General features: G+C 43.4%; 2 protein-coding genes across 2 annotated transcripts; one reads left to right on the plus strand and one right to left on the minus strand.

Annotated features, from left to right (window-relative positions):
* Window positions 1-23,391: 23,391 nt before the first annotated feature.
* Window positions 23,392-56,355, plus strand: LOC120018074 (solute carrier family 25 member 36-A-like). Its single transcript, XM_038961039.1, has 7 exons — window positions 23,392-23,791; window positions 34,449-34,613; window positions 37,911-37,988; window positions 50,225-50,325; window positions 52,225-52,291; window positions 52,409-52,698; window positions 52,906-56,355. Exons 1-7 carry the CDS (start codon window positions 23,751-23,753, stop codon window positions 53,097-53,099), a joined length of 936 nt encoding a protein of 311 aa, XP_038816967.1. The 5' UTR covers window positions 23,392-23,750; the 3' UTR covers window positions 53,100-56,355.
* A 1,870-nt stretch (window positions 56,356-58,225) lies between these two features.
* Window positions 58,226-115,622, minus strand: LOC120018075 (SPRY domain-containing SOCS box protein 4-like). Its single transcript, XM_038961040.1, has 3 exons — window positions 115,355-115,622; window positions 76,279-77,148; window positions 58,226-59,660 (listed from the first exon to the last, which is right to left on the minus strand). Exons 2-3 carry the CDS (start codon window positions 76,985-76,987, stop codon window positions 59,533-59,535), a joined length of 837 nt encoding a protein of 278 aa, XP_038816968.1. The 5' UTR covers window positions 76,988-77,148; window positions 115,355-115,622; the 3' UTR covers window positions 58,226-59,532.
* Between the last annotated feature and the right edge of the window lie 28,557 nt (window positions 115,623-144,179).

Here is a 144,179-nt window from a genome sequence, read left to right on the forward strand (position 1 = left end):
CCGTCCTCAGCTAAGCAGCCTCCACAGCTTAAATACCTTCTATATTGTACTGAGGTCACTGAGTGTCTATTGATCATACCATATCATGATAATGTAGCTTCACATGGAAGCTTCTTGAAAATGACAATAACAATGTCTGATAACACTAGGCCTGTTTCACTGAACCACTTCATGCATATCATGTTGGTGATCTCATTGCTGGTTATAGTATAAAATATGCACATTTTTGATTTATTTCTGCTGTTTTTATCGTGTGATTTGAACAGCCCATCTATTTGACCTGGTAGGACCCCTAACTAAGGAGCATCCCTGCAGTCCCGTGACTCTCAGATGGCCCCTCGTGGGCCCCTTCCTGTGTCCTGGGGCCAGGGTACAGAGTGCAGCAAGCAGGTCTCTGATCATTGATGATTGAATCAGGCGTTGGTTCAGTGGAGGCTGGCCTGTCTGTCTCAAATTCCTGGGTCTGTTCCTGCAGTAATATCTGAAGGTATGACAGTCACATGAGCCAGGCTGCCTGCTAAACGTGCCTCCACTTAGAGAGGCCTCTTCCACAGGCCCATACGGCAATAAGAGTCATGGGATGGGGAGGGTGTGTGTGATTGGAAGTAGTGTGTGTGTGTGTGTGTGTGTGTGTGTTTCTTATATAGGCCTAGTCAGTATCTAATAATTGTTTTAATTGAGAGTATATCTGCATCATGACACGGATGTTTAGTTTTATGACTGGTGTCACACTGTTTGTATTTTGCACTGCAAAAAATTTTGATCTTTTGGATTTGTATTTATTATGGATCCCAATTAGTTCCTGCCAAGGCAGCAGCTACTCTTCCTGGGGTCCAAACACACCAAAGCACCCACATTACATATAAAACAACAGATAAAACAGTGAACTATGTTTGTACTGAATGAGCTAAAGATAAAACAGTACATCATATAACATCCCTACACCACCACATATCCACAACACAACATGTTCATTACCACCATACAACAATATCACAATGTGTCTGTACCTTTGTGTGTGTCTCTTCACAGTCCCCGTTGTTCAATAAGATGTATTTTTACCTGCTTTTTAAATCTGATTCTACTGCTTGCATCAGTTACCTGATGTGGAATAGAGTTCCATGTAGTCATGGCTCTATGTAGTACTGTGTGTCTCCCATAGTCTGTTCTGGACTTGGCAACTGTGAAGAGACCTCTGGGTCGCATGTCTTGTGGGGTATGCATTGGTGTCCGAGCTGTGTGCTAGTATTTTAAACAGCTCATTACATTCACCTCTTACAAAAACAACTAACGATGAAGTCAATCTCTCTTCCACTGTGAGCCATGAGAGATTGACATGCATGTCATTAACGTTAGCTCTCTGTGTACTTTTAAGGGCCAGCCGTGCTGCCCTGTTCTGAGCCAACTGCAATTTTCCAAAGTCCCTCTTTGTGGCACCTGCCCACACTACTGAACAGTAGTCTAGGTGCGACAAAACCAGGGCCTGTAGGACCTACCTTATTGATAGTGTTGTTAAGAAGGCAGAGCAGCGCTTTATTATAGACAGCTGCCCTGGGGAATTCCTGATTCTACCTGGATTATGTTTGAGAGGTTTCCATTAAAGAACACCCTCTGTGTTCTGTTAGTCAAGTAACTCTATCCACATTATAGCAGGGGGTGTAAAGCCATATCACACACGTTTTTCCAGCAGCAGACTATGATCGATAATGTCAAAAGCCGAACTGAAGTCTAACAAGACAGCCCCCACAATCATTTGATCATCTATTTCTCTCAGCCAATCATCAGTCATTTGTTTAAGTGCTGTGCTTGTTGAGTGTCCTTCCCTATAATCATGCTGAAAGTCTGTTGTCAATTTGTTTACTATGAAATAGCATTGTTTCTGGTCAAACACAATTTTTCCAGAAGTTTACTAAGGGTTGGTAACAGGCTGATTGGTCGGCTATTTGAGCCAGTAAAGGGGGCTTTACTATTCTTGGGTAGCGGAATGACTTTAGCTTCCCTCCAGGCCTGAGGGCACACACTTTCTAGTAGGCTTTAATTGAAGATGTGTTAAATAGGAGTGGCAATATCGCCCGCTATTATCCTCAGTAATTTTCCATCCAGATTGTCAGACCCCGGTGGCTTGTCATTGTTGATAGACAACAATAATTGTTTCACCTCTTCCACACTGACTTTACAGAATTCAAAAGTACAATTCTTGTCTTTCATAATTTGGTCAGATATACTTAGATGTGTAGTGTCAGCGTTTGTTGCTGGCATGTTATCCCTATGTTTGCTTATCTTGCCAATGAAAACTCAAGGTAGTTGACATTATCAGTGAGTTTTGTGATAAATGAGCCATCTGATTCAATGAACGATGGAGCCGAGTTGGCTTTTTTTCCCAAAATGTCATTGAAGGTGCTCCAAAGCTTTTTACTATCATTATTTATAACATTTATCTTTGTTTCATAGTATAGTTTATTTGTATTTTTATTTAGCTTAGTCACAAAATTTCTTAAATTTGCAGTACGTTTGCCAATCAGTTGGGCTGCCAGACTTATTTGCCATACCTTTTGCCTCATCCCTCTCAACCATACCATTTTTCAATTCCTCATCAATCCAAGGGGATTTAACAGTTTTTCCAGTCATTTTCTTAATGGCTACGTGCTTATTAGTAACTGGAATAAGCAATTTCATAAATGTGCCAAGTGCAGTGTCTGGTTGCTCCTCATTACACACCACAGACCAGCAAATATTATTTACATCATCAACATATGAATCACTACAAAACTTCTTGTATGACCTCTTATTCAGTGGCAAGAAAAAGTATGTGAACCCTTTGGAAATACCTGGATTTCTGCATAAATTGATCATAAAATTTGATCTGATCTTCATCTAGGTCACAACAATAGACAAACACAGTCTGCTTAAACTAATAACACACAAACAATTATACATTTTTATGTCTTTATTGAACACACCGTGTAAACATTCACAGTGCAGGGTGGGAAAAGTATGTGAACCCTTGGATTTAATAACTGGTTGACCCTCCTTTGGAAGTAATGACCTCAACCAAACTTTTTCTGTAGTTGCGGATCAGACCTGCACAACAGTCAGGAGGAATTTTGGACCATTCCTCTTTACAAAACTGTTTCAGTTCAGTCTGGTGTGAACTGCTCTCTTGAGGTCATGCCACAGCATCTCAATCGGGTTGAGGTCAGGACTCTAACTGGGCCACTCCAGAAGGCGTATTTTCTTCTGTTGAAGCCATTCTGTTGTTGATTTACTTCTGTGTTTTGGGTCTTTGTCCTCTTGCATCACCCAACTTCTGTTGAGCTTCAATTGGCGGACAGATAGCCTAACATTTTCCTGCAAAATGTTTTGATAAACTTGGGAATTAATTTTTCCGTTGATGATAGCAAGCTGTCCAGGCCCTGAGGCAGCCCCAGACCATGATGCTCCCTCCACCATACTTTACAGTTGGGATGAGGTTTTGATGTTGGTGTGCTGTGCTTTTTGTTCTCCACACATAGTGTTGTGTGTTCCTTCCAAACAACTCAACTATAGTTTCATCTGTCCACAGAATATTTTACCAGTAGCGCTGTGGAATATCCAGGTGCACTTTTGCAAACTTCAGACGTACAGCAAAGTTTTTTTTGGACAGCAGTGGCTTCTTCCATGGTGTCCTCCCATGAACACCATTCTTGTTTAGGGTTTTACATATCGTAGACTCGTCAACAGAGATGTTAGCATGTTCCAGAGATTTCTGTAAGTCTTTAGCTGACACTCTAGGATTCTTCTTAACCTCATTGAGCATTCCGCGCTGTGCTCTTGCAGTCATCTTTGCAGGACGGCCACTCCTAGGGAGAGTAGCAAAAGTGCTGAACTTTCACCATTTATAGACTATTTGTCTTACCGTGGACTCATGAACATCACATATTTTAGAGATACTTTTGTAACTCTTTCCAGCTTTATACAAGTCAACAATTCTTAATCTTAGGTATTCTGAGATCTCTTTTGTTTGAGGCATGGTTCACATCAGGCAATGCTTCTTGTGAATAGAGTGTTTTTTACAGGGCAGGGCAGCTCTAACCAACATCTACAATCTTGTTTCTTTGATTGGACTCCAGGTTAGCTGACTCCTGACTCCAATTAGCTTTTGGAGAAGTTATTAGCCTAGGGGTTCACATACTTTTTCCATCCTATACTGTGAATGTTTAAATTATGTATTCAATATAGACAAGAAAAATACAATAATTTGTCTGTTATTAGTTTATTAAGCACACTATGTTTGTCTATTATTGTGACTTAGATGAAGATCAGATTACATTTGATACCTGGATTTCTGCATAAATTGGTTAATTCCAAAGGGTTCACCTACTTTTTCTTGCCACTGTACACTATATTAGGGCCAGCCTTTGGAATTTTGGTTTTCCTCGATATGGCTATTATATTGTGATCACTACATCCTATGGATTTAGATACTGCTTTAAAGCAAATTTCTGCAGCATTAGTAAATATGTGATCAATACATGTTGATGATTTCATTCCTGTGATGTTTGTAACTACCCTGGTAGGTTGACTGACAACCTGAACCAGGTTGCAGGCACTGCTTACAGTTTGAAGTTATTTCTTGAGTGGGCAGGTTGATGAGAGCCAGTCAATATTTAAATCACCCAGAAAATATACTATTCTGTAGACATCACATACACTATCAAGCATTTCACACATTCACGCCTCAGTGCTAACAGTGTAACTCTGGATCATGATGATTACTGCATACAATAGCTGTAGGATCAACAGAGGTATTCAGGGCAATTAGGGGGACATAAATTAAGTTATTTACATTGTGTCTGCCAACGCCCCTAGGGTAATGTACATTTGATGCCGCATTATGACAACTCATTGTCACAATGGTAGGGATTAACTGAGCTGATCTTGGGTCATTGATAAGTCCTGTTTCAACACAGCCTTGAAATGCGTCCAGGAGCCAAGATGATTTGGATGGACTCCGTCATTCCTGTAGTGTGTCTTCTGTTTCCAGAAGGTGTCAAAGTTATCTATAAAAGTGACTCCAGCAGAGCTACGGTAGTCTTTTAGCCAGATGTGTAATGCCAGCAGTCTGCTGAATCTTTCACACCCGCGGCCCAACGATGGTACTGAACCTGAAATGATTGGCAGTTTTTTGGAGTCTTTTAATGCTAAAATCAGTTCTTTAAAATCAATTTTAAAATGTTCAGAGTTAGCCCTCCTGATGTCGTTTGACCCCACATGGACTACAGCAGTGTCAGCTCCCAGCATGTGTGGTAGAACAGTAGGAAGCAGCCTTGTGATGTTCTGTACTCGTGCTCCTGGGTAGCACAGTGTTTTTGCCTTGGGGACCAAGAGGTTTCTCACCATAGAGCTGCCTATGATGACAGCTGGTGATGTTGAATGGGCCGGTTTCTCAGGCAGCCTCACGGTCTGATAAGGTTGGGAGCTCCGAGGATCTGAACCCGAGGTAGAAGCCACCGGAGAGGGAGACAGAACAGAGGACGAAGACGTAGGTACCTCCGGATCCGATCTTGAATGGGAAGCGCTGGAACCTCTGGATCCAGGGCGGCAAAGCAGTTTCTGGTCTGTGTCAGGTCTGGGCTCATCTTACCTAGATATCTCTTACCATTAGAATGCATTTACTTGACATCTTACCAAGGTCATTTTCCATGGTAATGGAGTTACGCTGAGACTCCGTTTCTTCACTTTACAATTAAGAATCAATGTTTTCTGAGTCTCAGCGTAATTCCGTTACCATGGAATTGCCGTGACCCATTTTATTTTTTCATCATTTGGAGGCCTCCACAAATTCTTCAAACTACAGTGTGTACTTTTAACTCTCATGTCACTGTGGTTCAGTCTGTGTCTGGGTGCCCAGACACACGTGAGCAGCAGAGAATGCTGGGAAAGGACCCCTTTCTTCCAGGTCAACCAGTACCATATGTGGCATGAGGAAAAACCCAGCACCTGCGAAGGGTTAAAGTTTAACATTGCCACTGGTGCACACACAAACACACACACACTGTAAAATACACACAGATATATTAATAGCAGCTGCTCGGTATGAAGGTCAGTTCAAAGAGAGGTTCAGGAGCCAACTGGCTAGAGATATTAGTTGATCATTGATCTTTGTCTCTGCAGACATATCTCTGGTTCAAGAAAAACACATTTTCAAAAGAGTAAGTGATCAGGAAAGTTTTCCAAATCAACCTGTACTTGAAGGTACAGCTTAGTTAATACGTAAGGTGAGGTGGTAATATAGAGAATTGGGTGAAAGGTTAAGTTCCAAATTTGGTGAAATGGTAAGGAGTTCAAGATATAATTTACAGTATAAGAATGATTCAGCTCAGTATTAGGTCTAGACAACATTTTTAACAGAAATGCACGTTATTAGTGTCCTAAGCATTTCCACATATTTACATGAACAAAGACATACCTGTAAAATATGGGGATCCCACCACTGGCTGTAAGGATATCCCTCCATGCCGTGACAGTCTCCTTATATGGTGGATGTGACACAAACACACCTCAGCTACTTTACACACATGGGCCTTCCCAGGTATTCCCCAAATCAATTATCTATGTAAGGGACCACCCTAACATGGCAGAGCACCCTAATATGGTCGACACACTGACACAACTCACCTCTCCCAAATATAGCGGGAAAAGGAACCTAGACGTTCCCTTCTCTTCAGTCAGCTGGAGGAACGTCAACCATAGTGAACTGAAACTAATGATACATCTGGTTTGATAATTTTGACTTCTGAAACAAACTGGTCGTCCCTGCCAAGTTGTGTCTGACACTAGATCAATACAAGCACATGACTTTATGTCACAAAGGCTATTAGACTGACTGTTGGTGACAATACTGTAGATTGCTATTTTACATCCAGATACATCTGTTTTATCATTGAGTGAGGAGTTAAGCGTATATTTACTCTATCCAGTACTGTAATGGCATTTAACAGTGAATTGCTTTATTTTAACAACTTCTCCCTCAACGTCAGTAAGACCAAGGAGCTGATCGTGGACTACAGGAAATAGGGAGGCGAGCACGCCCCCATCCACATCGACAGGGCTGTAGTGGAGCGGGTCAAGAGCTTCAAGTGATCCACACACACCCACACAGTTGCGAAGAGGGCACGACAGCTCCTCTTCCCCCTCAGAAGGCTGAGAAGAATTGGCATGGGCACTCAGATCCTCAAAAAGTTATACAGCTGCACCATTGAGAGCATCTTGACTGGCTGCATCGGCTGCATCACTGCTTGGTATGGCAACTGCACCGCGCTCAACCGCTAAGCGCTACAGAGGGTGGTGCGAACAGTCCAGCACATCACTAGGGCCGAGCTCTCTGTCAGGACATCTATATCATTTAGGTGCGGCAGGTAGCCTAGTGGTTAGAGTGTTGGGCCAGTAACCAAAAGGTTGCTGGATTGAATCCCTGAGCTGATAAGGTAAAAATCTGTTGTTTGTCCCCTGAACAAGGCAGTTAACCCACTGTTCCCCGGTAGGCCATCATTGTAAATAAGAATTTGTTCTTAACTGACTTACCTAGTTAAATAAAGGTTAAATAAAAAATAATATCAGGTGGTGTCAGAGGAAGGCCCAAAAATGGCAGAAGCCATAGATTCAGCCATAGATTCCTTTTTAGACCAAGAGCCCTAAGAGAACTACTACACTGTACCCACATCCACACACTGGTTACGGTGTATTCCCAAAACACTGGGGAAGATCATGGGATATCGTAGTGAGTCTTGACAGAAAGACTAGGAAGCTGTAATCTTATTCTGATGATGGGAACAAATTCTCAAGCTCTCCCTTTGGCTCTATGCCAGTTTTGGAACTGTATTACAAGTCCAGAGGATGTGTGATGTTCACACACAGCATAAGAAAGTCAGGATACACCTCCCTATCTCGCTAAGCCTACAGGGAAAGGATTATTACATAAAAAATGGTAATGGACATCCACACGGTCAAAATCACTGCAGAGTAATTCCATAAGGACTCAGTGTTATTAGAGCATCTACAGATGTAGGATCTAAATTTTAGCAGTTTGCTACAGCAGGAAAATAATCCTGCAGCAACAGAAAATGTTAATTATTATCTGGATTATAATTAAGGGAGATTCTTTTGTAGGGGTTGATACATTTTTTGATATGGCAAATGACATATATATGTATTTTTAATGTTATTTAACCAGGCAAGTCAGTTAAGAACAAATTCTTATTTACAATGACGGCCTACACCGGCCAAACCCGGACAACGATGGGCCAAATGTGCGCCACCCTATGGGACTCCCAATCACGTCCAGTTGTGATACAGCCTGGAATCAAACCAGGTTGTCTGTAGTGACACCTCAGGCACTGAGATGCAGTGCCTTAGGCTGGTGTAATCTGAGGGAAATATGTCTCTTAATATGGTTTTACATTTGGCAGGAGGTTAGGAAGTGCATCTCAGTTTCCACTTCATTTTGTGGGCAGTGTGCACATAGCCTGTCTTCTATTGAGAGCCAGGTCTGCCTTCTGCAGTCTTTCTCAATAGCAAGGCTATGCTCACTGAGTCTGTACATCATCAAATATTTCCTTCATTTTGGGTCAGTCACAGTGGTTAGGTATTCTGCCACTGTGTACCCTCTGTTTAGGGCCAAATAGCATTCTAGTTTGCTTTGTTTTTTGGTAAATTCTTTCCAATGTGTCAAGTTATTATCTTTTTGTTTTCTCATGATTTGGCTGTGTCTAATTGTGTTGCTGTCCTGGGGCTCCGTGGGGTCTGTTTGTGTTTGTGAACAGAGACCCAGGAAAAGGCTAGTAATGTCATCTGGGAGATCAGGCAATAGGTTGATAACAGGAAATCCGATAGGCTAAAGTACAGGCAGGGAATAGGCGTCGTTAGTGAGGCAGGCAAAAACTATCATACACGTAAGGCATAAATCACAAAAAAAACAACGCTCATAATAGAAGTGTGTCACAAAACAAACAATACCTCACAATGATGGGGTGCAAAGAACTGAACTAAATACTGTGTGGTACTGACATACAGGTGTGTGAACAGGTGATCAGAATTCAGGTGATTGGGGTCTGGAGAGTGAGCTGCGTTCAGGGGATCTATGTGTTTGAGAGTATGAGCTGGAAAGTGGGCTGGAAAGTGAGCTGCGTTCAGTGGATCTACGTGTTTTTAGAGTGTGAGTTGGAAGCAGACGTTACAGGGGTTTTACGTTGTACACGGAGGATATTTTAGCAGAATTCTGCATGCAGAGTCACAATTTGGTGTTTGTCCCATTTTGTGAATTATTGATTGGTGAGCAGACCCCAGACCTCACAACCATAAATGGCAATGGGTTCTATAACTCAGTTATAGAATCTAAGTATTTTTAGCCAGATCCTAATTGGTATGTCAAATTTTATGTTCCTCTCGATAGCATAGAAGGTCTCTCTCTCTCTCTCTGAAAGCAGTCAGTCAGTAAGGTGATTAGCATAGAGCACCATAAGGCACATGATCTGGCCTTGTGTTATAAAACCAAGTGGCGTATTCATTTCATTCTCTAGCTCAAATGAGAACATTGCATTTTCTCCTTAATGCCAGGATGGCTCAAGTCACCTCCCAGATACAGGTAACTTCCGCACGCACACACAAACAAACAAATAGAGGCTAAATCAATTTTAGCATGCTATACCAACGTTGTGGTCACCAATGTCCCAATTCATCCTACACATGCATAAGTTGCATGCTACCAGCATATACTTATTCCCAAAGCCCACGTTGTGTTTGTTTTATGTGCAAAATATCCTAGTTGGTTACATAACAGAGTTCCATGAGGGAGATCAATATTATTGTGTGTTTGTGTGAATGACACTCCCTCTGAGCTGAACTCTTGGTAAATGATGCCAAGGTTGTCCTTTTTTCTCACTGGCCACTACAACAAGGACCTTTTCAAGGTAGCCATGTTGTTTTGGTTGGTAGTAGTGCATCTGAAATGTTTACATAGGACCACACAGTCAGACTTACTTTCCAACCACTAACTTCAAGAATGCGGTAAGAAGGATATTACATTGCAAAACACTGACATGCATAACATATCACTTTAGTGATCTTTCTCCTTTCTCAAGAAGTTCTCTTTGCTTTCACCTACCTCTAAATCATAGGCATCACAAGCCTGATACATACTCATTCTAAATAAGAACTACCCTGCATTTCAACTTCAATGTTCATGTCAGTTACGCACTTACAAAGAATAGGAGTTGCAGCAGTTCAGGGACATGGATGTGTACAAACAGACCAGCTATGCCCTCCATTAGGCAATCAACGAGGCAAAACAACAATACATGGACAAAGTGGAGTCGTAATTCAACGTATGTGGCAGGGACTCCAGACAATCACGGATTATAAAGGGAAAGCCAGCCATGTCGCGGACACCAACGCCTCACTCCGGACAAGTTAAACACCTTCTTCGCCCGCTTCAAGGAAAACACTGAGGCGCTGACACGGGCCACCGACGCTCGTGGGGACTGCGAGCTCTTGTTCTCTGTGGCTGACGTGCGTAAGACATTTAACGTTCGCAAGGCTGCCGCCCAGACGGCATCCCAAGACGCATCCTCAGAGCATGTGCAGACCGGCTGGCTGGAGTGTTTATGTACATATTCAATCTCTACCTATTAAAGTCTGTTGTCCCCACATGTTTCAAGAAGGTAACTTAACTAAATGACTATCGCCCTGTAGCACTCACTTCTGTCATCATGAAGTGCTTTGAGAGGCTAGTTAAAGATCAGTTAAGGACCTCTACCATGTACAACCCCAAATCCGTAAACACGGGCACCCTAATAGATATCATCATCCTGACTAACCTGCCCTCCAAATATACCTCTGCTGTATTCAACCAGGATCTTGGGCGATCACTGCTTCATTGCCTGCGTCCGTAATGAGTCTGCCGTCAAACGACTACCCCTCATCACTGTCAAACGCTCCCTAAAACACTTCAGCGAGCAGGCCTTTCTAATCGACCTGGCCCGGGTATCCTGGAAGGATCTTGACCTCATTACGTCAGTAGAGGATGCCTGGTTATTCTTTAAAAGTGCTTTCCTCGCCATCTTAAATAAGCATGCCCCATTCAATAAAAAAAAAACTGGAACAAATATAGCCCTTGGTTCACTCCAGACCTGACCGCCCTTGACCAGCACAAAAACATCCTGTGGCGTACTGCATTAGCATCGAATAGCCCCCGCGATATGCAACTTTTCAGGAAAGTTAGGAACCAATATACACAGGCAGTTAGGAAAACAAAGGCTAGCTTTTTCAAACAGAAATTTGCATCCTGTGGCACAAACTCCAAAAAGTTCTTGGACACTGTAAAGTCCATGGAGTATAAGATCACCTCCTCCCAGCTGCCCACTGCAGTGAGGCTAGGAAACACTGTCACCACCGATAAATCCACGAAAATTTAGAATTTCAATAAGCATTTTTCTACGGCTGGCCATGCTTTCCACCTGGCTACCCCTACCCCGGTCAACAGCCCTGCACCCCCCACAGCAACTTGCCCAAGCCCCCCCCCCCCCCCCCCCTCATTTCCCTTTCACCCAAATCCAGATAGCTGATGTTCTAAAAGAGCTGCAAAATCTGGACCCCTACAAATCAGCCTGGCTAGACAATCTGGACCCTCTTTCTAAAATGATCTGCCGCAATTGTTGCAACCCCTATTACGAGCCTGTTCAACCTCTCTTTCGTATCGTCTGAGATCCCCAAAGATTTGAAAGCTTCCGCGGTCATCCCCCTCTTCAAAGGGGGAAGACACCCTAGACCCAAACTGTTACAGACCTATATCTATCCTACCCTTCCTTTCTAAGGTCTTCGAAAGTTAACAAACAGATCACCGACCATTTTGAATCCCACTAAACCTTCTCCGCTATGCAATCTGGTTTCCGAGCTGGTCATGGGTGCACCTCAGCCAACATCAAGGTCCTAAACGATATCATAACCACCATCGATAAAAGACAATACTGTGCAGCCTTATTCATCGACCTGGTCAAGGCTTTCGACTCTGTCAATCACCACATTCTTATTGGCAGACTCGATAGCCTTGGTTTCTCAAATGATTGCCTCGCCTGGTTTACCAACTACTTCTCTGACAGAGTTCAGTGTGTCAAATTGGAGGGCCTGTTGTCCGGACCTCTGGCAGTCTCTATGGGGGTGCCACAGGGTTCAATTCTCGGACCGACTCTCTTCTCTGTATACATCAATGATGTCGCTCTTGCTGCTGGTGATTCTCTGATCCACCTCTACGCAGACGACACCATTCTGTATAACTCTGGCCCTTCTTTGGACACTGTGTTAACTAACCTCCAGATGAGCTTCAATGCCATACAACTCTCCTTCCGTGGCCTTCAACTGCTCTTAAATGCAAGTAAAACTAAATGCATGATATTCAATCAATCACTGCCCGCACCTGCCCACCTGTCCAGCATCACTACTCTGGACGGCTCTGACTTAGAATATGTGGACAACTACAAATACCTAGGTGTCTGGTTAGACTGTAAACTCTCCTTCCAGACTCACATTAAGCATCTCCAATCCAAAATTAAATCTAGAATCGGCTTCCTATTTCGCAACAAAGTATCCTTCACTCATGCTGCCAAACATACCCTCGTAAAACTGACTATCCTAACGATCCTTGACTTCGGTGATGTCATTTACAAAATAGCCTCCAACACTCTACTCAGCAAACTGGATGCAGTCTATCACAGTGCCATCCGTTTTGTCACCAAAGCCCCATATACTACCCACTACTGCGACCTGTATGCTCTTGTTGGCTGGCCCTCACTTCATATTTGTCGCCAAACCCACTGGCTCCAGGTCATCTATAAGTCTTTGCTAGGTAAAGCCCTGCCTTATCTCAGCTCACTGGTCACCCCCAAAACCAATTCCTCTTTTGGCCGCCTTTCCTTCCAGTTCTCTGCTGCCAATGACTGGAACGAATTGCAAAAATCACTGAAGCTGGAGACTCATATCTCCCTTACTAACTTTAAGCACCAGCTGTCAGAGCAGCTCACAGATCATTGCACCTGTACTGAGCCCATCTGTAAATAGCCCATCCAGCTACCTCATCCCCATATTGTTCTTTTGTTTTTTTTGCTCCTTTGCACCCCAGTATCTCTACTTGCCAATTCAGCTTCTGCACATCTATCACTCCAGTGTTTAATTGCTATATTGTAATTACTTTGCCACTACGGCTTATTTATTGCCTTACCTCCCTAATCTTACCTCATTTGCACACACTGTATATAGACTTTTCTATTGTGTTATTGACTGTACATTTGTTTATTCCATGTGTAACTCTGTGTTGTTGTTTGTGTCGCACTGCTTTGCTGTATCTTGGCCAGTTTGAAGTTGTAAATGAGAACTTGTTCTCAACTGGCCTACCTGGTTAAATAATGGTGAAATATATATATATTTTTAAACGGACACCCTAGACCCACTTCAATTTGTATACCGCCCCAACAGATCCACGGATGACGCATTCGCCATCACACTGCACACTGCCCTATCCCATCTGGACATGATGAATACCGTCGACTACAGCTCAGGGTTCTGAACCCTGCCTTGTGCAACTGGGTCCTTGACTTCCTGATGGGCCAACCCCCGGTGATGAAGGTAGGCAACAACACCTCCGCCGTGCTGATCATCAACATGGGGGCTCCACAAGGGTGCTTGCTCAGGCCCTTCCTGTAGTACCTGTTCACCCATGACTGCGTGGCCTCGCACGTCTCCAACTCAATCATCAAGTTTGCTGACGACACCACAGTAGTAGGCCTGATTACCAACAATGACGAGAGAGCCTACAGGGAGGCGGTAAGGGCCCTGGCAGAGTGTTGCCAGGAAAATAACCTCTACCTCAACATCATCAAAAAAAGGAGTTGATCATGGACTTCAGGAGATAGCAGAGAGAGCACGCCCCCATCCACATTGACGGGGCCGCAGTGGAGAGGGTGAAAAGCTCCAAGTTCTTCGGCGTGCACATCACTGGTAACCTGAAATGGTCCATTCACATAGACAGTGTGGTCAAAAAGACACAACAGCGCCTCTTCAACCTCAGAAGGCTGAAGAAATTTGGCTTGGCCCCTAAGACCCTCACAAACTTCTACAGATGCACCATTGAGAGCATCCTGTTGGGCTGTATCGCCGCCTGGTACAGCAATTGCACCGTCCATAACCACAGGGCTCTCCAGAGGGTGGTGCAGACAGCCCAACGCATCACTGGGGGAACACTGCCTGTCCTCCAGGACATCAATAGCACACGGTGTCACAGTACCCTGCCCTGAACTTAGTCACTGTTATTAGCTGGCTACCATCCGGTACTCTACCCTGCACCTTAGAGACTGCTGCCCTATGTACATGGTCATTGAACACTAGTCACCTTAATAATGTTAACATATTGTTTTACCTACTTCATATGTATATACTTTAGATGCCATTATAAGACACATCATTATATATAATCACTAAATTGACTGTCACTCCCAAACAGAAGACAACTGCATTGGTACCAAGTTATTTTATAAATGTATCAACTGAAATATCCCTGGAACACCTAACTTTACAAGACACACACTACCCATTTGGACAACAGCAGAAATGACTAATTCCAATGGTACATCATGAGTAAGATCTTGGAGTAAGATCTTTCAGATACAAAGGCCAACTAACTGGAATAATTTACCTATAGGAATCAGGGCATTAAAATCACACAGTGTTTGTAAATATGTATGTACAGTATGTATACACTGAATATCCAAAACATTAGGAACGGCTTCCTAATATTTGGTTGCACTCCCTTTTGCCCTCAGAAAAACCTCAATTGTCAGGGCATGGACTCTACAAGGTGTTGAAAGGATTCCACAGGGATACTGGCCCATGGTGACTCCAATGCGTCCCATAGTTGTGTCAAGTTGGCAAAATGTCCTTTGGGAAAGGACCTTTCTTGATACATAAGGGAAACTGTTGAGCATGAAAAACCCAGCAGTGTTGCAGTTCTTGGCACAAACCAGTGCTCCTGGCACCTACTACCACATCCCGTTCAAAGGCACTTACATCTTTGTTTTGCCCATTCACCCTCTGAATGGCACACATACACAATCCATGCCTCAATTGTCTCAAGGCTTAAAAATCCTTCTTTACCCGATCTCCTCCCCTTCATCTAAACTGATAAGTGGATATAACAAGTGACATCAATAAGGGATCATAGCTTTCACCTCGATTTACCTGGTCAGTCTATGTCATGGAAAGAGCAGGTGTTCTTAATGTTTTGTATACTCAGTGTATATTGTCACGCCTGCTCCCGCTCCCCCTCTCTGGCACTCGAGGGCGCCAGGCGGCACTTCATTACGCACACCTGTCACCATCATTAGCCGCATCTGCACAATATTGGACTCACCTGGACTAAATGTCAGTTGGCTTTTCATAGCCAATCATTCAGAGTATCTATACTGCTCCTGCTGTCTCTAGAAAGTTGAAAACAGCAGGTCTGGGACAGGTAGCACGTCCGGTGAACAGGTCAGGGTTCCATAGCCGCAGGCAGAACAGTTAAAACTGGAGCAGCAGCACAGCCAGGTGGACAGCAAGGAGTCATCAGGCCAGGTAGTCCTGAGGCATGGTCCTAGGGCTCAGCTCCTGAGAGAGAGAGAGAGAGAGAACTTAAATTCACACAGGACACCGGATAAGACAGGAGAAATACTCCAGATATAACAGACTGACCCTAGCCCCCCGACACATAAACTACTGCAGCATAAATACTGGAGGCTGAGACAGGAGGGGTCGGGAGACACTGTGGCCCCGTCCAACAATTCCCCGAAGAGGGCCAAACAGGCAGGATATAACCCCACCCACTTTGCCAAGGCACAGCCCCCACACCACTAGAGGGATATCTTCAACCACCAACTTACCATCCTGAGACTTGGATAGGTAGACCATTCCATAAAAATGTAGCTCTATAGGAGAAAGCCCTGCCTCCAGCTGTTTACTTAGAAATTCTAGGGACAGTAAGGAGGCCTGTATCTTGTGACCGTAGCGTACGTGTAGGTATGTACGGCAGGACCAAATCGGAAAGATAGGTAACCCATGTAATGCTTTGTAGGTTAGCAGTAAAACCTTGAAATCAGCCCTTGCCTTAACAGTAAGCCAGTGTAGAAAGGCTAGCAAGATCAATTTTTTTGGTTCTAGTCAAGATTCTAGCAGCCGTGTTTAGCACTATCTGAAGTTTATTTAGTGCTTTATCCGGGTAGCCGGAAAGTAGAGCATTACAGTAGTCTAACCTAGAAGTGACAAACGCATGGATTAATTTTTGGATCAGAAAGTTTCTGATTTTTGCAATGTTACGTAGATGGAAAAAAGCTGTCCTTGAAACAGTCTTGATATGTTCGTCAAAAGAGAGATCAGGGTCCAGAGTAACGCCGAGGTCCTTCACAGTTTTATTTGAGACGACTGTACAACCATCAAGATTAATTGTCAGATTCAACAGAAGATCTTTGTTTCTTGGGACCTAGAACAAGCATCTCTGTTTTGTCCAAGTTTAAAAGTAGAAAATTTGCCACCATCCACTCCCTTATGTCTGAAACACAGGCTTCCAGGGAGGGCAATTTTGGGGCTTCACCATGTTTCATCGAAATGTACAGCGGTGTGTCGTCCGCATAGCAGTGAAAGTTAACATTATGTTTCCGAATGACATAACCAAGAGGTAAAATATGTAGTGAAAACAATAGTGGTCCTAAAACGGAGCATTGAGGAACACCGAAATTCACAGTTGATTTGTCAGAGGACAAACCATTCACAGAGACAAACTGATATCTTTCAGACTGATAAGATCTAAACCAGGCCAGAACTTGTCCGTGTAGACAAATTTGGGATTCCAATCTCTCCAAAAGAATGTGGTGATCGATGGTATCAAAAGCAGCACTAAGGTCTAGGAGCACAAGGACAGATGCAGAGCCTCGGTCTGACGCCATTAAAAGGTAATTTACCACCTTCACAAGCCCGATAGTTTTTTATATTTTCTGGGTCAAGGCTTGGCTTTTTCAAGAGAGGCTTTATTACTGCCACTTTTAGTGAGTTTGGTACACATCCGGTGGATAGAGAGCCATTTATTATGTTCAACATATGGGGGCCAAGCACAGGAAGCAGCTCTTTCAGTAGTTTAGTTGGAATAGGGTCCAGTATGCAGCTTGAAGGTTTAAAGGCCATGATTATTTTCATCAATTTGTCAAGAGATATACTACTAAAAAACTTGAGTGTCTACCTTGATCCTAGGTCCTGGCAGAGTTGTGCAGACTCAGGACAACTGCGCTTTGGAGGAATACGCAGATTTGAAGAGGAGTCCGTAATTTGCTTTCTAATGATCGTGATCTTTTCCTCCAAGAAGTTAATGAATTTATCACTGCTGAAGTGAAAGCCATCCTCTCTTGGGGAATGCTGCTTTTTAGTTAGCTTTGCGACAGTATGAAAAATAAATGTTGGATTGTTCTTATTTTCCTCAATTAAGTTGGAAAAATAGGATGATCAAGCAGCAGTGAGGGCTCTTCGATACTGCACAGTACTGTCTATCCAAGCTAGTCGGAAGACTTCCAGTTTGGTGTAGCGCCATTTCCGTTCCAATTTTCTGGAAGCTTGCTTCAGAGCTGGGGTATTTTCTGTATACCAGGGAGCTAGTTTCTTATGACAAATATTTTTTGTTTTTAGGGGTGCGACTGCATCTAGGGTATTGCGCAAGGTTAAATTGAGTTCCTCAGTTAGGTGGTTAACTGATTTTTGTACTCTGACGTCCTTGAGTAGGCGGAGGGAGTCTGGAAGAGCATCTAGAAATCTTTGGGTTGTCTGAGAATTTATAGCACAACTTTTGATGATCCTCGGTTGGGGTCTGAGCAGATTATTTGTTGCAATTGCAAACGTAATAAAATGGTGGTCCGATAGTCCAGGATTATGAGGAAAAACATTAAGATCTACAACATTTATTCCACAGGACAAAACTAGGTCCAGAGTATGACTGTGGCAGTGAGTAGGTCCGGAAACATGTTGGACAAAACCCACTGAGTCAATGATGGCGCCTTTTGGAGTGGGTCTGTGGACTTTTCCATGTGAATATTAAAGTCACCAAAAATTTGAATATTATCTGCCATGACTTCAAGGTCCGATAGGAATTCAGGGAACTCAGTGAGGAACACTGTATATGGCCCATGAGGCCTGTAAACAGTAGCTATAAAAAGTGATTGAGTAGGCTGCATAGATTTCATGACTAGAAGCTCAAAAGACAAAAACTTGAAATTTGCTATCGTAAATGTTAGCAACACCTCCGCCTTTGCGGGATGTGCGGGGGATATGTTCACTAGTGTAACCAGAAGGTGAGGCCTCATTTAACACAGTAAATTCATCAGGCTTAAGCCATGTTTCAGTCAGGCCAATCACATCAAGATTATGATCAGTAATTAGTTCATTGACTATAACTGCCTTGAAGTGAGGGATCTAACATTAAGTAGCCCTATTTTGAGATGTGAGGTATCACAATCTCTTTCAATAATGGCAGGAATGGAGGTCTTTATTCCAGTGAGATTGCTAAGGAGAACACCGCCATGTTTAGTTTTGCCTAACCTAGGTCGAGGCACAGACACGGTCTCAATGGGGATAGCTGAGCTGACTACACTGACTGTGCTAGTGGCAGACTCCACTAAGCTGGCAGGCTGGCTAACAGCCTGCTGCCTGGCCTGCACCCTATATCATTGTGGAGCTAGGGAAGTTAGATCCCTGTCTATGTTTGTAGATAAGATGAGAGCACCCCTCCAGCTAGGATGGAGTCCGTCACTCCTCAACAGGCCAGGCTTGGTCCTGTTTGTGGGTGAGTCCCAGAAAGAGGGCCAATTATCTACAAATTCTATCTTTTGGGAGGGGCAGAAAACAGTTTTCAACCAGCGATTGAGTTGTGAGACTATGCTGTAGAGCTCATCACTAACCCTAACTGGGAGGGGGCCAACATCAATTACTCGATGCCGACACATCTTTCTAGCTGATTTACACGCTGAAGCTATGTTGCGCTTGGTGACCTCTGACTGTTTCATCCTAACATCGTTGGTGCCGACGTGGATATCTAACTCCCCGACGTGGATAACAATATCCCTATTCTCGCCAGTTTTAGCTTTAGCCAGCACCATCTTCAAATTAGCCTTAACGTCTGTAGCCCTGCCCCCTGGAAAACAGTGTATGATCGCTGGATGGTTCGTTTTAAGTCTAATACTGCGGGTAATTGAGTCGCCAATGACCAGGGTTTTCAATTTGTCAGAGCAAATGGTGGGAGGCTTCGGCGTCTCAGACCCCGTAACGGGAGGAGTAGAGAACAGAGAAGGCTCGGCCTCTGACTTGCTGCTTAATGGGGAGAACCGGTTGAAAGTTTTTGTCCGCTGAATGAGCGACACTGGTTGAGCATTCCTACAGCCTTTCCTTCCAGAAGCCATGAGAAAATTGTCCGGCTGCGGGGACTGTGCGGGGGGGATTTATACTACTATCTGTACTTACTGGTGGCACAGACGCTGTTTCATCCTTTCCTACACTGAAATTACCCTTGCCTAACGATTGCGTCTGAAGCTGGGCTTGCAGCACAGCTATCGCCATAAGGCGAACGTTCTCCTGTATATTGTGAGTATAGCGACTGCAATTAGAAGGCATCATGTTAATGTTACTATTTAGCTTCGGCTGGTGGAGGTCCTGACGAACCACGTCCAGATAAAAACAGTAAAGTTGCCAGGTAGCAAAGTAACGTAAACTCACTCACTTTTGTACATCGCCTTGGTCCGTACAATTGACCTTATTTTTGCGCCCCAAAAACGTAATACTTCCAGATCGACTGTAATATCAATACCAATGTAAAGCACAATTTCTCCCCTTTCCAACTAAATTAATGACGAGACATTCATGATGTCCATCTCTGCATAATTCAACAAGACAATGAGCTCCGTCGGGTCTTTTTAAAAATGGCGGGTGGGGAGCGAAGGCTACGAAGTGATCTTGAAAGAGGGAAATATGTTGTGTGAAGAAAACAGTTTTTTCACCCGATTTGTCCAACTAATCAACTTTAAAATGTAAATAAAACGCAAAGATAATGTAATGTCTCATCACATACCTGTTTGAAGGTTTGTGTCGAATTTGAAGAGGGGTTTAGGGCTGCGCTAACGTTAGCCTCACAAGTGAACTGCAGCTGTTCCGGCTTTTGAGTGTCATGATGGCTCGCAGCAATGACTCGCAAAAAAATGCAATTGGCACCCTAGTTATGAAATATTAGCTTAAAACCTGTTTGGCCGAGGCGTTCCGCTAGCGGAACTCCTCCCACATTCCACTGAAAAGGCAGAGCGCGAAATTCAAAAAATATTTTTGGGAAATATTTAACTTTCACACATTAACAAGTCCAATACAGCAAATGAAAGATACACATCTTGTGAATCCAGTCAACATGTCCGATTTTTTAAATGTTTTACAGCGAAAACAGCACGTATATTTATGTTAGCTCACCACCAAATACAAAGAAGGACAGACATTTTTCACAGCACAGGTAGCATGCACAAAGCCAACCTAACTAACCAAGAACCAACCAAACTAACCAAGAAACAACTTCATCAGATGACAGTCTTATAACATGTTACACAATAAATCTATGTTTTGTTCGAAAAATGTGCATATTTGAGGTATAAATCAGTTTTACATTGCAGCTACCATCACAGCTACCGTCAAAAATAGCACCGAAGCAGCCAGAGTAATTATAGAGACCAACGTGGAATAACTAAATACTCATCATAAAACATTTCTGAAAAATGCATCGTGTACAGCAAATGAGACAAGCATCTTGTGAATCCAGCCAATATTTCAGATTTTTTAAGTGTTTTACAGCGAAAACACAATATAGCATTATATTAGCTTACTACAATAGCCTACCACACTTCCACATTCATTCATCAAGGCACGTTAGCGATAGCAATAGGCACGTTAGCGTTAGCGAATAAACCAGCAAAAGATATTAATTTTCACTAACCTTCATAAACCTTCCTCAGATGACAGTCCTATAACATCAGGTTATACATACACTTATGTTTTGTTCGAAAATGTGCATATTTAGAGCTGAAATCAGTGGTTATCCATTATGCTAACGTAGCTCCTATTTCCCAGAATGTGCGGATATTTCTATTAGACTCTCACCTATTCTGACCAAATAGCAATTCATAAACATTACAAAAAAATACATGTTGTATAGGAAATGATAGTAACACTAGTTCTTAATGCAATCGCAGTGTTAGAATTCTAAAAATATCTTCATTACGACATAAGGCTTATGTTATAGCGAGGAGAGTGGCCAAAACCTGGGCGCAAAACTACTAGTACACAGTTCGACACATATATGAAATAGCATCACAAAATGGGTCCTACTTTTGGTGATCTTCCATCAGAATGTTGGACAAGGGGTCCTTTGTCCAGAACAGTCGTTGTTTGGATTTAGAACATCGTTTTTCCCTCTTGATTTAGCAAGCACACTGGCCAAGGGGCGCGAAGCTCCCCATCGTCAACAAACACAGACAACGCAACACGCCTAACGTCCCGAAAAAATTTCAATAATATATTAAAACTATATTGAAAAAACATACTTTACGATGATATTGTGACATGTATCAAATAAAATCAAAGCCGGAGATAGTATTCGCCTATAACGACGGCTTTTCAGAAGGCAATTCCAGGTCCATGTTCGCGCTCTCCAGAAAAAAAAAATGGATGACTCGTCGTGCCAAGATGATTTATTCCACCTCAGACCAAGATAAACACTTCCTTTCTTCTCTCACGTCCTCTTGACATCTAGGGGAAGGTGTATGACGTGCATGTATACTCATACGTGTCATGCCCATTTATAGGCAGGCCCTTGAACAGAGCATAATTTTCAGACTTTCCACTTCCTGGTCAGAAAGTGTGCTGCCAAATGAGTTCTGTTTTACTCACAGACAAAATTCAAACGGTTTTAGAAACTAGAGAGTGTTTTCTATCCAATAGTAATAATAATATGCATATTGTACGAGCAAGAATAGAGTACGAGGCCGTTTAAATTGGGCACGTTTTTCCCCCAAAGTGTAAATAGCGCCCTCTATCCTCATCAGGTTTAATATTAGCAATAATTATATTAATTTAGACAAAAATAATGAAGTTTTCTTACAAGTTTATATGGTTAAGCATGATTTTAATCTGCGAGAGAAGGGCTACCCCTGGTGGAAAGAGGCTGTACGGCACAAAATGAGTTGCAAATGCGCGCCGTACGTTACGTAGTGACACGTCACGATGTAACGTACAGCATCAGAGGGGTTCGTTTTTTTATCTTTTCTCCAATACTGTTATTCCATTACCATGTCAATCAACGCTGAATCGAAACGTAGTTTCACACCCTGGATTTTGATGCCAACACAGTCCCATTCGTTTTCATTGCAGCCTCGTTTGAATGCCGCGGTTACGCACATTTGTACGGAATGGGGTGAGTTTATGTTAAGGTTAGCAACAAAACGCACAGCAGCACGTAAACAAGTCTACAAGTTGTGACCGGAAAGGGCGCAGTGGTCTAGGGCACTGCATCGCAGCGCTAGCGGTGCCACCAGAGACTCTGGTTTCGCGCCCAGTCTCTGTCGCGTCGTCCTAGCGTCGTCCGCGTTAGGGAGGGTTTGGCCGGTAGGGATATCCTTGTCTCATCGCCCACCAGCGACTCCTGTGGCGGGCCGGGCGCAGTGCAGGCTAACCAAGGTCGCCAGGTGCACGGTGTTTCTTCCGACACATTGGTGCGGCTGGCTTCCGGGTTGGATGCGCGCTGTGTTAAGCAGTGCGGCTTGGTTGGGTTGTGTTTCGGAGGACGCATGGCTTTCGACATTCGATCCTCCGGAGCCCGTACGGGAGTTGTAGTGATGAGACAGGATAGTAACTACTAACAATTGGATACCACGAAATTGTGGAGAAAAAGGGGGTAAAAAAAAAGTTGTGACCGGAAACTAACACCATCAAAAACATATTTATTCCAGACTCTGACATTGCTCGTTCGGATATTTCTTAATATCTTTATTTCAATGTTTTGGATTTCTGTGTATTGTTTTGTATGTTAGGTATGCTGCACTTTTGGAACTAGAAACATAAGCATTTCGCTGCACCTGCGATAACATCTGCAAAATACTTCACGACCAATAAAAATTTTATTCGATTTGATTTAAGCTTGCTGTATCACTAGCTTGCAAAGCTTCCATTCAAAGTCTGATCACGTGAAAAAGTAGTTACGGGGCGGGATTTAATGACGTCCTTCTACACCCGCCAATCACAGCCTTTGTTTTGCGACTTCCCTTTCGATGAAAACCATTCTGTCATGTCGCTGTAACGTTCAGTGTGGCACGGCTTAACGGCGAGGAATGTGTCGGGGTATAAGTATATCACAACGATTTTAATTTATTCACTAGAAAAATAGTATCCCTGTTAACACAGAAGAGACGCAAAGTTACTGTCGAGACCGCGAGGTTTTTAATCGGGGGAAGGCAATTTAGCTTGGGAAGCTAACGTTACATATACTCGTTTTTGCTAGCAACTGACCTCCACCACCTCCACACGGCGCATTGGACTAGTGATCAATAAGTTACAAATTCCTTTGTCGTCAGCCCTCCTACCAACCCAAAGTGGTGCCCTGCGTACGGGTCCTGTGAATATGAGACAGAATGAGTCAGAGAGATACCCTGGTTCATCTGTTTGCTGGAGGGTGAGTATCATGTATAATCGCTTGCTAGTAATACAGTCCACTGTAACAGTATCTAACATAATGGAATAGAATATGAAGCTAGCTAGCAAACGATACAATTCAAATATGTCTAGTTAGCTAGTTATCTATTAGTTGCTGTTAGTCTGGACTCCTTCCTGATGATGTGCCTTTAACAGATGTTTTGCTAGCTTGCTAACTAGCTAATATTAGCTAGCTAAATTCAATGTCATAACTGACCCTGTCTGGTTTTGGTAGGACCATTTATTTTGCGGCGTTATTATGTATACGTTTTATTGTATACGAGTTTTTCTATTGCTATTCTCTAAATACTAACTTGATATATTGTCCGACTATTAGCCATAACCCACGCTGATACACTCGTTTTAGCACGTGCGCTCGGATGCCATTGTTTTGACCTTATTTCACATTCTAACGTCAGCTAATCTTAACGTTGCCTGTCATCCCTTATTATCAAATTATTTAGCTACTCGTGCAACTAATGCACCATTAACGCTCAAAAGAGGACGTCTAATATTGTGGTAAGCTGTAAACTATCCGGTTTCTCTCACTGAGGTGTAAGTATTGTATCTCATAGTGGCATCTGATCAAGATGCGGCGTCAGAACCAAAACAAATGCTCTCCAAGGTCGTACCATGGCCAGCTAGCTATACATTACCTGAACTGCCGCAGCCGATGGGGAACTCTTCTCCAATTAAACATATACAGCCCAAGGTTGTAATCGTAAATAGTCATGATGCCCACACTGTCAGTGTCACATTGAAGCGAGCAATGACTGATAGTATGAGGACTAGACCAAGATGTGCTCATAAGGAGCCTAACGTTACCATTACACCTTAAGGTCCAAGGTATATGTTATTTTCAGAGGTAGACTTGCTTTGGCAGCCAAAACAACCAAATACTCCACCTAAACGTAAATTGATTCTAAATTGCCATACGGTTCTAAAAACTTAAATCCCTCTACTTTCATATCACATCAAAATAATTCTTCAAATGCAAAATACACACTTACTTGTTCACTGTTTTAACTGGCTTTATCACAGTTGCAGCCAAAAGTATTTTTCAGTGACAACACATTTCTGGCAGCCTTCTTCTGTTACACCCAGGTGTTTGGAGCATGCGAATTAGCACAGGTGGTCCTTCTGTCTTCCGTAAAGCCACGCTGTAACATGGAGATATGGTAGTGTGGGAACACAAACCCTATAAAGGTATCAATTCAACCTTTTGTTTTTAGAAAAGTATTTCTCTTTGATATGAAAGATAAGATCCTTATGCTTCTCAAACTGTACCACAAGCGATGCGTGTTATTGTTCAGACCAAGCCCCAGGGCTCTTAACAAAATTTCCACATACAGAAGACTCCTCTTCCAATGACTCTTATGTGTAATGGAACTTGAACTTAGAGTCATAATCAAGGGCTAGATGAGGATTTTATTTATAAATAACCGCAACATGCAAGGGCTGTAGAAAAAGAATATCCTGACTCTTACTATGCACATTCATATGGTCAATAGAGTGAAACAACAGATGAGATGCTTTCAAGATTATGTTGAAGATTTCAGGACTCACATTTCAGCTGGGTCGCTGTTGTGTGTGAAGGCGCATGTCAAGCTTGAGGCTGCAGGGCAAGAAGCATTCCTGCATGTGTTACTCACAGACTCATGGAAAAAGGACAAGCTGGATCAATACAGAGCAAGAGTGCTCCTTAATTCTTGTAAACAAAGGCACATGGCCAATTATTTTTATTTTTTTTAATCGTTTTTTGTTTTCACGATATAACAATGCAATTGAATTACATTTATCACTGAACAATAAATTGGCAGACATTAATATACAGTACCAGTCAAAAGCCTGGACTCACCCACCCACTCATTTGAATGGTGTGTCCAAATCCCCGACCGGCACCACACATACAATAAAAAAGAGGAAACTATCTTACAATTTTTCACCCCCTCATACATAACTATTATAACAAAAGGAAAAACGAAACAAACAAAACAAAAATCCCTGCCCCTACCAGTCATCTCTGTATGTCTGTAGTCTATCAGGCCTTTACACATTGTTTTCTCTTTCTATCGCTGAGAGAAAATGTCCCCAGATATCAATAAAATTGAGTTGACAATACATTTTATAAATCAATCTTTCATATGAAGCTGTTTCTGCCAAGTCTATGTACCATTCCTTATATGAGGGAGGGTCCTTCTCCCTCCAGTGTCTCAATGTGACTCTTTTGGTTGTGGTTAGAGTCTAGTAAATCCTATTGAACACTTTAAATTGAATCAGTTTGAACCAGGCATCTCTCATTCCTCCTCTCTAAAATTATCTCCAGGTCTTTTTCCCATACGGCCTTCAAGCCCTTACAAGTTCCATTAAAACCACCTATAAGGTGGCTATATATAAGCCCTGCGGTATTTGAGAATCCTTTGCAAATTTACATTTGAGGTCAGAAGTTTACATGCACCTTAGCCGAATACATTTAAACTCAGTTTTTCACAATTCCTGACATTTAATCCTAGTAAAAATGCCCTGTCTTAGGTCAGTTAGGAGGATTACCACTTTATTTTAAGAATGTGAAATGTCAGAATAATAGCAGAGAGAATGATTTATTTCAGCTTTTATTTCTTGCATCACATTCCCAGTGGGTCAGAAGTTTACATACACTCAATTAGTATTTGATAGCATTGCCTTTAAATTGTTTAACTTGGGTCAAATGTTTCGGGTAGCCTTCCACAAGCTTCCCACAATAAGTTGGGTGAATTTTGTCCCATTCCTCCTGACAGTGCTGGTGTAACTGAGTCAGGTTTGTTGGCCTCCTTGCTCGCACATACTTTTTCAGTTTTTCCACAAATGTTCTATAGGATTGAGGTCAGGGCTTTGTGATGGCCACTCCAATACCTTGACTTTGTTGTCCTTAAGCCATTTTGACACAACTTTGGAAGTATGCTTGGGGTCATTGTCCATATGGAAGACCCATTTGCGACCAAGCTTTAACTTCCTGCCTGATGTCTTGAGATGTTGCTTCAATATATCCACATCATTTTCCTGCCTCATGATGCCATCTATTTTGTGAAGTGCACCAGTCCCTCCGGGCAGCAAACCACCCCCACAACATGATGCTGCCACTCCCGTGCTTCACGGTTGGGATGGTGTTCTTTGTCTTGCAAGCATCCCCATTTTTCCTCCAAACATAACAACGGTCATTATGGCCAAACAGTTCTATTTTTGTTTCATCAGACCAGAGGACATTTCTCCAAAAGGTACAATCTTTGTCCCCATGTGCGGTTGCAAACCGTAGTCTGGCTTTTTTATGGCGGTTTTGGAGCAGTGGCTGCTTCCTTGCTGAGCGGCCTTTCAGGTTATGTCGATATAGGACTCGTTTTACTGTGGATATAGATACTTTTGCAGCTGTTTCCTCCAGCATCTTCACAAGGTCCTTTGCTGCTGTTCTGGGATTGATTTGCACCTTTCACACCAAAGTACGTTCATCTCTAGGAGACAGAACACGTCTCCTTCCTGAGCGCTATGACGGCTGTGTGGTCCCATGGTGTTTATACCTGCGTACTATTGTTTGTACAGGTGAACGTGGTACCTTCAGGCATTTGTAAATTGCTCCCAAGGATGAACCAGACATGTGGAGGTCTGCAATTATTTTTTTGCGGTCTTGGCTGATTTCTTTTGATTTCCCCATGATGTCAAGCAAAGAGGCACTGAGTTTGAAGGTAGGCCTTGAAATGCATCCACACGTACACCTCCAATTGACTCAATGATGTCAATTAGCCTATTAGAAGCTTCTAAAGCCATGACATCCATTTTCTGGAATTTTCCAAGCAGTTTAAAAGGCACAGTCAACTTAGTGTATGTGAACTTCTGACTTCAACTGTACATCTTAACACTTATATCAGAATGTACAGAGAATTTGTTACCTACCTTGAACATACAATCTCAAAGTCTTGTTTCTGTTAATTATACTTGGACCTTAGTTCTTCAAAAAAGTTAACGAGTTTTCTTGATATGGACAACCGATGTTCTTTATCCCCTTTCTATACAAATCTTTCCAGAAAACCATGTGTCCCCCATTTTTCAGTTTAGGGTTGTTCCATAACGAAGCAGAGGTGAATATTTCTCTCTTATGAATCTGACTCCATATATTTTTTGTATGGGACATTATTTGATTCTGCAGTCCCACCTTTTGTTTAATCTGATGCTTCGGCTAATGGTTCTAATGCTATAATAAATAGGAGAGGCGAGAGACAGTCACCTTGTTTCGTGCCTCGTCCTACTGAAAATGGAGATGATCGTAGTCTGTTAGTGACTACTATGGATTTGGGGTTGTACGTACATTTAGTAATATTCTGAAAGCCCTGTCCAAATTAGAGGTCGACCGATTAATCGGAATGGCCGATTTAATTAGGGCCGATTTCAAGTGTTCATAACAATCGGTAATCGGCATTTTTGGACACCCAATTATGGCCGATTACATTGCACTCAACGAGGAGACTGCGTGGCAGGCTGACTACCTGTTATGCGAGTGCAGCAAGGAGCCACGGTAAGGTGCTAGCTAGCATTAAACTTATCTTATAAAAAACAATAAATCTTAACATAATCACTAGTTAACTACACATGGTTGATGATATTACTAGTTTATCTAGCTTGTCCTACGTTGCATATAATCGATGTGGTGCCTGTTAATTTATCATTGAAACATAGACTACTTCGCCAAACAGGTGATTTAACAAGCGCATTTGTGAAAAAAGCACCGTCGCTGCACCAATGTGTACCTAACCATAAACATCAATGCCTTTCTTAAAATCAATACACAAGTATATATTTTTAAACCTGCATATTTAGTTAATATTGCCTGCTAACATGAATTTCTTTTAACTAGGGAAATTGTGTCACTTCTCTTGCGTTCTGTGCAAGCAGAGTCAGGGTATATGCAGCAGTTTGGGCCGCCTGGCTCGTTGCGAACTGTGTGAAGACCATTTCTTCCTAACAAAGAACGTAATTAATTTGCCAGAATTGTACATAATTATGACATAACATTGAAGGTTGTGCAATGTAACAGCAATATTTAGACTTAGGGATGCCACCAGTTAGATGAAATACGGAACGGTTCCGCATTTCACTGAAGGAATAAACGTTTTGTTTTCGAAATGATAGTTTCCGGATTTGACCATATTAATGACCTAAGGCTCGTAATATAATTAAGTCTATGATTTGATAGAGCAGTCTGACTGAGCGGTGGTAGGCAGCAGCAGGCTCGTAAGCATTCATTCAAACAGCACTTTCCTGCATTTGCCAGCAGCTCTTCGCTGTGCTTCAAACATTGCACTGTCATAGTTGAAGTGTACCTATGATGAAAATTACAGGCCTCATCTTTTTAAGTGGGAGAACTTGCACAATTGGTGGCTGACTAAATACTTTTTTGCCCCACTGTATGTGTGTATATATGTGTGTGTATATATATATATATATATATATATATATATATATATATATATATATATATATATATATATATATATATATAAAATCTGCATATATATAAAATCTGCCGATTTAATCGCTATCGGCTTTTTTGGTCCTCCAATTATCGGTATCAGCGATGGAAAATCAGAATCGGTCAACCTCTAGTCCAAATCCAAATGTATTTATAGTATAATGCAGGTAGTCCCAGCCCACTCTATCAAAGGCTTTCTCTGCGTCTAAGTTTAAGGCTGCCACTGAAGCATCCAAATCTTTTGCCTTCCAGATGACATGCAATAGGCGTTTAAGATTGTCAGATGAAGTTCTGCCTTTCACAAATCCCACCTGGTCTGGATTTATGGTTTTCTTAATGATATGATTCACCCTCATAGCCAGATGTTTTGTAATCAATGTGTTAAATGTTTTCAATATTTCTTTGCTAAGGTGCTTTGCAAACCTTTTATAGAAATCACTGGGTATCCCAGGATGGGATGGGATACTGGCCAACAGTTTTCCTGCCTTCACCTGATTCTTACCATCTCTGCTTCAGCCTGAACAGGAAATATTCCGCTTTTTTACTGAATAAAGTATTCAGCTCCTATTTAGTTTTTGTCAGGTTTACCAGAGAAATGTTGTTAGGATTGGACCAATATTCCCTCTCCAGAGTTTTGAGCTCTGTTTCAAGTTGATACATTTTCTGTTAATCTAATTTCTTAATAGTAGCTGATTGTTGTATCATTACTCCACATATGTATGCTTTAAAATCTTCCCAGGCATGTACCTGTTTCGCACATGTGCCTGTTTTGTAGTGTGTTCTGGCACAAAGGAATTCACAAAACACCTTGTCATGTAAGAGGCTGGTGTTCATTCACCAACATTAACATTTTTCTCTTCTCCTATTCCAACAGTCAGATCAATGGCAGCATGAGCTGTCATAGTTATCGTGTCCACACTGCATGCACCCACTTTATCTATGAGAGAGTGTGAGATCAGAAAATAGTCGATGCGTGAATAAACAGTGTGCCTATTCGAAAATAATGAGTAATCACAAGTGGTTGGATTGATCAGTCTCCATATCATAAAGACCAGCATCCTCACAGTGTTTAAATTGCTTCTTGAGTTTTGGAGGTCCTGGTTACAACAGTTTTGGATTTATCAAAAAATGCACCAGGGGCCTGATTTATAATGTAAATATACTACTACCAAAACGTGACGACTGTTAGAATATTTTAAATCGATGCTTAGAGAATCAAAGAAAGTGAACGACTGGTAGTGCACCCCATATAGAACACTAAACTTCCCATTGAACAAATGTCATAAACATATCCCAAACCCACAAGATACAGAAATCACCCTCCCCCTAAACCAGGCTTTCATCCGTGTGAAGTGTCCCGAGGTCTTCCCAGCACTGACGCTCCATCCAGAATAAGAACGTTTTACCAATGCCAAATATAGGCATGACCATATACATTTTGAAACGACAGCGATGACATGTCATAGAAAAAACATTGAACCTAACGACAGGCTGATCATTATACTCAGAGAAGTTATTACCTTTCTCATGAACTGTCTAATTCCATAAGGCAGCAATGGAAGCAGTGAATAAACACCAAAGGGAGACTTGTATAGGTCATAATAATGATAAAATAAAGGTACACTTTGGGTTGTGCCCATCATGCATGGCCCAAACACGCCTGTTGAAGCCTGTATTGACCAGCTATTGCTGTTATGATACGAGTGAAAACTTAAAAGAATAGATATGTTTATTCCTTCTATGACCGTAAAACAGAATGATGTGCTTGGACTATAATCCTGCGCAATCTAGTACTATAATGATATCAACTGTAAACCAGAAAGATACATTGTAGGCAACATTCACAGCATAAACACTCCGTGAGACTGCTTACAACATAGGAAGTTCTATCAGCTTAGGGAAAAATGGTAGTCCATCCCTGATGAACCACCCCCATCATGTGGATTTTCCATAGCCTACCACGCTACTCAGATTATTCAGCCTCATTGACGTCCGCAACACCCTTCTTTGGGTCTGTAAGAACGACGTAGTGATCCTCTCACAGTAACCCAGAACACGGCAGGGTATTGCAAGGAGTATTTTAGTCTCCTTTTCATGCACATACGTCTTACCTCCGTGAACGCATTTCTCTTGTCCTTGGAAAAGTCAGGGAAAAACTCCACCTTTGTCCCTTTGCAGCGAAAAGTCCTGAGTTATTTTGCTTTGAGCCGGAACTTCTCCCTGTTGGTGTATGGTAAAAATTTCACCAGGATAGGCCGGGGGTTACGTGGGGCTGGTCCGGGGCGTGGTGTCCGATGTGTTCTCTCAATGGTCATGTTGTTAAAATCCTCCTGTGTGTCCTCAAATAGATTACGTAAAATGTCTTTCACACAATCCACCGAATTTATTTATGTGGATTTCGGGAACACCTCTGTTCCGAAGTGTATTTTTCCGACTTTCTCAGATTTTCCTGGTATTGAAGTCATTCTTCCAGTTTTTCGTGCACAGTCTCCATTTTTTCAACAGTGTGGTTTAGGTGTGTGTTCTTGTCCTCCAATGTTGATATCCTTTCTTCGGCGTTTAACTTGGTTGTCGAGAGTGTCCGCTGTATATTTCATTTCAGCCAAATCTTCACCCACTTTCGCAATTTTCTCTGAGATTTTTGTTGCCGGAAGTCCGCACATGGCCAATTCCAGCTGAGACAACCAATTGTGAAATATGTCAGGGAGGGTTGGAAGACCCCTACTGTATGAGGGTGACTTGACACCAATACATCAAATTTATTTATATAGCCCTTCTTACATCAGCTGACATCTCAAAGTGCTGTACAGAAACCCTGCCTAAAACCCGAAACAGCAAGCAATGCAGGTGTAGAACCACAGTAGCTAGGAAAAACTCCCTTGAAAGGCCAAAACCTAGGAAGAAACCTAGAGAGGAACCAGGCTGAGGGGTGGCCTGTCCTCTTCTGGCTGTGCCGGGTGGAGATTATAACAGAACATGGCCAAGATGTTCATAAATGACCAGCATGGTCAAATAATAGTAATCACAGTGGTTGTCGAGGGTGCAACAGGTCAGCACGGCCAGGTGGACTGGGGACAGCAAGGAGTCATCATGCCAGGTAGTCTTGAGGCATGGTCCTAGGGCTCAGCTCCTCAGAGAGAGGGAAAGAGTTAGAGAGAGCATACTTAAATTCACACAGGACACCGGATAAGACAGGAGAAGTACTCCAGATATAACAGACTGACCCTAGCCCCCCCGACACATAAACTACTGCAGCATAAATACTGGAGGCTGAGACAGGAGGGGTCAGGAGACACTGTGGCCCCATCCGATGATACCCCCAGACAGGGCCAAACAGGCAGGATATAACCCCACCCACTTTGCCAAAGCACAGCCCCCACACCACTATATGAGTGAACCATTCTGGAAGGAATAGAGGTAATTGTTAGTTTATGATGGGCAGTAGCCTAATCAACAGGGCTGGGTTTTTCTGCTTCCTAGCCGACTAAACTAAACTCCACAATTTCCAATGGAGTTGATCTGTGACTAGTGTGGGCAGACTGGAGTTCCGACTTTGCATTAACAGATTTCAACACCCAAAGAATAGCCCGCATTTACACAGGACATTGTCCTGTGTAAATGCAGGCTATTCTTTGGGTGCTGAAATCTGTAGTTTTTAATAAAAATGTAATGTTATGTGATGTCGGGAACTCCAGTCAGCCCACACTAGCCACTGCTCAACTCCATCGTAAATGGTTGAGTTTAGTCGGCTAGCCCCTTCCCTGTATCTGTGTCATGCGGGTCGCCATAAGATTCGGTTGCGTCTCAAGCCTTTTATTGTTTCCTATCTTTTTATTGACATCATAATATAAACACAAGTTTGTTTCATTACACATGGCAAACATATTGTGAAAAAGGCCTAGACATGTTCTCCTTTCAAAATAACATCAGTAGCTTGACATAGGACTATTGGAAGAGAGAGTTTAGCACCGCACCCTCCCATTGTTTACCTTTGCTAATGTCCTCCACGGTTCTCATGCTCTGTCGCATGTGTAGAGGCGTGCATGTTTAGCAGGTGGGCTTCCCTCTGTCTTTTTACTGTGGCCATCTCCCTCAATAGAAGTATGGATTAATGATCAACCACCATATCTGTAATTTACTGGGGCTTGGCTGAAAAGATTCCCTCATATCTTTTTTTAAAATTATTTTTTAAATATTTTATGATACAACACAGGGCAATTGCTCAGGGCTAGGTTATAAACACGTACTTTCTACTTGCCATATTGCCCCCAAAGGACTCGTAGAATGTAGGCTTCTTCTTTCAAATCATCCCACTTCCATTGCGGTCAAAACCATGATGTATTCATGAGTTCATATAAAGAAGCTTAGACTCGCAGTCATAGACATTTGTGGATGTCTGATAGTATTTCTGGTATTTGTGTGCTTTTGGAAAGCATTAGGTGTGTGAAAGGTACTTGCACAAAGTGTTTGTTATTGCAATGATTCATTCCAGACGAGAACAGTTTTTTCCACAGACGGGGCACTACTGTGCTGACTCTCCAAAGCCAAGCCTCTCCTAGTCCCCACACTGCTCCACAAGCCTCTCCTAGTCCCCACACTGCTCCACAAGCCTCTCCTAGTCCCCACACTGCCCCACAAGCCTCTCCTAGTCCCCACACTGCTCCACAAGCCTCTCCTAGTCCCCACACTGCCCCACAAGCCTCTCCTAGTCCCCACACTGCTCCACAAGCCTCTCCTAGTCCCCACACTGCTCCACAAGCCTCTCCTAGTCCCCACACTGCTCCACAAGCCTCTCCTAGTCCCCACACTGCCCCACAAGCCTCTCCGAGTCCCCACACTGCCCCACAAGCCTCTCCCAGTCCCCACACTGGCCCACAAGCCTCTCCCAGTCTCCACACTGCCCCACAAGCCTCTCCTAGTCTCCACACTGCCCCACAAGCCTCTCCTAGTCTCCACACTGCCCCACAAGCCTCTCCGAGTCCCCACACTGCTCCACAAGCCTCTCCGAGTCCCCACACTGCTCCACAGCCAGTTTGTCTACTGCTTTTCTCGAGCAGCTGAGTGATATGTGCTGCCACCTCAGAAAATCCCTCTGTTTTCTTCCCCACTGTGTTCTCTCTCTCCCCCTCTCCTCCTCTAGGTGTGGGGGAACGGTAGGAGCCATCCTGACCTGTCCCCTGGAGGTGGTGAAGACCAGACTACAGTCATCCCACATCACACTCTACGTGTCTGAGGTGCAGCTCAGTACCGTCAATGGGCCCAGCGTAGCACGCATGTCCCCTCCAGGACCTTTACACTGCCTCAAGTGGGTATTATATTCAGCCTGCACAACTTGATTTACTAGCATTGTCATTAGAGCTGGGCGATATGATGATTTATATCGTGGGACGATATAGAAAAACGTCTTATCGTTTCATATTATGCTCTGTTGATTTCGTTGTGTCCCAAATCAAACACTTTACGGCAATATTTTTCGTCAATTGGACGATGCTTTGCGTTCTTCCACACTGAAATTTGCAACACGAACTAACATGGAGAGTGAACGTGACACTGAGATCGTACCTAAAAGAGGGGCTACTTCGTTTGCATGGACGTGGTTTGGGTATGAGTCTGACACGGACCAGAAAACTGTCCTCTGCTAAATCTGCCGCAGGCCGGTCCCGACAACAGGCTCAAACACCACTAACCTCTTTTACCACCTATGCAAGAATTACGTGAAACAGTACGGAGCGTGTCTATTGATGAGATCCCAAAAAGTACAGTTGAGTGCTCAAAACAAACCCCCGACTCAGACGTTCCAAGAGGCTTTTGCCCGCGGCACACCATATGGCAAAGAATCATGAAGATGGAAGGAGATAACAGCTGCTGTTACAACTTACATCTGCAAGACATGGCCCCAATTTACACAGTTTCGTGAGTTGGCGCATACACTCGACCCAAGGTACCAAATGCAAATTGATATGTGACACGTATTAATGCCAAAATGACATGCAAAACAGACAAGCCCCCAAAAATATATATTTTAGGCATATATTTATTTTCTTTGCAAGTTTAGTTGAGGTGTTTTCTATTTACCTTTTTAGATTTTATACATTAATATTTTATATTTTGTTAGTGCTTAATTGAAAATTTGTACAAGGGTTCTAAATAAAAGGAGAAATAATCAAATATGAGTAAGTACCTTTTTATTTGTTGAGTATAATTCAAAATGTAATAAGAAATAGGCCTTACCTATTTTAATTAAACTATTTATTCATTAAATTTACAGAAAGTGTGCTATATTGTGATATGTACAGTCGAAGTCGGAAGTTTACATACACCTTAGCTAAATACGTTTAAACTCAGTTTTTTCACAATTCCTGACATTTAATCCAAGTAAAAATGCCCTGTCTTAGGTCAGTTAGGATCACCACTTTATTTTAAGAATGTGAAATGTCATAATAATAGTAGAGAATGATTTATTTCAGCTTTTATTTCTTTCATCACACTCCCAGTGGGTCAAAAAGTTTACATACACTCAATTAGTATTTGGTAGCATTGCCTTTTAAATTGTTTAACTTGGGTCAAATGTTTCGGGTAGCCTTCCACAAGCTTCCCACAATATGTTGGGTGAATTTTGTCCTATTCCTCCTGACAGAGCTGGTGTAACTGAGTCAGGTTTGTTGGCCTCCTTGCTCGCACATGCTTTTTCAGTTCTGCCCACAAATGTTCTATAGGATTGAGGTCAGGGCTTTGTGATGGCCATTCCAATACCTTGACTTTGTTGTCCTTAAGCCATTTTGCCACAACTTTGGAAGTATGCTTGGCCATTTGGAAGACCCATTTGCGACCAAGCTTTAACTTCCTGCCTGATGTCTTGAAATGTTGCTTCAATATAGCCACATAATTTTCCCGACTCATGATGCCATCTATTTTGTGAAGTGCACCAGTCCCTCCTGCAGCAAAGCACCCCCACAACATGATGCTGCCACCCTGTGCTTCATGGTTGGGATGGTGTTCTTTGGCCTGCAAGCCTCCCACTTTTTCCTCCAAACATAACGATGATCATTATGGCCAAACAGTTATATTTTTGTTTCATCAGACCAGAGGACATTTCTCCAAAAAGTATGAACTTTGTCCCCATGTGCAGTTGCAAACCGTAGTCTGGCTTTTTTTATGGCGGTTTTGGAGCAGTGGCTTCTTCCTTGCTGAGCGGTCTTTCAGGTTATGTCGATATAGGACTCGTTTTACAGTGGATATAGATACTTTTGTACATGTTTCCTCCAGCATCTTCACAATATCCTTTTCTGTTGTTCTGGGATTGATTTGCACTTTTCACACCAAAGTACGTCCATCTCTAGGAGACAGAACGCGTCTCCTTCCTGAGCGGTGTGATGGCTGCGTGGTCCCATGGTGTTTATACTTGCGTACTATTGTTTGTACAGATGAACGTGGTACCTTCAGGTGTTTGGAAATTGCTCCCAAGGATGAACCAGACGTGGTTGTGGCTGATTTTATTTTGATTCCCCCATGATGTCAAGCAAAGAGGCACTGATTTTGAAGGTAGTTCTTGAAATGCATCCACAGGTACTCCTCCAATTGACTCAAATGATGTCAATTAGCCTATTAGAAGCTTCTAAAGTCATGACATCCATTTTCTGGAATTTTCCAAGTAGTTTAAAAGGCACAGTCAACTTAGTGTATGTAAACTTCTGCCCCACTGGAATTGTGATACATTGAGTTATAAGTGAAATAATCTGTCTGTAAACAATTGTTGGAAAAATTACTGCACATGCTACATGCACACAGTAGATGTCCTAACCGACTTGCCAAAACTATAGTTTGTTAACAACAAATTAGTGGAGTGGTTGAAAAACTAGTTTTAAAGACTCCAACCTAAGTGTATGTAAACTTCCGACTTCAACTGTATATATCTTTATCGGGTTAAGAAATTACCTATTTCGTGATATCTATCTTTATCAGGATATGAGATCAGCTCACAAGATCAAACAGGCATAGGCCTATATTCCAATGTCTAGTTATGTTTGTTAACCATCAAACTATACAAATACAATACTTTATGCTTGTGTTATTGGTTTTGATAGTTTGGGATATATTACTGTCATTGCCCTCCAGCTTTGCACATTAAACTTCACAGTAAACAGTCCTAAGTAGTCTAATGTGTAGAAGTCTCAAGAAACCAGAGTAAAAATGAGCTGGTGTATTTTGGGTGTTTACACACCCTCCACTCTACCTCCTATCCTCTTGTGGGGTTTGGCAGCAGGATCCCTCCCTCACGAAACCCTATGTTGTTTGCTCTGACTCATGTCTCCTCGGCAGGCAGTGCCATGTGGACTGAAATCCAACTCCTAGCTCGTCTCTCTCTCCCCTACCTTCAGGGAAAGGCCTGTCTGGGGATCTGTAGCATACCCCAGCAGCAGGATGTATCATATCGTTTCAAACTACTATCATACTTCATGTTTTTCTTTCTACAAGTTGTTGTTACAACCCAGCAAGGCTTTCAGCAGACCCTACTTCATTGTTATGAACTCCGCTGAAGTTTAAGTGAAAAGAATGTGAATATTTGTGAGTGGTGGGTAAGATGTTGTGTTTTTGTCTTCAGGTTGATTCTTGAGAAAGAAGGAGCCCGCTCTCTGTTCAGGGGCCTGGGGCCTAACCTAGTGGGCGTGGCCCCCTCCAGGTAAGCACCCAACATTACTTAAAACATTTTAGATTAAATTCTTACGGCTGAGACCCGTTAACGGGATCGATATGACAACAGCCAGTGAAAGTGCAGGGCGCCAAATTCAAACAGAAATCTCATAATTAAAATTCCTCAAACATACAAGTATTTCACACCATTGTAAAGATAAACTTGTTGTTAATCCCACCACAGTGTCCGATTTGAAAAAGGCTTTACGACGAAAGCATACCATGCGATTATGTTAGGTCAGCACCTAGTCACAGAAAAACACAGCCATTTTTCCAGCCAAAGAGAGGAGTCACAAAAAGCAGAAATAGAGATAAAATTAATCACTAACCTTTGATCTTCATCAGATGACACTCATAGGACTTCATGTTACACAATACATGTATGTTTTATATTTATATCCAAAAATCTCAGTTTACATTGGCGTGTTATGTTCAGTAATGTTTTGCTTCCAAAACATCTGGTGATTTGGCAGAGAGCCACATCAATTTACAGAAATACTCATAATAAACATTGATAAAAGATACAAGTGTTATGCAAGGAACTTTAGATAAACTTCTCCTTAATGCAACCGCTGTGTCAGATTTCAAAAAAGCTTTACGGAAAAAGCACACCATGCTATAATCTGAGTACAGTTCGACAATAAATGTTTGTTTTGTTCGATTATGTCCAAATACCTCCTTTTTGTTAACGCGTTTAGTTCACAAATTCACGAGGCGCAGGCCAGACAAAGTCAAATTCCATTATAGTTCGTAGAAACATGTCAAACGAAGTATAGAATCAATCTTTAGGATGTTTTTAACATAAATCTTCAATATTGTTTAAACCGGCGAATTCCTTTGTCTTTAGAAAGGAAAAGGAATATAGCTGCCTCTCACGGGTGCGCGCCTGACTGAGCTCATGGCATTCTGCCAGACCTCTTACTCAATCAGCTCTTATTCTCTCCTTCACAGTAGAAGCCTGACACAAGGTTCTAAAGACTGTTGACATCTAGTGGAAGCCTTAGGAAGTGCAATATGACTCCATAGATACTATCTTCGGTAGGCAATGAGTTGAAAACCTACAAACCTCAGATTTCCCACTTCCTGGTTGGATTTTTTTCTCAGGTTTTTGCCTGCCATATGAGTTCTGTTATACACAGACTTCATTCAAACAGTTTTAGAAACTTCAGAGTGTTTTCTATCCAAATCTACTAATAATATGCATATATTAGCAACTGGGCATGAGTAGCAGGCAGTTTACTCTGGGCACCTTATTCATCCAAGCTACTCAATACTGCCCCAAACGCAGTGCTAAAAGGAGTAGGGTTGCACAATTGTGGTATATTTCCAAAAATCACCAGAAGTTGTGGTTGGAGGATTCCAGATTTCCTGCTTATTCCCTCCTGGCACTGGGAATCTTCCAAACAGGATTTATGGAAAACCTAGGAATTTGGGGAAATTACTGGAATTGTGCAACCTTAAGTAAATACATTCAGTACACACACTAGCCCTAATCTCTTAGTCTTTTTTCAACAATTAGCTACCTGTAGGTCTAGAAGCACATTTTCAAGGTGACAAAGTTTATGCCTAGCCTATGCCAGGCTGTTTCTGCTTCTTCAGCCAATTTGTCATTGTCTCACTGTGTTTGGCTAGGCAGAGATGTATAACGGTTGACTACACAGTCAGGCACACTAGAGGTAGTTTATACCTCCATCCATCAAACATGTCAAAAAAAATAAAAACACTTCAGAACTGACCACTAAAAGCTTATCAGCCACAGTGTGTGTGCGTGCGGACCAGAATTAGGTTTAGAATTAGGTTTAGGAGCTAGGGTTAGTTTTAGGGTTAAAAGCTAGGGTTAGTTTTAGGGTTAAAAGCTAGGGTTAGGTTTAGAGTTAAGGTTACGTTTTTGGGTTAACTTCTTATGGCTGCAGGGGCAGTATTGAGTAGCTTGGATGAAAGGTGCACAGAGGTGCCCAGAGTAAACGGCCTGCTCCTCAATCCCAGTTAACTAATATATGCATATTATTATTAGTATTGGATAGAGAACACTCTGAAGTTTCTAAAACTGTTTGAATTATGTCTGTGAGTATAACAGAACTCATATGGCAGGCAAAAACCTGAGAAAAAATCCAAACAGGAAGTGGAAAATCTGAGATCCCATTGAAATCAGTGAGATATGAATGAGTATTCACTTCCTATGGCTTCCACTAGATGTCAACAGTCTGTAGAACTTTGTCTGATGACTCTAATGTGAAGGGGGCCGAAGGAGACAGGAATGAGTCACCACTGCCATGAGGTGAACATTCTTTGACCAAGCGCGTTCACGTGAGAGGCAGCTCCGTTCCATCGCTCATCTGAAGTCAATGTAATTCTCCGGTTGGAACGTTATTCAAGATATATGTTAACACCATTCTAAAGATTGATTGAATACATCGTTTGACATGTTTCTACTGACTGTTACGGAACTTTTGGACATTTTGTCACGTTTTTGTGAACACGCTTCGTGACTTTGGAATTGTTTACCAAACACGCTAACCAAAGTAGCTAATTGGACATAAATAACGGACATTATCGAACAAATCAATCATTTATTGTGGACCTGGGATTCCTGGGAGTGCATTCTGATGAAGTTCATCAAAGGTAAGGGAATATTTATCATGTAATTTCTGGTTTCTGTTGACTCCAACATGGCGGCTAATTTGGCTATTGTTCTGAGCTCCGTCTCAGATTATTGCATGGTTTGCTTTTTCCGTAAAGTTTTTTTGAAATCTGACACAGCGGTTGCATTAAGGAGAGGTATGTCTATAATTCCATGTGTATAACTTGTATTATCATCTACATTTATGATGAGTATTTCTGTTGAAACGATGTGGCTATGCAAAGTCACTTGATGTTTTTGCAACTAGTGAATCTAACGCGCCAATGTAAACTCAGATTTTTTGATATAAATATGAACTTAATCAAACAAAACATGCATGTATTGTGTAACATGAAGTCCTATGAGTGTCATCTGATGAAGATCATCAAAGGTTAGTGATTCATTTTATCTCTTTGTGCTTTTTGTGACTGCTATCTTTCGCTGGAAAAATGGCTGTGCTTATTGTGGTTTGGTGTGACCTAACATAATCGTTTGTAGTGCTTTCGCTGAAAAGCATATTTGAAATCGGACACTTTGGTGGGATTAACAACAAGATTACCTTTAAAATGGTATAAGACACATGTATGTCTGAGGAATTTTAATTATGAGATTTCTGTTTTTTGAATTTGGCGCCCTGCACTTTCACTGGCTGTTGTCATATCATCCCGTTAACGGAATTGCAGCCATAAGAAGTTAAGGTAAGAGTACGGGTTAGGGAAAGAGGACTTTGAATGGGACTGAAATGTGTGTCCCTACAAGGTTAGCTGTACAAGACTCTGTGTGTGTGTGTGTGTGTGTGTGTGTGTAGCCTAGGCTATATACACACACTACATGAACAACATTTTATGGACACCTGCTCGTCAAACATCTCATTCCAAAATCATGGGCATTAATATGGAGTCCATGCCCGTGAGCTTTACACCACTCCAGCCGACGCTTGGCATTGCGCATGGTGATCTTAGGCTTGTGTTTGGCTGCTCAGCCATGGAATCCCATTTCATGAAGCTCCCGATGAACTGTTCTTTTGCTGACGTTGCTTCCAGAGGCAGTTTGGATACAAAATAAAATAAAATCGGTAGCGAGTGTTGCAACCAAGGACAGTCGATGAGTTTGTGTGGCCTATCACTTTGCTGCTGAGCCGCTGTTGCTCCTAGACATTTCCACTTAACAATAATAGCATTTACAGTTGACGGGGCAGCTCTAGCAGGGCAGAAATATTACAAACTGACTTGATGGAAAGGTGACATCGTTTGACGGTGCTACGTTGAAAGTCACTGAGCTCTTCAGTACAGGCCATTCTACTGCCAATGTTTGTCTATGGAAATTGGATGACTCTGTGCTCGATGTTATTCAACTGTCAGCAACGGGTGTGACTGAAATAGCTGAATCCACATATTTGAAGTGTTGTCTACATACTTTTCGTGTTGCATCAGAGGCCCAGGTGATTTGACTCTGCATCAGCGTGTACCCTGACAGTGTCAACAAAGCTCTCCACATACACTTAGCACACGCTCTTGTTAGACATAGCATTAGCTAGCTTCTACCATTAGCTACCACTTAGACGCATCGTCATCAGCAGGCCAGGGGATAATTAGCATTAGTAGCAATTTAGCAACGAATCTTTTCTCTCACTCCTACAGATGGTTAGCTCACTGGCTGGCTACAGTACAGTGCCTCTCTGAGCACTGATCATTGTAGCTGTGATCGGCTTCTCTCTCACTCAGAAACCCTAGTTTGGTTGTTCTCTCCTTTATCCTGCACAGTGACCGACAGTGTTATGTAACAGCATTAAGACTGTGGGATGGACAGCCTGATGCAGTGCATTAGTGCTGTTTGTCCAGTCTAACACGGAACTCAAACCGGCTGCGCACGTGCGCCATCGTGCATAAATGTATTTTGTCCCCCCACACCAAACACGATCACGACACACAGGTTAAAATATCAAAACAAACTGAACCAATTACATTAATTTGGGGACAGGTCAAAAAGCATTAAACCTTTATGGCAATTTAGCTAGCTTGCTGTTGCTAGCTAATTTGTCCTGAGATATAAACATTGAGTTGTTATTTTACCTGAAATGCGCAAGGTCCTCTACTCTGACAATTAATCCACACAAAACCGTCAACCGAATTGTTTCTAGTCGTCTCTCCTCCTTCTAGGCTTTTTCTTCTCGACTTTATATTGCGATTGGCAACTATCATAAATTATGTGCATTACCGCCACCAACCTCATTCGTCTTTCAGTCACCCACGTGGGTATAAATAATGAGATGGCACGTGAGTACCTGCTTCTATAAACCAATGAAGAAATGGGAGAGGCAGGACTTGCAGCGCGATCTGCGTCAGAAATAGAACTGACTTCTATTTTAGCCCTTGGCAACACAGACGCTCGTTGGTGCAATAATTGAATAATATAGGATTTGGACATTTATTTTGCAACGCTCTCGCACGTGACGCGAGCGGTGTATTCAGCCTGTAACAGATGGACAATGAATGAGAATCACTATGACAGTGATTGACTGATTCACAACTCCTCTCTGTAAAAGTACAATTGTAAGATGTAAAATGGACCCCCGTCAACTTGTGACACAGTAACCTCCCAGAACCCTTTGACTATTAACCACAGCAACAAAGTGACCACTCAGACATTCCTACACAACAACTGAGAACTCAGACTCCAGTGCTAACATCCACTGTGTGTGTGTGCCCGCAGTTGACCTCCAGTGGGTCAATGTCAGATAATGTTAATAGTAGCTCCTTCCACATAGGATAGGCTAGATTAGGGTTGTCAAGGGAGGGTATATTACTGGAAACTTTTGAAGTTTACCAGTAAACTACCAGATATTTGGTATCTTCCAAGGATTTTATGTGATCTATCACAGGTCATCTAACTTTTTCAGCTGTTTTGGTACCCTGGCTACCATGCTGTGAACAGCGTGAAACAAACCCATGCACATGCGGAGATACCATGTGTGACTGAGAGCGAAGTGTTGCATCTCGCTCATCTCAATATCTCCGGTGCTGCTTGTGGAAATGGAATTTCACAGTCTACCTTTTAATATGAGGGTTTCAGCATGAAATATCTTAGATATTAAATTTTTTACAAACAATTTTTATTATGCCTATGTATTTGTTGTCAATGTATTGTCGTCAAACTGGTGGCAGTTGTGGAAAAAATCATGAGCTGGAAGAGTTGCAGAGTCAATTGTAAATCATGTCATTGTTGATTAGATGCTTTTTTCAATAATTAGGCAATTTTTTTCTTGAAACAAATGGTCTATCTACTAGAAACTCATGGACACAAATATAATAGATAGATAAATTAATTCTATGAATTAGTTTTTTTGTGATAGGGCTGTCTATCTTGGTCAACCAAGAGTAGTCTTTTCTTTCGACCAATCAATTGGTCGACATTTTTAAAATGTGTATTTTTCCATGTGTTTTAATAAAATCATCTAAACTTAGTAAAAAAAAAGACGTCCTCTCACTGTCCACTGCATTTATTTTCAGCAAACTTAACGTGTGTAAATATTTGTATGAACATAAGATTCAACAACAGACATAAACTGAACAAGTTCCACAGACATGTGACTAACAGAAATGGAATAATGTGTCCCTGAACAAAATCAAAAGTAAAAGTCAGTATCTGGTGTGGCAACGAGCTGCATTAAGTACTGCAGTGAATCTCCTCATGGACAGCACCAGATTTGCCAGTTCTTGCTGTGAGATGTTACCCCACTCTTCCACCAAGGCACCTGCAAGTTCCCGGACATTTCTGGGGGGAATGGCCCTAACCCTCACCCTCCAATCCAACAGGTCCCAGACGTGCTCAATGGGATTGAGATCCGGGCTCTTGGCTGGCCATGGCAGAACACTGGCATTCCTGTCTTGCAGGAAATCACGCACAGAACGAGCAGTATGGCTAGTGGCATTGTCATGCGGGAGGGTCATGGGGAAGGGTACCTCATGAGGGAGGAGGATGCCTTGCCTGTAGCGTACAGCATTGAGATTGCCTGCAATGACAACAAGCTCAGTTTGATGATGCTGTGACACACCGCCCCAGACCATGACAGACCCTCCACCTCCAAATCAATCGCGCTCCAGAGTACAGGCCTCGGTGTAACGCTCATTCCTTCGACGATAAACGCGAATCCGACCATCACCCCTGGTGAGACAAAAATCGCGACTCGTCAGTGAAGAGCACTTTTTGCCAGTCATGTCTGGTCCAGCGACGGTGGGTTTGTGCCCATAGGCAACGTTGTTGCCAGTGATGTCTGGTGAGGACCTGCCTTACAACAGGCCTACAAGCCCCCAGTCCAGCCTCTTTCAGTCTATTGCGGACAGTCTGAGCACAGATAAAGGGATTGTGCGTTCCTGGTGTAACTCGGGCAGTTGTTGTTGCCATCCTGTACCTTTCCCGCAGGTGTGTTGTTTGGATGTACCGATGCTGTGCAGGTGTTGTTACACGTGTCTGTCTTGTCTCCCTGTAGCACTGTCTTTAGGCGTCTCACAGTACAGACATTGCAATTTATTGCCCTGGCCACATCTGCAGTCCTCATTCCTCCTTGCAGCATGCTAGCATGAGCAGGGACCCTGGGCATCTTTCTTTTGGTGTTTTTCCAGTCAGTAGAAAGGCCTTTATTGTGTCCTAAATTTTTATAACTGTGACCTTAAGCTGTTAGTGTCTTAACGACCATTCCTCAGGTGCATGTTCATTAATTGTTTTATGGTTCATTAAACAAGCATGGAAACAGTGTAACCCCTTTACAATAAAGATCTGTGAAGTTATTTGTATTTTAATGAATTATCTTTGAAAGACAATGTCCTGAAAAAGGGACGTTTCTTTTTTTTCCTGAGTTTATATATACCTAACTTCTCTGATGCTTTGAGCATGCTGTTTGAATAAATAATAAGACAAATGACTCAAGAGGGAGCTAGCGATCAACCAGAGGAAAAATAACCTGTTCTTGACCCTCCTCCTCCTGGCCTTGGCAGATTCTGCCATTACGCTCCTGAAGATGCCTGTAGTAGGCTACTCCAGGGGTTGGCATCCTTTTCCATTTGGAGTGCCAATTTATATGACCATTTCTACCGATCTGCGTGCCAGTTATGATTTTCATATGCACATGTTTGTGGAAGTTTCATTTAATTTATAATACAAAATATATCTCAATCATTGTCATGTAGTTAATTTTAATTCTTTCTAAATGAAAATTATACATCTAAAAGTGACTTCTATGCCATTGCCAACTCGTGCTAGCGAACTTGCAACATTGTGTGAAATATTCTGGGCCTCAGTTTCCCATGCCAGTCAGGTCAGGACAGCTGTGGGGTATTTGTTCAAGGGATGAGAAGTAAATCAGATATTTTATGATGTTTCCACTGGATCAGGTTTATAGGCCTACATTTGCTCACAGGCCAGGTAGCCTATGCCCACTTTTATATGCGTACTCAGGTGCGCGTCCTTCCTCAACATTGACAGGAGCGCTCCAAACAAAAGACAATGAATAAATTGACAACTCATAAATGGAATGAAATAAACCAAAACGTATTCCTCACAAGTGTAGCATAGGTTGTGAGTTCTGCAAACAAGGTGTCCACTCCGACAATAAGAACAGTAAACTGTAATAATATATTGAATGCATGAACAGAAATCACCGTAACCAATTATGTGAATTAACGGTAAAAGTAGGCTACTACTGGTGATCTATGTAATGGAGAATTGATAGACTAACAATCAAGGGCAAACAATTCACACAAAGTCATGAACCAATGAATGGGCACGAAATAGCGGAAGAGAGCACATTCAGGAGAGACGTGCATTGTGCATCTTAGCCACACTCTCCTTCTTGGACCGTGGCATCCCCGCTGCCTCCTCAATGGATTAGTCCTCTGAGACAGGTGCAAATCAGACAGGTGTCTCGTGTGTCATTCATTTTTATATCTGCGATTGAGCAACTAAAATAATCTTAGTCAACCAACAGCCTATCGACCAAATGACTAAATGGGGTCACCCCTAATATGATATTTATTTAGTTTTTTACAGTTATTCAAGAATAAATTACCAAAGTTACGTTAGGTTGTCATAGATTTTGTTAAGATTACGTTAACTTTACCGGTAGCTTTGCAACCATAGGGCAGATACTGCGTAGAGCACACATACAATGAGCTCTAAAAGTATTGGGTTAGTGTCAAAATTTTGGTTGTTTTGGCTTTGCACTCCAGCACTTTCGATTTGAAATGATACAATTGCTACAAGGTTAAAGTGTAGACTGTCAGCTTTAATTTGAGGATATTTTCATCCATATCGGGTGAACCGTTTAGAAATTAATAATTTTTATGTGTCAGGCATGAAATGTTTGGATGGAAACGTGGTTGGTGATATTGTTTAGCCTGAAATATGAAATGATCATACAATAATATAATTTCATTAAACTGAAACTCAGCCCAGCCGTTGTTGCTGTTGGCTTTACTCATATTTAGTAGGGGTGTAACGGTTCACTAAACCTATGGTTTGTTATGTATTGCGCTTTTGGGGTCACAGTTCAGTTTTAGTACAGTGGGCAAATTAAAAGCCAACAGTAATTATAGTTAAAGATGCACTATTTGAATAGTTTGCCTAATTTCAGTTTGTGTCAAAACATGAAAGTATATTGTAGAGTATCATTGTGCCATCTAAACCACTTTGTAGTATATTTTCCATAACCAAAATATTGTATTGTTCAGCTGTTTGAAGCTGGTGTACAAAAACGGGAAGTGTAGAAATGGCGCATATAAAACAGATCTACCGCTTCTTAGGTTGCTTTTGATGAGAGTTAACATTTCTGTGAATTGTCAGGTCGACCAAAAAGTTACATAATGCAGCTTTTATTTTTCTTTAAGAAAATCCAAAGTGTTGGTATTCCTGATTCTATATATGATCATGAGTCGTAATGCCTGATGAGAGCACCATCAAAAATAACACTTTGGATTTTCTTAAATGAAAACACACAATTACTCAATGTGCGTGTGAAATCAATATGTAAACATGGCTCAGACATTGTATAGGCCTACGCTATAATGTTTTCTTACAAACAGAAAAATATGGGCACTTGTGTGACTCTGTAGCACGTACTTCTCATCTCTCAGTCCGGGGCTGTCACTGTGAAGTAGCTCTCTGTAGCCCTGGAGGTCCAGCCATCAAGTAGTAAGCACAACACCGGGTGCATTGGCCAATTCATTGACAACTTCAGCTTTGGCTTCTTATCGTGAATTTGGAAAGTATTCAGACCCCTTGACTTTTATAGCATTTTGTAACATTACAGCCTTATTCTAAAATTGATGATCTTTTTTTATTTTTATCGATCTACACACAATACCCCATAATGACAAAGCAAAAAAAGGTATTTAGGGATGTTTGCTAATTTATTAAAAATAAAACATATCTTATTTACATAAGTATTCAGACTCTTTGCAATGAGATTTGAAATTGAGCTCGGGTGCATCCTGTTTCCATTGATCATCGTCGAGTTGTTTCTACAACTTGATTGGAGTCCACCTTTTGGTAAATTCAATTGATTGGACATGATTTGGAAAGTCACACACCTGTCTATATAAGGTCCCAAGGTTGACAGTGCATGTCACAGCAAAAACAAAGCCATTATGTCGAAGGCATTATCTGTAAAGATCTGAGACAGGATTGTGTTGAAGCACAGATCTGGGGAAGGGTACCAAAACACCAAAATACCTCCATTCTTGAATGGAATCACCAAGACTCTAGAAAGAGCTGTCCGCCAGGCCAAACTGAGCAATCGGGGGAGAGGGGCCTTGGTCAGGAAGGTGACCAAGAATCCGATGGTCACTCTGACAGAGCTCCAGAGTTCCTCTGTGGAGATGGGAGAACCTTCCAGAAAGACAACCGTCTCTGCAGCACTCCACCAATCAGGCCTTTATGGTAGAGTGGCCAGACAGAAGGTACTGCTTAGTAAAAGGCACAGCCCACTTGGAGTTTGCCAAAAGGCACCTAAAGACTCTCAGAGCATGAGAAGCAAAAATCTCTGGTCTGATGAAACCAAGATTGAACTCTTTGTCCTGATTGCCAAGTGTCACATCTGGAGAAAACCTGGCACCATCCCTACTGTGAAGCATGGTGGTGGCAGCATAAATGCTGTAGGGATCTTTTTCAGAGGCTAGGACTGGGAGACTAGTCAGGATCGAAGGAAAGATGAACGGAATAAAGTACAGAGATCCTTGATGAAAACCTGCTCCAGAGCACTGAGGACCTCAGACTGGGTCGAAGGTTCACCTTCCAACAGGACAACGACCCTAAGCATACAGCCAAGACAACGCAGGAGTGGCTTCGGGACAAGTCTCTGAATGTCCTTGAGTGGCCCAGCCACAGCCCGGACTTGAACCCGATCGAACATCTCTGGACAGACCTGAAAGTAACTGTGCAGCGACGCTCCCCAGCCAACCTGACAGAGCTTGAGGATCTGCAGCGATGAATGGGAGAAACTCCCCAAATACAGGTGTGTCAAGCTTGTAGCATCATACCCAAGAAGAATCAAGGCTGAAATCGCTGACTACGGTGCCTCAAAATTACTGAGTAAAGGGTCTGAATACTTATGTGAATGTGATATTTCCATTTTTTATTTGCAATAAATTTGCGCAAATTTCTAAACCTTTTGCTTTGTAATTTTGGGGTATTGTGTGTAGATTGATGAGGGGGAAGAAAACAATTGACTCAATTTTCGAATAAGGCTGTAACATAACAAAATGTGGGAAAAGTGAAGGGGTATGAATACTTGACGAATACACTGTTACCTGTTATCTGAAATGGGTGCGAAAAGATGAAGTTTGTAATGTGGCTCGAGAACTTTCACGAGGTGCTGAAACCTACTATTCTTCTCAACCACCGAGAATGGGCTCATATCCGCGGCCATTAACATACCTATCACTCTTGTAATTTATTTTGCCCAGTCAGAATCGGCTGCGAATGGCTACTTGAATGCAGAGGGGAGACAAAGTTGTTCTTTTGCGTTTCCGTCTTGCTCCGGTTGTCGGAATACTGAGGTTATGTTGACGTAAAAGTTTGAGATGTTGGCAGCTGCATAAGCTATTGTTGATCAGTGGCGACATACTTTTAGTGTTTTATCCACAACTCTCTGTCCATTGCTGTTGTAATCTATTGGGAAACCAACATTTTCCCAAACTGTAGATTTTAAACGTTGATGGAGAATCCTCCTGGTTTATCGACCCTACCACTCGCCATCGTACAGAACTAGTTCCCGGCTCCGCCTCAAAAAAAGACTTTGAAATGCGGCATATTAAGATTCAAATTTGATTACAATGTGCGGATAGGCTCTATGTTCCAACAGAATAGCCTGAAACAGATTTACTCCAGGCATACAACACAGCGTAGACATAGCATATTGACCTAGTGGTTTTTATGTTTATATTTTTTTATGTATTCATTCGGGTTCACAGTGCGGACCGTATGAATACAGGTACCTTCTACTGTATGCTGTAAGTTCCTTGGCAGGTCAAGGGTTTCCCCACCAGGGACGGTGAAGATGTTGATTCCTGTGCTGTAAAGTATGTATCATGTTCTCACCCTGTCTCCTCCAGAGCCATCTATTTTGCTGCATACTCCAGTGCCAAAGAGAGAATGAATGGAGTGTTTCAGCCGGACTCTACACAGGTCCACATGGTGTCTGCTGGCTTGGCAGGTAACCACACCAACCTCAACCTCACTCACTTTCTAACACTATACCATGTGGTCTTTTTTTACAGTTTTATTTATAGATTTTTCACGGGTAGGTATCCTTTTCAATCATCCATTTTTCTGTGAGTATTCAGTCAACTGTAGCTAGTAATTTTGGATGATAAGCTAACCTGGAGAGTCATGTGATGTGACCACTTCTAATGTGCTGGACCTGACCGGGTTAGTGGTGGTAAGTCCAGTCAAACCCAGACTGACTAGTTCTGTAGAGGTCCCCTACCTTCCTATTATAGGGTTAGGTTTCTATATTCTAGTCTCGTGCTACAGTATATCTGCCCAGCAGCTCTCAGCCTGTTGGTTCCTGTGACAGCTCCTTATATTACCTAATCCTCTAGCCTAGTGGCTAAACTAGTTTCTCACACGAGGCGTCCCTCTGTCTTTCCATGTGCATTTTGTTAGGACATTGTTGATTTTTCAAAGGCAAGGGAGTAGAATAAAGTCTATTTATTGTTGACGTTCCGTCTACAAAGCCTTTTTCAAGACAAGTCTCAGTTAGGCCTAATATAATGCAAGAGCTCAAACCTAGACACTTCCCTACGCCTCCTGTACACACACTGAATCATCTGTTTCCCCTGGCCATTATGCACCTCTGCGTCAAAGTGACAACCCCATGTTAAACCTGACATATCAGGCTGATGCAGGCAGAGCAACTGCCTGGCAGGCTGATGTAAGCAGTACTAGAGATGGTCTCTGTAAAACATTTCTTTGGAAGATCTACTGAACCGCCTTAGACGCAAGCTGGTTTCATACATGTTGGTGACATGAGATGTCCTGATGAAGGTCCACTGACTGGAAGCTCAGCCACAATTTAAAGACATTTGCATCTGACTGAAAGTATGCAGAGACTTTTTTCCTTTTTCTCCAGTTTTGCCTTTTGCCTCCAGCAAAAATGTGTGGTCGATTCTGCCTATTATCATAAAATTATATTGTAAAATTCCAACTTGTACAGTATTACACACACACACTGGCCTTTTCTAGATGAGGAAATACATTATATCTCTAGATGATTATTTCTGTCCAGTGTCAGTGATCCTAGGAGCAATATGTCATGTAGCCTAGACTCCTGGCTTCTACCCTTTTAGAATGTAGGTCAGTCAAGCAAGCTGGGCTGTTAAAGAGCGCTGCGTGTTTCTGTAATGGAGGACCGGAGAGGAACGTGAGACTGTGTTTTTCACAGGTTTACGTTAACACCCTGTCCCTCTGAGCAAGGTCGGCTCTGCTTTATTTAGTCTGCCCAAATACTCCCTCTAGTGGCCATTCCATGAGGTGCAGCTACCTGTAGAACCAGTATTAGCCACATAACAGGCTTCTTTCTCTCTGTGATACAGGAGCTCAGGGAGGGGAATAGACTGGCTCTGGTATGAGACTGGTGTGTTGATAGGCAGGTGAGAAAAGAAGCCAGTTTGCCATTGGTAGAGAGAGATGTGATACAGAGAGCTCATTGGTACATCGTAGATATGTGATACAGAGAATTGTGTAGCCAAGTGGCATCTGCAGAGCTAGGAATAACCCTGAGATCAGTGTCAACATGACTGCCAGGCTAAAGCAGTCTAACACTGAAATTATGGGAGTGTAACCTTTACACACACTAACATGCTGTCACAACACAGATATCCTAGGCCTTGTCATACTGTGGTATGTTCATGAGCTCGTCTCTCTTAAAAACGTGTTGACAAGGTTAACAGTTCTTAATTTCTGATGGTTTTAAATTCCCTTTAGGGCTGATGCTTCAGAGAAGATTTGGACAGTGTTTTGTTCTACAGCTTGGTAGACAGACACTCCTGGTGGTGTTAGTCTGTAAAGTTAAGTGTGTCTGAATCATCAGAGCTCTTGTCCTTCCTCTCAGGGTTCACAGCCATCACAGCTACCAACCCTATCTGGCTCATCAAGACTCGCATGCAGCTGGACTCCAGGTAAACACACAGGTCTGAGTCAGTAGTGGCTAGAGGTGGATTTAGGATGTGGTGTCGGTGTGCAACGTCTCTGTCGTTTGTACCATTAGTAAATCCTTTTCCGCCTGCCTTTCATAGGAACCGCGGGGAGAAGCCCATGAATGCGTTTGAGTGTTTGCGGCGGGTGTACCAGACAGAAGGCCTGCGAGGGTTCTACCGGGGAATGTCAGCGTCCTACGCTGGAATCTCAGAGACTGTGATCCACTTTGTCATCTATGAGAGCATCAAGCGGCGCATCCTGGAGGCCAAGGCCACGCAGCACATGGACGAGGAGGAGTCGTCGTCCAAGGATGCCTCAGACTTTGTGGGGATGATGCTCGCCGCCGCCACCTCCAAGACCTGTGCCACGTTCATCGCTTACCCCCACGGTGAGGGCACTGCATCCTGGGAGCAGGAGGGTGGGAGTGGTCTGAGTAGAGGATAGTGGGTTTATAGTCAGTCATGTGTTTGTAGTCCTTAGACTAGTTAGAACCTGTAGTTAGTATTGATCCAGTATGGAATCTAGTACTGGGAAAGTATTTATTTTAAATGTACCAGGAAATGAGCGTGCTCCTCTCCTTTTCCCATCGTTACAGAAGTGATCCGGACCCGGCTACGGGAGGAAGGCACCAAGTACCGTTCCTTCTTCCAGACTCTGACCACGGTGCCCAAGGAAGAGGGCTACCAGGCGCTGTACCGCGGCCTTACCACCCACCTGGTGCGCCAGATCCCTAACACTGCCATCATGATGTGTACCTACGAACTAGTGGTCTACATGCTAAACGGGTAACCTTTGTCCCTTGACCTACGACCCCAGATTAAACCCTAGAGATGGGTCTACTCCCCACGTTGGACCAATGGCACAAAGAGACCCCCAAGAAACAGGACAGGGACCAGGTACTGTCATCTCTCACACCTCCAGTCCCTCCATCCTGTCTAAAACGAGAGCAAATTGTCCCAAAAGCACCCTGTTTTGGGATGGGGAGTTGGGTTGTTTTCAGGGGTGCACGACACAGGAAGAGGGGTTGGTAGACAGGAAATCACCATGTTTGTCTTGGGAATATGGTTTAAAGGTGTTTAAAAAGAAGCGGTGTCATTGAAAATTAGTTCTTAGGAGCCCTTTCTCCTTTTCTTGCCCTCTCTTATCGTCTCTCCTAAATAAGCTTCTTTACACGAGCATAGGTTACTGGAGCAGGTACAGTGGGGAGAACACTCAAGCTATTTTAGTCTAACAATACTAATCATTTCTCTGGTTTGTGTGTCAAGGGGGCAATTGGTAGTAGAGGCTTGTTGAGTGCAGGGAGGTCTTAAGAATAGGGTTGAAGGTTTGAGCGAGGTGGATAGGGGATGTGCCTTGCCTTGCCTGACGACTTCAACTGTCCTGTATAGATGCACAATAGTGATTTGAGGAAGAGGAGCAAAGGTCAGACCAGCCCTGGTTTCTGGATCTCATTAGACCACAGTTGGACCGCAGGCATTCAGAACCACACACAGTTCTCGTCGGGTCCACTTTGCACTCAGGACCAAGCCCTCCACCCCAGTTGGTCAACAAGCTCACAGGTCGTCCCTACAGGGGCTAGTCCACTGCCAGGCCTAACCTAACCTCTGTGACTGGCTGGCCCTGACTAACACTATAAGGATTGATACTCTGACTCATACTGGAAGCTTAAACACATGCAGCAGTCTTTACAGTGTTCTCTTTGTGTGGGTGTTCTGTAAAGTGGGTGATAGTAAGAAACTTTTGACCCACTCCCTCATACCACCCAGACTGACCAGAATCATCTGCCATTTTAAACTACTTGAATGTTAATCAACACAAGGAATAACAAATGAAAGACTATGGGTCTCAAAAATGATAAGAGAATGCATAAAAAGTTTACAAACTTAACAAGACAATTATATGAAATCGTATAAATGTCTTCATAAGATGTAACATTGTTGCATTTTTCTGCCCAGTCATGGGAGTGTAAACTATATGTTTTTTGGGGGATTGGAGGGTGAACCTCTGAACCCCAATGTTTCCCCTTTGACACACAGTATGTGATTCTTTCTGCAGACCTGCTCTGACCTCCAGTTGCATCTCTTCTTTCTCTGCCTCAGAATCCAAGCAAGTGTTACAGATGAGACAATCCTCTGTCCGGTGTTCACTTTGGGAATAGATGGGATTCTCTTGAGTGTACGTGTGTGAAATGCTACACGATAAGGAGACCCTGTGTTGTCTGTCCCCATACTTTATGCAGTATATGTTTTTTTTAAAGAAAACAAGTTGACTGCATTTGAGAATTTTTTTAATGTTTTATTCTGACTTTTTTGATGCCTTGCCGTCTACTTCTTTCGACTCCCTTTATTTAGCTGTTTTTCCTGTTATTTTCTGATTGTCATTTTGAAACTGTGAGAACTCAATGTTCATCATCTCCTTGTCTACCTGTTTACATTGTCTTGTGTAACCATAGAGACGACCTTACCTACTGACCTTTCCCCACGAACATGATATGAGCACGAAGAGCCTTCCCAGCACATGTAAGCATCACTGCAGCCATTCAGTCAAATATCCACAGGTCACACTAATGCTAGAAATAAGAATTAGGTTGATAACATGCTTACTGTTCCTTAAAAGAGAGTGCACAACAACATTTTTAAGTTGCACCTGTATTCGTCTGTCACTGTCTCACTCGTCATAATTCACGATGCAGGAGTTTTTAGAAACATTCTATTCCTATTTATAATAAAATTGACTTTAAAATGACAATACATTTACCATAAATTTCTATTGGGAACAAAATAATATGAAACACAACCAAATCAAACACATTTGTAGTCACATTCTTGACGTAATCATTGCGTGCTATGAATATGGGACCAAATACTGAACTTTTTACTATTTTAATACACCTAAGTGCATTTGTCCCAATACTTTTGGTCACCTAAAATGGGGAGACTGTGCCAAAACAACAAATGTGTCACTGCCCCAGTACTTGGAGCTCCCTGTATAATTAATATATATATTTGTTTTTATTGATCCATGGGGGCCGCCAGTTGCCCATCCCTGACCAACATGTGCATGTTTCTACTCTGGGTCTGTGTGTGCTTATAACCAGAGACATTTGGTTCTTTCACATGGGTCTGTTCTCATCTTGCCCCTGAATGTATGAATTGTGTGTGTTCGAGAGCGTGTTTCCGTTCCATATGATTCTTGTCGTGCAGGTGTGTGTGTGTGTGTCAGAATGCTCTCAGTCCATTAATGACTAAATGGTGTGTTCCATTTGTTTCCTCTAATTTGTGTTTTGTATTTGCTCATGAGGTCTTTGACGAGCCTCCTAGATGCGTGGCTAACTTTATGCATTCTTCTCACACCCCTGGTTTGTAAAACAAAAATCTATAAATGGGAAAGGGTGCTCGGGGCATTTTGGCATGTGTGGTTTGATTGTATCCAGAAAATGTCTAACACTTTACCGGCAAGGAAAGAAACAGTTCACTAAACTGTGCATTTCTATAACCAGCAGATGGCAGTATTGACTTCAGGTGCCTGCAGCAAACTCTACCAAGTCGCTTATAACAAACACACCCAAGTTTCCATTTGTATTAGTCGTATGTACGGGATACATGGTATACACCATCCAACTAAATGCTTACGTGCAGGTTCCTTCTCTACAATGCAACAACAATACGAACATAAAGTAAGTGGCTCAGAATACATTTTTTAGCATCAGTATAATACAGGAAGGCAATTTATAGTCCGATATGTGTTTTGGAGGGCAGGTGTTTAAATAGTGCAGTATTTAGCGATCATAAGTGTGTGAGTCAGTGCAGGTGGTCAGTCCAGTTGAAGTGGTGCTAAAAGAATGACTGTCATGGGTCTAGATGGAGGATGTTGACGTCAGCCAGACAACTGAACAGAAAAACAACCCTCCCACACATGACATGTCCTTTCAGAGGAATTACCTTCACACAATACCCTCTACCACATGGTGGATGTGAAACGGTAGTGAGGTGCTCTTTTGTCAAATTTTCTCTCTTTCAATAAAGTACTTTCTTTCCATTCTTCATACAGTTGTCATTGACGTTGCAGCAACAATATACTGTAATGGTCCTTCCCTCCCCAGTCCATACCCACACAGTACTTCAGTAAGCCAGTAGACTTTACTTTGTGTGATTTTTCTTTTCCCCCTGAGTTGACAATAGCCCCCAGGTCCATTCACAGGCCAGTGTGTCTTATGTGACCACAGCTCTGGGAAGACGAGATGCCATCCAGCCATGTGCTGCTAACCTTTATTTGGACGCCTCTATTAGTGTTAGTGGTTCTGCCAGTTGTATTCCATGCCTGCACTGACCACATTCACAGCCCCCTTCACTGGCTGCAATGGCTATTTAAAATGTTATGAGTAAAGGGCTATTTTCTGTATAACTGTGTCAGTGGAGGCTGGCATCAAACACATGGAAACCATGTGTTTGATACTTATTCCAGTCATTACCATGAGCCAGTCCTCCCAAATTAAGGTGCCACCAACCTCCTGTGGTGTGTCCTGTCTACGGGGAGTCTACCTGTTGTTTAAAGATCATTAAAATAGGTCAGAGAAAAGTTTAGTTTTGAGAAGTCAAGCACTCATTCATTTGATCTGCCTTGGAGAGACCGAGCCAAACGAAGACCGGAGACAGAACTTTTACACCACGCTCTGCAGAAGAAAATAACTCTGAACGAGTATACATTTCTATCTTCCCTCCATGCAAGACAACCGCTACAGTTCTCCCCCCACCTCCGCCCTACATGTCACTCACTACAGGATGAGAGGGAGGTAAAGGAGGGAGAAGAGTGAGAGGAGGAATGTTGATGGGACATCATGGAGTGTGAATGCAGTAGAATAGACAGGTGAGGGGAGAGATTACACCTTTCATTATGAAAGTGATGGAAAGAACAGGCATAAGAGGAAAAGGAGAGGAGAGTGCAGACAGTAATAATATGGATGATGATGGAAAGCTGCTTGGAGAGGGTGAGTAGTGGGGTGAAATAAATGGGTTGAGTAGGGAGAGAGCCAATAGCCACCGTTGTAAGATTATACCCCAGTCAACTGGATAGATCAGAGCTCAATTGTAATCATAGTAGTGCAGCTGCCACAACACACTCAAGAAACGGGGTGTATCAAGGATAAGCCCCTTTTAAACAGGTCAAACAACTTCCCGAGCTTCAGCTTTTATCCTGATATGATCCTACCTTTCCGCGAGAGAGTAAATTCATTACGGAGTCCATTTCCAATACCTGGTCTTAGCCTCACGAATTGTGGTGTTCGTCATCATGCCCCAAAACGCTTTCTCATCCTTTCCATCAAATCCTCGCTTCCCAACCTGCATTTCAGCACGAAAGCCTTCGCCTGAGATCCATGTGGTATAACACCAGGTAACTATGGCCCTGCAAGACCATCCTTACCAAGCCTTCCTAGAGGGAGTAGGATGATTGTAGCCATTTAGGGACATTTTATCTTCCCTACAACCACACTCACCACTTGCGTTAAATCATCTCATCATGGCCACTTTGCTGTTGCTTGGCGCTCTCTCACTAAAAGAAGTGGGAGAGCACACACTCGTCCTGGTGTGATTTTTCTACAGTATGATCAGAGACTGATTTATGCTGTAAACCATGAAGGGGTTTTTTGAACAGTAAAGCTGCTTTGTCTGAACTGTGATCGCAACAGGCTCTGTTCAGCCTGCCTGCCCCATGGGACATCAAGTTCACAAAACATTACTGAGACTAAATATCAAATACAGGCAGCCAACTACAGCATCAGATTTTAAATCAGAGAAATTCAATACTATATTTTTGGTTCAAAGGCTTAGTGTGTGAAGGTGCTGGGCAGCATTGCGACTTCGCTTCATTTGGATGACAGTAGGTCCAATTGGGGAAAAAACACCAGTATGTTGGGTTCAGTTTTTTTTAATTCACATTTAAAAAGATGCTCATTGCAGCACATTCATCGATCAGTCTCTCTCAGCGAGACTTCCTGTCTCAACCGGGTCACTTCCTGTTCAGCAAGTAGATCTTAATAAAATAGAAAACAAAAACAAATCAGAAATAAACAAAAGCCTCATTCATAAAAAGAGAACTGTTTAAAAGAGGAATATCACCATCGGGATAAGAACAGGAGTGGAAAAAAACAAAGCAGCAAATACATTGTTTTAAAACAGTCTCCTGTAACAGAGGTGTCGTGTGCTTTCTCTGTGCAGGCACATAAACAGTAATAGCGGATTGGCCCTCTGATCAACTTCAATCAGCTTTAACACACCCTGACTGACAACATCCCAGGGAATGTCCACAACGGCACCCTATCCCGACAGTGCACTACGTTTGATCAGCCTGATCAGGAGTGCACTATGTAGGGAATAGGGTGCCATTTTGGACACAGACCAGTCACTCACCCAGACAGAGACCTAATGGAAGCCTGGATCCAATGAAACCCACTGATAAATAAAGATAGACTGCCAGTTGAGAGGGAGGTGTAGTGCAGCAGGGCACTAACAAATATCAGGGCTGCAGTGTCCCCAAACTCAGTGGGGTCAGAGTGGGTCTGACTGATGCCTCGGGGTGCCTGTTGCGGAGCAAGGCCAACACGCACCAATCCACACATGCATAAAACCTCACCACTCACACTGAAAACAGCCCCTCTGAGTATGAGTGAGTGTTTGCATATGCATGCATTCAAGGATGTTTGCCTGCCTGTGTGTTTTCCATCTTCTAACTCCCTGTGGCTAGGGGCTGGTGAGTCTCAGTGGAGCCTGCTATAGGGTCTAAATATAAATATCTAGATGTTCTGAGAGCCTTCCAGAGAATCTGTATAGATGTACAGTAACTATGTATGATGTCTATATGCATCATCACCAAACACCCTCTTCCTCCAGGCACATATTCTAGAAGCACTATAGACCCATATACCCAATGAGAAGCCAGCATCATAGCTCAACACTTCTGCTACAGTCCAGTCTCAAGCCCATCCCCCTCCTTTCGTTAATCCTCCCTCTGTCCATCATAGCAGTGAGCAAATTTAAAAAACAAATTAAAAACAGACAAATCCTAAAAAGAAACTCAGAACTCCTTCATAGGCTTCCTCCAGACCATCATCATTATCCTCAGTAGATGTCCAATGGTTCAGGGTTACATGTTTGTGGGTTGACTGTAATGAAATGTAGCTGCCGTCAAGCAGTCAGTCAATCATTGTCCTGGTGAGTCTGTGAGGTCACTGGTACTGGAGGTAGTTCTTGAGGGTCTCTGGCAGAGGGAGGGTGTCTATCTGGTTGAGTCGGTCCCGCCCCAGAGCCAGCCTGGCCACTCGCCTGCACAGGTCCATCAGGGGGAGGGGCTCCGCTGTGACAGGAGAGAAGAGGACATTAAAAAAACAGGTTCAAAAAAAGGAATGTTTACATACATTTACAGATTTAATAGATGCTATTTCAGAAGGAATGGCAATGAGTGCATATAATATTGGTGTAGACTAAGCAATATGATATCATTCTCAGAAGGGCTTTTAAGTGCATTTGTTTGTGTCAGAGATCTTCCCATACAGAGAAACTTTGATAATGAGAGTGCCCTTCACGGACGTCAGCTTGACCGGTCCACCTGCCGTGACCATCTGTTTGTGCTGGACTTACAGAGCAGACACTCTCCTGAGCACTGTGTGAAGGTGATGCTCAGGAGCTCACCACACACAGTCTCCCTCACTAAAGTACACACACACACAATCTGCTGAGTCACTGACCACATGGCTTGGAATAGACAGAGTGGGTGGTGTCAAGGAGGACCCTAGGGAATCCTCTAAATGGACTGGTGCCCTTGTAGCTACGTGACCACTAGACAACACGCAGCAAAATATACACTGCTCAAAAAAATTAAGAGAACACTTAAACACAATGTAACTCCAAGTCAATCACACTTCTGTGAAATCAAACTGTCCACTTAGGAAGCAACACTGATTGACAATAAATTTCACATGCTGTTGTGCAAATGGAGTAGACAAAAGGTGGAAATTATAGGCAATTAGCAAGACACCCCCAATAAAGGAGTGGTTCTGCAGGTGGTGACCACAAACCACTTCTCAGTTCCTATGCTTCCTGGCTGATGTTTTGGTCACTTTTGAATGCTGGCGGTGCTTTCACTCTAGTGGTAGCATGAGACGGAGTCTACAACCCACACAAGTGGCTCAGGTAGTGCAGCTCATCCAGGATGGCACATCAATGCGAGCTGTGGCAAGAAGGTTTGCTGTGTCTGTCAGCGTAGTGTCCAGAGCATGGAGGCGCTACCAGGAGACAGGCCAGTACATCAGGAGACGTGGAGGAGGCCGTAGGAGGGCAACAACCCAGCAGCAGGACCGCTACCTCCGCCTTTGTGCGAGGAGGATTAGGAGGAGCACTGCCAGAGCCCTGCAAAATGACCTCCAGCAGGCCACAAATGTGCATGTGTCTGCTCAAACGGTCAGAAACAGACTCCATGAGGGTGGTATGAGGGCCCGACGTCCACAGGTGGGGGTTGTGCTTACAGCCCAACACCGTGCAGGACGTTTGGCATTTGCCAGAGAACACCAAGATTGGCAAATTCGCCACTGGCGCCCTGTGCTCTTCACAGATGAAAGCAGGTTCACACGCACATGTGACAGACGTGACAGAGTCTGGAGACGCCGTGGAGAACGTTCTGCTGCCTGCAACATCCTCCAGCATGACCGGTTTGGCGGTGGGTCAGTCATGGTGTGGGGTGGCATTTCTTTGGGGGGCCGCACAGCCCTCCATGTGCTCGCCAGAGGTAGCCTGACTGCCATTAGGTACCGAGATGAGATCCTCAGACCCCTTGTGAGACCATGTGCTGGTGCGGTTGGCCATGGGTTCTTTCTAATGCAAGACAATGCTAGACCTCATGTGGCTGGAGTGTGTCAGCAGTTCCTGCAAGAGGAAGGCATTGATGCTATGGACTGGCCCGCCCGTTCCCCAGACCTGAATCCAATTGAGCACATCTGGGACAACATGTCTCGCTCCATCCACCAACGCCACGTTGCACCACAGACTGTCCAGGAGTTGGCGGATGCTTTAGTCCAGGTCTGGGAGGAGATCCCTCAGGAGACCATCCGCCACCTCATCAGGAGCATGCCCAGGCGTTGTAGGGAGGTCATACAGGCACGTGGAGGCCACACACACTACTGAGCCTCATTTTGACTTGTTTTAAGGACATTACATCAAAGTTGGATCAGCCTGTAGTGTGGTTTTCCACTTTAATTTTGAGTGTGACTCCAAATCCAGACCTCCATGGGTTGATAAATTTGATTTCCATTGATAATTTTTGTGTGATTTTGTAGTCAGCACATTCAACTATGTAAAGAAAAAAGTATTTAATAAGAATGTTTCATTCATTCAGATCTAGGATGTGTTATTTTAGTGTTCCCTTTATTTTTTTGAGCAGTGTATTAGACACACACTGACATTGGACTCTCCTGTATTATACAGATGTTTCCATAGGAAGGATGTGATACAAAAGCAGGCTTGCTGGCAGGCTGGCTTTTGACATTATCTCACCATATAAAGAATATTCTTAAAACTAACAAAGATCCAAAAGAAACGTGCAAAGTGATGATTGAGTCAACTTCCAAGAAACGACCGTAAAACATAGGCCTTAGACACACGCAGACAAATACACTTCCAGATGTCGACTTACAGGATCCGGCCTGCCTATCTGACTCACTAACGGGCTAAACTGGTCACAGCCTACACCTCACTTGCTGCGCAGACAGAGGGATTGTGGGAGATGGATGGATGTAATCTCCTGTCTACATGTTTCTTCTGCTTGTCTGACTCCATGGTTATATGGGCGTAAGACAATTGGGCACCACCTGGAGGATGTAAAATCTACAATTCCTGTTAGAGAGCCTGGATATATTAGGTGGCCTCTGAACTCAGTAGTGAGGTAGTTCTCACCACCTGGGCTTACTAAAGCAAGACGGTCATCTCACTGTAGCCGTGTGTCAGGAACTCACAAACAAGGCAAGCCTATTAAAATAGAGAGCCATAGTTGAGTCAATTGAGAGGAACAGTAACATAGCATGTTATTCAGTGGAGCTATGGGAATTGCATAGGAGGGATGATTATAATTATGATGCTGCTGCTGCTTCCTGGAAACTGTCCAATCGCCCAGCTGGTGTGCCCTCTCCCTGCGTTGCCACCAGCGACAAGTGGTCCCATCAAACAGCGGGAATCTGAGCAGGAGCATGCTAATGTCTGCTGTCAATCAACAGTCTGGCTGAGCTATCAGACTCCACACTGCTCCAGTGAATGTAGGTGTGTGGGTGTGTTTGCAGGTTGAGGACTCGTGTGTGAGCATGGAGAAACCTGTATGGTGCGCATCTCTTGGGTGTCATGCTTAGCTTGAAATAGTCTTCACAAAGAAAGAGACAGAAAAGGGAGAGGTAGGGGAGAATAACAGCTACATGTTGGTCAGTAGTCTATGCAGCAGCATGTCTGCCTTGGCTTGCTGAACTGCATGCCATGTGGGTTCATAAAAACCCAAATTACACTTCAAAACATAGGATGAAAGCAAACAGGACAGGGTGATATTAAGTATTAATGGAAGCAAATTAGCTGGAAGTGGTTCAGTTAAATGGACTAGAAAGTAATAGCAAGCGAGCCACTTTCTTCTCTCATCTCTCCATCCCCCTCCTCCTATCCCGTTTATGTCCATCCATCTATCTTTCTGTCCCCTGACTCAGTCCCCCTCTCCCCCACTGCTCTGTTAATAATGGTGAGATACAGGTTTGTGTCAGTAAAGCAGATATGATGCTGTCTGGGTCTGTCTGATTCAGGCGTAGTCCAGGGCTATCGTTATGCGACAATCAGGAGCATGCTCTAGGCCTGTATGTAGACATGCACTCAGGTGGAAACACAGAGGTCGGGCACTGATGTTGGATGATTAGGCCTGGCTTTCAGTCGGCGTTCCAATTCATAGCAAATGTGTTCGATGGGGTTGAGGTCAGGGCTCTGTGCAGGCCAGTCAAGATCTTCCACACAGATCTCAACAAACCATTTCTATATGAACCTCGCTTTGTGCACGGGGGCATTGTCATGCTAAAACAGGAAAGGGCCTTCCCCTAACTGTTGCCAAAGTTGGAAGCACAGAATCATCTAGAATGTCATTGTATGCTGTAGCGTTAAGATTTCCCTTCACTGGAACTAAGGGGCCTAGCCCGAACCATGAAAAACAGCCCCAGAGGATTATTCCAAACTTTAAAGTTGGCACTACGCATTGGGGTACGTAGCGATCTCCTGGCATTCGCCAAACCCAGATTCGCCCATCAAACTGCCAGACGGTGAAGCATGATTCATCACTCCAGAGAAAGCGTTTCCACTGCTCCAGAGTCCAATGGCGGCAAGCTTAACACCACTCCAGCCGACACTTGGTGATCTTAGGCTTGTGTGCAGCTGCTCGGCCATGGAAACCCATTTCCTGAAGCTCCCGACGAACAGTTACTGTTGTTGCTCAGACATTTCCGCTTCAAAATAACAGCACTTACAGTTGACTGGGGCAGCTCTAACAGGCCAGAAATTTAACGAACTGACTTGTTGGAAAGATGGCATCCTATGACGGTGCCACGTTGAAAGTCACTGAGCTCTTCAGTAAGGCCATTCTACTGCCAATGTTAGACCTTGGAGATTGCATGACTGTGTGCTCGATTTTATACACCCGTCAGCAACGGGTTTGGCTGAACTACCCGAATCCGCTAATTTGAAGGGGTGTCCACACACACGTATCTTGATCCTGCTGTCCCAATTTCTTCTCGCGCTCTCCCCATCTTTGTTTCAGATCAATCTCTCCCGCCATCTCTCGTTTCCTCTCAGACTCACAGTCTTTGCGTGCAACCAGGAGAGATGCCAATTGACCTGCTGTCAGGATATTCAGTGTGGACTTGTTGATTCCAGACTCAGATCTTATCTAATCAATATGGAGAACTGTGCCAGTGGAGAGGAATAACATCTCAAACTGTGCACCAGTTCCAATGACCACCTCATGATTGGGAGTGGGAGCGTGTGTGTGTCAGATGTAAAATATATAAAAAGACTGACTTATTGTGGAAAGTAGTGTGTGTGTGTCACACAAATGTATAAAATGACCATCTTGTGACAAGACATGTGACGTCAATGTATAAAATGAGCAGCTCATCCTGACAAGGAATGTCTGCGTGATTGATTTTTCCAGTAAGTAAGCATGGGAAAGTACGTACAACAGTGACTATGCAGAAGTGGAGCATCTCCGAGTAATTCACTGACCAATCCCCAAGAGCACATCACAGGGAGAGTGAGTGAGAGCGCGCATCAGACAGACAGGACATCACAGGGGGAGAGAGAGAGAAAGAGCACATCACAGGGAGAGAAAAATAACATCACAAGGAGAGTGAGAGAAATAACGAATGGAAACAGCAGAGGAAGAGAGTGAGAGCAAGAGAAAGGGCAAGCCTCAGCCTCTCTCAAATTGGAAATGTCAGTGTCCAAATTGAATCGCTGACTTCAGCTGAATCCAATTGCTCACTGAACTAACGGACACCAGTTGTCCGTTGGCGCTTTATTACCAGACAGAACCAAATGATCCAGTCCGTTTAACCACTGATCCCCAGACAAAAGCAAATGATCCAGTCCGTTTAGCCACTGATCCCCAGACAGAAGCAAATGATCCAGTCCATTTAGCTACTGATCCCCAGACAGAAGCAAATGATCCAGTCCATTTAGCCACTGATCCCCAGACAGAAGCAAATGATCCAGTCCATTTAGCCACTGATCCCCAGACAGAAGCAAATGATCCAGTCCATTTAGCCACTGATCCCCAGACAGAAGCAAATGATCCAGTCCATTTAGCCACTGACCCCTGCAGTGTTCCTATACACTCGGGTCCTCAGCATAATAAAGCCTGCTATACCTCTGCAAGACATTGAGTACGGTTACATGCACACAACACCATTATTGTGGATAGTCAGATTAATATAATAGTTTGTTTAAAATGTTTACATACTTTGCAAGAATAACTATTTCCCTAATAATCCTGTTCATATGGACGCACCTGAAATCAGGCTACGTGATGGGACAGCAGTAAATCACCAATCAAAATAAACGTTCTACCACAGTGACGATGTTATTTTTGCGAAGCCTATTAGATTGAGTTCGTACATATAAAGTTTGTATCTGAAAACTATTTCTAAGATGCATGCTTTCAGTTTTTCCAAACTCACTTCACTCATGCATAAGAGGGAGGCTTGCACTACCCGGTGCTGGCACATGTGCAGATCAAATACACCACTGGAACGCTGATTAAGCGGTTTACGTGTCCTAATCATTCTAAAGATCGCAACAACAAAACAATTGTGTTTAAAATCACTGTATGCTTACTTCGATTTTGACATTAAATCAATTCAGATAAGCAGAGTATGGTGTTTGTGACTATTACCATTAGAGGTCGACCGATTAATCGGATTAATTAGGGCCGATTTCAAGTTCATAACAAATCGGAAATCGGTAATTTTTGACGCTGATTTTGCTTTTATTTTTTTATATTTTTTTACACTTTTATTTAACTAGGCAAGTCAGTTAAGAACACATTCTTATTTTCAATGATGGCCTAGGAACAGTGGGTTAACTACCTTGTTCAGGGGCAGAACGACAGAGTTTTACCTTGTCAGCTCAGGGATTCAATCTTACAACCTTACGGTTAACTAGTCCAACGCTCTAACCACCTGCTTTACATTGCTCTCCACCAGGAGCCTGCCTGTTACGCGAATGCAGTAAGAAGCCAAGGTAAGTTGCTAGCTAGCATTAAACTTATCTTATAAAAAACAATCAATCAATCATAATCACTAGTTATAACTACACATGGTTGATGATATTACTAGTTTATCTAGCGTGTCCTGCGTTGCATATAATCGATGCAGTGCGCATTCGCGAAAAAGGACTGTCGTTGCTCCAACGTGTACCTAACCATAAACATCAATGCCTTTCTTAAAATCAATACACAGAAGTATATAGTTTTAAACCTGCATATTTAGCTAAAAGAAATCCAGGTTAGCAGGCAATATTAACCAGGTTTTTTGTGTCACTTCTCTTGCGTTCATTGCACGCAGAGTCAGGGTATATGCAACAGTTTGGGACGCCTGGCTCATTGCGAACTAATTTGCCAGAATTTTACGTAATTATGACATAACATTGAAGGTTGTGCAATGTAACAGGAATATTTAGACTGGTGGATGCCACCCGTTAGATAAAATACGGAACGGTTCCGTATTTCACTGAAAGAATTGATGTTTTGTTTTCGAGATGATAGTTTCCAGATTCGACCATATTAATGACCTAAGGCTCATATTTCTGTGTGTCATTATGTTATAATTAAGTCTATGATTTGATAGAGCAGTCCGACTGAGCGAAGGTGGGCACCAGCAGGCTCGTAAGCATTCATTCAAACAGCACTTTTGCGCGTTTTGCCAACAGCTCCGCTGTTTATGAATTCAAGCCTATCAACTCCCGAGATTAGGCTGGTGTAACCGATGTGAAATAGCTAGCTAGTTTGCGGGGTGCGCGCTAATAGCGTTTCAAACGTCACTCGCTCTGAGACTTGGAGTAGTTGTTCCCCTTGCTCTGCATGTGTAACGGATGTGAAATGGCTAGCTAGTTAGCGGTGGTGCGCGCTAATAGCCTTTCAATCGGTGACGTCACTTGCTCTGAGACCTTGAAGTAGTGGTTCCCCTTGCTCTGCAAGGGCCGCAGCTTTTGTGGAGCGATGGGTAACGATGCTTCGTGGGTGACTGTTGTTGATGTGTGCAGAGGGTCCCTGGTTCGCGCCCGGGTCGGGGAGAGGGGACGGACTAAAGTTAAACTGTAACGCTGCTTCGAGGGTGGCTGTCGTCGATGTGTTCCTGGTTCGAGCCCAGGTAGCGGCGAGGAGAGGGATGGAAGCCATACTGTTACACTGGCAATAATAAAGTGCCTATAAGAACATCCAATAGTCAAAGGTATATGAAATACAAATCGTATAGAGAGAAATAGTTCTATAATTCCTATAATAACTACAACCTAAAACTTCTTACCTGGGAATATTGAAGACTCATGTTAAAAGGAACCACCAGCTTTCATATGTTCTGATGTTCTGAGCAAGGAATTTAAACGTTAGCTTTCTTACATGGCACATATTGCACTTTTACTTTCTTCTCCAACACTTTGTTTTTGCATTATTTAAACCAAATTGAACATGTTTCATTATTTATTTGAGGCTAAATTGATTTTATTGATGTATTATATTAAGTTAAAATAAGTGTTCATTCAGTATTGTTGTAATTGTAATTTTTTAATTACCGTTTATATTTTTAGTTTTTCCATCACAACTTTTTTCCCCTCATTCAACTTTTTCACTCCGGACGCTTTATCTGGACATGGTTCGTCAGCACTTTCAACAGCCGAAGCTAAGTAGTAACATTAACATGATGTCTTCTAATTGCAGTCGCTGTACTCATAATATACAGGAGAACGATCGCCTTATGGCGAGGATAGCTGTGCTGCAAGCCCAGCTTCAGACGCAATCGTTAGGCAAGGGTAATTTCAGTGTAGGAAAGGATGAAACAGCGTCTGTGCCACCAGTAAGTACAGATAGTAACGTTAGTATAAATCCCCCCGCACAGTCCCCGCAGCCGGACAACTTTCTCATGGCTTCTGGAGGGAAATGCTGTAGGAATGCTCAACTGGTGTCGCTCATTCAGCCGACAGAAACTTTCAACCGGTTTTCCCCATTAAGTAGCGAGTCGGAGTCTGAGGCCGAGTCTTCTCTTGTCTCTACTCCTCCCGTTACGGGGTCTGAGATGCCGAAGGCGCCGAAGGCTCCCACCATTAGCTCTGACAAATTGAAAACCCTAGTCATTGGCGACTCCATTACCCGCAGTATTAGACTTAAAACGAATCACCCAGCGATCATACACTGTTTACCAGGGGGCAGGGCTACCGACGTTAAGGCTAATCTGAAGATGGTGCTGGCTAAAGCTAAAACTGGCGAGTGTAGAGAGTATAGAGATATTGTTATCCACATCGGCACCAACGATGTTAGGATGAAACAGTCAGAGGTCACCAAGCACAACATAGCTTCAGCGTGTAAATCAGCTAGAAAGATGTGTCGGCATCGAGTAATTGTCTCTGGCCCCCTCCCAGTTAGGGGGAGTGACGAGCTCTACAGCAGAGTCTCACAACTCAATCGCTGGTTGAAAACTGTTTTCTGCCCCTCCCAAAAGATAGAATTTGTAGATAATTGGCCCTCTTTCTGGGACTCACCCACAAACAGGACCAAGCCTGACCTGCTGAGGAGTGACGGACTCCATCCTAGCTGGAGGGGTGCTCTCATCTTATCTACCAACATAGACAGGGCTCTAGCTCCACAATGAAATAGGGTGCAGGCCAGGCAGCAGGCTGTTAGCCAACCTGCCAGCTTAGTGGAGTCTGCCACTAGCATAGTCAGTGTAGTCAGCTCAGCCATCCCCATTGAGACTGTGTCTGTGCCTCGACCTAGGTTGGGCAAAACTAAACATGGCGGTGTTCGCCTTAGCAATCTCATTAGGATAAAGACCTCCTCCATTCCTGCCATTATTGAAAGAGATCGTGATACCTCACATCTCAAAATAGGGCTACTTAATGTTAGATCCCTCACTTCAAGGCAGTTATAGTCAATGAACTAATCACTGCTCATAATCTTGATGTGATTGGCCTGACTGAAACATGGCTTAAGCCTGATGAATTTACTGTGTTAAATGAGGCCTCACCTCCTAGTTACACTAGTGACCATATCCCCCGTGCATCCCGCAAAGGCGGAGGTGTTGCTAACATTTACGATAGCAAATTTCAATTTACAAAAAAAAAAAAGACGTTTTCGTCTTTTGAGCTTCTAGTCATGAAATCTATGCAGCCTACTCAATCACTTTTTATAGCTACTGTTTACAGGCCTCCTGGGCCATATACAGCGTTCCTCTCTGAATTCCTATCGGACCTTGTAGTCATAGCAGATCATATTCTAATTTTTGGTGATTTTAATATTCATATGGAGAAGTCCACAGACCCACTCCAAAAGGCTTTCGGAGCCATCATCGACTCAGTGGGTTTTGTCCAACATGTCTCTGGACCTACTCACTGCCACAGTCATACTCTGGACCTAGTTTTGTCCCATGGAATAAATGGTGTAGATCTTAATGTTTTTCCTCATAATCCTGGACTATCGGACCACCATTTTATTACGTTTGCAATCGCAACAAATAATCTGCTCAGACCCCAACCAAGGAGCATCAAAAGTCGTGCTATAAATTCTCAGACAACACAAAAATTCCTTGATGCCCTTCCAGACTCCTTCTGCCTACCCAAGGACGTCAGAGGACAAAAATCAGTTAACCACCTAACGGAGGAACTCAATTTAACCTTGCGCAATACCCTAGATGCAGTTGCACCCCTAAAAACGAAAAACATTTGTCATAAGAAACTAGCTCCCTGGTATACAGAAAATACCCGAGCTCTGAAGCAAGCTTCCAGAAAATTGGAACGGAAATGGCGCCACACCAAACTGGAAGTCTTCCGACTAGCTTAGAAAGACAGTACCGTGCAGTATCGAAGAGCCCTCACTGCTGCTCGATCATCCTACTTTTCCAACTTAATTGAGGAAAATAAGAACAATCCAAAATGTATTTTTGATACTGTTGCAAAGCTAACTAAAAAGCAGCATTCCCCAAGAGAGGATGGCTTTCACTTCAGCAGTAATAAATTCATGAACTTCTTTGAGGAAAAGATCATGATCATTAGAAAGCAAATTACGGACTCCTCTTTAAATCTGCGTATTCCTGCAGGGCTTAGCTGTCCTGGATCTGCACAGCTCTGCCAGGGCCTGGGATCGGGAGACACACTTAAGTGTTTTAGTACTATATCTCTTGACACAATGATGAAAATAATCATGGCCTCTAAACCTTCAAGCTGCATACTGGATCCTATTCCAACTAAACTACTGAAAGAGCTGCTTCATGTGCTTGGCCCTCCTATGTTGAACATAATAAACGGCTCTCTATCCACCGGATGTGTACCAAACTCACTAAAAGTGGCAGTAATAAAGCCTCTCTTGAAAAAGCCAAACCTTGACCCGGAAAATATAAAAAACTATCGGCCTATATCGAATCTTCCATTCCTCTCAAAAATTTTAGAAAAAGCTCACTGCCTTCCTGAAGACAAACAATGTATACGAAATGCTTCAGTCTGGTTTTAGACCCCATCATAGCACTGAGACTGCACTTGTGAAGGTGGTAAATGACCTTTTAATGGCGTCAGACCGAGGCTCTGCATCTGTCCTCGTGCTACTAGACCTTAGTGCTGCCTTTGACACCATCGATCACCACATTCTTTTGGAGAGACTGGAAACCCAAATTGGTCTACACGGACAAGTTCTGGCCTGGTTTAGATCTTATCTGTCGGAAAGATATCAGTTTGTCTCTGTGAATGGTTTGTCCTCTGACAAATCAACTGTACATTTCGGTGTTCCTCAAGGTTCCGTTTTAGGACCACTATTGTTTTCACTATATATTTTACCTCTTGGGGATGTTATTCGAAAACATAATGTTAACTTTCACTGCTATGCGGATGACACACAGCTGTACATTTCAATGAAACATGGTGAAGCCCCAAAATTGCCCTCGCTAGAAGCCTGTGTTTCAGACATAAGGAAGTGGATGGCTGAAAACTTTCTACTTTTAAACTCGGACAAAACAGAGATGCTTGTTCTAGGTCCCAAGAAACAAAGAGATCTTCTGTTAAATCTGACAATTAATCTTGATGGTTGTAAAGTCGTCTCAAATAAAACTGTGAAGGACCTCGGCGTTACTCTTGACCCTGATCTCTCTTTTGACGAACATATCAAGACTGTTTCAAGGACAGCTTTTTTCCATCTACGTAACATTGCAAAAATCAGAAATTTTCTGTCCAAAAATGATGCAGAAAAATTAATCCATGCATTTGTTACTTCTAGGTTAGACTACTGCAATGCTCTACTTTCCGGCTACCCGGATAAAGCACTAAATAAACTTCAGTTAGTGCTAAATACGGCTGATAGAATCCTGACTAGAACCAAGAAATTTGATCATATTACTCCAGTGCTAGCTTCCCTACACTGGCTTCCTGTTAAGGCAAGGGCTGATTTCAAGGTTTTACTGTTAACCTATAAAGCGTTACATGGGCTTGCTCCTACCTATCTTTCCGAGTTGGTCCTGCCGTACATACCTACACGTACGCTACGGTCACAAGACGCAGGCCTCCTAATTGTCCCTAGAATTTCTAAGCAAACAGCTGGAGGCAGGGCTTTCTCCTATAGATCTCCATTTTTATGGAACGGTCTGCCTACCCATGTGAGAGACGCAGACTCGGTCTCAACCTTTAAGTCTTTACTGAAGACTTATCTCTTCAGTAGGTCATATGATTGAGTGTAGTCTGGCCCAGGAGTGTGAAGGTGAACGGAAAGGCTCTGGAGCAAGGAACCGCCCTTGCTGTCTCTGCCTGGCCGGCTCCCCTCTCTCCACTGGGATTCTCTGCCTCTAACCCTATTACAGGGGCTGAGTCACTGGCTTACTGGTGCTCTTTCATGCCGTCCCTAGGAGGGGTGCGTCACTTGAGTGGGTTGAGTTACTGACGTGATCTTCCTGTCTGGGTTGGCGCCCCCCCCCCCCCCTTGGTTTGTGCTGTGGTAGAGATCTTTGTGGGCTATACTCGGCCTTGTCTCAGGATTGTAAGTTGGTGGTTGAAGATATCCCCCTAGTGGTGCGGGGGCTGTGCTTTGGCAAAGTGGGTGGGGTTATATCCTTCCTGTTTGGCCCTGTCCGGGGGTATCATCCGATGGGGCCACAGTGTCTCCTGACCCCTCCTGTCTCAGCCTCCAGTATTTATGCTGCAGTAGTTTATGTGTCGGGGGGCTAGGGTCAGTTGGTTATATCTGGAGTACTTCTCCTGTCTTATCCAGTGTCCTGTGTGAATTTAAGTATGCTCTCTCTAATTCTCTCCTTCTCTCTTTCCTTCTCTCTGAGAACCTGAGCCCTAGGACCATACGTCAGGACTACCGGGCATGATGACTCCTTGCTGTCCCCAGTCCACCTGGCCTTGCTGCTGTTCCAGTTTCAACTGTTCTGCCTGCGGTTATGGAACCCCTACCTGTCCCAGACCTGCTGCTTTCAACTCTTAATGATCGGCTATGAAAAGCCAACTGACATTTATTCCTGATTATTATTTGACCATGCTTGTCACTTATGAACATTTTGAACATCTTGGCCATGTTCTGTTATAATCTCCACCCGGCACAGCCAGAAGAGGACTGGCCACCCCTCATAGCCTGGTTCCTCTCTAGGTTTCTTCCTAGGTTTTGGCCTTTCTAGGGAGTTTTTCCTAGCCACCGTGCTTCTACACCTGCATTGCTTGCTGTTTGGGGTTTTAGGCTGGGTTTCTGTACAGCACTTCGAGATATTAGCTGATGTACGAAGGGCTATATAAAATAAACTTGATTTGATTTTATTTGATTGTCATTATTACAAATAAATAAATAGGCCAATTAATCGGTATCGGCTTTTTTGGGTCCTCCAATAATCGGTACCGGCGTTGAAAAATCATAATCGGTCTACCTCTAATTACCATACTCGGCCTGCTGACATAATCAGTTTAATATCGAATTATTAGTGTTCATGTAAACGTACTCACTGTCTGTGAATCTATTCTCCACACTATCAGGAGACTTACAGCAGAGTTTCATGGTTTAAAAACAAGAGGAGCCTCCATTCACAGCCAAGATGATCCAGTCCCAGCCAACACACCATCCCCAGCCTAAATCTCCCTCCCCAAGCCAGCACTTGCTGTACCGTCTCTCCCCATTCAGCTAAACGGTTTCTACGGCAACTCCCTTCCATGATCAGAAGTGTAAATATTGAAGCAGGGATTTGAGGGTAAACGAAAGAGTGGGAGTGAGTGAGAAAGAGATATCGGGGGAGAGAGCGAGTAAAAGAGCCAGCATGAAATGGTGTGCATTTGTAACAGAGAAGAACAGTGCTATTAGAAAAAAGCTAGCAGGACAGCCTGATCTCCACTCTCCTATTGTTTTCTATTTACAGGCTTTAGGGAGCAACAGAAACACTAAATAAATCGATAAAGCTTCTATCAGTGTGAAAGTCGTGTGGAGAAGAAACTATGTGCTCGCTGAGAAAGACAGGATCAGAGAATTGCATTAACTGTGTTAAGGGACAATTTGAGAAAGTGATGGAAAAGTGGAGGAACAGCTCTCTCTTCATGCGGTTTTATTGCAAGAGAAAGAGAAGACTCCTTTACCACAGTGCGTCTAAAACAGAAACATAGAGAAGCTACCTTGGGGAATACGAGCCAATGCCTGGCATCTCAGAGTATGCATACTCATTTACTGTCTGCATTTTCCTGTGCGTGTGCCCCATTTCCAAAGCATAATTAAGCAATAAGGCCAGAGGGGGTGTGGTAAGGGCTGTTCTCAGACACAAACCCCTGAGGTGCCTTATTACTATTAGAAACTGATTACTAAGATAAATAGAATTCATGCATCAGACCAGTGGTTTATTGTCTGATATACCTCCGGCTGAAGTGCTGTTTCAGCCATAACAGCATCCAGTACCCAAACTACCCAATTTATAATATACCATGCTTTCCTCTGGAGCATTCCTACAGAACAAATACATACTATTAACATCAGTGCAGAGAGCAGATGACACACACAGGATCCCTACATAATGAGGCTACAGAGTTGTGACAGAGCAGGGACATGGGGTGGACAGAGTTATTTTTCAGAAGCTGCTTCCATTAGCTTCTCTTACATTATAAAACTACATTCCCTTAACTTTCCTCCATCTTCATTTAGTTTGGGAAAACACAGCAGAGGGGAGAGAGAGAAGGAGAAATAGAGGGATATTGTGAGGGAAATTGAGAAAAAGGGTAGAGAGAAATAGAAGGGGGGAGAGTGAGACAACCCCATGCCCTATAATAAACCAACACTAAAACCCCTCCTTTGTCCTCTTGAAAGTAAACAAGTTGATGAAGAATAGGGCTTGTGTTCCAATGGGCTATAGAATAATGCATTAATGTCACATGTTCCACACAAACAGCCCAGTGTGTTGGTCTTTGAGATAGAGACAAGAAAACCATGCAACAGAGGGTGACTGTATGGGGCACAACACACACACCTTCCTTCGCAAGGCGAGACATTGAGCTCCGCGAAACACTGGGACTGCCTCTAGAATTACTCCACTCCTGGCTCCCTTCCGTGAACTCACACACAAATACCTGGCTTGCAGCCATGAAAATGTAGTTAATGTCTGACCGTCTAAGGGGGGGGGGGGGGGGGGGGTTGACAGAGAGCTTATGGGTAAGCTTACTATGGGTAAAGACATATTTTTATAGATCAGAGCCGAGAAACACACCAGCAGGCCCTCCCCCACTTTCTCTCCACAGTAGCAGAGGCAGTCACTCCACACAGAACTGTATACAGTCAACCCAGGCAGTCTGAAGTATAAAACACTATCAGCTAGTCTCGCTGTACTGACATGCCACTGATTAGTGTACTGGAGGCTGTAGATTGACAGAGACCAGTGGCCAACACTAGCTCCTGCTCCAACACAGCTGATGCAGCTAATCTAGGTCCTGATGAGCAGCTGATTGGTAGAATCTCAGTATCCAGGAGGTCTGCAGGAGGAGGGTAAGCCACCACTGGTATACAGCATCTCCATGCTCAGACTGTCACTACTACAGTATTATTCAGACAGTCTCTGGGACTAACCTCGTCTCCAGTCCATTATGTCCAAAACCCATGACTGACTGACAGACACACAGATGATTAAATCCACATCTCTTTCTCCTTCTACCTTTTTCAGCAGTTGTCAGCTTCAGGGAGGACTATTCTGGACCGATGTGCAGTGTGCTTCTCTGACACCTTCCTGGGTGTCGTAGTTTCACCCAGGTGGGTGCTACACATCGGTAGTGGAGTTGTTCTACCCATGGAGTCTGACTTCAGAGAGTACTACTGAGAAGCGCTGCATCAGCGACAGCAAGGGCGCCCTGATGAACGGCTCTGGACCAATCTGAAACCCCCTGGATGTGACACCCCTCCATTTCATCTCTGAACTGCCTCTACTCTAGCCATTAACTAACTACCCTGCCTGCCATGACAGTCCATCTACTGTTTTACAAAATTGCATTTTTTTGTTTTGTTGTTGCTTAAAGTGCTTTGAAATTGTAATGAAAAGCGCTATAAGTTTAATTTATTATTATTAACCTTCATCACTTCATCTCACTCCCTCCCTTTCCCCCATTCTCTTTTCTTCCTCCAGCTCTGTCCCTCCATTTTTCCATCCCTCCCACTGGTCATATTCATGTGCTCGGCGCATGTCGATTCATCAGAGATCTCCCCTGGGCGAGAGGCTGCCTCAGCACTTCTAAAATAAGCCCCAGCTCCAAACACAACATAATTGTGCTGTTCAACATTTCCTACAGACGCCTCCCTCCCCTCATCTACACAGTAAACAATGAAAAGCGAGCGCTCCAACTTGGTTTTATATTCAGAGAGATGGGGAGAGTATGGGTGTATGAGTCACTGGGTTTTGACATTGTGCTTTATTGTTTTCTAAACAAGAGCCAGAGAGAAAGGAAAGTGAGCGCCATCAAGGCATAATGCAGCATTGACTTGCTGATATTATAGTTGCTTTGAGCTACAGTATTAGAGAATACATAGCCTTGTCGGAGTATGCTATGCTGACTGAGGTATGCAAAACCACAGCACAGACTACAGCAAACCCCACAATATAATGTAGACAGAACAAACAGAAGGCAAAACAGCCAGAGAGAGAGAGAGAGAGAGAGAGAGAGAGAGAGAGAGAGAGGATTCCCACTGTCAAGGCATAAGGACATTGACTTACGATCCAGTCCATTAACGTAGCGGATGGAGACCTCACAGTGTCCCCACACGGCGCTGACGATGGGGTACAGCCTCTTGCCCTTTAACCCTCTGAAGGCCACGCCCAGGTACTGGCCGTCCACCATGAAGCTGAGCGTGCCCTCGTCTATGTCCAGCACCACCAGCAGGGCATCTGGCAGAACAAATGACTCGTCTGCCTCCAGGAAACACGGGTATGTTGGTGCCGAGGTGGAGGCCGGCCGGTTCTTACTGTCGTGGTAGAGTCTGTTCCGGCCCAAGTCCCAACCCCACGACTCACAGTCAGAACCCACCAAGGCCGTGTAACCCACAGAGTGTAGAAGAGCGTCAGCCGTGCCCACCCCTACAACAGCGTGTGTTCCTCGTTGTCTCGCAGGCCAATGGATCCGCCAGACATGGAGCCCCCGTGTGTAGCCCACCTGGCCACGGATGCAGTCGGTGCTCTGGGCCACCGGGTGGCGGTGGAAGGTCAGCTTGTCGTCCTCCTTGACAAAGACGTTGAGCGAGCGGTCTTCGGGGTTCCAGGCGTGGTGGAGCTGCAGGTCAGAGGTCGCAGGGGGCATGTCCAGAAGCAGGTCCAGACGAGGAGGCCGGCAGAAGTCTGGACCCCGCAGCTCACGGCGGACCGGCCGGTATGAAGGCTCACCCCGTGCGTCCACTGACTTGATGCTGCCTGAGATCTTCTGACCCATCGCTGCAGAGGGGATGGAGGGAGAGGGGGATGGAGGGCGGAGCGAGGGTGGTATGGGGCTTCCCGCCGTTACCTCATGGACGCTGTGGCCAGAAGAGCAGTCGTCCCAGGTTGAGAGACGCTCACAGAGACACTCAGTCCACTGTCAGAGGAAACTCGCAACTAGAGGAGAGACAAAGAGGAAAACATTACTTGACTTCATCATGACATATTCTCACTTTCCCAAACTCATGTTACACACAGCAGCTGTGCGAAGACAACAACAAAAAATTGAAAGGCCCCTTTCCTCACATATCGAAATGTTATTCTCAAACAGACAGGCTAAAGCAGCTGCAAAAGGCTTTCTTCACCCAAAATAAAAACACAGCGTGTCAAAAGAGTAGAGGGGGAGGGGAGGAAGACACGAAAGAAAGATGTACCAGTCTGAAACAGCCTCCGGTTGCCCTGTGGTTCCTACCAGCCCTCTGGAAGAAGAGGGGGAACATCTGAGCAACAAAAAAGGAGGATGAACTCTTCTCTTCCACTAACATTCCTCTTCTACCTCCTCAGTTAGCAGCCTCACACTCCAAGGGCACCACTGCTATAGATTGTGTCTATGTGTCAGTCAGTGTCAAACCAGACATGAACTTTCACAAACTACACACCAAACAAGAGGAGACTGCCCAACCACCCCATAAACGTAGTCACTCAATCAATCACACACTTACCAGATACTGAACAGAGAAGACCAAACATTGTATATCGAAACACACCATGACAAACGTGGGGTCATTCACATGCACACAATGAAAAGGCCTTTGTGTGTTCTTAAAAAGGAAGGATATTCTAGACTGAACACTAACATTCCTCTGGGTGGAGACTAAACAAGACCAAAAAGATTTAAGAAATCATTCCACAAAGATGTCAAAACAGTCAGTTACCGTGCCACAGATTTTACATGACTATCTCTGGCACAGTCACCCTGCCACTACATTTCCCATAAACCCACTGACTTTCACCCGTTTCCCAGCTGTTCCAAAATGTCCTGTTTCAAATACTCCCTCCCTGTTTGAGGAAAGAGACCTACTCCACTTATAGAGAACAGAGAGAGAGAACACTTAACTGGCAACCTGCACCTCCCTGAGAGAGCTGAGCTGCTGCTGGGACACAATGGAGGGAAGCGGTCACACTCAACCCAAACACCAGGGGGAGACAGAGGTGGTGAGGCAGAGGAGGCAAGCCAGGTCCAGATTTAATAACCACATAACACAAACAAACTACTGTCTGTGCGAAGCAATACACACGTGCCAGTGTGTTACGGATACAAGTGTTCTGTGTGTATCCTGTGTGTATTTCTTTTCTCTCCTTCTCCCCTACTCACAGGTGACAATAATCATTCCCCAATCAGTCATCAATCAGTCGCTAATCGGAAGACACCTGCTCCTTTTCCCTTACCCAATCACAGTCCCTTTCCCTTGGTTTAAAACCCCTGTCAGTTGTTGTCTCCCCAGCTCAATCTCTTTGTAACATGCCTTCTGTCTGTAGATCGCTTGTGTGTTTTGCAGCTACATGTCACTTTGTCCCCACCTGTGAGTATTGTTTTGGTTATGGTGTTTGAGTGTTTGTTTGATGGTGGGAAAAGGGGGTAACCAGACAAGTCGCCCTTGGGCTACACTACCCGTAGTTAAACATTGTTAAAAACACTAGTTAGAACTGGGCGGACCACCCCCCTGTATTTTTGGTTAGTTAGTTAGCTGTTTGTGAAGTAGGCTAGTCTAGCTTAGGGGTGTTTTTGAATTATTATTCTTTCATTCCTTGGGTCCCGCTCAGCCCCTTTTCCTGCTTCCCCCCCCCCATTTACCGTGTGTTTATAAATAAACATTTAGTGTTTGACGGTAATTAAGTTGTCTGTGTTATTTGTTCTCACTGTTACGTTTTCACTACTATAATTTGCATGAGTTGTGTTACGGGTCCCATTACCATCCCCCCTAGACTGTCGGGCCAAAGGGATTCGTAACACAGTGTGTTTCAAACCTCATTTGCATTGCACTGTCTCTATACAAATAAAAATGTCTTCCATTTACATTAGATTTGTATTTATTGTGAAATTGTTAGACAATACTTGTTAGATATTACTGCACTGTTGGCACCAGAAACACAAGCATTTCGCCACATCCGCAATAACATCTGCTAAACACGGGTATGTGACCAATAAAATGTGATTTGATTTTGATTACATATTCATTCATTTATAAGTCCATAAATGACTCATGGTGCCATGAGCTGGAATCAAGAGTCCTATTTACCACAACGCATAACGCAATGAGGTCCACAGACTCACTGATCACACTGTCTGTGTTGTATGACATGCAGACACTTGCTGACGGAGATAGTGCTAAAGACGGGTTAAGTGGTTTGTCTCTTCTGAGGGAAGCTACTCGTCATCTTATGACCCCTGGGGGGAGAAACATCAAGGCAGACAATTAGATGACAAACATTGAATGGAAAAGGAGTGACATTCTCTCCTGCTGATCTCAACTTCATTACCAAGATGTCTGCAGTCACATGTCAATAGCATTAGCAATGCGCGTGCACACACTTCTGAGCCTATGTGCTGTTGGTGTGTGTCGGTCTCTCCATCCAGTGAGTGAAGTAATGTCTCTCTGTATGTGTGTTGTGAGTGTTCTCTTGACCCCTGTGGCCAGTGTGTTAAGGCACACACACCAAACCATCTGGTGTTTATACTAATCTGGGCCTCTGTCCTCTTCAATATAGTTTGAGCTGTGGAGGATATGAGATGGCTGCAAGGCAGGAGATGGGTGTAACCCACTGCAACAAAATGTCAATCTGCCGCTCATTTGCCGTTCGTTCAACATTAGTTCTAGGGACCACCCACCGGTGGGCGTCTGACTGCCAGCATTTTCGTGCGATTCTACATGTAGAAATCGGTTTATAAATTACGGCTGGCACTCTGAACAGAGGTGCTAAGTCTGCAAGATGGCGCCGCAGAACAAGGCTGGCGTTTTACGTATTCCTAATCAATTGTGTTTTTTGCGTTGTTTGTAACTTATTTTGTACATAATGTTGCTGCTACCGTCTCTTATGACCGAAAATAACTTCTGGACATCCAAACTGCGATTATTCACCACGGACTGGCATAGTCCGACGAGCACCATGACATACAGCTTTCCTGGGAACAGGCCCAGATCCCGTCATTTGCGTGAAGAGGCGGAGATAAAGGGGCCAGAGAATTCGTAGGCGATCGAATAAACCCCCACTTTCTTCCATTCTGCTAGCAAACGTGATATCTTTGCAAAATAAAATCGATGACCTACGCGGAAGATTATCCTACCAACGGGACATTCTAAACTAATAACTTATGCTTCACGGAGTCCTGGCTGAACGACGACAATATCAACATACAGCTGGCTGGTTATACGCTGTATCGGCAGGACAGAACAGAGGTGTCTGGTAACACAAGGGGCAGCAGACTATGTATTTTTGTAAATAACAGCTGGTGCACGATATCTAAGAAAGTCTCAAGGTTTTGCTCGCCTGAGGTAGAGTATCTCATGATAAGCTGTAGACCACACTATCTACATAGAGAGTTTATCTGCATTTTTTGTAGCTGTCTACATACCACCACAGAATGATGCTGGCACTAAGACCGCACTGAATGAGCTGTATTCCACTATAAGCCAACAAGAAAACGCTCACCCAGAGGCGGCGCTCTTAGTAGCCGAGGACTTTAATACAGGGAAACATAAATCTATCTTACCAAATTTCTATCAGCATGTTACCTTCTCTAGGATAGGGGGCAGCATTTTCACGTTTGGATGAAAAGCATACCCAAATTCAACTGCCAGCTACTCATCCCCAGAAGATAAGATATGCATATTGTTAGTAGATCTGGATAGAAAACACTGACGTTTCTAAAACTGTTTGAATCATGTCTGTGAGTATAACAGAACTTATTTAGCAGGCGAAACCCCGAGGACAAACCATTCAGATTTCTTTTTTTTGAGGTCACTCTTTTCAATGAGTTTATTGGGAAACCAGATTTCTAAGGGACCTGCTTGCAGTTCCTACCACTTCCACTGGATGTCAACAGTCTTGAGAAATTGGTTGAGGTTATTCCTTTGTGTAATGAAGTACGGCCATCTTGAACAAGAGTCACATTAAGTGTCCTGTTAGATAGAAGCGCGTGACCAGAAAGCTGGCTATAGTTGGTTTTAATCCTGTATTGAACACAGATCATCCCGTCTTCAATTTGATTGATTATTAACGTTAAAAAATACCTAAAGTTGTATAACAAAAGTAGTTTGACATTTTTGGCAAAGTTTACAGGTAACCTTTGAGATATTTTTTAGTCACGTTTGTGCAAGTTGGAACCGGTGTTTTTCTGGATCAAACGCGCCAAATAAATGGACATTTTGGATATATATCGACGGAATTAATCGAACAAAAAGGACCATTTGTGATGTTTATGGGACATATTGGAGTGCCAACAACAGAAGCTCGTCAAAGGTAAGGCATGAATTATATTTTTATTTCTGCGTTGTGTCACGCCTGCAGGGTTGAAATATGCTTATCTGTCTTTGTTTACTATTGTGCTATCCTCAGATAATAGCATCGTTTGCTTTCGCCGAAAAGCCTATTTGAATTCTGACATGTTGGCTGGATTCGCAACCAGTGTAGCTTTAGTTTGGTAACTTTCATGTGTGATTTAATGAAAGTTTGATTTTTATAGTAATTAATTTGAATTTGGCGCTCTGCATTTTCTCTGGCTTTTTCCCAAGTATTGTGTAACATGAAGTCCTATGAGTGTCATCTGATGAAGATCATCAAAGGTTAGTGATTAATTTGATCTCTCTTTGGCTGGGAAAATGGCTGTGTTTTTCTGTGGCTATGTACTGACCTAACATAATCGTTTGGTGTGTTTTCGCCATAAATCCTTTTTGAAATCAGACATGTTGGCTGGATTCACAACAAGTGTAGCTTTAATTTGGTGTCTTTCATGTGTGATTTCATGAAAGTTCGATTTTTATAGTAATATATTTGAATTTGGCGCTCTGCATTTTTACTGGCTTTTGGCCAAGTGGGACGTTAGTGTCCCACATATCCTAGAAAAGTTAAGATGTGCAACTAAAGAGAAACATTTTTTAAATTTTCCCCCCACTGGACCACCTTTACTCCACACACATAGACGCATACAGCTCCCTCATCCCCCATTTGGCAAATCTGACCATAAATCTATCCTGATTCTGACATACAAGCAAAAAATTAAAAAGCAGGAAGCACCAGTGACTCGATCAATAAAAAAAGTGGTCAGATGAAAAGCTACAGGTCTGTTTTGCTAGCACAGACTGGAATATGTCCCAGGATTCCTTTGATGGCATTGAAGAGTACACCACATCAGTCATTTGCTTCATCAATAAGTGCATCGATGATGTCGTTCCCACAGAGACCGTGCGTACATACTAGAGGTCGACCGATTAATCGGAATGGCAGATTAATTAGGGCCGATTTCAAGTTTTCATAACAATCGGAAATTGGTATTTTTGGGCGCCGATTTGCCGATTATTATTATCTATTTTTTTGTACCTTTATTTAACTAGGCAAGTCAGTTAAGAACACATTCTTATTTTCAATGACGGCCTAGGAACGGTTGGTTAACTGCCTTGTTCAGGGGCAGAATGACAGATTTTCACCTTGTCAGCTCGGGGGATCCAATCTTGCAACCTTACAGTTAACTAATCCAACGCAATAACAACCTGACTCTCTCTTGTTGCACTCCACAAGGAGACTGCCTGTTACGCGAATGCAGTAAGCCAAGGTAAGTTGCTAGCTAGCATTAAACTTATCTTATAAAAAACAATCAATCATAACCACTAGTTAACTACACATGGTTGATGATATTACTAGATATTATCTAGCGTGTCCTGCGTTGCATATAATATGACTGAGCCTACAAGCATACAAGTATCTAAGTATCTGACTGAGCGGTGGTAGGCAGAAGCAGGCTCGTAAACATTCATTCAAACAGCACTTTCGTGCGTTTTGCCAGCAGCTCTTCGTTGTGCGTCAAGCATTGCGCTGTTTATAACCGAAGTGAAATGGCTAGCTAGTTAGCGCGCGCTAATAGCGTTTCAAACATCACTCGCTCTGAGCCTTCTAGTAGTTGTTCCCCTTGCTCTGCATGGGTAACGCTGCTTCGATGGTGGCTGTTGTCCTTGTGTTGCTGGTTCGAGCCCAGGGAGGCGCGAGGAGAGGGACGGAAGCTATACTGTTACACTTGCGATACTAAAGTGCCTATAAGAACATCCAATAGTCAAAGGTTAATGAAATACAAATGGTATAGAGGGAAATAGTCCTATAATTCCTATAATAACTACAACCTAAAACTTCTTACCTGGGAATATTGAAGACTCATGTTAAAAGGAACCACCAGTTTTCATATGTTCTCATGTTCTGAGCAAGGAACTGAAACGTTAGCTTTCTTACATAGCACATATTGCACTTTTACTTTCTTCTCCAACACTTTGTTTTTGCATTATTTAAACCAAATTGAACATGTTTCATTATTTACTTGAGGCTAAATTGATTTTATTGATGTATTATATTAAGTTAAAATAAGTGTTCATTCAGTATTGTTGTAATTGTCATTATTACAAATAAATAAATAGGCCGATTAAATCGGTATCGGCTTTTTTGGTCCTCCAATAATCGGTATCGGCGTTGAAAAATCATAATCGGTCGACCTCTAGTACATACCCCAACCAGTAGCCATGGATTACAGGCAACATCTGCACTGAGCTAAAGGCTAGTAGAGCTGCCGCTTTCAAGGAGTGGGACTCTAACCCGGAAGCTAATGAGAAATCTTGCTATGCCCTCTGACGAACCATCAAGCGGGCAAAGCATCAATACAGGACTAAGATCGAATCGTACTACACTGGCTCTGACGCTCGTCGGACGTGGCAGGGCTTGCAAACCATTACAGACTACAAAGGGAAGCACAGCCGAGACTATCAGACGAGCTAAACTACTTCTATGCTCGAGGCAAATAACACGGAAAGTGCATGAGAGCACCAGCTGTTCCAGAAGACTATGTGATCACACTCTCTGCAGCCGATGTGAGTAAGACCTGTAAACAGGTCAACATTCACAAGGCCGCAGGGCCAGACGGATTACCAGGATGTGTACTGCGAGCATGCGCTGACCAACTGGCAAGCATCTTCACTGACATTTTCAACCTCTCCCTGTCCAAGTCTATAATACCAACATGTTTTAAGCATACCACCATGCCCAAGAACACTAAGGTAACTTGCCTAAATGACTACCGACCCGTAGCACTCACGTCTGTAGCCATGAAGTGCTTTGAAAGGCTGGTCATGGCTCACGTCACCATTATCCCAGAAACCCTAGACCCACTCCAATTTACATACCGCCCTAACAGATCATGCAATCTCTATTGCACTCCACACTGCCCTTTCCCACCTAGACAAATGGAACCCCTATATGAGAATGCTATTAATTGACTACTGCTCAGCGGTCAACACCATAGTGCCGTCAAAGCTCATCAATAAGCTAAGGACTCTGGGACTAAACGCCTCCCTCTGCAACTGGATCCTGGACATCCCAACGGGCCACCCCCAGGTGATAAGGGTAGGTAACAACACATCCACCACGCTGATCCTCCCAGGGATCCTCACAGGGGCCCCTCAGGGGTGCGTGCTCAGTCCCCTCCTGTACTCCCTGTTCACTCACCGACAACGACGAGACTGACCTCCTCCCTATAGGCTGAGACCTGGCTGCGTGGTGCCAGGACAACAACCTCTCCCTCAACATGATCAAGACAAAGGAGATGATTGTGGACTACAGGAAAAAGAGGACCGAGCACGCCACCATTCTCATCGACGTGGCTGTAGTGGAGCTGGTTGAGAGCTTCAAGATCCTTGGTGTCCACATCACCAACTAACTAAATAACTAACTAACTAACATGGTCCAAGCACACCAAAACAGTTGTGAAGCGGGCACAACAAAACCTATTGCCCCCTCAGGAGAATGAAAAGATTTGGCATAGGTCCTCAGATCCTCAAAAAGGTTATACAGCTGCACCATCGAGAGCACCCTGACTGGTTGCATCAATGCCTGGTATGGCAACTGCTCGGCCTCCGACCGTAAGGCACTACAGAGGGTAGTGCGTACGGCCCAGTACATCACCAGGGACAAGCTTCCTGCCATCCAGGACCTCTATACCAGGCAGTGTCAGAGGAAGGTCCTAAAAATTGTCAAAGACTCCAGCCACCCTAGTCATAGACTGTTACTGTATGGCAAGCGGTACCGGAGTGCCAAGTCTAGGTCCAAGAGGCTTCTAAACAGCTTCTACCCACAAGCCATAAGACTCCTGAACATCTAATCAAATGGCTACCCAGACTATTTGCATTGTACCCCCCCCCCCCTCCTTTTAACACAGCTGCTACTCTTATCATCTATGCATAGTCACTTTAATAACTCTACCTACATGTACATATTACTTCAACAGGTGCCCCCACACATTGATTCTGTACCGGTACCCCCCTGTCTATAGTCTCACTATTGTTATTTTACTGCTGCTCTTTAACCTCTTGACGCTAGGTGTCAGATTTTTTATTTATTTTTATTTTAAATAACGTTCCCAAGGTAAACGGACTATTTCTCAGGTCCAGATCGTAGAAAATGCATATAATTTACAGATTAGGATAGAAAACACTCCAAAGTTTCCAAAACTGTCAAAATATTGTCTGTGAGTATAACAAAACTGATTCTGCAGGCGAAAACCTGAGGAAATCTAACCCAGAAGTGATTTTTTTATTTTTAATCTGTGTTTCCTGGCCCATCTTTCTTCCATTTAAAGGGGTATCAACCAGATTCCTTTTCCAATGGCTTCCTCAGGCTGTGACCAGGATTTAGACATAGTTTCAGGCTTTTATTTTGAAAAATGAGCAAGATTTTTCAAAACTAGTCAGGTGTCCTCTGATTAGTTCCTGCGCGCGAGAGGGTAGCTCTCCATTTTCTTTTTCTCTCTTATTGAATAGGTTACGGTCGAAATATTATCGATTATGTTTGTTAAAAACAACCTGAGGATTGATTATAAAAAACATTTGACATGTTTCTACGACCATTACGGATACTTTTTGGAATTTTCGTCTAACGGAACGAGGCTTTGGTTTTCTGAACATAACGCGCAACCCAAATGGCGTTTTTTTGTTATAAAAGTAATATGTATCGAACAAAAAGAACATTTATTGTGTAACTGGGAGTCTCGTGAGTGCAAACATCCGAAGATTATCAAAGGTAAGCGATTAATTTTATTGCTTTTCGGACTTTCGTGACCATGCTAATTTGGGGCTAGCTGTTCTAGCATTGATTGATACATTCACAAAAGCTTGGATTTCTTTCTCTGTAAAGCATATTTTCAAAATCTGACACGATAGGTGGATTAACAACAAGCTAAGCTGTGTTTTGGTATATTTCACTTGTGATTGCATGATTATAAATATTTTTTGTAATATTTTGCGCCCTGCAATTCAGCGGTTGTTTAGGAAAATGATCCCGTAAAAGGGATCCGTAGCGCAGAGAAGTTAATTACTTGTTACTTTTATTTCTTACTTTTTTTTTTACGCCATTGTTGGTTAGGGGCTCGTAAGTAAGCATTTCACTGTAAAGTCTACACCTGTTGTATTTGTCGCATGTGACTAATAACATTCGATTTAATTTGAAGTGTCCATGCCTTAAGGGAGGAAATCTGGAGTGATGAACAGAGGCGAGAGGAAAGGAGGGAGATGACAGGAAGGGGGAAGAGATGGGTACAGGAGGCAGGGATGACGAGCAAAGTCGAGAAATCCGAGGAATAGGAACATCGCTAGTTATTCTGGTACACCTCTCCTCTGTTAGTATAGGTGAAAAGAGCTGGCATGTAGGCCACCACTAACTGGCTGGCGTTGGCAGTGTCGTTGTTAGCATAGTAAATACAGAGACTGGCCGGACAATACAAGGCCACACAGAGACTCATACATGCCTTGCAGGCGCATTATAGCAGACAAGATCAAACAAGTTACAGCAGCTTTGAACCTACACATGCACAGACATGCAGTTTTCCACATGCACACAATCTGAGTTATAGAGCTAATAAATAGCAGATTATCTGATTCTAAGTGGATTTTAAAACCGTGCATGGCTTTGCTAGCAACCCTTTGTTCCCATACATCTTATCATCTGTCCCCTTAGTGCGCCTTTCTCTCAGCCACGTGCTATCCCTTGGCGCCAAGATTGTTGTGCCTCCCTCCCTCCCGTTCCTCCCCTCCATCTCATGTGCTTTGTGGAGCAGCAGATGTCCGTCACACAGTCCTAACTCAGAGTAAATCGTTTCCCATTGCATTGTTGTCAGTGTCGTGGGCCATTGGCTGGCCGGGGATCAATACAACTTCACTGGAGCAAATCCTCTCTAGAAATGACTATTGAGCAGAGGGGGAAACACCACAGTGATATGTGGGCGTATTGGAAGATGAGGGGTTACACTTATTAATGTGAGATTCTGAGGATAACTCCAATGTCACACAAAAGGTGGGCAGAGTTTGAGCTATTTCAGTGATCCAGTCCATCTGAGCCAGGACTAGCGGACACACACACACACCGAGGTGTGAACGAACTGCGTTAGTGATAGGGTGAGCACATCACTAGTCGTACACACTCGACCTAACACAAATATCACTTGCTTTAACAGTAACTTAAAAATACAACACTGAAGGATTTACTGTGAGACTGACTAATACTCCACTACCATAGTGCAAGTATGACAACAAACCACAAGATACTGTTACAGTGAGAGAGCCACAGTGAAATCCAATACTTCAAGACAGAGCATAACATCCTGATAATGAGTGTGCTTAACTGCTTACTGTTAAAAAAGCAGAGCACATGATCTCACAGGACAGAAAAGACAGTGACTCTCCTACTCTCCAGACTTGTGTAACCCCAAACCTACAGGAAATGGCTTCTCTTGCTCTCTGTGTGCCAAACAGCTGTGGAATGCTAGAGTACCACACAGCTCCCTTCATTTTATATTTCCCATACTGAGTCCCTATAACATGCTAGCACAACCTTGCTTGAACATAACTGTGCCACACACAGAGAGCTAGAGACAAAGCGAGACAGAGAAAGACAAAGAGAGCGAGCGAGCGAGAGCAAGCGCCAACATGGAGAAAGAAACAGAATGAGAGGAACTTCTTACCATGCGATGGCCAGAATTGCCAGAATAGTGGATCGAGAGAGAAATACAGAAAGCGAGAAATAGAATAGAAAGAGCGTGTGTATGTCAGTCAGTTCCCAGCTACGACAGGAAAACACAGTCTTGCCTCAGTCAGTTCTCAGCTACGACAGGAAAACACAGTCTTGCTTCAGTCAGTTCCCAGCTACGACAGGAAAACACAGTCTTGCTTCAGTCAGTTCCCAGCTACGACAGGAAAACACAGTCTTGCTTCAGTCAGTTCCCAGCTACGACAGGAAAACACAGTCTTGCCTCAGTCAGTTCCCAGCTACGGCAGGAAAACACAGTCTTGCCTCAGTCAGTTCCCAGCTACGGCAGGAAAACAACCACTGGAAGGCGAAAGGGGGGGAATGAGCGAGGGAGGTGGCTAAGCATAAGGCCACAGAAAATCTTTCCCAACTATTAGAAAACAACCCAGTCTCTCTTTCGCTCTGTGCTTCAAGTGGAGCGATGGAACAAAGCAAAAGAGCAGGAAAGAGAACAAAGAGACTGGTAAACAGTCCCTCACTGACTAAGTGACTGAAGCAATAGGCTAGTCCTGAGGACGATGACAAATGAGAAGTGAATAGGGAGTAGAGAATCAGAGCGGTTGTTTTTGGATAAAGGTTCTGTGGACATGCCACACCTTCCAGAACTCGGAGCTGAAAACCACCCTGGCTGGACTGTACTTTGCTGGTTGCTGCAGAGGCAGCCTCATCATGAGTGAGGGAAAGAGAGAATGCTCTGTAGTGTTCCTCCAGTAGGAGAGACTGAATAGGAGGGGAATGAAGGGAGACAGAGGGAGGGCTCAATGATGGTGGGAGAGCTGTATCACGTTACTCCTCTCACACAGACACATAACCTTACAAGTATGGAGAGAACATGACATACTTGTTCATGTCAACAACATTTCAGCCCTCTCCCGCCTAACCTTCTCACTGTTCAGCTTTGCAACCATGCCCGCCTCTTCTCTACCCTTCTCAGTGCCTATCCATCCCCCTTTCCCTCTCATGTTTCTCCCCTGAGAGACAAGAAAGCCTTCCCACCATATCTGCTGCTACCCACACTTGAGTGGCATTCCTCTCACCATGCCCTTTCCTCAATCTGGAGTGGCTTAAATCACACAAACTGTAGAGTCCAGTCAAGTCTCTATACCACACACACAGAGACAGAGATTCTATGACCATCTGCTAATACATTGGAATGCATTCTGTATAAAAAGCGTTTGCGTATGAGAGCGCACATAGGACACTATAACCTGATGTTTCTGCTTTGTTTTGACGTAGGCGCCTGTTGAGTGACAGCAGCGCTGTGTGTGTGTGTGTATGACCTCTGTGTGAGACAAAAGACCTCCCCTCGTCTGAGCAGAGCAGGACAGCACCGAGCACAGGCTGGAAACCCTTTCAACCCCACTGCCACTGTTTTTACATTCCAGTCAATTTCAACCCTCACCACACAACATTGCCAAAATACACAGTTAACTAGCTAGCTATAACCTTTGCTTCACAACTGTCAAAAGCACAGTCCCTTACAGAGAAGGCAGCATGATTCACTGAAATTATGAGAGAGCGGGAGAGAAATTTGGAGGTGGAGTGAGACAAGAGAAGTTTTACTACTGGAGGTTCCATTCACTCCATCACCAGGAAGCGAGTAGAAAAGGCAATCATGCGAGAGATCAGAGTAAGGAGAGGAAAAAAGGATGGCTAAAGACGAGGAAGGCAGAGTGGGGGAGAGGGGAAAAGGTTGGGAGATGAAAGAGAAAGCAGTCAAAGAGCAACAGGTGAAGAGAAGGAGGACTGGTAGAAAGATTACAGATCAGACTGTGTGCGTGCACATACTACATAAAAAAGTTTGGGGAAAAACTTGCAGGATGCTAGCTATAAAAGAGTATCTCCTTCACAACACCGCATCACAAACAGCCATTTTGAAATAGTGCTACTTTTATCTCCTCTTAAAAACAGACCGACAGACAGTAAAGATGAATCACTTTACAACAAAGATCAAAGAGGGTTGGCCAGCCAGGGTTGGTAAATGAGCAGCCATTTGTCCAAATCACTTCCAGTCTCATATACAAAGGAGACTGAAGAGCACATTATCACCCCCTAACCCACTGCTTCAGTAATCCAGCTCCTCCAGATATGCACCCAGCAGAATGGCCAGTATAGAGCTGGATAACAGAATAGCTGGCATCATACCTTAGCACTGCTCTGGGGGCCAGTACGTGCATTGCCACTAGTTGTATCCAGATAGTGAAGTATTTGAGATCTGGCCCCCATACAGACAAAGCTGCTCGTTCAAAGTCCAGTCAGACTTGGCAGGAGTCATTTTACTGTAAGCACAAGGTGTATTCTGGAGGCATAATCCACTGGGTTGAGTACACACACACACTCACAACCAAACACAAGACACATTCTGACAGGAGCTATTCATGAAGGTTAGTCAAGGTGAGCAGGGCAGGACATACAGTACCAGTCAAAAGTTCAGACTCATTCAAGTTTTTTTTTTTTTTTTTTTTTTACTATTTTCTACATTGTAGAATAATTGTGAAGACATCAAATCTATGAAACATATGGAATCATGTAGTAACCCAAAAAATTGTTAAACAAATCAAAATATATTTTTGATTTTAGATTCTTCAAAGTAGCCACCCTTTGCCTTGATGACAGCTGTGCACACTTGGCATTCTCTCAACCAGCTTCACCTGGAATGCTCTTGAATGAGTTCCCACATATGCTGAGCACTTGTTGGCTGCTTTACCTTCACTCTGCGGTCCAACTCATCCCAAACCATCTCAATTGGGTTGAGGTCGGGTGATTGTGGAGGCCAGGTCATCTGATGCAGCACTTCCTCACTCTCCTTCTTGGTCAAATAGCCCTTACACAGCCTGAAAAACAAATGATATCCCATCTGGTTTTCACCTATTTGGACTGGCCTATCGCTGCAGAATGCTGTGGCAGCCATGCCGATTAAATAAATCACCGACAGTGTCACCAGCAAAGCACCCCCACACCATCACACACCTCCACGGTGGGAACCACACATGTGGAGATCATCTGTTCACCTACTCTGTGTCTCAAAGACACAGCGGTTTGAACCAAAAATATCAGACCAAAGGACAGATTTCCACCGGTCTAATGTCCATTGCTCGTGTTTCTTGGCCCAAGCAAGTCTCTTCTTATTGGTGTCCTTTAGTAGTAGTTTCTTTGCAGCAATTCGACCATGAAGGCCTGATTCACGCAGTCTCCTCTGAGCAGTTGATGTTGAGATGTGTCTGTTACTTCAACTATGTGAAGCATTTAATTGGGCTGCAATTTCTGGGGCTGGTAACTCTAATGAACATATCCACTGCAGCAGAGGTAACTCGGGGTCATCAAGGCAAAGGGTGGCTACTTTGAAGAAACTCAAATATATTTTGATTAACACTTTTTTGGTTACTACATGACACGTGTTATTTCATAGTTTTGATGCCTTCCCTACTATTCTACAACTTAGATCATAGTAAAAACAAAGAAAACCCTGGAATGAGTAGGTGTGTCAACTTTTGACTGGTACTTTATATGGCCTCGTTATTGTTATTTTACTTTTAAAATGTTGTTTATTTAGTAAATATTTTCTTAACTCCATTTCTAGAACTGCAATGTTGGTTAAGAGCTTGTAAGTACGCATTTCACAGTAAGGTTGTACCGGTTGTACTCGGCGCATGTGACAAATAACACATTTGTTGATGACTCTTTCACAACTCCTCTCATAAAGTCCCTCCTATCAGCCAACAGTTAGGCAAATCAATGGATAAATTACAGACAAATGATACTTGTCATCACATCACCATACAGGTAACAAGAACAATGCCCAGAAAAACAGGTTTGGGTAGCGCTTGGGAACCGACTGTGGCATGTTGATGCTACACGTGGGTCGAACTAGTGTATGAAGCCAGAAGCTCCTATACACTTTATAAAGGGCTTGGGGTACATTGATAAATCATGCTCTAGAATGTAATCCATAATGGGGTGACAACAGATAGCGACTTAGCCTAGCGCTCACTGTATTGTCACTGTGGTACTAGTAGGTTAAAACCCAAACCAGTCTCTCCATGTTTACAGAGCATTTCAGCTGATTGGGCTGGGCCCTGTTCAAATATTAATAAGTACCCAGGCTGAAGGCTCTGGTTACCTGGGCCAGCAGGTAAGTAAGCCCAAACAGTTCTGATCAGGTTCCTCACCCTAGCCCCTGGGTCATAGAAACAATCTATTAAATAACACATGGGTGAATCCATCAATAGGAATGAACCATCAAAAGCACTCAGAGACATTTGGCATCATGACATGTACAGGATCTTTTATTAGTATCTCTGAATAAAACGACAGCACCTCATCTCTGCTGCTTTTGTTGGAAGGTGTAGTGTTTTTATAGCATGCATAATCAAAGTCCACTCTTGTTTTGTGCCCGTTTTACACTTAGAATGGTTCTGGAATGCAGTCAATGTCCAATGAAGAAGTTGAATTGGGTCCATCAACTGTAAGGAGCAAATTATTAGTAGACGAGTGTTCTGCTGGTTGTGGGTGAGCTCATCTGTTAATTCATCTGAGATCTGGAGTCTGCAGCAAACAACCAAATCCAAAGGTCACAGGTCAATCACCTTACTGTGGCCTGCCTACTTCCTGAGGAGAAACAGAAGGGGGCCAATGAGACAGCAGGTAGAATCAGGACAGTACATATTAGACAGTGTCTGGAAACATTACTAGCGGTCAAATCCTTGCTTCTTTAGTCCGTGTTTCCTCACCTCTCTCTTTAAAGTGGATTGGAGGAGAGGATCAGATTTTTTTATTTTATTTAACTAGGCAAGTTACTTGAGAACAAATTCTTATTTACAATGACGGCCTACACCGGCCAAACTCAGACGACGCTGGTCCAATTGTGCGCCACCTTATGGGACTCCCAATCACGGCCAGATGTGATACAGCCTGGATTCGAACCAGGGATTGTAGTGACAACTCTACACTGAGATGCTGCGCCACTCGTGAGCACCATGAGACAACCAGTAGAATAAGACAGGACACCGGAATAAGGCAGGCGCCTTGGGAGGTGAAAGGACACTCAAATGTAAGTGTACTAAAGTTGAGTGTAGGGGAATTCAGAGTCAAACAGTGACCTAGTAAAGTTGAGGGTAAGGAACTTTAGTAACCTGGATGTGCAGTACAGCTACTTTAATAGGCTTCAGCACAGGACATTCCCTCAAACCTTAGCCAAGATCACAGGACTGAAGGCTCTAATCATTACATAACCAATGTGGACCTGCCTACAGCACACATGAGGCAAGCAGGTGACATTACACAGGGAGACATTCTGTACCAAGTGGGAATAGCTCAATACCAATCAACCAGAGGGAAGGTAAGTCAGAGAGAAAGGACAGCGAGGGAGGAGGGAGGTATAGAGAGAGAGAAACCATATTCATGAGGCATTGCAATCTTAATGTTCATCAAATGTTCAGGCGACTCCTCTTCAAACATTAACCAGGCGTGTAGTGCCGCACCGCCTGTCGTTTGATGGCTAAATTGGCCATTAGTCCGGGGCGGAATTGATGAAACAACTCCGTGGGCTGCGTCGCTGTAGTACATTTCTCAGCCTAAGGAAAATAGCCTCTAATCACAATGTGACTACAAGGTCTCTTGTGTACGGAAATAATTCCCAGCCTCCACACACACCATCCAGACAACAAACCGATTTATCACGGTGCCCCTGCTGCTTCCACCAAACTAGACCCAAACACACACTTAACTCCAAAATAACACCAAACCAACAGTAACTTCAAGCCTCAACCACCTGGTGAACCACTGGAGACTAGACTACCCAGCCAAGACCACATCCATCTGCTGTGTAAAGTGCTGCAGCCTCCGGTTTCACTAGGTGGAAACATGGTTTTAACAGGTGGATAAACTCCCCATTTTGAGTCCACAGATGTTGCCGAGCGGAACTGGGAGCTCTCTACCACTTGATGAGATTAGAGGTGATTAGAGACGTCAGGCCTGATTAATACATCACGCCTTTCTCATTACAGCTACCTTCACCTCTCCCTCACAATCTCCCTGTCTATCTCGCTAGGCCGGGGCTCAGCAGCAATTAAGCTAAATGAGGATTGGAGAGAAGACCGTTTGGTAGCTAAGGCGCTAAATAAAAACTTCAGAGAAAGCAGTGGGAGAAGGGGCAGGTGTGATGTCTATTAGCTGCTGCTGTAAAGCTGCACTTCCATAGACTGTAAAAGGAAGATTGTATAAGCAGAGGCTTGTTAACAGTCAGACAGCACAGCTGAAAAGCAGCAGCATCCTTTTCACTACACAAAAAGGTATCTTGAAAAGAGTTCCAGGAGTGCCCGTGTGCTCCAAGAGATAGTGGTGTTGTTCTCAGATTCCTGTGGAGAACAATCCCATGGATGCTCAACATCAATGAGCAGACAATGGATTTAAGAAAGAAAAAAAGCAACAACCTTTTAGGAATCTTAATCTTCATCCGAGATCAATGTAGTATACATGCAAATGTTTCCATAGCAGGGCAGACTATAGTTCATACGATAAGGGATTTTAACCTATAGAGGGCACTTTGCGTCATATGGGAAAACGGCAAGGTGGAAGTGCTGGGCAGATTACAGTGCCCTTCCCTCAGGCCTCCAGTCCAGCATCATCATGACTAATCTACTGATTAGAGGAGCCATCTCTCCCAGCTCATCAGGCCCACAGGCAAAAACACACCAACACACACATAGTGATGTGATAGATAGGCAGCAGGTTGGAACAGCTAGAGTTGAGACTGATGTCTCTTATTGCTCTTCCTTTACAATTCACCACCTGTTCCCTCCACTTCTCCCTCATTCACTAACTGAATCTTCTTCAGAATGGGTCTTTATTGTTCCATTCTTCCCCCCACCACCACACACGCCGAGGTTACCCTGACTCCAGCATTCAAATCAATAAAACACTCGTTTTGTGTGGACAGACCGGTATGACGGTTGAATGGGCATCGAAAGGAGAATGCCACTAAGGTCATAGCGAAACACAAAGTGGAAAAAAGGTCAGATTCCTCCTTGTTTGTTTGGGTACTGGTTTCTCTCAACACTAAAACAAGGAAGTCATTATCTTTAGGTAAGTCCCTGAGTGACTGGTACACAAAACAGCAGGTTTGCACTACAACAAGCCAATGATACTTTGGCTTGGGGTGCATCAAGCTCATATGTGCCAACTGGGCAAAACAGAGAGAACTATAGGAAGCCGCTGTTTTTATTCCACAAGGGGGCTGCCTTTGCCCACAATATGGGCAAAATCGTGAACTAAACAAATATCATAACAGTCTTCATACATTTATTTTATGAGGGGGGAGGGGGGGGCCTTGAAATGCATTTTCAAGTAGCTATAGTTTACCCAATAGCAGTTTCTTATTTTTACATGAAGTGGATAAAGTTTTACGAGCACAAGGGGTTAGTGTTGGGCCAGTAACCAAAAGATTGTAGACCTCCACAAGTCTGGAAATTGCTCCCACGGATGAACCAAATGCCTGAAGGTACCATGTTCATCTGTGCAAGCAATAGTACGCAAGACTAAACACCATGGGACCACACAGCCTTCATACCGCTCAGGAAGGAGATGAGTTCTGTCTCCTAGAGATGAATGTACATTGGTGCGAAAAGTGCAAATCAATCCCAGAACAACAGCAAAGGACCTTGTGAAGATGCTGGAGGAAACAGGTACAAAAGTATCTATATCCACAGTAAAAACGAGTCCGATATCGACATAACCTGAAAGACCGCTCAGCAAGGAAGAAGCCACTGCTCAAAAATCACCATAAAAAAAAGCCAGACTACGGTTTGCAACTGCACATGGGGGACAAAGATCGTACTTTTTGGAGAGATGTCCTCTGGTCTGATGAAACAAAAATAGAACTGTTTGGCCATAATGACCGTCGTTATGTTTGGAGGAAAAAGGGTTATGAACACCATCCCAACCATGAAGCACGGGGGTGGCAGCATCATGTTGTGGGGATGCTTTGCTGCAGGAGGGACTGGTGCACTTCACAAAATAGATGGCATCATGAGGAAGGACAATTATGTGGATATATTGAAGAAACATCTCAAGACATCAGTTAGGAAGTTAAAGCTTGGTCGCAAATGGGTCTTCCAAATGGACAATGACACCAAGCATACTTCCAAAGTTGTGGAAAAATGGCTTAAGGACAACAAAGTCAAGGTATTGGATTGGCCATCACAAAGCCGACATCCGTCCTATAGAAAATGTGTGGGCAGAACTGAAAAAGTGTGTGCGAGGCCTACAAACCTGACTCAGTTACACCAGCTGTGTCAGGAGGAATGGGCCAAAATTCACCTAACTTATTGTGGGAAGCTTGTGGAAGGCTACCCAAAACATTTGACCCAAGTTAAACAATTTAAAGGCAATGCTACCAAATACTAATTGAGTGTATGTAAACTTCTGACCCACTGGGAATGTGATGAAAGAAATAAAAGCTGAAATAAATAATTCTCTACTATTATTCTGACATTTCACATTCTTGTGATCCTAATTGACCTAAGTCAGGGAATTTTTACCAGGATTAAATGTCAGGAATTGTGAAAAACTGAGTTTAAATGTATTTGGCTAAGGTGTATGTAAACTTCCGACTTCAACTGTATGTCTTAGCTATACCATTACGTATGACGTAGCATTATAATGCAGTACAATAAAAACAATTATACCAAAATGACAATCGTGGCCATTTTGCATGACAATTAGTTATCCAAAACACCATAATCGCCACATCCCTAACCAACAGCATGTAATGGTAAGGTAATGACAGACCTCACCAACAGCATGTAATGGTAAGGTAATGACAGACCTCACCTTGCAGTTTTATCGCGTCTCGAATTAAAGAAAATAAATCATAACAGCTCTGTGATTGAGGCCGCTTCAATTTAGCTCAAATGCACTTAGGACGAGGTGGTGGTGGAGGAAAACCCCATGGTATAATTGAGTGCTTTGCAAGGCAGGGGGTGAGAGAGAGATGCTGGAAGAGTGCGTACTGTTTTTTATGATGTGACATTTGTGCGTCAGTGGGAAGACTGGGGCCAGCCATTTATCAGTGTGAGCCACTGGGGATATAAAACAGACCTCTCTTCATCTCCCTCCCTTCAACCCGGTGCTCTTTTCTCTCTCTCCACAAAACACTCAGGGTGAGTTTCTCCCCCATAGACGTTACTTGTATACGAGTGCCGGCTGAACAGTGTCATCTTCACACACATTAAATAGTGAAATAAAAAGTGGCACGTCATGCCGATGTAGCATGGAGATGAATCACCAGCGGGAAGGAGCCCTGGGTGCATATCTTACACCCCCCACTCCCTCCTTCCCCCCACCACCCCCTTGAGAGAGACGCAATAAATTAGCTCCCAAAATACCCCGCCAGCCAGCCATTACAGCGTGAGCCTGCAGCAGGGGCTCTAAAATAAGAACGCAAATCATCCCTATGAGGTTCTGCTCCAACCACTATTTGTCCACCTTGGCAGACAGCACGTTAATAGGCCGATGACTGATTACAGGAATAATTAAGTAATGAAATATTAAGAGAGTGTTGTTAACATGAGAAACCAGACATTTGAACCCCTGAACCTCTGGGATAGCAGTGTGCTTGGTTTAAAAACATATCCTCAGAGACAGAACTACAGCAAGGATGCAAGTACAGTATACCTTTACCTTTTGTCAAGAATTTCTCAACTAATTTGGAGCAGTCAGTTGATTCTCAACTGACTCCACAACGCTTTGTCGACTGGTGATGATGCATGTGGGTTCAAAGCTTAGCCGAATGGGCAAGTCTACCCAATGTAGGCCAATCACTGATTGAAGAAACTATGGACTTAAGACCTATGCAGTCCAAAGTTCAATCCCAAGCCTGGTAGACCCTAATCCTTTTGGTGTAAATAGATTTCAATAGACTTTTTTTCAAATGTCTAGGCCTTAGCTCAGTGGGCTAAAATAGCCTTGTGACTCAAACCCCGCTCTGTCACATTAACAACCAATTAGTAGCTTGTTAGTGTGGATCATAACATCCTGCCCCCTATCCCTGGCTCATCCTGCGTCACTGTGCTCGTCAAAAACCCACCAGTGAGAGATGAACCTCCCGAGAGTGATGACCCCGTTAGGGATGGACAGACCGCTGTCACTCATCTAATCTCAAGCCAGTGTGGAGAGCTGGGTGATGTGGACAGGGATGTGAGCTCTATTCATAACAGCGCCCTGCCATGATTGACATACATCTATGACACACACACGCTTACATCACAGATAAAACAGGCAAATGCACACGAATCAACATGTACAAACACCGACCACCGAGGATAAAACATATGGTCTGTCACTGCAAGTAGCACAACTCTAGGCCAGAGCAAGCATAGTTACTTTAAAATATCTATGTAAATACATGTCAGTTCAACTAAACAATAGGGATAGTTATACAGAAAAAATTATTCCACAGATAGGACCAACTGCTGAGAACAAAAGATATATCAGATTGTGCAGCGTGGCAGGAACCAGGAACACAGCAGGCGTCCGGAGCTGGTGTTAGAAGAACGCTTGGCCCTGTGTAGCACAAATCACTGAACACTAGGGCTGACTGACTAAAAATAAATCTGGGTCGACCGAGAGTCGGTTGTTCTTTCGACCAATTAATTGGTCGAAATTTTAAAGCATATATTTTTCCCATATATAGCCACACCCTATGTTTGAATAAAATCAACTATATGTAGGCTACTGAACTTGTCTGATGCTTTAACTTCTCTAGGATAGGGGGCAGCATTTTCACGTTTGGATGAAAGGCATACCCAAATTCAACTTCCAGCTACTCATCCCCAGAAGATAAGATATGCATATTGTTAGTAGATTTGGATAGAAAACACTCTGAAGTTTCTAAAACTGTTTGAATCATGTGTGTGAGTATAACATAACTTATTTAGCAGGCGAAAACCCAAGGACAAACCATTCAGAATTTTTATTTTTTTTATTTTTTAGGTCACTCTCTTTTCAATGAGTTTATTGGGAAACCAGATTTCTAAGGGACCTGCTTGCAGTTCCTACCACTTCCACTGGATGTCAACAGTCTTGAGAAATTGGTTGAGGTTATTCCTTTGTGTAATGAAGAAGTACGGCCATCTTGAACGAGAGTCACATTAAGTGTCCTGTTAGATAGAAGCGAGTGACCAGAAAGCTGGCTATAGTTGGTTTTAATCCTGTATTGAACACAGATCATCCCGTCTTCAATTTTATTGATTATTAACGTTAAAAAATACCTAAAGTTGTATTACAAAAGTAGTTTGACATTTTTTGGCAAAGTTTACAGGTAACCTTTGAGATATTTTTTAGTCACGTTTGAGCAATTTGGAAGCGGTGTTTTTCTGGATCAAACGCGCCAAATAAATTGACATTTTGGATATATATCGACGGAATTAAATCGAACAAAAAGGACCATTTGTGATGTTTATGGGACATATTGGAGTGCCAACAACAGAAGCTCGTCAAAGGCATGAATTATATTTTTATTTCTGCGTTGTGTCACGCCTGCAGGGTTGAAATATGCTTATCTGTCTTTGTTTACTATTGTGCCATCCTCAGATAATAGCATCGTTTGTTTTCGCCGAAAAGCCTATTTGAATTCTGACATGTTGGCTGGATTCGCAACCAGTGTAGCTTTAATTTGGTAACTTTCATGTGTGATTTAATGAAAGTTAGATTTTTAGAGTAATTTTCATAGTAATTAATTTGAATTTGGCGCTCGGCAAAAAGCCAGAGAAAATGCAAAGTGAGACAGTAGCGTCCCGCCTAAACTCAGATTTTTGGATATAAATATGAACTTTACCGAACAAAACATACATGTATTGTGTAACATGAAGTCCTATGAGTGTCATCTGATGAAGATCAAAGGTTAGTGATTAATTTTATCTATTTCTGCTTTTTGTTACCCCTCTCTTTGGCTGGGAAAATGGCTGTGTTTTTCTGTGGCTATGTACTGACCTAACATAATCGTTTGGTGTGTTTTCGCCGTAAATCCTTTTTGAAATCAGACATGTTGGCTGGATTCACAACAAGTGTAGCTTTAATTTGATGTCTTTCATGTGTGATTTCATGAAAGTTCGATTTTTAGGGGCCTCCCGGGTGGCGCAGTGGTCTAGGGCACTGCATCGCAGTGCTAACTGCGCCACCAGAGTCTCTGGGTTCACGCCCAGGCTCTGTCGCAGCCGGCCGCGACCGGGAGGTCCGTGGGGCGACACACAATTGGCATAGCGTCGTCCGGGTTAGGGAGGGTTTGGCCGGTAGGGATATCCTTGTCTCATCGCGCTCCAGCGACTCCTGTGGCGGGCCGGGCGCAGTGCGCGCTAACCAAGGGGGCCAGGTACACGGTGTTTCCTCCGACACATTGGTGCGGCTGGCTTCCGGGTTGGAGGCGCGCTGTGTTAAGAAGCAGTGCGGCTTGGTTGGGTTGTGCTTCGGAGGACGCATGGCTTTCGACCTTCGTCTCTCCCGAGCCCGTACGGGAGTTGTAGCGATGAGACAAGATAGTAATTACTAGCGATTGGATACCACGAAAATTGGGGAGAAAATGGGATTTAAAAATAAAAAATAAAAATAAAAAGTTCGATTTTTATAGTAATATATTTGAATTTGGCGCTCTGCATTTTTACTGGCTTTTGGCCAAGTGGGATGTTAGCATCCCACATATCCTAGAGAACTTAAGAACTGCAATTAAAACTGAAGACATATTACTAAAGATGGAGCCAGAGATCAATATAGCCTAACCAGAATAAAACAAACCTGTTCCTGACCCTCCTGCTGGCCTTGGCAGATTCTGACATTATGCTCCTGAAGTTAGGCTACACCGGAGGTCGGCAACCTTTTCCATTTGGAGTGCCAAGTTATCCTACCATTTCTACCACTTCTGATCTGCATGCCAGTTATGATTTTCATATGTACATTTTCATGGAACAGTTTAATTTATAATAAAGTCTTCATATCTCAAAATCAATGTCATGTGGGTAATCAAAATTTCGACTTTTAGAATTTTAACTTTTATTGCCAATATGTAAAAATAGCCTACATAAACAAAAACATTGCAGTCAACAACAAAAAAACATTGCAGCCCACTGGTAGAAAATATCCTGATGAAAACAAATATCCTGTAAATCACTGGCCGCAAGGAATTTTAAACATTGTATCAACATTGTATCAATTTTGCAAAAGGGATAAGTAGTAAATCAGGTAGGCCAATTTTATGACATTTCCATCAGATCAAAGCATTACATTTTTTCCCCCTTTCATGCCGAGCGGTAATCCAATAGGCTACGTTGAGGAACTATTGTCCTTCTCAAATAGATGCAAAAACAGACTTTGTTAACTTGCTGTTTGAGGTGAAGAAAACATTTGTGCCATAAACATTTTTCATATTTGACACTGCTCAATTTAAAAAAAATTGACCGGCCAGTCGACTAATTGAGGTCAGCCCTAAAGAACACACAAGACAATTCTGTTATTCATACTGGAACTGCGAAACTAACAGCAGCTTACAATGCGAGAGAACTGGTGAAACCAGAGCTAGTGTGTCCACCTGTGTGTTGACTCTTAAGACTCAGTCAGGTCCAACAGAAAACTTTTTCCAGCACAGCACTACTAGTCTTGGTTGGCCGGTGATTGACTGAACACTGAAGGACTTGTGTATTGTTCAGCGCACTCCGGTGCTCAGGGGGGATTTGGGAAGCAGTGTTCAGTCACAGTCGTGTTCCGGTCGACCAGACTTGCTGTGCGGGGACCACAGTCGAGTCACACTTGCTGGGAAGGCCTAGACTGAGGCTACTGCTGCCTAGCAACCATAGCCTAACAGGAGGATCAACGAAACCAAGGCAGCCATGATGGTGGGGGTAGTCTTTAAGGAGGCATAGACCCTTACAGCACTGCTATTTACCATTAACAACTACCTCTAGATGTTGCAATTCTTGTGCCGACCTGTGTTGTCCTGTCCTCCTGGGAGGATGGTTGGCCCCCCCTGCAACATTACAACCAAATACTGTTGTCTTTTTCAAATAATTCCTTCATTAAATAAACCAGGTATCAAATGGCTAAGGTGGACGAGGTAGCTAAGTAAGATGTTTATCTATTTGTAAGGTTAAAATATTCCATGTTCATGGGAGAGCTTGACAGCATGAGTTTGTCAATTAGGCTACTCTAAGAATATATTTTTAACTTGGCCAGGATTGAATAGAGGAGAATCCTAACCAATTTTGAGCATTTGAGAGACAGTTTTACAACCGGGAATATGCAGCATTGGTTTTATCAACTACACCAGTATCAACTGCGTGTCAGCCATTTCCAGTTCTACACAAGTGTCGGTGGAAAGTTATTTTAGGACATGGGACACGACAATGCCATTAAGACATAGATAAATAATTAACTAGCTAGATAGCAAATTCATAACATAGTGTAGTTTGGCTGGTTATTATTTTACCTGCTGTGCAAATCTCCCCCCGTGATGCAAACCATGATTTTCTCATTGCTGACCAAAAATGAGCTATAACTGGCTAAATAACTCACTAACTAGCAATGAATATCAAGAACTGTGCACACACGGCTAGGGTCGCTTTGATCTCAAAACCACATTTTACGACGGCGTTATTGAAAGACCGCTCATGCCCGTCTACGTAGGCCTACAATAATTATACTCTGACTCGCTCTGCAGAGACTGGGAGGACAGTGTGCAACACATTGGATCCGGAGGACACTGATCCAATTCTGATCGGAGTAGCCTAATTGTTTGATCTTGTGATTTTTGTGAGGCAGGTCAGCCAGGGTGAGAATTCTCTGTCCGTCTGAATAGGAGCCTCGAGACACTGTCCTGTGTCTGACCCAGGCAACGGGTACAACGCTTTGCATGCCATATAGAACAGACCGTAAAACAACAGATGATTAAAAGGGAGTGGGAGGAGTGGCTGCTGGGGTGAGGGGCGAGGTCTGATTGACATACTGGAGGGAAGACTTCCTGGGGCGTGATTTAGTGACATGACACAGCAACCTCTTGACCTACAAGACTACGGTGAGCCTGACCATCCGCTGAACATCTAATCAAATGGCCACCCAGACTATTTGCATTGCCCCTTTTACACTGCTGCTACTCTTATCATCTATGCAGTCACTTTAATAACTCTACCTACATGTACATATTACCTCAACTGGTGCCCCCGCACATTGACTCTGTACCCCCCCATATATAGTCTCAGTATTACTTGTTGCTTTTATTTCTTATTCATTTTATTTTGTTATCTTTATAAGCAGCTACTCGTGATAAAAGATCAAGTTTAGAAGTGCCCGTCTCAAACCATAATTAAAAAACTGCCAGATCCATTTTCCCCCCAATCTTACTCCCATGTCTCCACATTCCAGCTGTCCCCCCCTCTTTTATTGATCCCTTTCTCCCTCCATTCCCTTCTCCTCGTCTCCCTCCACCCCTCTCGCTTTGTCTCAGTCCATTTCCCTGTATCCATCTCTCCATTCCAGTCTAACTGTGCTTTCCTGCCCTCTCCTCCTTTAGATCAGACTCATGCAAAACCCTATCAGTGGTCTGATTTGGGGGGGGGTGAACATGCTGTAAATCAAGATTAACATCAGAGCCTGCCGACTGACTTATATACACATTTACCGGAATACAAATGTGAATAGATATGTAATTTGTCTCATTATAGAATATCCAGGACCAGAAAGATGAACAATGCATTTGGATTGTCATCCTACTCTTCACAAATATTGATGGTTACCAGAACCAACGTACCAATATAGACATGAACACGTGCTCACAGCAGTCAATATGCTGTTGTGTGCAGGTGCAAGTCTCTGAGGAGCCTCTCTCACCCTCAGATCTGGTAAAGAGATGAACGACTGTTCTGCTACATCTCTCCTCCACTATGGAAAGAGGTATCCATCGCCTGTAAGTGTGGTGTGTGTGTGGGGATGTGGTCTGCATGTGTACGGGGGGGCACAAGTTCAGGCATAAGGACTCAGATCACCACATCAAGTACATTGAAATGCCGTTCTTGCAATATCAATGTAGTACTAAAAATAACAAGGTAGAATAAAAACAAAAATAACACTAGAAAGAAGCCCCACTCAGGTGCCAGTTAATTAGGTACAGCACCTGTCCAGGAAAATGGTTAGCTCCTCCAGACAGTGAGTCACGTTGCCGTGGCTTACTATGTAAAACAGGGAAATAACGCCGCAGTACAACAGTGGTGTGCAGAACGGCATCTGGAAAAACATTGCCTTGGCCGACGAATCCCGGTTCCTGATGTGTCATGCTGACGGCAGTCAGGATTTGGTGTAAGCAGTCCATGGCCACATCCTGCCTGGTGTCAACAGTATAGGCTGGTGGCGGTGGTGTAGTGTGGGGAAGTAGCAGCAGCGTAAATTATGATTGTATGCGAGTGTGTGTAGCCAGTATAAATGTGCGTGCATGTTGGAGTGTCAGTGTGTGAGTGTAGAGTCCTGTTAGTGTGCAGAGAGAAATACCACATTACTCAAAAACAACCAGAGGCCCCAAGTTAGTTGACAACATACGCAGCAAACCATCTACCTGTAATCACACACAACCTTCCAGTTTGATAGCTTACCCTGGCAACCAAGTTCAACCACTGGTTGTTTAGACCGTTGCTTCTTTACATACTGGTCATGCCGTCTGATTATAACCTTCATTTACATGAAATTGGACAAAGCAGATTACAGAAAACAAAATGCATGCAAACCTGTTGTCATTGTTATTATCACAGGACACAAGTGACATCAGTAAGAGTAGCCTATAACTATAGCACAAAAGTGGCTTTGAAAAATCTATTATCTTTGTGACCGAGTCTCACTCGCACACACACCTACTAATGGTGCAGACCAAGCGAGTTAGTCCAAAACTGATTAAAATGCCTGTGGACAGTAAATGAACATGGGAGTCATGCCACAACTGCTCATCATAATTGCTCATGCCACAACTGCTCATCATAATTGCTCATGCCACAACTGCTCATCATAATTGCTCATGCCACAACTGCTCATCATAATTGCTCATGCCACAACCTGAGCAATTAAATTAAGGCTACTACAGTGATTTATTGATATTACACTGTGGGAACAAGGCCTTTAAATTGTCCCGCTGTCCCCCTTACAGCCCAGTGTGTCATTCAGTGACCTATCCCTTTGAATGGGATTTCTAAACATTACCATTTGACTGACTCAGCAGTGTGTGTGAGGGGAGGGAGGGACAGGGGGCTACAGGACACAGGCACAGCCGATGGGACTAGTGCCAGTGTGTCACGACTCTGGACAGCTGCTGGCTGACGCAGCACTGTTGGTTTGTGTGGAGATTAAAATGCATTCATCACCTCCATCATGATCATACAGGCTCTGAGCAAGGTGGAGCGGAGGAACTGCTGCCTGCCGTTCCTCCTGGAACGTGCGTATCCCTCCTGAGCTCCGATTGAACAGACCGACGGAAGAGGATGTGAAATGATTTGTGCTGTTCTGATAACGTTAATGTTCCTGGAAGCTATGTTCCCAAGATGGTGATCAACATGAGTAGCATGCACCTGTCAGAGGGAGGGAGATGCAGTGGCACTGACTGGCAGTTGAAAGACGACAAAATGTAACGTTGGTTGCTATTCTTCAGAGTCCTTCAAATGAGTTTATCAATCACTGTCACTTAACTTTTATGGCATGTCAGTTGTGACATTGTGTTTGTGAGAAATAGAAGGCAGGTGGGTCAAAAGCAAGAGACATTAAGACTAGAAAGAGAGGGAGGGAGCAAGATTTTTTTTTTTAAGAAAGTGAGTAAGAGAAAGAGTGAGGGGTCATTATGCACTCTACAAAAATGTAAAATTAACATGTAAAGTGCTGGTCCCATGTTTCATGAGCTTAAATTATATCTGAAATTTTCCAAATGCACATAAAGCTTATTTCTCTCAAATTTGGTGCACACGTTTGCATCTCTGCTAGTGAGCACGTCTTTGCCAAAATAATCCATCCACCTGACAGGTGTGGCATATCAATATGCTGAATAAACAGCATGACCATTACACAGGTGCACCTTGTCCTGGGGGCAATAAAAGCCACTATAAAATGTGCAGTTCTCTCACACAACGCCATAGATGTCTCAAGTTGAGGGAGCATGCAATTGGCATGTTGACTGCAGGAATGTCCACCAGAGCTGTTGCCAGAGAATTGGATGTTCATTTCTCTACCATAAGCTGCTTCCAAAATAATTTGAGGATTTGGCAGTACGTCCAACTGGCTTCACAACCGCAGACCACGTGTATGGAGTCGTGTGGGCAAGCTGTTTGCTGATGTCAACGTTGTGAACAGTGTGTCCCATGGTGGCGGTGGGGTTATGTTATAAGGAGGCATAAACTATGGACAACGAATACAATTGCATTTTATCGATGGCAATTTGAATGCACAAAAAGGTATCTGTATTCCCAGTCGTGAATTCCATAGATTAAGGACTAATGAATCCATTTAAATTGTTCTGCCTGTGGATAAGGAACCCTGACCTGTTCACTAGACGTGATACCTTGTCCTGGACCTGCTGTTTTCGTCTCTCTCACACACACAACCTTGGCCATGCACTGTAATAGTTGCCTCCCGGCACAGCCAGAAGAGGGCAAGCCACCCCTCAGAGCCTGGTTCCTCTCTTAGTTCCTGCCTTTCTAAGGAGTTTTTCCTAGCCACCGTGCTTCTACATCTGCATTGCTTGCTGTTTGGGGTTTTAGGCTGGGTTTCTGTACAGCACTTTGAGATATCAGCTGATGTATTTATAAAGCCCTTTTTAAATGTGATTGATTGATCAATTTCAATTGACATTTCCTCATATGAACTGTAACTCTGTAAAATCAATGAAGTTGTTGCGTTCATATTTTTGTTCAGTATACATTCTGTATGTCACCACAGTGGTTTGTTGGGACGACTGATTTCTGCTCCACACGAGGTCTGTGACACGCCAGTCATTTGCAACCTTATGTCACAATAAATTACCTAAATATCACAGCAGCAATAGAGTTGTCATGGCGATAACCGCATGCATCAAAGTAGCTCAGAAACGTTGCTTCTTCTGCGTCATAAGCTCCTAGAGTCAGTCAGTCCCTGAATGCAGTTTTAGCGTTTTTCCCCCTCCGTGACAGAAACAGGGAAGAAGCTGAAACAAGCTGCCAACGTCTCTCTCGGGATGGCCCTGAGCCACACCAGCCACCCTACTGAGACTCAGAGGGGGGCAGCGTAACCGGATTCATGGTCACATAACCTGCTCACAACAACGTTAGGGTGTCCTGTCAGTGTCAGCGCAGCTAGCTAACTTTGTGGTAGGGTACAGTGAAAACAATATAGCTATCAACACTAGCACCAACTGACAGTGGGCTGAAGCAGGATTGTGACCGGGTAGGCAATTCTGTTTCCCTCAACACACCAACACTCCATTGAACACACACTTCGGAAGCACAAACCCCGTGTGTGATGTTTATTGCAATACAGTAGTCACATGCACACCCTGTTTGTACTGCATGTGACAGTAGGCTATGCAACAAACAGCACAATATAAACGGGTCACATTATAGTGTATTCAGGGGTGGTGTGCTGAGAGGTGTTCCATCACAATCTTGCTTCCAGGATCTAGCACACGCTCTCAAATTAAGTCTACCACTCACTGGCTGTCCTTAGAAGCAGTCTAAAAGATAAGACAGATGTGTTCTGTAAACTGTGCTTTTACCTAACACTCCATACACATAAGACATCCTTTAAGGGGGTCACAAAGGGTTTATAGACAGCTCATTATTAGTTCATATGTAGTTTAAAGTAAATCCACACAGATGGACAAAGAAACTCAATGCCCAATGTGTAGGTCTAGAAATCATCCTTCTTTGCTCTGATCCAAGCTATCCTGATTTCTGAGGTCAATCCTCAGACCAGGAGAGGACATTCTGCCCATTTGATTTTATTAGGATCCCCATTAGCCAATGGCAACAGCTAGTCTTAAAGGGGTCCGACACAACGAAAAAGACATTACAGATCAAATAATTTACATATATTTTAAAACATTAACATGTATTGTGCATCTATCAGTTACACATAAGTGTCAGTACATACACACAACAAGTAGGTCATATGGGGGAGAAGCGTGCCATGAGGTGAAGCTTTGTTCGCTTTTTGAAACCAGGTTTGCTGTTCACTTGCACTAGATAAGATGGAAGGGAATTAAATGCAATAATGGCTCTGTATAATATTGTGTGTTCCCTTGAATTTGTTCTGGACCTGGGAACTGTCAAAAGTGCTGTGTGCGAGCTTACTACGCCAACAATTTGGAATTTCCTACACATGAATGTTTCTTATAAAATCAAGAAGTGATGCAGTCAGTCTTTTCTCAACTCTTAGCCAAGAGAGAGACTGGCATGCATAGTTTGGATATTAGCCCTCTGATTACAATGAAGAGCAAAATGTGAAGCTCTGTTTTGGGCCAGCAGCAGCTTAACTTTTTAGGGATGGGGGCAGCATTTTCACTTTGGATGAAAAGCGTGCCCAAATTGAACTGCCTCCTACTCTGTCCCAGATGCTAATATATGCATATTATTATTGGATAGAAAACACTCTGAAGTTTCTAAAACTGTTTGAAATATGTCTGTGAGTATAACAGAACTCATATGGCAGGCAAACTTCCAAACAGGAAGTGGAAATTCTGAGGCTGGTCGATATTCAATTCATTGCCTGTTCAAATCCCAGTAAGATATGGATCTGTTTGCACTTCCTACGCCTTCCACTAGATGACAACAGTCTGTAGAACGTTGAATGAAGCTTACACTGTGATGTGGGGCCGGATGAGAGGGGAATGAGTCAGTGGTCTGGCAGATTGCCAGTTCCTGGTCACGCGCATTCCACATGATATCGCCTTGCGTTCCATTACTTCTACAGACACGAAGGAATTCTCCGGTTGGAACGTTATTGGATATATATGATAACATCCTGAAGATTGATTCTCTACTTAGTTTGACCAGTTTATTCGACCTGTAATATAACTTTTTGAAGTTTTCGTCCGAGTTTGCCTGGACCTGTGCGAGCGTTTGGATATGTTAACTAAACGTGCTAGCAAAAGTAGCTACTTGGACAAATACCGGACATTATCGAACAAAACAACAATTTATTGTGGAACTAGGATTCCTGGGAGTGCATTCGGATGAAGATCATCAAAGGTAAGGGAATATTTATGATGTAATTTCATTTTTCTGTTGACTCCAACATGGCGGAGAAATGTTGTTATATCTGAGCACCGTCTCAGATTGCATGGTGTGCTTTTTCCGTAAAGTTCTTTTGAAATCTGACACAGCGGTTGCATTAACTAGGTACTTCTTTGCAGCACTAAACCATGTGACTGGACAATAATCAAGATAAAACTAGTTAAGTTTTAGGACTTGCTTTGTGGAGTGCGATGTCAAATAAGCAGGGAATCTATATCACGGACAGACCTCTCCCCAGATTTACAACCATTGAAGGACTGACCCCAATTAGTCGACTGGTCGATTTTTTGGTTTATCTCGAGAGAGAGAGAGAGAGAGAGAGAGAGAGAGAGAGAGAGAGAGAGAGAGAGAGAGAGAGAGAGAGACACAGCACCAGTCAAAAGTTTGGACACCTATTCATTCAAGGGTTTTTCGTTATTTTTACTGTTTTCTACATTGTAGAATAATATTGAAGACATCAAAACCATAAAATAGCACATATGGAATCATGTAGTAGCCAAAAAAAGTTAAATCAAAATATATTTTAGATTCTTCAAAATAGTCACCTTTGCCTTGATGACAGCTTTGCACACTCTTGGCAATCTCTCAACCAGCATCATGAGGAAGTCACTTGGAATGCATTTGAATTAACAGGTGTACCTTGTCAAAAGTTCATTTGTGTAATTTCTTTCCTTGTTAATGCTTTTGAGCCAATCAGTTGTGATGTGCCAATGTAGAGATGGTATACAGAAGATAGCCCTATTTGGTAAAAGACCAAGTCCATATTATGTCAAGAACAGCTTAAATAAGCAAAGTGAAACAGTCCATCATTACTTTAAGACATGGTCAGTCAATCTAGAAAATTTCAAGAACTTTCTTCAAGTGCAGTCCCTAAAACCATCAAGCACTATGATGAAACTGGCTCTCATGAGGACTGCCATAGGAAAGTAAGACCCAGAGTTACCTCTGCTGTAGACAATAAGTTCATTAGCGTTACCAGCCTCAGAAATTGCAGCCCAAATAAATGCTTCACGGAGTTCAAGTAACAGACATCTCAACATCAACTGCTCAGAGGAGACTGCGTGAATCAGGCCTTCATGGTCAAATTGCTGCAAAGAAACCACTACTAAAAGGACACCAATAAGAAGAAGAGACTTGCTTAGGCCAAGAAACACGAGCAATGGACGTTAGACCGGTGGAAATCTGTTCTTTGGTCTGAGGAGACCAAATTTGAGATATTTGGTTCCAACCGCTGTGTCTTTGTGAGACGCAGTTGGTGAACGGATGATCTATGCATGTGTGGTTCCCACTGTGAAGCGTGGAGGAGAAGGTGTGATGGGTCTTTGCTGGTGACACGGTCTGTGATTTATTTAGAATTCAAGGCACACTTAACCAGCATGGCTACCACAGTATTCTGCAAGCGATACACCATCCCATCTGGTTTGCGCTTAGTAGGACCATCATTTGATTTTCAACAGGACAATGACCCAACACACCTCCAGGCTGTGTAAGGGCTATTTGACCAAGAAAGAGAGTGATGAGTGCTGCATCAGATGACCTGGCCTCCACAATCACCCGACCTCAACCCAATTGAGATGGTTTGGGATGAGTTGGACCGCAGAGTGAAGGTAAAGCAGCCAACAAGTGCTCAGCATATGTGGGAACTCCTTCAAGACTATTGGAAAAACATTCCACGTGAAGCTGGTTGAGGTAATGCCAAGAGTGTGCATCAAGGAAAAGGGTGGCTACTTTGAAGAGTTTTTAATATATTTTCATTTGTTTAACACTTTTTTGGTTACTACATGATTCCATTTGTTATTTCATAGTTTTGATGTCTTCACTATTATTCTACAATGTAAAAAAAAATGTAAAAATAAAGAAAAATCCTTGAATGAGTGGGTGTGTCCAAACTTTTAACTGGTACCAATATATATATATTTTTTAATTAAATGGCACACGAGACACCTGTCTGATTCACACCCATCTCAGTGAACTAATTAATTGCAGAGGCCTAGACTAATCCATTGCGGAGGCCGTGGGGATGGCACAGTCCAAGAAGAAGGAGTGTGGCTAAAATGCACAATTGCACGTCTCTCTCCAGAATGCACTCTCTTCCGTTAATTTGTGAAAATTCATTGCTTCACAACTTCATTGTGTGAATTGTTTGCGTTTGATTGTTAAGGTCTATCAATTCCCCATTACATATCTCACCAGTAGTACATTTACCGTTAATTCCTAACCTACAATGTTTGTTTGGTTACGGTACTTTCTGTTAATGCATTCAATATATTATTATTCCAGTCTTTTACCCTTCTCATTGCCGGAGTGGGCATGTTGTTTGCAGAGAACACTATGCTTGTGAGAAACAAGTTTTGGTTAATTTAATCCCATTCACGAGTTCTCAATTTAGTCATTGTCTTTTGCGTGGAGACACACCCGATTACACAGAGGTAGGCCTATAGGTTTCCTGGCCTGCGCGCAAATGTAGGCATATAAATGTATAACGCACTACCACTAATGAGCTGTGGAGATCTCAAAGTAATCTTTTCTTCACCTCAAACAAAGTCTGTTTTTACATCCATTGTGATTGACAATAATTCCTAAATGTTTTGTTTTTCTTGGGGGGGGGGGGGGGGGGGGGGGTGTCAAGCTCTTTCCCTTTCGATAACCACTCAGCATGAAAAGGGAAAAATGTAATGCTCTGTCCCAGTGGAAATGTCATAAAATAGGCCTACCGGATGACCCCTTACCCTGTGTGTGTCCCGAGCACACTGGCACAGGAAACTGAGGGTCCAGAATGTTATAACCAATGTTGCACGTTTACTAGCGCAAGCTTAATCAAACAGTGTGCTTAAAGCATCAGACAAGCTCAATACATATAGTTGATTTTATTAAAACACATAGGGTGTGTCTATGTGGAAAAATACCCAATTAAATATTTCAACCAAACGATTGTTCAAAAGAACAGATTACTTTCAGTTGACCGAGATTGTCAACATATTGATTCAATGGTTTAGGACTGTCCCCGACTAAAAACAATCTAAAGTAAAAGCAAGTAACTTAGTCTAAAAAGCCTCACCATTCCTTACCAGATTCAAAGGAGGTCTAGAAGTTAGGGAATGATTTCTACCAAATACATTGCTCTTAATTTTAGAGATGTTCAGGACCAGTTTATTACTGGCCACCCATCCTAAAACTGACAGCAACTCTTACAGTGATTTCACTAGCTGTGGTTGCTGGTTTGAAATCAAATATATGTTTGTTTTTTATTTTGAGTATTGGACTACACACTGTACTAAAATTATTCATTATTTTAACATTTAATATATGTGCAAATCAGATCTAGTTGTTTAAAACATCTAATATGATATGACTCTATTTACAGCGTTGAATCATTACCGTACATGGATAAAGGCTTTCTTTAATGCCAGTGGCAGGTCATAGGTAAAAATAGAAAAGAGTAGATGGCCTAGAGAGATGCCCTGCGGTACACCACACTTCCCATGTTTAACATTAGAGAAGCTTCCATTAAAGAAAACCCAATGTTCTATTAGATAGATTGCTATATCCTGGATTCAGAGCTGAGGTTGAAAAACCATAACAGGTTATGGTCAATAATATCAAAGGCGGCACTGAAATCTAACAGTACAGATCACACAATCCAAGCACGCCAAAAAAGTTGTGAAGAGGGCACGACAACGCATTTTCCCCTTCAGGAGACTGAAAAGATTTGGCATGGGTCCCCAGATCGTCAAAAGGTTCTACAGCTGCACCATCGAGAGTATCCTGACCAGTTGCATCACCGCCTGGTATGACAACCACACGGCATCTGACTGTAAGGCATTAGAGGGTAGTGTACACAGCCCAGTACATCACTGAGCCAAGCGTCCTGCCATCAAGGACCTATATACTAGGCAATGTCAGAGGAAGGCCCAAAAAATTGTGACACCAGTCACCCAAGTCATAGACTGTTCTCTGCTACCGCACACCAAGCGGTACCAGAGCACCAAGTCTAGGTCCAAAAGGCTCCTTAACAGCTTCTAGCCCCAAGCAATCATTGATCCCACTCCTTTGTTTTTACACAGCTCCTACTCTCTGTTTATTATCTATGTATATAGTCACTTTACCCATACCTACATGTACAAATTACCTCGACTAACCTGTACACCCGCACGTTGACTCGGTACCGGCACATAGCCTCGTTGTTGTTATTTTGTGTTACTTTTTATTTTGTAAATATTTTCTCAACTCTATTTCTTGAACTGCATTGTTGGTTAAGGGCTTGCAAGTGTGCATTTCACGGTAAGGTGAACAACACCTGTTGTTTTCGGCGCATGTGATAAATAAAATGTGATATTATAAATGTATTTCAACCAATCATTAGTCATTTGTGTCAGTGCAGTACATGTTGAGTGCTCTTCTCTATAAGCATGCTGAAAGTCTTAATTTGTTCACAGAGAAATAGCTTGTGTGTTTGGTCAAAAAAAAAATGTTTTACTTCCAACAGTGTGCCTATTCCAGTGTGGTCATGATGCACTATGGATGTTGCCCACCCAGGTGGCTATAGGGTTCATAGGTCACCTGACATGACTGAGGTCGTGGGTTCAAACCCCAGATGTTAATAATTGAGTGTGGGGGCTGTGATTGGTTCTATACTAGGAACGATCTGAATACTTCCACCCCATGGGATCATTCATTGATTAGGCCTATGCGACAACCAAAAACTGGTAATGGTTTTCCATATAAATGGGTTAGTTGTAGGCCTAGTCAGAAGAGTAAGCAAGGCCTACTCTGGTGACAAAGAGGTTTAATGTACCATCCACTAAGACGCATTAAGGAAAGAAAAGCACATCAATATGATAACTGGCTCTTTAACTGGTCCATCCCACGGTAATCCCATCAGACACTTCATCTGGACAGTGTTCGTGCCCCGGAAGGGCCAGGTCAGGCAGATGGTGTGGTTACAGTCACTCCAAGAGATAAAGCATTTACCGTTTAAAAATGACTAATAAACTGCAACAGATCCACTTGAATAGGCGTCCGTTTTGGTAAACCCACCCCCGCTGTAAAATATCTCTCCTGTTTGCCCACCTGTCTGTAGAATCACAGACTACACTGACGTAAATTCAGCTGTGACAATAGGAAACTGTCCAAAGCAGGGTATCAAATAGCAAGCCAACACGCAAGTTCTGCAAAGGAGTAGACTACAATACAGTGGCCTAATACTTAAAGCAAAAAATGGCTTTCCTGATGTAAGTAATAACCATTACAGTGGCCTAGTCCGTGTCCCAGTTTGACAGAATGAGGTCCTGAATATTCTACATGTTGTCAATAATATAATTTGGGGGAAATTATGTTTATTTGCTTGTAGCCACTCAGAACCTTTTCAGAATATCGTTTCGAAAACATTCTAATCATAATCAGTTTATTAATATTTTGTCATTATTTCCCAAGCTCTTGTAAACGGTGGGATGAATTAATAAAAATGTAATTACAAGTAAATGCCAATGGCAAGTTATGCTTCTCAAGTTACCAAGCCTCGCTTCCCAGTCGACGTCATTTTATTTCAATAAAGTCCTAAATTAGCCTTCTCGTACGAATGGCTTATTGAGTTGCTGCAGCTTCATAAAAACAACATGTACAACAACAAAACATACCCAACCCAGTGCGACAAAGTTGTGAACATTGCCAAGTTTTCTAAACATCAACAACAGAGAGCATATTGAACAACACTATCGAATGTGTTCAAACATTATATTCGACGCAATAAAATTAAAACAGGCAAGACATATTTTACTTACGTTCCAATGTAACAATGTTGCCAAAAGCCTCGCCTCGCGATCGACAAAGCCCTCACGACGCCAAGTTCTCTCCTTGAGCATAAAAAAACGGACTTTTTTCTATTTTGCGTCGAAGATAATCATTTTATTTCACCAAGCCTTACTAACGTAACTCTTCTGTGCTGTTTTATCGGCGAATTCTCTCTATCTACCGATACGGGAATTCGCAACTGGCGGCTTCTTTGTTCCGCGAGCCATTCCGTGGAAATCACCGTTCATGTGTCGCTGATACGCACTGATTGGCCAAGTCGCTCGAGGGATAGGATCTGCAATAGGTGATGGCTAGGGCAACAGCAGAGCCATTTCTTTCCGCAGTCCTAAAGTCAGCCCTTTTTCGTGGCGAGGATATAATAATTCGACTAGCTAGTTTTGCTCACAACAATGACCTCGGGGAGTGAAGAAGTATCCTAGTCTAAATTTGACAGCACGTCAAAGTGTTGAGAGAGAGTTAAAAAATGGTCAGGGATTGAAATGACTTTTTCTATGCAACTAGCCTAAATGTTACTAAATAGCATAGGCCTACATTGCCCAATATTGGACTAAAGGAGCCTGACGTTACTCCTTAGTCCAAGTACCTTACATGTTCTGTTTAAGGGAACTAACTATACAGTCACCTCTCATGGCAGACCTCGTGGATCTGTTGCTGTGGGTTTGGGTTTTATGTTTGACAAAAGTACAAAGTGGGGGGGGGGGGCAGGCCATTTAGGATCTTAAATACAAGACCTGTTGCTATATTGCGCAATATTTCCCCAACTCAGGAGCTTATGTTTTCTGAGGATGTAACAATGATTATGGCTATTGGGCTTTCTATCAAGCACCTTGAGAGCCTGATTGTAGACAGACAATGTGTTTTAATGTTGTACAGCAAGCTTGGGCCCAACTAGTCAACCAGTATGTTGAGTGGGGAAGTATCAATGCATTGCAATACAGTTTGGCTACCTCTGTAGTCAGACAATTTTGTATGAATTGGAAATGAGCTAGGTTAGATTTGGTCATTTGAGTTACCTTTCTCACCTGCTTTTTAAAAGAGAGGTTGGAATCAAGTATGATGCCAAGGTACTTAAAATGGGATTCCACCTGGAGCCTCTCCCCAGACACATAGACATCTGGCTTAGTAGCATCAGTTGCCCTCTTTGTGAAGAACATGCAGACAGCTTTTTTCACATTGAGTCCACTCTGTCTTCCGTCTGTTTTCTGTAAACAAGCACTGTACCATTGAAATATGGCCCCATAACCCTATAAAGGTGTGTATCAATTTAACCTTTTGTTTTTTGATAATTATTTCTTGACAATATGAAAGATAAGGCCCGCAAGCGATGCGTGTTAATGTTGGCACCAAGCGTTGCGGCTCTTAACATAGCTCCCCTACAGAAGATCCCGTCGACCAATGACTCTTATGTGTAAAGTAAGGAAACTTAGACTCATGATCAAGGGCTAAGGCCTACACAGCTATAGCCTTGAATACAGGCATGTAGGCTCTTATCCTAATAGGCCTACAGAGAGTAAGATAGGCCTACATGAGGTAGACCAGATAGTAGACATAGATGTTGTGATTTAGGGACTATAGATTCTAACCTAAGGGGCAGGATATCGAAATAGCGTGAAATCAATTTCAATGAGGCATAGAGTTGAAATCAATACTAAACATCACCATTGATCACAAGTCATTGTACAACAATATTGATTATATTTTTTTCATTGATCGCCCAATGGTATACGTCTAAGCTCTTGACTGCATACACCTCAGAATTGTTAAAATGGTGCCAGGGGTAGGCTTATGCTGTGCTCAGCCTGCATATCCGTGTGTGTGTGTGTGTGTGTGTGTGTGTTTTTGTGTGTGTGTGTGTGTGTGTGTGTGTGTGTGTGTGTGTGTGTGTGTGTGTGTGTGTGTGTGTGTGTGTGTGTGTGTGTGTGTGTGGTCAGACTGCCAGATGAATCTGTTCTCATTGCTGTTGACACCTGACATTAACAGAGCTGTCTGCTCAGCACTTTTATTTTCCCTTGTGATTTGATCCATAGAACTATGTCAATTCTCTCTTTCTCTCTCCCTCTCGCTGTTTCTTTCTTTCTCTCTCTCTCTCTCTCTCTCTCTCTCTCTCTCTCTCTCTCTCTCTCTCTCTCTCACACACACACACACACACACACACACACACACACACACACACACACACACACACACACACACACACACACACACACACACACACACAGAGAGAGTGTGGGGCTATGAATCATCATCATCAGTTGGATGTTTATGTCTTAGAGCAACCATCTCGCTGGGGCTGTAAGCTACAGACTGTGTGTGTGTTCTGTAAGCTACAGACTGTGTGTGTGTTCTGTAAGCTACAGACTGTGTGTGTGTTCTGTAAGCTACAGACTGTGTGTGTGTTCTGTAAGCTACAGACTGTGTGTGTGTTCTGTGAGCTACAGACTGTGTTTGTGTTCTGTAAGCTACAGACTGTGTGTGTGTTCTGTAAGCTACAGACTGTGTGTGTGTTCTGTGAGCTACAGACTGTGTGTGTGTTCTGTAAGCTACAGACTGTGTGTGTGTTCTGTGAGCTACAGACTGTGTGTGTGTTTTGTGAGCTACAGACTGTGTGTGTGTTCTGTAAGCTACAGACTGTGTGTGTGTTCTGTAAGCTACAGACTGTGTGTGTGTTCTGTAAGCTACAGACGGTGTGTGTGTTCTGTGAGCTCCAGACAGACGGTGTGTGTGTGTTCTGTAAGCTACAGACTGTGTGTGTGTTCTGTAAGCTACAGACGGTGTGTGTGTTCTGTGAGCTCCAGACAGACGGTGTGTGTGTGTTCTGTGAGCTCCAGATATACTGTGTGTGTGTGTTCTGTAAGCTACAGATATACTGTGTGTGTGTGTTCTGTAAGCTACAGACTGTGTGTGTGTTCTGTGAGCTCCAGACAGACGGTGTGTGTGTGTGTTCTGTGAGCTACAGACTGTGTGTGTGTTCTGTAAGCTACAGACTGTGTGTGTGTTCTGTGAGCTACAGACTGTGTGTGTGTTCTGTAAGCTACAGACTGTGTGTGTGTTCTGTGAGCTCCAGACAGACGGTGTGTGTGTGTTCTGTGAGCTACAGACTGTGTGTGTGTGTTCTGTAAGCTACAGACTGTGTGTGTGTTCTGTGAGCTCCAGACAGACGGTGTGTGTGTTCTGTGAGCTACAGATATACTGTGTCTGTGTGTTCTGTAAGCTACAGATATACTGTGTGTGTGTGTTCTGTAAGCTATAGACTGTGTGTGTGTTCTGTAAGCTACAGACTGTGTGTGTGTTCTGTGAGCTACAGACTGTGTGTGTGTTCTGTGAGCTACAGACTGTGTGTGTGTTCTGTGAGCTCCAGACAGACGGTGTGTGTGTGTTCTGTAAGCTACAGACTGTGTGTGTGTTCTGTGAGCCCCAGACAGACGGTGTGTGTGTTCTGTGAGCTCCAGACAGACGGTGTGTGTGTGTTCTGTGAGCTACAGATATACTGTGTGTGTGTGTTTCTCATAATCGTTTCATACTTTACCCCAGCCTCCCATAAATGTTTCCACCACCACTTGCTGAAACTTCTTCAAGTCTATAGACACCCACGTCTCTCACTGTCTCTGCTCTCTCTCTGCCTGCATCTGCCTGTCATTAGCTCTTCCTTTTCTTTTCTCCTCCTAATTCTCTCTTATCACTCTGACATTTCCTCCCTGGGGTGTCACTAAACCAGATTGATTTGATCATCATGTATTGACAGTCAAACGCCACCATGAAGTTTTCTGCTCATTAAAAATCATGAAAATGAGTAACAGCCTGTATTGCTTCCGCTGTGCTGAACTTTCTTTCACTTTCCCTTATATGTGGGCCAGTGTTTTGTTTTCAGTTAAGTGTGTGTGTGTGTGTGTGTGTGTGTGTGTGTGTGTGTGTGTGTGTGTGTGTGTGTGTGTGTGTGTGTGTGTGTGTGTGTGTGTGTGTGTGTGTGAGAGAGAGTGAGAGAGTGAGAAAGAAAGAAAGAAAGAAAGAAAGAAAGAAAGAAAGAAAGAAAGAAAGAAAGAAAGAAAGAAAGGAAGAGAGAGAACTAGAGAGAAAGAATAGGAATGGATTTTTATTCGGGGTCTCTGATTTCACCCTCCCACTGTGATGTGGTTTTGCAGATGAAAACTTGTTTGGTTGCAGAGTTAGCCAGAGTTCAGACAAAGCTCAAGGGAAGTTTTGTGAGTGTCTCTTTGTAGACCTACACAGTGCTGAGGCGGGGGTCTTCACCTAGATAGTGGGCAACAGAAGCAGTGGATGTCTGAAGGAACACCCACAGAACAATACTTTTCTGTGTGAATCTTAACTTTGCCTTTGTTTCTCTATTTTGCTGGGATTTTGCCAGTGCCAATGTAGACTACCAGACAATTCTTACTGTTCTGCCGCAGTAGCTGACTCACCTGACCAGTGGAGGCTGCTGAGTCGAGGACGGTTCATAATAATGGCCGGAATGGAGTGAATGGAATGGTTCATGTTTGATACCATTCCATACACTCCATTCCAGCCATTACACTCCATTCCAGCCATTATTATGAGCCACTGCACCTGACATAGGATAAAGTTGTCTCCAGATACTTATCTGAGGTCAGGTTTGGTAGTTTTCCACCTAATGATTAGGATTAGGGTAAAGGGAAGCTGGTCGTTAAGGATTAGGATTAGGGGACGGGGAAGCTGGTCGTTAATGGTTAGGATTAGGGGACGGGGAAGCTGGTCGTTAATGGTTAGGATTAGGGGAAGGGGAAGCTGGTGGTTAATGGTTAGGATTAGGGGAAGGGGAAGCTGGTCGTTAAGGATTAGGGGGAGAGGAAGCTGGTCGTTAAGGATTAGGATTAGGGGGAGAGGAAGCTGGTTGTTGACCTGTGCTTTCGAGTAACGTCTACTTCAAGTGGCTCACCTTCCCAGAGCAGTCATCTGCGTGTTGCTGAAGTAGAGGACGATGGGAGATTCCCCTGGGTTTATCTAAGACTGCTGTTTCCCCTTGTCCTCTTACACTCAGCCTCCCTCTCCCACAAGTTATTTCTCTGCAAGATGGGAGGTGCCTCTGCAATGCTGGAAAAGTGATAGAGGGGGAGTAGAGCAGGGATTCAGAGAGACAGGCAGGCAATGAGAAGTGACAGTAAAGGATAGAGGGAGATGGGGAGAGATTGACATAAATGATACATTTGAGAGTAGGAAGGGTGAGTTAGTCCTCTGAGTATGCACAGCACCAGAGATGTGCCGAATAATCGTTTCTTTATTTAGCCAAGAGAACAAAAACACAAGCCCCTAAGAGTCATCTACTAAGCCTGTTTGATATAATCCCCAAGACTACGATGGGAAAACAACAAACAACAGTCTCTCTCTCATTCTTCCTCCTCACTCTCTCTCTCTCTCTCTGCCCCCTCCCTTCTTTTCTGAAATGAGGATACAGGCTTAGCAGCTTGCTGCATCTGTTTTTGCAGGGGTGTTGTGGTGTTACTGTGTATGTCTGATGCCAAATTCGAAACAAAGTCCTAGCCACTACCTCAAAGTACTATAGTAATTTTGAGAGGATTGGATAGTCCGCGGAACATCCTACCTGGCCTGAAGACGGGATAAGTGGATCTACTACTATGCTAATAACACATATCCATTTCTTTTAGGACTAAATGACAAGGGGTAGGGGCTCGGACATTGAGTATACAATATGTGTTAAAGTTGTGGCATTGAGACTGGCCCATCATACTATTGGTACTGTTTGTGTGTATTGGAGGTGTTGTTCATTCTAGTCATATTGAGGTAGCAGCGGAATGATAAAAACAGATGTTTTTGTAGATGTCTACTCCAGTTAGCCAGACAGTAGATACTATACCCCACATGCAGATAAATATAAAACACACTTCTCAGTATGGTGCTCTCCCTTATCTAGCTTTAACTCTCTCTCTCTCTCTCTCTCTCTCTCTCTCTCTCTCTCTGTCTCTCTCTCTCTCTCTCTCTCTCTGTCTCTCTCTCTCTGTCTCTCTCTCTCTCTCTCTCTCTCTCTCTCTCTCTCTCTCTCTCTCTCTCTCTCTCTCTCTCTCTCTCTCTCTCTCTCTCTCTCTCTCTCTCTCAATTCAAATACTTTTATTGGCATGAGAAACACATGTTTACATTGCCAAAGCAAGTGTAATAGATAATAAACAAAAGTGACAAACAATAAAAATGAACAGTAAATATTACATTCACAAAAGTTCCAGAGGAATAGAGACATTTCAAATGTCATATTATGGCTATATACAGTGTTGTAACGATGTGCAAATAGTTAAAGTGAAAAATGGAAAATAAATAAACTTAAATATGGGTTGTATTTACAATTGTGTTTGTGCTTCAGTTGTTGCCCTTTTATTGTGGCAACAGGTCACAAATCTTGCTGCTGTGATGGCACACTGTGGTATTTCACACAGTAGATATGGGAGTTTATCAAATCACTTGGATTTGTTTTCGAAATCTTTGTGGGTCTGTGTAATCTGAGGGAAATATGTGTCTCTAATATGGTCATACATTTGGCAGGAGGTTAGGAAGTGCAGCTCAGTTTCCACCTCATTTTGTGGGCAGTGAGCCTGTCTTCTCTTGAGGGCCAAGTCTGCCTACGGCGGCCTCTCTCAATAGCAAGGCTATGCTCACTGAATATGTATATAGTCAAAGTTTTCCTTAATTTTGGGTCAGTCATAGTGGTCAGGTATTCTGCCATTGTGTACTCTCTGTTTAGGGCCAAATAGCATTCTAGTTCGCTCTGTTTTTTTGTTAATTCTTCCCAATGTGTCAAGTAATTATCTTTTTGTTTTCTCAGGATTTGGTTGGGTCTAATTGTGTTGCTGTCTGGGGGCTCTGTGGGCTCTCTTTGCATTTGTGAACAGAGCCCCATGACCAGCTTGCTTAGGTTACTCTTCTCCAGGTTCATCTCTCTGTAGGTGATGGCTTTGTTATGGAAGGTTTGTGAATCACTTCCTTTTAGGTGGTTGTAGAATTCAACGTCTCTTTTCTGTATTTTGATAATTAGCGGATATCGACCTAATTCTGCTCTGCATGCATTATTTGGTGTGTTACGTTGTACACAGAGGATATTTTTGCAGAGTCTCAATTTGGTGTTTGTCCCATTTTGTGAATTCTTGTTTGGTGAGCGGACCCCATGCTTCACAACCATAAAGGTCAATGGGTTCTATAACTGATTAAACTATTTTTAGCCAGATCCTGCCTGGTATGTCAAATGTTATGTTCCTTTGATGGCATAGAAGGCCCTTCTTGCCTTGTCTCTCAGATTGTTCACGGCTTTGTGGAAGTTACCTGTGGTGCTGATCTTTAGGCCGAGGTATGTATAGTTTTTTCTGTGCTCTATAGCAACGGTGTCTAGATGGAGTTTGTTTTTGTGGTCCTGGCAACAGGACCTTTTTTGGAACACCATTATTTTTGTCTTACTAAGATTTACTGTCAGGGCCCAGGTCTGTCAGGGCCCAGGTCTGTCAGGGCCCAGGTCTGTCAGGGCCCAGGTCTGGCAGAATCTGTGCAGAAGATCTAGGTGCTGCTGTATCTCTCTGTCTTCCACTGATTCCTTTCCTACTGCCTACTTATCTCTTCTCCTACATCCCTTATTATTCTTGAATAAACATTTGTTTTGCATAACTGCATACTATGAGAACAGATGTTGAGAGAGAGATGGAGAAGATTGAGTGACATAACATTTAATTGTGCCTACCACCTACCTGTATATTGCCTACCACCTACCTGTATATATGTAGCATAGGAATTAATTCGATTTTTACAACAATTGGTCTATGGACTAGCTAGGACAAAAGCTTGAGTCTCAATGTTTTATCCTCTGGCCATTCCGCACAAGGGGACCGACTCTTTAGTCAGAATGCGAGTGAGACCCCCCCCCACCCTCCATCTCAACCTTTTCAAATGTCAGCCACTGCCTATTAGTGCAGCCAAACACTGTTACTGTGAGGGTTCATCTCAAATTAGCAACTGTAATGCGCACACACACACGCGTGCGTGCGCGCGCGCACACATACACACACAATTAGCGGCCACAGCCTTATGGCGATACCAGTGACATTGCCTAAATCTCTTACAGCTGTGTGTGTTGTGTGTGTGTATGTGTATGTTCTACAGATGACGTCAAGGCCTTTGAATGACTGTATGACCTCCTGACCTTACAAACACAATCGTATAACTCCTGCACGCATGGATTCACAATTAGTCACTATGCCACAGGATCACAGGCTGGTTTCTACTGTATGGGAGAATCTTAATTGCATACTCACCGCAACCTTTCTCCGCTCTTCCTTCTCAAAACCGATTGGAGGAGGTCAGAGGGTAGGGACCTCTGGCTTTCTTATCCAATGGGTTTTGAGAAGGAGGCGAGGAGAGAAGAAGCGAGGAGTGTGCAATTAAGATTCTCCCTCTGTGTACACAAACAGGACTCCTGCTGTGTTTGTACTGATGTCAGCCATACACATGTAGGCATGTCACTTGAGCTCAGCATGAGTCCCATTTCCTCTAACTTTGCATGCTACGCTCTGTTATTATACAATCATGATCATCAGCACAACTCTGATGAAGCTGGAAACCTTGTCATAATAAACTCACCTGGGAGTTTAGATTAGTTAATTTTTTTTGCTGATGCTGAATATTTGTTGCTCCACCTGATCCTGTGCTGGTGGGATCTATGCTCCCATCTTTTGGTCAATTCTGGAAATTACAACCATTGTATTTGTCCATGAGTATCAGGCCTACTGCACTGTAACATTGTACACAAGCAGGTAAGATTACAGCATTATCTCTGATGAATCCTCAAATAACACTGTGCCAATCAGTCCTCTCTTTCCTCACAGACTATGGGGATGGCAACGATGATGATAAGGTAATTGTTGTGGACTTGTTAGATTACTTGTTAGATATTGCTGCACTGTCGGAACCAGAAGCACAAGCATTTTGCTACACTCACAATAACATCTGCTAACCATGTGTATGTGACCAACAACATCTGCTAACCATGTGTATGTGACCAATAACATCTGCTAACCATGTGTATGTGACCAATAACATCTGCTAACCATGTGTATGTGACCAATAACATCTGCTAACCATGTGTATGTGACCAATAACATCTGCTAACCATGTGTATCTGACCAATAACATCTGCTAACCATGTGTATGTGACCAATACAATTTGATTTGATTTGATGATTGATAAGATGATTGCAGATTTTGAAGAAGAGAAAAGATTAGATGACATTATGATCAATGTGTAAACCTCAGCAAAGGAAACAGAAAAACTGATGAGAAAGGCAGTACTATAAGGCTGCGTTTACACAGGCAGCCAAAATCTAAACTTTTGCACAATTATTGGCAAAACAGCTAATCTGATTGGTCAAAATACCAGTGGTAAAATATCAGAATTGGGCTGCCTGTGTAAACTTAGCCTAAGTGTGTGTATGAGAGAGCGAGTGAGAGACAGAGAGAGAAAGAAAGCGAGAGAAAGAGCGATGCCAGTAGTGATTTTAAAGGACACAATGACTTGTTTTATAAATGTAGTGTGATATTGCAGGTTAAAAGCCTCTCATAGTGGAGCAGATGACTCATATTACAGCACAGACACCATGTTCACACAACAGACTCTATCACCCAGACCAACCCTCATATAACCAACCATGCACCAGGTGGACCGGTAATGAACAAATCAACTGTCACACACTCCTCTCTCTCTCTCTCTCTCTCTCTCTCACACACACACACACACACACACACACACACACACACACACACACACACACACACACACACACACACACACACACACACACACACACACACACACACACACACACACACACACACACACACACACACCACAGTGTAACACCTCTGGAACACTCTCTATCCACTCATTAGCATATAGCTTACTCTCACCCGCAGAGGAGGGGGGGGGGGGGCTGGCGGGGTTAACAACTCACACCCTGTTGTAAATCAAGGACAGAACATTCACCTCTCCCTCTCCAATGTTCACCAGAGGAATGTCTTTTGTTTCTACAGACTTTTCCCGCTGAAACTGTAACACGTTCTAAAGCAAATACTGTAACAATATTTCAAACATAAAACGTGGGGAATGGTCAGAGGCGATCTAAAGAACACGAATGTCATTTCGTTTGTAATTTTGTGATATCATAAAAAAATATATATAAAGGAAATACTGTAGCTTGGAAAGTACACCCACTACATGAGTGAAGTGTCCATCCAATGTGTTGTGCATGAAATATGAAAAATTATGAGTGTTTTTGTTAAGAGAGGGAAATGATTTTAAGAGACATAAGATATAATTGTTTTACATAAACTTTGTACAAGTTACAAGTCACGCCCCTGAGTGAGGTCAGAGAGCGTGTCAGCCTGACGCAACCGCCCTTTTGAACAAACTATAAAACTATAAAATTATGGGTTAAGAATTTACATATCAGACCAGAGAGACGTAGAGCTGCAGCTGCACTGTTAGAGCGGTTTGAACCCTGAATCTCAACACGAGGTAGAGACAATAAAACCACCTCCCGGACAATCACTGGTATGGCTGATTAGTTGTCCTTTAAGTGGGATCATTCTACTACTGCTCAAACCATCGTATTACGCTACTCTCATCACCCCACTGGGAACCATCGACACAGCTGGCTAGCCTATGTTCAAAGAGGCAGCTTCAGGAAAGAATGGTAGGAAAATCAACTCTATAGTTCTGTTCAGGACTACATGACAAGTCACCGGACAACTACAGAGAGGAACAACAGTAGAAGTGTCACACCCTGATCTGTTTCACCTGTCTTTGTGATTGTCTCCACCACCCTCCAGGTGTCGCCCATCTTCCCCATTATCCCCTGTGTATTTATACCTGTGTTCTCTGTTTGTCTGTTGCCAGTTCGTCTTGTTTGTTCAAGTCAACCAGCGTTTTGTGTCTCAGCTCCTGCTTTTTCCAGACTCTCTTTTCTCGCCCTCCTGGTTTTCACCCTTGCCTGTCCTGACTCTGAGCCCGCCTACTTGACCACTCTGCCTGCCAGAGCCTGCCTGTCGACCTGTACCTTTGCCCCCCTCTGGATTACTGACCTCTGCCTTACCCTGACCCTGAGCCTGCCTGCCGCTCGGTACCATTGTCCCCCTCTGGATTACTGACCTCTGCCTTACCCTGACCCTGAGCCTGCCTGCCGTCCGGTACCATTGCCCCACCTCTGGATTACTGACCCCTGCCTGCCTTGACCTGTCTATTGCCTGCCACTGTTGGAATAGGAAATTATTGTTTATTCGACGTGGTCTGCATCTGGGTCTTACCTTCATACCTGATAAGAAGACTTGTTGGAACCATTTCTGGACAATCAGAGACTTACCAGTGTGCCACGAAAAGGCCCAACCCTCTTTCCAAGGCGGCCCGGTTCCGAGAGACACGGCGAACCAAGGCATTTCACGTAAATATATTTATGATTTCTTACTCCAAGCGGGCGGCGGTTCGTGTGCAAAGTATAGGAATACTATAAGTGGGAGTATTTTCTAGATGTACCAATGTTAAGTGTCTTTCTCCCTCTCTCTCTCTCTCTCTCGCCCTCTCCATGTCTTTTGTAACAAGCAGCCATATTGTTGTCAGTCCGCTATGGACCTGTTTTTGACGTATTAAGTGTGTATGTTATCCTGTGTTACCATTTAATTAGTTTGTAAATGAATAATTACACCAATTTGTGTAGTACTGAATCATAAGTAAGTCTCGAGTTTTTGCAGATGCAAGGAGGTTACGACTGTTCAGAATGATGATATGAGGTTATGATTAATACATTGACTGTTTATAGGTGTGATAGGTAAAGACCTTTAGAGTTTAATTCGGGAGATGGCAACTCTTTAAAGAACCGCTCTCGTGGTGCCCCAGATCCTAATTAATTAATTGTTACATGATTAATTTAATCGGGTAACAATTAAACATATTTAGGTAATTAGATAAATAACAGTCCTCAGATTGATTTTAAAGTCAAGTCACGACACTTACCAAATGTTTCCGGCCAGTGCACTTTCAGCAGTGTTTTAATTAGAATGAGTGGATTACCATGTCCTTGAGAGATGTGTGGGCTGTAATAGCAGAGGGCTGCTGCTGCTGGGGGTAATAGGATGTCATTATTTAATGTTGTATAACGAGAGGGTCACCTAGGACTCGTTAGCCTGATGCTAATGAGTGTTTTTTTTCATAGGTGATTAAAGAAAGATTTACACTGTTTGCTCGGGGCACCGAGACGTGACGAAGACTATAATTTCTATTTTCAAGTGGTCAATACAATTTTATTCTGATTAGCCTTTATTTAACCAGGTGAATTAGTTAGGAACAAATTCCACATAGCAACAAGATGTGTGCATTGTGTTTATTGAAAAAATGGAATAACTCACTTTTTCAAAGTTACTTGCTTTATTTTTGTTATGCAGTGTATGTTTCTGTTTGATAATGTAAGGTAATATGTGTAAAGGGCAGATTGTAAGTAGACATATGGAGTATGAGATTTGATGTGTGGGATCTTTATTTCCTGTTGTAAGAGTTAGATTTCCTGTGTCACGGCTGCCTTGGCCTCATCTCCCTGGCACTCGGTGTTCACCTGGGAACAATGACAACATGAACAAGTTAGTTGTTAGTAATACTCATGTACATCAAAATAGGATTGGGCTCACAATCAGTCAGTGAATGTCATTGGTCATGTAATACCACTCTCACTCTGTAGGAGGAGCTCCACACGCCGGCCCCGTGGCTGTTGACAGAGCGTGCCCGGAACAGGTAGTGTGTGTCTAGGCAGAGCCCGGCCGTCTGCAGGTTGCAGGTCTTCAGCCCCACCAGGACCACTCCCTTCCCCTCCTCCATGGCCATCCCCAAGATAACCGCATCCTGGAAGTGGATGTCAAAGGTCTTCACCTCCGCCCATGGGCAGCATCCAGAAGATCTACACAGACAGATAAATAGCTATCAACATATTGGATAACTTCTACATAGATATAAAACAATACATTTGAAGTTTAATTTCTGAATAAGTCCATAGTTGCTGTTTAACTGTACCTCCACAGTGGCTCCACTGACGATGTGCTGGTAGATGATGGGGGGCCTGGGCAGCAGATGGCGTTCCTTATCGCTGCAGTCCCCAGCTGACAGGCCCAGCTGTTCCTCCATCACCAGCTTCCTGTGGCTCCTGGGGGTCCGGGGTGAGTCCGCCAGGGTGCGGTGGGGGGTCCCTGGGCATGATGGCAGCTGCACCACCTCGCAGCACCCCTCCAAAATGGCTGCCTCCATGCCGGTCGCCACGGCAACCACTGCAGCCACTTCGGGGCTCTTCCAGTGGAGGTGGGTCCCCAGCAGGCCCTGCAGGTCCCTAAAGAGAGCATCAAAGTCCATCTTCATCCCCTTGAAGGGCTCCCCCTCCTGGAGAGTCAGGGCAGAGCGATGAATGTCCCCGTTGACCCTCTGCAGCCACTGGGTCAGAGCCATGGCCCCGGTCAGGAAGGCCACAGTGTTGGGCTCCAGCCCAGTCAGGGAGCTCAGGAGTGGGGCAGAGGTCTGGAGGAAGTCAATGGCTCCGCTGCAGGTGCTGGAGGTCAGGTTTTCCAGGTGTGAGAGCAGCAATGCCTCCTGGTCTAGCAGGACATTACGGATAGACAGGAAGCCCTCGCGCACACGGCGTCTTAGCTCGGTGCCGTAGGAGCCCGTCCGGGCCCTCAACTGGTCCATGGACACCATGTCAGCTTCACACTGGGACTTCACTACAGCCACGTGACGGGTGCAGCAATAAACATCTGATACAAACTTAACTTCCTGTATTAACTTTTAATGAATTAACTTTGAGTTTACTCTGCTGCAAGTAATCTGTTTGACATAATATTCCCTCTAATCTGTGCACGTGCACGTGCGTGGGCGCGCAGCTCCCCTCGGATGGCCGGGCAGAAGAAATATCAGCCCATGCAGAGAAGCATGAGTTTGAACTTCACTCAACTTCCTAGTTTTTCCCTTTAGTTAACACTATCAACGTTTCACTATACTGTGGAAAATTGTGCTCAAATCAACGCAATATTAGCCACTTTCAATGTAACATACTGAAACAAAACAAACTATGCAAGACTTAGTATGCAAAACAAACTGTGTAAGAGATTTTCTTGTAGGCAGAGAGCATTGGCGTATTATTCTATTGCATTGACAGGCATGACTCAGACCCCTACTCTACAGCGCCATAACCAATCAGAGCTGCAGTAGGCCTATATGCAAATAGCCATAGTCATATATGGATCTGTGCCATTCACTTTGAACTTGACTGTGTTAACAGCATGAGCGGTCACGAGTAGATGCGCTTGTTTTGAGATCAAAGCTGAAGCCATCTGTGCACATTTGTTCATATTCTTTGCTAGTTAGTGAGTTATTAGCCCGGTTATCGCTAATTTCTAGTCAACGATGGGGGAGGGGTTGCTTCCGACAAGAGCACAAAATGTTATGGGATGTATTTTTCCCCATTGTTTTTGATGGTAGGCCACTCTGATAGACATACATTATGATCAAATATCCATAGTAGCCTACCTGACCACTGTTAAAACTGGAACTTAAAGCGAGTACGACCTCAGTGTTCACAGTAAACTTGCGCTGGAATTTGCACTGAATTTTCTAGATGTTCAAGTTTGTACTCAGCAGACCTGAAATTTGCTCAGTGCCTAATTTTTTTTGAGGGAACATTGGCTACCATTACTGTGGTTCACAAAGATGGGATTTTGAGAATGTATTTTTTACTTGCAGTAATTAAGATGTGAAAGCTTAGCACTGGTAGATTCTGGCTGCACTTATGAAAGCTAATTAACTGAACAAAAGCTGTTTGTGCAGCAACATTAAGATGTCAAATTAATGACATAAATCCATGAAATTAGAGTAGTAGACATGACCTTACCCTTCCTAGCCTGCTCTAGGGAATTGCAGATGCCCAACTCCCTGTGGGCGCGGGCCTCGTGGACTGGTGACACATCGTGTCCCTGGTGCCCCTGTTCCATGCACCCCTGGCACCCCAGAGCTCCGTCGTCAAGGCAACAGTGGGACAGGGAGCGGTCGTGGTGGATGGGGCATGGATCGCGGCACCCGCTCTCCACGGGCTCCGTCAGCACGTGGGCCTGGAATGCCCGTTTGCCATGGAGTTTTCTCAGGCACTTGGCACAGTAGTTGAGGCCGCAGGTTTGGCAGTAGCGCTGGGCCTTGCGCTGCTTAGAGCAGATCTCGCAGGCGGTCACCCTCAGGGGTAACTTCTTGGCACGGGTGTTTTTGTTTTGGGTTGCTTCACCCGTCTCAGGCCCTCAAGCCTTTCCAGGAGCTGCTCAGCCACGTTAGCCAGGAGAAGGTTCTCTGGGAAGGGCCAGGCCTCGCCGGGCTGGAGGGAGTAGTGGACCAGGCAGCAGGGGCACTGGGAGCAGGGCTGAGGTTGCGCGGCATCAGAGGCCTTGGTGCTGGATGGCTTCTTGCGGACGCCTTCCAGGCAAGGCCGGCAGAGGCAGTGGCCACAGGGCAGAGACACAGGCTGGAGGAGGAGAGTGTCACAGGCTGGGCAGCACAGGTGGAGAGCCAGGGAGCGGGTCACTGGATCAAGCTCAGTTTTTGTCTGGGCATCCTGAGAGCTAGAAGGGGTAACAGGCAGGCTTAGGGGTCAGAGAGGGGAGAGCTGGAAAAAATACTAATGTAGTCATCACAGTTACACTACAATATCATCCCCCCACTATGCCAGACATTTTCAGATGACTATTTCTGTTATTCCTGTCCATATAAAAATAAAAAATAATATATGGCACTACTTCAGTACTTGTTAGGCTTTTTATCTGTTTCAGGCTTCATACCCTATCTCCTTTCCTGCGTGTTTGGCTTTGGGGTTGTTGCGCTTCTTCGAAGACCTCAAGCGCGGCCAACAGCCGGATTCAGAATCAGTACCAAGCATTCTTGTATTAGATAACAGATTCCCAATTGTATTTTATGCGATATCCTAAAGAAAACCATGTCATTATTAGATTTCGCTCGTTAGGCTAGCCTACTTTCTATTTCACTCATTGGCCTACATTTTGGTTGCAAATTCTACTAGAGATCTTTATATTTAATTAGCCTAATCTAGTTAATTAATCTGCATTTTTCATTGCATTGCAGATGGACCGCTACTGAGGCACTTACGTTCTTCAGCACGTCTGAGTGTGATCAAAAAATGAAACTCGCGGGAATATCTCAGCTGTTTTACTATGACGTACACTTTCGGCCGTCTATGACGTTATTATGGCAGCGTCCGTGGCGGCCGAATTATGTGGTAACTTGGTCAAATTCCAAGCCCAGCGCTTTAATATGATTCTCTACAGCCTATTTCTTCGAAGTGGGGAAAAAGTTGATAAACACTACCAATAAACACATCACTAGAAATGGCCACTAGATGGAGACATTGTATTAAATTTGACATTGGATTAAACACACACTCCCCTTCTTGGCTTCCATGGCAACCCCCACGGTAACCTTTCCCCAATAGAATCTTTCCTCCACGGGAACCACACCTGTTGGCATTCTCACAAACAATCGCAAAATTGTTTCAATAATATATAGAACTTTTCTTGCAGCTCTGGTATATAAAGCTTTTTTGAGGCCTTGCTCACAATTCATTCTATGGCAGCACAATGATCAAACAATATACTGTATGCGAGGCTCTTGATCATATCTTTGATCATGACACTGGTGAGGAGTAGAGAGTCCTTGTTAAACTTTGACACAAAGTAGTCAGTGATAAATAGCACAATAGGTTTCATCTGAGTATATGCTATAGTCAAAATAATCCAATAATCCAGGTTTTTTTACTCTAAAAAGAGTTGTACGAGCTCAGGTCAACGAGGCCTACAGGCCATAAATAGCAAATAGAATTTCAAAACTTGTAATGATCACAAGAATTTAAGTTGATAAAAAGATCTAACATAACATTAGGTGATATATGTATTATTATGGATTTATAATCAGCTATAATGGGACGGTCATTTTGGACCGGGAACACAGAATTAATTAACATGAAACTAACATAACAGGAGGGTTAAACTGTTAAATTGGTCTAATACCTTTCATAGCTTTGTAATACCATAGACTGAAATGTCCATAGACTTAACTATATGACTAATTAGTGACCCGCGGCTGAGTATTTCCCACCCCATTTTAATTCACACATTCTCTAGGCCTAGTTGTTTTCTGTATTGAATAAATTGATAAGTGACTGCAGAATGAATGAGACACAGCTAGATTCTAAAACAAGTCTTTATTGGTCAATTTACAGAAAGTGTTGTAGTGACCATCTAAAGTAAACTAAGAAAAACAGTCCAAAGAAAAAATCAAGAAAAACCGAAAAAAGGTTTTACACATTTTACAAGGATGATATTTATTTTCACCTTCTTCTTCTTCTATAACAGTGGTCACCAACCGGTGGATCGCGATTTTTATTTATTTTATAAATTTAACCTTTATTTAATGTTGATTGACATGTTGATCTTCAAGGCATTCCTAGTCTATCACCAAACATTTCTGTAGAAAAGCCAACGATAACGGCATAAGCTTGCGCTCCTTTTTTCCGTGTTGCCTCTGTTGACAGTACGTTCAACTTGATTCAGAAGCCCTGGGCACCGGGTAGGCAAAGTGTTCCCATTTTTAACCATTTCATTTGTCTGAAAAGTTCAACTCCGCCTACCCAGCGGACCGGGAGATATGTGGCTAAATCGAGTGCGCTTTTGGGGCTGGCCAATCGGATAGCTCAATTCACGGTGCCTACCTACATCTTCCACGACCCCGGAAAATGAACGAGTAGCCAAGTGTATGGATAGCCCTGCGTATTTATTATTATTAGCAGCTCGTCGTGTGTATTTTAATATCGAGGAGTATTTCACTTTCGCTGGTCATAGGAACAACATGAATTTGTGCCGAGGCAGGTGTGGTGCGACTCGAGTTTTGCCATCAGGTGGAAGACTGTGTCCCCTCTCTCTAGTCAGTCCCACTGGAGGAAAGGAAGGAGAGCAAGGACCGTCTGCTGCTCACTCCATCCGTCCACTGAGACTGTTTTTTCCCCAAATAACTGGGAACTCGGGATTCATTGTCTTTCAATCGTTCAATCGTTCAACCTCGTTTTTTCAGAGTTCCCAGTTGTCTTAAAATCACCATGCCCATCAGAAGCAGGTACCATCAGTCCAGTAAAATAAAAAAGCGAATTATTTCAATTCATGCTCAGCTGTGCCTCACAAGTGCTACACCAACTGATCTAGTTTGTTATCAAAGCTCGAGTTTTGTAATATAATATGGTCTGAGAAAAATAATATTGGCAGGCCAGGCATATAGCCAATATGCTAAGATAATGTATTAAGTGTACTGCACAAATCTCATTCCTACAGAGCTGTTTTTATTAGGTTAATGTAAAAAATAATTATCTGAGTGGTAGATATTGGCTTGCCTTTTGACTGCGAAAGTGATCTTGACTCAAATGTTGGTGACCACTGTTCTAAAACAAACGTTGGGAGACCATTGGGGAGGATTGATGCAAAGTCCAGCAAGGTTCAAAGGGGGTACGGGTACAGCTAGAACCAAAGGACTATCCCCGGGAAGGAATACATCAAGCAGGGTCACACAGTCAAATACCAAAATGAAGACAATAGAAACTTTCAATTTCTCCTCATGGCAGGTAAAATAACATTTTGTAATAGGTGTACTGTGTACGATAGGGGTAAGGGGATTGCTGGGATTGACTACAGAAAGACAGAAGACAACACCCTATACATGCCCTGCCCATTAACCAGTTTAAGTTGGGTTTAAATTGGTTTAACTTCCATGATAATTTCCCACTGTTGTCTCCCATCCTAAAATGTAGGAACAGTGGTGTCTGTTTGTCTTGCCTGTCTTAACAGAGACAGAAAGCACAGCCATTTGGAATGAACTGAACATTGAGATACAAACATAGAGAGAGGGGTGGGTTTGGTGTGATATGAACAGATTTAATTGACATGGGCGGGTTAGTACATAGAGATGGGGGGAGGGGGGTGCATACATACAGATGAACAGAGGGAGGAGCTTCGCTAGGTTCAGGGCAGGGTCACCTACTCTAGTCAGTATGTACAGGTAAGAGGAACATATCAAAATGTACAAGGTTCCTTCTCTCTTATAGTGTGTCCAAACAAACCAGAACAGGCAAGGTCAACTTTCACCTGGGTGCTTATTCAGTTGGGTACAGAATATTGAAGATAGAAATTAAATGCATGGAGCTGACATGGTTATTGTTTTGCATGACAGAGAAACGTGACTGTTCTATGCAACATATTTCTATCTGAACATTCTGTAATGTTGCAACTGCATGATTATGCCTCAAGTAACTACAACATCTCCAACAGGACACCAATCAAAAAACAAATAAAGATTGTTTAGTGCCATTGGTTACGCCAAATGTAAAATCACCTAGACACCTCATCCAGGCTTAAATACGCAGTGATAAATAAAATATATTCCATTGCAATAAACCCAACATATTTTTCAGGTATTAAAATATTGCAAATCAATGCAATAATATTTTTTTCTTATTTCGTCTTAAATTTTAATTTGATGCAATGGACAAAAGGTATGATATACTGAACACAGATACACTACATGACCAAAAGTGTGTGGACACCTGCTCGTCAAACATCTCATTCCAAAATCATGGGCATTAATATGGAGTTGGTCCCCCCTTTGCTTCTATAACAGCCTCCACTCTTCTGGGAAGGCTTTCCACTAGATGTTGGAACATTGCTGCGGGGACTTGCTTCCATTCAGCCACAAGAGCATTAGTGATGTCGGGCACTGATGTTGGCCGATTATGCCTGGCTTGCAGTCGGCATTCCAATTCATTCCAATGGTGTTAGATGGTGTTGAGGTCAGGGCTCTGTGCAGGCCAGTCAAGTTCTTCCACACCGATCTCGACAAACCATTTTGGTATGTAGGGCTGTTGCGGTGACCTTATTACCACCACACCGGTAATAAGGTCACCGCAACAGCCCTACATACCAAAATGGTTTGTCGAGATCGGTGTGGAAGAACTTGACTGGCCTGCACAGAGCCCTGACCTCAACACCATCTAACACCATTGGAATGAATTGGAATACCGAGCTCTTATGCTGCTGATGGTAATTAGTAGTCTACCAAACTTGCTAACTGCCTGGTACTCAGCACTGTATTGTCCCTCTAATCACTCTGACATCAATGAAAATGTAATCGAAAATCTAATCAAACACTTCATGAGTTCCCATGAGCTAATGTTGCGCAACATTTCTATAGGGTGTGCAATTGCGTGAGAAAACCTTGCTTTGTGCACGGGGGCATTGTCATGCTGAAACAGGAAAGGGCCTTCCCCAAACTGTTGCCACAAAGTTGGAAGCATAGCATAATCTAGAATGTCATTGTATTCCTTAGCATTAAGATTTCCCTTCACTGGAACTAAGGGGCCTAGCCCGAACCATGAAAAACAGCCCCAGACCATTATTCCTCCTCCACCAAACTTTACAGTTGGCACTACGCATTTGTGCAGGTATCGTTCTCCTGGAACCCAGATTCGTCTGTCGGACTGCCAGATGGAGAAGAGTGATTCATCACTCCAGAGAACGTTTCCAGTGCTCCAGAGTCCAGTGGCGGTGAGCTTTACACCACTCCAGCTGATGCTTGGCATTGCACATGGTGATCTTAGGCTTGTGTGTGGCTGCTCGGCCATGGAAACCAATTTCATGAAGCTCCTGACAAACAGTTCTTGTGCTGACGTTGCTTCCAGAGGCAGTTTTGAATTCGGTAGTGAGTGTTGCAACCGAGGACATAATCTTTTAGCTCACTACGCGCTTCAGTACTCGGCGGTCCCGTTCTGTGAGCTTCTGTGGCCTTCCCCTCACGGCTGAGCCGTTGTTGCTCCTAGATGTTTCCACTTCCCAATAACAGCACTTACAGTTGACAGGGGCAGCTCTAGCAGGGCAGAAATTTGATGAACTAACTTGTTGGAAAGGTGACATCCAATGACAGTGCCATGTTGATGCCATGTTGAAAGTCACTGAGCTCTTAAGTAGGGCCATTCTACTGACATTGTGTGTCTATGGAGATTGCATGGCTGTGAGCTCGATTTTATACACCCATCAGTAACGGGTGTGACTGAAATAGCCGAATCCACTAATTTGATGGGGTGTCCACATACTTTTGCAATATAGTGTATCAAGGTAAGGATCGAAGGTGTTCCCCTATACTGGACTGTACCATCTTAAAGGAAAACTCCACCCAAAGACTATCATTTGGTATTTGTTTCATTAGTTGGTTGTTACCATTACAAAAGATCACAGCGACCTATAGGACCACAGTTTCTCAGACAAGATTTTAGACCCTGAAAAAATAGGTGGAAAACAGATGTTTGACAAGCAATTTCAGTCGTATACAGTATTTTCACATTTTTTTTTTTTTTTTTCACAGTCTCAGTAAAAAACAGTAGGTAAGGTTTCAGCTTGTGGACTAGGGCTTGAGGTCTGGGGTACTCAAGACCACAGGATAGTATTACAGCATTGGAGTACCACAGGGTAGCCTTTAGTTAACACCACATAGTTTGACATAAAGGAAAGGAGTCTTTTTAAATACAGGCTGGTGTTGTGTGTGTGTGTGTGTGTGTGTGTGTGTGTGTGTGTGTGTGTGTGTGTGTGTGTGTGTGTGTGTGTGTGTGTGCGTGCGTGCGTGTGTGTGTGTGTGTGACGGATGTGTGTGTGTGTGACGTATGTGTGTGTGTGTGACGTGTATGTGTGTATGTGTGTGACGTGTATGTGTATGTGTGTGTGTGTGACGTGTATGTGTGTGTGTGTGACGTGTATGTGTGTGTGTGTGTGTGACGTGTGTGTGAGACGTGTGTGTGTGTGTGACGTGTATGTGTGTGTGTGTGTGATGTGTGTGTGTGTGTGTGTGTGTGTGTGTGATGTGTATGTGTGTGTGTGTGATGTGTATGTGTGTGTGTGTGATGTGTATGTGTTTATGTGTGTTATCACATAGTGCTCATTCTATTCTTAATACCATTTCCTTTTTCACCAGTAGGGGGAGATGTTACCTCAACTCAGAGAAATCTCAGGTAGTCTCATGATTTGAACAATTTATTTTATAGTAGTGAGTATGTTGATGCCTCAGCGTGTGTGTATATACATCAGTGTGTATGTGTGTGCATCAGTGTGCATGTATAATTTTATTCAGTAGGTTAATGTAGAGTTGTCCCAGTCCAGCTGGCCCCTCTTGCTGCTCTGTTGTACCCTGTGAGCTCCTGGGACCTCCTCCTCCTCGCTGTCGTCTGACTCTGTGCTGGTGATGTCATCCTCTTCATCTTCCTCCTCCTCCTCACTGGCCTCTTCCTCAGCTTCCTGGGGCTCCTGGAAGCTCTGCATGGGGCACAGAGAGGCAACAGCTGTGTAACAGGTTCTGGAGCTGATTACTGTGGCCCTTGTGTATCCTACTCTGTTTCACTATGTCCCATTTCTCCCTTTCTCTCCTCTTCCCTGCCATTCCTCCCTCTGCCCTCTATCTTCGTTACTCTATTTCAGTCCATTCTCTCTTTTCTTACTGTGACGAAGCTAACTCAGTACCTCTCGTCACTAATTATTGAATTCCCCTTGTTTAGCGCATTCATGTGTCCCCATATATCTAGTAATTCATTTATCCTAAAGGTGAATACTGTTGTTATTTCCCTCTTTTGCCAGTATCATGGCTATTTATTGTGCGTAAGGCTAATTGTGTGTCGAGCAAATGTTTGGTGAAGTTGCGTTGTGACGAATTTCAGTTTCATACTTAAATGTATTAATTGACCCTTTTGCAATCCTCCAAGTGGATGTGATGTTTAGGTGCACATGAACACCTGCTACACTGACAAGAAAGAAGTTTGTTTATTTCCATATTGTAATGTGTCCTGTGTTTGAAGTTGGCACATCTCGGAGCTCCATGTCTTGTCTATCATGTCCGTGCGTAATGGGACCATACGCAGATTGCAGAACTATTGTTATGAAATGTGTATTCATTCATTTAAAGATTTCCCGCATTGAGGATAAGCCAGGAATGTTTAAGATGTTTATTTAGATGTAATATGTAATATAATGACGATGCCTGTTACATGATTTAATGGGTAAAGAGCACCATGTTTAATGGTAGGTTCCATAAGGAGGGGCCATAGGTATAAAGGTACCTGTTTCACCTATGAGCTGGAGTGATGTTCTAGCTCTGGTCTGTGAGGTGTTTTGGAGGCTGTCCATAACCTGGTATACCCCAACCTGCTACTGTTGGTTTGGTATGTGAGCTGTGTGGGAGGCTGTCCATAACCTGGTATACCCCAACCTGCTACTGTTGGTTTGGTATGTGAGCTGTGTGGGAGGCTGTCCATAACCTGGTATACCCCAACCTGCTACTGTTGGTTTGGTATGTGAGCTGTGTGGGAGGCTGTCCATAACCTGGTATACCCCAACCTGCTACTGTTGGTTTGGCAGGGTAGGCCTGATTGAGGCTCAGGGTTTTGATTTCTATTCAAACCTGTATTCTGTAAAGATTATGTAACTATTCATAGGATTTTGTCATTCACCTGGAACCACCTTTCACTGTTAATATACTGGACAGTATCTTGCCCCTGATCCTGCTGCCTCCTCCTACTTACTGCCCTTAAGGCTGTTCCAACATCTGGTCCCTACAACACTCACCTTCCTTCCTTTATTCCTCCCTCGCCTCTCCCCCACTGTTTTGTTTTCAGTCTCCCCCCTCTTCCCCTTACCTCCATAGGATTGACTGTGATATTGAGCGCTGAGTCGTCCCAGTCCAGCTCTCCCTCCTTGGTTGTGTCTGAGCTCCTGCCCTCCTGTTGGTGTGTCAGGTGAATACGGTAGATGCCTAGCACAACCACCACCACCAGGGCGGCGATACAGATCACTATCACCACTGTGGCAGCACTGGGGACTCCTGGGGGGAAAGGTAATGTTAATGTATGTTAAGTAACATGGTGCACCCACACACATTACAAATATTTGGTTTTGCACACAACTAAAATATCTTAGTTGTACGCACGAACACATAATGGGTGCATTACCACACACACACACACACACACACACACACACACACACACACACACACACACACACACACACACACACACACACACACACACACACACACACACACACACACACACACACACACACACACACACACACACACACACACACACACACACACACACACACACACACACACACAAACAAACAGAAGGTCCTTGATCTGTAATGTTTATCTGTACTGTACTTTCAAAATAAGATCACCACCCTGCCTCCTCTCTCTCTCCTTCAGAGAAGATATTAGAAATGTGTGTGTTCATCCAGCTACATCCAGCTTTTAATTGGTCATTTGATTCAGTCTGCTTCCTTATTAAACACACAGACAGAGATTTTTTAAAGACCAATCCATAGCCATTGATCTCTCTCATGTAAAAGCCCCCTCAGTATATATACATGAATGCACACAGAATGTTGCTAGAGGGTGTGTATGGTCTCCTAACAGAACAATGTACATTATTCACTTCATTAAAGACACTATCGGAAAATCTTTTTCTATTCCCTTCTCTCTCTCTCTCTCTCTCTCTCTCTCTCTCTCTCTCTCTCTCTCTCTCTCTCTCTCTCTCTCTCTCTCTCTCTCTCTCTCTCTCTCTCTCTCTCTCTCTCTCTCTCTCTCTCTCTCTCTCTCTCTCTCTCTCTCTCTCTCTCTCTCTCTCTCTCTCTCTCATAATAGTAGCTATTTACACATGCGCACACAGTTTTCAAGATTGAGATCTGTAGGGTCCTTTTCACCAGCCTCTCTCTGTTTTTAACTAAGATGTATCACTGTCTCTGTGCTAGCAATAGAGTGGACTCACTGGGTCCTGAAGATCTATGAACACACCCACTTCAACTCATCAACTGCTCATCAACACATTTGATTAATTGAATTAGGTGTGCTAATGTTGGTCTGGAACAGAATTATCAGGCTTGATGGTGAAGTCCTACCTGAGCTGTGTGTGGGGTATAGACTGATGATTCTATAGTGAGCTGTGTGTGGGGTATAGACTGATGATTCTACAGTCTTACCTGAACCGTGTGTGGGGTATAGACTGATGATTCTATAGTGAGCTGTGTGTGGGGTATAGACTGATGATTCTACAGTCTTACCTGAACCGTGTGTGGGGTATAGACTGTGGACCATGGCCGGATGATGAACCACTTGCATGTACTGGGGCGGGGCTACCATGTGATTGACATGCTCCCCAGCCTCTGATTTGTGGAGTACACTGATCTGGGTGGGGCAAGAATAGAGAGCAAGGTTATAGGTATAATAAGATAAATGTCTCAGAAAATACAAGAGTAAACTACAAATAAGGACTATTAGACACACAACTGTCAGAGGCTTTCTGGCTAGAGCAAGAACATAGAAGGAAAGGGGTCTCAAGTCAGGAATTGTCTTAACAAATGTAATCTCTAAAAGCACAGGAACATTGGAATTCCTATATCTTTATCGTTCCACTCTCTAGTCCACTGACCTGCAGGGTGTACTCATTGCTGGTGTAGCGTCCGTTGAGCTCGGAGCAGGTGAGACGGAACTTCCTGTCTGGGGTCTGGGCGGGGTACCAGTTGTGGTAATGCACCTGTCTGATCACCTGCTCATAGTTGGACATGGAGTCCACACCTAAGAGAGATGGTGGACATGTTTCCATGGTCACTACCAGTTTCATAGATACAGGGGTTATGGGTATAGAGGAAGATGGGGGTTATGGTTATAGAGGAAGATAGAGGTTATGGTTATAGAGGAAGATGGGGGTTATGGGTATAGAGGAAGATAGAGGTTATGGGTATAGAGGAAGATGGGGGTTATGGTTATAGAGGAAGATGGGGGTTATGGTTATAGAGGAAGATAGAGGTTATGGTTATAGAGGAAGATGGGGGTTATGGTTATAGAGGAAGATGGGGGTTATGGGTATAGAGGAAGATGGGGGTTATGGTTATAGAGGAAGATGGGGGTTATGGGTATAGAGGAAGATGGGGGTTATGGTTATAGAGGAAGATAGAGGTTATGGGTATAGAGGAAGATGGGGGTTATGGTTATAGAGGAAGATGGGGGTTATGGGTATAGAGGAAGATGGGGGTTATGGTTATAGAGGAAGATAGAGGTTATGGTTATAGAGGAAGATAGAGGTTATGGTATAGAGGAAGATGGGGGTTATGGGTATAGAGGAAGATGGGGGTTATGGGTATAGAGGAAGATAGAGGTTATGGTATAGAGGAAGATGGGGGTTATGGGTATAGAGGAAGATGGGGGTTATGGGTATAGAGGAAGATGGGGGTTATGGTTATAGAGGAAGATAGAGGTTATGGTATAGAGGAAGATGGGGGTTATGGGTATAGAGGAAGATGGGGGTTATGGGTATAGAGGAAGATGGGGGTTATGGGTATAGAGGAAGATGGGGGTTATGGTTATAGAGGAAGATAGAGGTTATGGTTATAGAGGAAGATGGGGGTTATGGTTATAGAGGAAGATAGAGGTTATGGGTATAGAGGAAGATAGAGGTTATGGGTATAGAGGAAGATGGGGGTTATGGTTATAGAGGAAGATGGGGGTTATGGGTATAGAGGAAGATGGGGGTTATGGTTATAGAGGAAGATAGAGGTTATGGGTATAGAGGAAAATGGGGGTTATGGGTATAGAGGAAGATGGGGGTTATGGTTATAGAGGAAGATGGGGGTTATGGGTATAGAGGAAGATGGGGGTTATGGGTATAGAGGAAGATGGGGGTTATGGGTATAGAGGAAGATGGGGGTTATGGTTATAGAGGAAGATAGAGGTTATGGGTATAGAGGAAGATGGGGGATATGGGTATAGAGGAAGATGGGGGTTATGGTTATAGAGGAAGATGGGGGTTATGGGTATAGAGGAAGATGGGGGTTATGGGTATAGAGGAAGATGGGGGTTATGGGTATAGAGGAAGATGGGGGTTATGGGTATAGAGGAAGATGGGGGTTATGGGTATAGAGGAAGATGGGGGTTATGGGTATAGAGGAAGATGGGGGTTATGGGTATAGAGGAAGATGGGGGTTATGGGTATAGAGGAAAATGGGGGTTATGGGTATAGAGGAAGATGGGGGTTATGGTTATAGAGGAAGATGGGGGTTATGGGTATAGAGGAAGATGGGGGTTATGGGTATAGAGGAAGATGGGGGTTATGGGTATAGAGGAAGATGGGGGTTATGGGTATAGAGGAAGATGGGGGTTATGGGTATAGAGGAAGATGGGGGTTATGGGTATAGAGGAAGATGGGGGTTATGGGTATAGAGGAAGATGGGGGTTATGGTTATAGAGGAAGATGGGGGTTATGGGTATAGAGGAAGATGGGGGTTATGGTTATAGAGGAAGATAGAGGTTATGGGTATAGAGGAAGATGGGGGATATGGGTATAGAGGAAGATGGGGGTTATGGTTATAGAGGAAGATGGGGGTTATGGGTATAGAGGAAGATGGGGGTTATGGTTATAGAGGAAGATAGAGGTTATGGTTATAGAGGAAGATGGGGGTTATGGTTATAGAGGAAGATAGAGGTTATGGGTATAGAGGAAGATATGGGTTATGGTTATAGAGGAAGATATGGGTTATGGGTATAGAGGAAGATGGGGGTTATGGGTATAAAGGAAGATATGGGTTATGGGTATAGAGGAAGATATGGGTTATGGTTATAGAGGAAGATATGGGTTATGGGTATAGAGGAAGATGGGGGTTATGGGTTTAGAGGAAGATATGGGTTATGGGTATAGAGGAAGATATGGGTTATGGTTATAGAGGAAGATATGGGTTATGGTTATAGAGGAAGATATGGGTTATGGGTACAGAGGAAGATGGGGGTTATGGGTATAGAGGAAGATGGGGGTTATGGTTATAGAGGAAGATATGGGTTATGGGTATAGAGGAAGATATGGGTCATGGTTATAGAGGAAGATATGGGTTATGGTTATAGAGGAAGATATGGGTTATGGTTATAGAGGAAGATATGGGTTATGGTTATAGAGGAAGATATGGGTTATGGTTATAGAGGAAGATATGGGTAATGGGTATAGAGGAAGATATGGGTATAGAGGGAGATATGGGTTATGGGTATAGCGGAAGATGGGGTTATGGGTATAGAGGAAGATGGGGGTTATTGTTATAGAGGAAGATATGGGTTATGGGTATAGAGGAAGATATGGGTTATGGGTATAGAGGAAGATGGGGGTTATTGTTATAGAGGAAGATATGGGTTATGGGTATAGAGGAAGATGGGGGTTATGGGTATAGAGGAAGATATGGGTTATGGGTATAGAGGAAGATATGGGTTATGGGTATAGAGGAAGATGGGGGTTATGGGTATAGAGGAAGATATGGGTTATGGGTATAGAGGAAGATATGGGTTATGGTTATAGAGGAAGATATGGGTTATGGTTATAGAGGAAGATATGGGTTATGGGTATAGAGGAAGATATAGGTTATGGTTATAGAGGAAGATATGGGTTATGGGTATAGAGGAAGATATGGGTTATGCGTATAGAGGAAGATGGGGGTTATGGGTATAGAGGAATATATGGGTTATGGTTATAGAGGAAGATATGGGTTATGGGTATAGAGGAAGATATGGGTTATGGTTATAGAGGAAGATAAGGGTTATGGGTATAGAGGAAGATATGGGTTATGGTTATAGAGGAAGAT

This window comes from Salvelinus namaycush, chromosome 23 (assembly GCF_016432855.1).
Source record: "Salvelinus namaycush isolate Seneca chromosome 23, SaNama_1.0, whole genome shotgun sequence".
Lineage (NCBI taxonomy): Eukaryota > Metazoa > Chordata > Actinopteri > Salmoniformes > Salmonidae > Salvelinus > Salvelinus namaycush.

Coding starts and splice junctions, on each gene's coding strand:
- LOC120018074 (XM_038961039.1), top strand. CDS start 23,751: ATGAGTCAGAGAGATACCCTGGTTCATCTGTTTGCTGGAGG. Junction 23,792..34,448: donor GTTCATCTGTTTGCTGGAGG/GTGAGTATCATG, acceptor CTCCTCCTCTAG/GTGTGGGGGAACGGTAGGAG. Junction 34,614..37,910: donor GGACCTTTACACTGCCTCAA/GTGGGTATTATA, acceptor TTTTGTCTTCAG/GTTGATTCTTGAGAAAGAAG.
- LOC120018075 (XM_038961040.1), bottom strand. CDS start 76,987: ATGGGTCAGAAGATCTCAGGCAGCATCAAGTCAGTGGACGCACGGGGT. Junction 59,661..76,278: donor CTACGTTAATGGACTGGATC/GTAAGTCAATGT, acceptor CTCCTGTCACAG/CGGAGCCCCTCCCCCTGATG.